Source organism: Acomys russatus, chromosome 13 (assembly GCF_903995435.1).
Source record: "Acomys russatus chromosome 13, mAcoRus1.1, whole genome shotgun sequence".
Taxonomy (NCBI): domain Eukaryota; kingdom Metazoa; phylum Chordata; class Mammalia; order Rodentia; family Muridae; genus Acomys; species Acomys russatus.
In genome coordinates this window covers 64,239,154-64,367,068 of record NC_067149.1, presented here as the reverse complement: position 1 = coordinate 64,367,068, position 127,915 = coordinate 64,239,154, and the positions used below count along the sequence as shown (strand labels likewise).

Sequence of the window (127,915 nt, the reverse complement as noted above, 5' to 3'; positions counted from 1 at the left end):
TGAGGGCAAACATGAGGGAAGAGGAAACTGAGTAAGACTGAGGTGCATGATGTGAAAATCACAAAGAATCAATAAAAAGCTTAAAAAATAATGTAGCAAAGATTGATAGAAGTTTCCTTATCAGTTCAAAGGTGGTTATGAAACTTTTTTGTTTTGTTTTTTGCTTTTCAAGACATAGTTTTTCTGTGTAATAGCCCTGGATGTCCTGGACTTACTTTACAGACCAGGCTTGCCTCAGACTCACAGAGCTCCATCTGCCTCTGCCTCTTGGGTGCTGGGTTTACAGATGTGTGCCACCATGCCCGGCTGAAACTCTTTCTTAAGAGCAAGTATTTGGGAAAGCCAGTTCTTTCAAAGGTACTTTGTAAAGATAGAGGCCTCTCACACTTTTTGGCAAGCATTTCATTGTAATAAAAGTCAATAATATAACTTTTATGGTTCAGAGAAGATATAAGACAATAAAATAATAAGGTACAAGGCAGCAGATATATTAGATGAGGAGTTTATTAAATGAGCATAGGGAGAGAAGGAAAGGGGAGGGGTACCCCAGAAAAAGAGAGAGAAAGACAGAGACAGAGAGACATACAGAGGGAGAGAGAGAGAGAAAGAAAGAAAGAGAGAGAGAGAGAGAGAGAGAGAGAGAGAGAGAGAAACAGACAGAGACAGAGAGGGGAATAGTAAGAGGGAAAGTAAGGGTAAGAGAGGGAGAGTAGAGAGAGCCACCAGAAGGGTTTGTCCTTTTTTATAGCCCTGGGTTGGGCCATGCTCCCATGACAGGTAGGCAATGACATGACATCATAGGTAGGCAGACTGAAGCAGAATACCAACATTCCTCCCTTTTTTTATAATTAAAAAAATTAGGATGTTGGATTTTTTTTAAATGTAAGGTAAGTTTAAATATAAATGTAGGTAAGGGGGGAAGAGAGAGAGAGAGAGAGAGAGAGAGAGAGAGAGAGAGAGAGAGAGAGAACAGTAGCAACAAAATATCCGTATTATATGGTGAAGAGAAAAGAAACCCTTTCCCTGAAGGTTTAGGGTAAAGTGTGGGGTATGTCAGCCATGTTCTGCAGCAGATAGGGACTAAAGAGTGCTGGGAGAAATTGGAACTGTTTGTCCCTGGCCTGGAGCACACCATTTCAGCCTTTTGTAAATGGATAAAAGGGGAAAGTAATCATCTTAATTACTTCCTGCTGACAGTAGGGTGGCAACAGGAGATTAAAAGGCTGAAATGTTGGCCAGGTTATGGAAGAAAAAGCTTTTGCATTTGCTGTCCAGGATCTAAGAACATCTGTGGCTAGGAAGGGCAATGCAGGTCCAGGTAGAAGGAACAATACAAGTCCAACTGTCATGATCTGTGAGATTGGACTGGAGCACTTGAGGGTAGCTGTTTTGTCAATGTCCTAGATGTAGGAAGTCTAGCAGGATACTACAACATATATGTGAGCAGAAGACAAAGTTAATAGGTTAGGGTGATAATTCCCTCTAGGTGGACATTTGAAACTCTTATGAGAGCAAAGAGAAAAAGCTTGAGAGTAATGAAAGAGACAATGTTGACAAACTTGAAAATTTTGGGAGAGCAAAGAAAAGTTTTAACATGGGGAACTTCCTTCCATTTTACCTGATTGTTGGCAATAATTAAAATGGTTTAGTTTTGGATCTGTCTAAGTTTGGTTGCAGAGGAATGTAAGATTAGCAGCCCTTAATGTGTGCATAGGGATTTGAAATTCTCTAAAAGACATCCCAAAGGCATGCTAAGAGGAATAGGCATTTGGACATCTTCCATAGGGAGGTGAAGCCAATAATCTGTTAGCATGTCCCCAGAATGGATAGTGACTCAGCTACTCCTCAGTACTGAGCAGCAACCAAAAGAGCTCAGCTTTGCTGTTGAGCTAGCCTGGGGACACAGCCACCTACCTAGTACACTAGGAATTTTTCAGAGGCCAAGCAGCATCGGGGTCAACTGTGTCAGTTCTCACCCAGTGGGAACTATCCTAATTATAGGTCAGCAAGAAGAACCAGCCACAGTCATGGAGACTGGAATTGGGTAACTTCACTCCCAGTGAACCAGAGAGGTATCAACAGCCTCTCAGACAAAGGGAAGCATTTACGTGACTAGGAAGGGAGAATTCAGTTGGTGTAGGGGGCAGAAAGGTGGCAGTCAGGTAGTTAGGTGAGGGGACTCCCAAAACCTGTGACATGGGGAGGAATCCTACCCTTAGAGATAGGAAATAGGTGAGAAACTTAGGCTGTGGATTGGCAGTGCTTATCTGGATTCTATTTGACCTGAGAACTTTATAAACTTCTTCTAACTTCATAAAGGGAGGTAAATTTTAGACATGTTAGCATCATCACTGTTTGTAATTTGTAGTAAAATACACATTGTTAGACATATACACATTGGGGGAAAAGGCAGTAGACATAAGCACAGCAGAGGCTTGGGAAAAGAACTTAGTGTTAAAGGCGCAAATACTCTTTGAAGTGAGCTTAGGAAAAGAAGAAGACTTATGGAACTTATCTGACACCTGTGAAACAGTAACATGGGGGAGGACAGAAACCTCCTGTAAAGCAGAAGGCAAAAGCTCACTTTAGAATCACTATACATCATGAAAGATTGGAGGTATACAACTTTAGCACAATGAGAAATGTTTTAAGGAAAAGACAAACAAAAGGAAATTTAAAATCTTGAGCTTGGAACTATGGTAGCATTATATAGTGGAATATTTTACCGTAGTTAGACTAACAAATGAGAGCTCCATTGATCAGTGCCAACACTGAACAGTTAATACAACAATATCAAGAAGAAATAAAACATATTTTAGACATTATAACCTTTACAATGTGCATTTACCAACTTAAAACACTTTCTTAGACCTTCTGGCATTCATAAGACATCTTTCTGGAAGCTTTAAGACATAGGTGAAATTGCTGTAAGGAGTCACTGTCCTTTAGCTAAAAGAATGGTAACAAGGTAGACTGTATCTAGACCTGACCGTTAAAGTTTGCTCTCTTGCATATGAAGAGGGCTAAGAAGGTATCTGAAGCCTCCTATGACAGAAGTTGGCCATGTGACTATGTAGCCCAGGTATGGGGTTAAAACAGATCTGTAGCATTACCCTGGGTTTGGCAAGGCTGCTAAATCTAAAAGCCATCTGTACTTCACCAGGTCAAGGAGCTTGAAGGCTAGAAGTGTCTACAGCTCTTGTGCTGGTTGAAAGTCCAATGGTTAGGCACAGAGGACAAGCCTGCATGTGAGCATCTTACCAACAGTCAAGGCCATGGGACTGGTGTCCCATTGTGGATGCAGCAGCTGTGAAAGGAGTGTCTCCTGTTTGGCCGCATCTGAAACAGGTCCTTGCAGAGCTGGCTCAGGATGGACACTAGCAGGAGGGGTCATTGCAGACTTCTATTTTCTTCCCTCAGGTGTAGTGGCTACGCCCTGGGGTATAGTTTTTCCATAGTTGAGCCTGTGAAGAAGACTCCTCTCAGGATTTAAACATTTACCAGTTCCTATATGAGGGTTCAGGAAACATCTTCGCCTTTCAGTTTAGATGGGATCAAGACCGCAATCTTGTCTATCTTAAGAATATTTAGATAAACAAACTTTGTTTGTAGTTTATCTTAATGCTTAAGACTAAGACTTTAGGCTTTATCACTGTTAAGTTGGAGTATTAAAAATGTAAACACAGTCCAAAAAATAGCAGAACAGTTTTTTTTTGTTTTTTTTTGTTTTGTTTTTGTTTTTTTGTATAATCAATAACATTACATTTAGTATTTTAGGTTAAACATGTTTTAAGGCAATGATTTTAATTTTAACATTGTAAACAAATGAATGTTAATACAGCAGAACATTATAAAATAATTTAGAAACCGTATTAAATCCATCATCCAGGACGCCTGCAGTTGAATCCAGGGTGGTTGATGGTGACAGGAGGACCAGCATTTATTTACTTGTCTAGGAAATAATAAAGCCATAAATTAGAAACAAAAACATAATCTTGAAATAGACCTATACAACCTTGAAATAAGAAACATTTTGAACCAGGATACAATAAAATGAAACTTGTTTTTATCTGAAAGTTGATAAACAGAGTTTTATATATGGTCCAAACATCAAAACAAAAAAGCAATCCTTTTTTTTTTTTTTTTGAGAGGAGAAAAAGAAATCAGAGACAAGTTTTATTTTTAGTTGACAGGCAGCCATATTTGACTCTCTTAGTCTATAATTTACTGAATTAGCACAGCTGCCAGTCGCTGGTCTCAGAGAAGATTAACTCTGCTCCTGGCTTTCCCTTAGCCGCCTTTAGGAAGGCAGGGCTTAGGGAGCAGGGGTCCTGCATATGACTCTCCAGTGAATCTCCAGCAAATGAAAGGGGAGGGCCAGGGCAGTGGTGGGAAGCAGGGGGCGGTCATGTGGTTGTTCTTAAAGATGGCTGCTTGCCATGTGGTTGTCCCTTACCAAGACGGTGGCTAGTCACATGGCTACCCTTAACAAATATGGCGCAGAGGGCAAAGGCTCCACCTCCTCCATCCAGGACCAACAAGATGACTGCCACGTGGTGTGAGGAACCAGTGGCAGGCAGATTTGAAAATGTTCTCAGGCTGCAGTGAGTTGGAGTAGCTAAGCACAATGCCCTCCAGTGGGGCAGGAATAACCCAAACCCAGAGGATTACACGAGGCGCACCCCAGGGCTGGGGTGGGTGTGGGTGAGTAGGGTTACCTTCATGCTGGCTGGCAGAATGCAGCCAGCTCAAAGTCACTCTAATCGGAGGGACCCAAAATTGGCTACGCTCTGTGGTAGGTATTTGCTTATCAATAGGAGAAACCCTGTCATGAACAGTACTGTTGCGGGGCCGGGTGTAGCCATGTGGCAGAGTGAATCACCTGTGTTCTGGGCTGGGTCCTGGGAGTGAGCAAAGTGGCAGAAATGTATCTCATCTTAGAATTGCAGTTTGAAGGGAGGGCAGTGATAGGTTCAGAGGGGGATGAACGGAGACAGAATGAAGTTTCTGTGAGAAGTGTGGTAGGACTAGTTCAATAGAAAGGATTCCAGACTTAAGATAACTATGGACAAGCCTTTTTTATACAGGGCCACCAATTTTATTATTATAAATAAGATAGAAGGCAATAAAACAGTAAGATACCAGAAAGCAGATATGGTATTAGATGAGGAGTTTTATTAAATGAGCATATGGAGAGAAGGAAAGGGGAGAATGGGACCCCATTGAGACAGAAGAAAAGAGGGGAAGAGTAAGAGTAAAAGTGGGAAGGTAGAGCAAGAGCCACCAGCGGGTCTGTCCTAGTTCCATGCTCCCATGGCAGGTAGGCTGCCCGAAGCAGAATCCCAACTATAACAATGGTATAAACCCATTAAGATGGAGAGGACCGAGGAAGGAAAGGTGACAGGTGGAGGTCAATTTACTAAGGTAACATATGCACAGTAAAGTGAGAGTATCTGCATACCAGAGCAGAAGGCAGGCAGGTACACTCTTCGCAGCTCTGTGGTAGCCTGACCATTAGTGGGAGAATTCACAGCTTTGTTCCTTGAACTGAAGCCAACCCACTTCCAAGAAGGAAAGGGGTATTTTGCTCTTGCTTGCAGAAGTCTCAGGACATTATCTCTCCATCCTGCTGCTTTGGGCCTGTGTTTTTGCAGCACATTGGGGAGGAAACTCCTAGGAAAGAAGCTGCCGATGTCATGTTGGTTGAAAAGCAAAATGAAAGAATGGAAGTGGCCAGGGAGCTAGTATCTCTTTCAAGGGCTAACCATTGGGGATCTAAATGCACCCTGTAAGCCCCACCTCTTAAAGCTCCCACCACATTTCAAAAGCTCCATGCTAATGACTAATATTTTAAAACATGGCCCATTGGGCCAAGATTCGAACCAAAACAACACTGAAGAGAAATCAGACAACCTAACTGAAGGAATTTCTGCAGTTATCTTCCAGGTTGTTATGATTTCCTGAATTAGTGAGTGTGCATTATAAAAGAAATGTTTCAGGGGGATGAGGAGATGGTTCAGCATTAAGAGCATGTGCTGTTCTGGCTCAAGATCCAAGTTTTGTTCCCATCACCCACATCAAGGGTTTCACAGCCACCTGTGATCCCAGCTCTGAGTGATCTGATGCATCTGACCTTGCAGCCTTCTGTGCTCCTATGCATATGCCTAGCTCCTGGGGTTCACCCCTTATGAAGGAGGCAGTTTTTCACTCTAAGAGCACAGATTCTTCCTTGACACATCATAGTGGGAAAAGCAGTTCAAAACCACAGGCACTGGAGTACTTGGGGAATTTTCTCGTGGTGTCCATGAGGTCTGGGATGGTGGGTTATTATTCTGACCTTGATTCTCCCCAGTGTGTGATCATGGCACAGAAGCCAGAGGTAGAGGAGAGGAGGAGGAAAAATGCAGAGAGACCTGAAGGTGATTCAGTTTTCCATTTAACATTGCTATGTGTCTGAACATAACAGAATACATAGTAGTTTAGCCAATGTAACCAAAATTATAAGAACTTAGAAAGTGAAATTCAAAATACACAGAAGCTGAAAAAAAGAAAAGGTAGGAGAGAGGCAATAAATGTGTCTTGCATGCCATGCCATGAAACTGAACACTCTGATATGAGTTTGTTAGCACAGTTGAGTTCATTACCATAGGAACCAAGGAGATGCTTGCAAGCTAGCAACTTATTTTTGCTGGACTACTGTGAGAGTTAGCAGGAAGAACAAAGGCCTAGGCATTGATCTTCCAATATAATTTATTTTTTTATGCCTTGATTTTTCCCTCAGTTCAAATAAAACATGATTAAAAACAAGTTTTCATAACAAATTATGTATAAGTTGAAGCAAGATTAACAGTAGTGCTCTTTATATAAGAAGAAAAAGTGAACCCTCCATTTATTTTTTGTTTTGTTTTTTGTTTTTTGGATATCTAAACGATTACCAAAAGGAGGAAGAAGTAGAGAACCTTCTCCAATAGTGAGCATATAGTGTGCTGATTCCTAGAATGGTTAATTCGCGTGGAAAGGTATCAGATATCAATGTCCCCAGTGTCTGGTGCTTGGTTCTCATGATGTCTTTTTTTTAAGACATAGGAGAAAGCATTCCAAATGTTGTACATATACAATAGTTTTGGCAAGTTTGACACACAGCACATATGACAGCAGGTATGGAAAACAACAGATACATTTGCACAATAACACATTCTTCAGTCTTCACTCTTGCTGGCCTTATTTTCCATCGCCAGATATGTAGAGACCTCATTAATGAATAATCCATATTAAAAGGATGAGAAATTTTGTTATACAAACATAAGTTCTTGTGTTCCCAGGAGTCAGGGATGAGCAAGCAGGTTAGAGTTTAAACCAGAGATAATCTAAAAATCTCTTCCTTTAAAATGTAGCTGGAAAAAAGTTTTTTAAAATTAATGAGAGGAAATACTATCCTGAAGAGACCTGTAGGACTCCTGAGAAGTTTGGCCTTGGATTTCTCTCCACATCCCTGCTGCTTATCAGCCTGTCCCAACTAGAGCACAGAGAGTAACAGGCAGAGCTGAGTCTGGCATGGGCCACAACCCACATTATCTGCCGTCCAGAGAAGGCTCATAGGATACTTGAGCAGCTTTGGGTTTGGATATCTCTCTGTCCCCTGCTTACTGGAATGGAGTATCTGCATCACAGAAAGTGAACCAGCAGAGGTGAGTCAGGCCCCAGCCATGAAACACATTATCCATCATACCAAGGAGGCCTACGAGTCACCCAAGCAGCTTTCAGCTTGAAGCTCTCTAAGTTTGCTTCTCTCTTGCCTCACCCAACTGGGGCACAGATTGGGAAGCCAATAGAGCTGAGCTGGGTGAAGGATAAAACACCCATTGTCCATCATCCTGAGAAGGCATCTTGGAAGCTGTAGCAAACAGCCTTCAATTTGGAGCTCTTTCTGCTGTCTCCTGGCCTTCCTGGCCCATGAGAAACACACACAAACAGTGACCCCATTGTAGGAACCTCCAAGTCTGCGAATGCTGGCGACAACCAGATGGCTAAAGGCCAGAGCAAGGAGACAAACACGCAGAGTCATATGACACCACGGGAAGCCAGGTATCCTATCATAGAAATCCCTATAGATATGAACCCCCACTAAGCACAAGAAGATTTTAAATCTGAGGTAATGAAAATGATAGAAGCCTTGAAGTAGGAAAATAAATATCTCAAAGAAAAGCAGAAAAATACATTCAGACAGATAACGGAATTGAATAAATCTTATAAAGAATTACAGAAAAATTCAATCAAATGGGAGAAAGAAATGAAAGACATGAATAAAAGTATTCAAGACATAAAAAGGGAATTAGAGCAACAATAACAACAAAAACACATAATCTGAGGTAATCTTGGAGTTGGAGAACCTAGAGAAGGGAACAGGAACTTCTGACACCGATAGAATACAGGAGATGGAAGAATCTCAAGTGTAGAAGATATGGTTGAAGTTATTGATACATCTATCAAAGAAAATGTTAAAACTAAAATGTTCCTGACACAAAACATTTAAGAAATCTGGGGCACTATAAAAAGCCAAACCAAATAATAATAGGAATAGAAGAAGACTCAAAGCTTCATAGCCCTGAAAACATTTTCAATAAAATCATAGAAGAAAACTTCCCCAATCTAAAGAAAGAAATGTTGATAAACATACAAGAAGCCTACAGAACTCTAAATAGATTGGATAAGAAAATAATGTCCTCTGGCCAGTTAATAATGAAAACATTAAATGTACAGAGCAAAGAAAGAATATTAAAAGCTGCAAGAGAAAAAGGCCAAGTCATGTATAAAGGAAACCCTACCAGAATTACACCTGATGTCTCAACAGAGACTGTAAAAGCCACAAAGGCCTGAACAGATGTCATGCAGACACTAAGATACCACAGATGCCAAACCAGACTACCATAACCAGCAAAACTTTCAATCATCATAGACAGAGAAAGCAAGCTATTACACAACAAAACCAAGTTTAATCACTACCTAGTCACAAATCCAGCCCTACAGAAGATACTAGAAAGTAAACTCCAACCCAAGGAGGCTAATGACACCTAGGAAAATGCAGGAAATAAATAACTCCATATCAGAAAAAAAAGGAAACACACACACACACACACACACACACACACACACACACACACACACACACACCACTACCACCAACAGAAAAAGAAAAAAGAAACCATAGGAACTAACAACTACTGGTAATTAATGTCTCTCAATATCAATGGCCTCAACTCCCTAATAAAAAGACATAGGCTAACAGAATGAATGCAAAAACAGGACCCATAATTCTGCTGGATTCAAAAAAACATACCTCAGCAATAAAGATAGATACTACCTTAGAGTAAAGGGCTAGAAAAGGGTATTTCAAGTAAATGAACCCAAGAAGCAAGCTAGAGTAGCCATTCTAGTATCTAATAAAAGAGACTTTCAACCAAAATTAATCAAAAGAGATGGTGAAGCCCACTTCATACTCATAAAAGGAAAAAATAACAAGAGAACATCTCAATCCTGAACATCTATGCCTAAAATGCAGGAGTACCCACATTCATCAAAAAAAAAAAAAAAAAAAAAATCACTAAAGCTTGAAACACACATCGAACCAAACACATTAATAGTGGAGAGACTTCAGCACCCTACTCTCACCAATAGATAGATTACTGAGACAGAAATTAAATGGAGACACAACAAAATTAATAGACATCTTGAATCAAATGGACCTAACAGATGTCTGAAAAACATTTCACCCAAACTCAAAAGACTATTTCTTCTTCTCAGCACCTCAAGTAACCTTCTCAAAAGTTGACCGTATACAAGGTAACAAATCAAATGTCAACAGATACAAGAAGATCAAAATAGCCCCTAATGTATTAATAGAGCATCATGGATTAAAATTGGAAGGCAACAAGAGAAACAATGGAAAGCATACAAACTCATGGAAACTGAACAACTCCTTACTCAGTGACCTTTGGGTCAAGACAATATAAAAAAAGACATTAAAGACTTCATAAAATTCAATGAAAATAAAGCACAATTTACCCAAACTTATGAAACACAATGAAAGCTGAGGAAAGTTCGTGCTACTAAGTACCTTCATAAAGAAATTTGAGGGATTCTATACTAGCAAAGTAACAGCACACCTGAAAGCTCTAGAACAAAAAGAAGCAGACACACCCAAGAGGAGTAGACAACTGGAAATTATCAAACTTGGGGCTGAAATCAATAAATTAGAAACAAAGAAATCAATTCAAACAACCAATGAAACCAAGAGCTGGTTCTTTGAAAAAAAATCAGAAGATAGACAAACACTTAACAAAACTGACTAAAAGTCAGAGGGAGAATACTCAAGTCAACAAAATCAGAAATGAAAAGGGAGACAAAACTACAGACACTGAGGAAATACAAAGAAACATTCAGTCTTACTTCAAAAGCCTATTGCTACAGAATTTGAAAATCTAAATGAAATAGCCAATTTCCTTGATAGCTACAAAGTACTAAAATTGAACCAAGATCAGATAATCAAATTAAATATTCGTATATCTCCTAAAGAAATAGAGGCAGTCATCAAAAGTCTTCCAACTTAAAAAAAAAAAAAAAAAAAAAAAAAAAAAAGTCCAGGGCCAGATGAATTCAGCCCAAAATTCTACTAGACCTTCAAAGAAGAGCTAATACCAATTTTCTTCAAATTATTCCACAAAACAGAAACAGAAGGAACATTATGAAACTCATTTTATGAGGCCATGGTCACCTTGATACCTAAATCACACAGACCCAACAAAGAAAGAGAATTTCACACCAATTTTCCTTATGAACAAGGATGCAAAAATACACAATAAAATACTTGCAAACCTAATCCAAGAATACATCAAAAATATTATTCACCATGATAACGTAGGCTTCATACCAAGCACGCAGGGGTGGTTCAATATATGGAAATCCACCAATATAATCAATCATATAAGTAAACTGAAAGAAAAATACCACATGATCATCTCCTTAGATGCTTAAAACACATTTGACAAAATCCAAAAACAATACATGTTAAAAGTATTGGAGAGATTGGGGATGCAAGGCACATATCTAGACATAGGAAAGGCAATCTTGTAGACAAAGTCAAACTAAATGGAGAGAAAATTAGATCCATTCCACTGAAATCAGGGACATGGCAAAGCTGGCCACTCTCTCCACAGCTCTTCAGTTTAGTACTTGGTGTCCTAGCTAGAGCAATAAGACAACTAAATGAGATCAAAGGGATACAAATTTGGAAAGGAAGCAATCAAAGTATTGTTATTTGCAGATTATAAAATAGTATACATAAGTCATCCCAAGAATTCTATCAAGGAACTCCTACAGTTGACAAACACCTTCAGCAATGTGGCTGGGTGCAAAATCAATTCAAAAAAATCAACAGCTCTCCTTTATACAGAAGACAAACAGGCTGAGAAAGAAACTAGGGAAATAACACCCTTCACAATAGCCACAGAAATGATAAAGTATCTTGGTGGAACTCTAATGAAGCAAGTGAAAGACCTGTATGAAAAAATTTTCAAGTCTCTGAAGAAAGAAATTGAAGATATCAGAAGATGGAATGATCCTCCATGTAAATAGATCTATAAGATTAACATGGTAAAAATGTCCATCTTACCAAAAGCAATCTACAGATTCAATGCAATTCCCATCAAAATGCCAACACAATTCTTAAAAGACCTTGAAAGAACAATTCTCAACTTCATTTGGAAAACCAAAAAACCCCAAATAGCTAAGATAATCCTATACAATAAAAAACCTTCTGGTGGTATCTCCATCCTGGATCTCAAGCTGTGCTATAGAGCAACAGTAGTAAAAATGGCATGTTATTGGCATAAAAACAGACAGGTGGTTCAGTGGAATTTAATGAAAGACCAAGAAATAATTCCACAAACCTATGGACACTTGATTTTTGACAAAGAATCCAAAAGCATACAGTGGAAAAAAGATAGCATCTTCAACAAATGGTGCTGGTCTAACTGTATGTCTACTTGTAGAAAATGCAAATAGCCCTTATTTATCACCCTGAAACTGAAGTCCAAGTGGATTAAAGATCTCAACATAAACCCTGACACACTAAATCTGTTAGAAGAAAAAGTGAGGAGGTGCCTTGAGCTCATTGGCACAGTAAAGAACTAACTTCCTGAACAGAATGCCAGTAGCTCAGGCTCTAAGATCAAAAATTAATGGGACCTCATGAAACTGAAGAGCTTCTGTAAGGCAAAGGACATCGTCAATAGAACAAAAGGATCCTCATTAACCCTACATCAAAAAAGGAGCTAATGTCCAAAACACATAAAAAACTCAAGAGGTTAAACACCACCAAATCAATAAACCAATTAAGAAGTCAGGTTCAGAGCTGTACAGAGAATTTTCAACAGAGAAATATCAAATGGCAGAGAAAGGCTTTAAAAATGCTCAACATCCCTAGTCATCAGGGAAATGCAAATCAAAATGACTCTGAGATTCCATCTTACAACTGTCAGAATGGCTAAGATCAAAAACTCAAGTGACAGCACATGCTGGTGAGGATGTGGAGAAAGGGGAACACTCCTCCATTGCTGGTGGGAGTGCAAACTTCTACACACACTTTGAAAATCAATCTGGCTCTTTCTCAGAAAATTGGGAAATGTGCTACCTAAAGACCCTGCTATTCCACTCCTGGGCATATACGCCAAAGATGTTCCACCATACAACAAGGGCATTTGCTCAACTATGTTCATAGAGCCTTATTCATAATAGCCAGAATCTGAATACAACCTTAGATGTCCCTCAACCAAAGAGCAGGTAAAGAAACTGTGGTTCATTTACACAATGGAATACTACACAGCTATTAAACACAAAGAAACCTTGAAATTTGCTGGTAAATGGATGGAGCTAGAAACGATCATCCTGAGAGAGGTAGTCCAGCTTCAGAAAGAAAGAAAGCAGTTGAAGAGAAGGAACAGGAAGAGAACCTACCATAGAGGTCCTCTGAAAGACTCTACTCAGCAGGAGATCCAAGCAGCTGCTGACACAAAGCCAAGCTCTGAGGTAGAGCACAGGGAGTTTTATGGAAGAGCTGGGGAATTGAGGGACCTAGAGGGGTCAGGAGCTCCACAAAGAGACCAGTGGAACCAACAGATCCAGCTGCAGAGACTGATACACCAACCAAGGACCATGCAGGGTGTGGAACTGCACCCTCTGCTCAGATGTAGTAGATAGGCAGTGCACTCTCCTTGTGGGTCCCATAATATGGGGAGTAGAGACTGCTTCTGACATGGACTCTGGCTACCAAACATTGATCACTTTCCCCTGGCGGGGTAGCCTTGCTAGGCTACCAAGGAAGAGGATACAAACAGTCCAAATGAGACCTGATATGCTGAGGTCATATGTTAGAGGAGGAGGGCTTTCCTTTCTGAGGACTAGGGGAGGGAGGGAGAGCGTATGAGGGAGGGAGGGTGGGATTGAGATGTTAAGTGAAAATTTTTTAAAAATTTAAATAACTGGAGGCAAAAGAGATGGACAGTCGGAGGTCTCTGCAACTTTGTCAAGCAAAGCCTCTATGACTTATCCTCATGTGTGCGACACTATTCAAATTAACAAGATAAATACTGTTTCTCCCATGGGGCTCCTGCAGAAGTCCTGGTCAACTGATCTTCTATAATGTTCTGCTGTATTAACATTCGTTTGTTTACAATGTTAAATTTTAAATCACTGCCGTAAAACATGTTTAGCCTAAAATTCTAAATCTGACATTATTGATCATACAAAAATATTGTTCTGCTCTTTTTGGACTGTGTTTTTGTTTTCAACGCTTCAAGTTAACAGGGATAAAACTTAAAGTGATAGTCTTAAGCAGTAAGATATACTATAAACAAATTTGTCTATCTAAATAGTCTTAAGATAGTCTGTGGTCTCACTGTAGTCTTAACTAAAAGGCTGAGAATAATTCCTGAATCCCCCATATAGGAACTGGTAAAAATCTTTAAAATCCAAGAAGAGCCTTCACTACAGGCTCAGTTACAGAAAAAACTATACTCCTGGCCTTACCCACTAAGAAAATAGAGGTTTGTAATACTCCCTCCCACTGGGTTCCAGCCTGAACCAGCTCCAAAAGGAACCTGTTTCAGATGCAGCCAAAAAGGAGATACTTATCTCACAGCTGCTGCAGCCAGAATGGGACACCAATCCCACAACCTTGCTTGTTGGCAAATTGGCCTATGGATGTCAAAATGCTCACATGCAGACTTGTCCTCTGTGCTTAGTCACTGGAGGTTCAACCAGCACAAGAGATGTAGACACTTCCATCGATCAAGTTCCTTGACCTTGTAGAGTACAGAGAGCTATTAGATTCCGCAACCTTGCCAAACCCAGGGTAATGCTATATGTCTTTTTTAACCTTATACTCAGGCTGCATAGTCACATGGCCAAATTCTATCATGGGAGGCTTCAGATACCTTCCCAGCCCTCTTTATATGCAGGAGTCCAAACTTTTAATTGTCATGTCTAGATACAGTCTACCTTGTTACCATTCATTTAGTGAAGGATGGTACCTGCTTACAGAAATTTCACCTATGAGTTAAAGATTCAAGAAAGATGTTTTGTGAACGTTAGAATGTGTTTTAAAGTTGATAGATGCTAGTTATGAGTGTTAGAAAGCCTAAGAAGGTGTTTAAAGAATGTTAGAAGGTCTAAGAACGAGTTGTAAGTTGGTGAACGCAAGTTAAGAAGGTTAAATGTCTGAAAGACTTTTTATTCATCCTGTTGCTATGTTATTGTTGTACTAGCTGTTCAGAGTGTTGACACTGATCAATGGAGCTCTAGTTTATTATTCCAACTATTCCTATCATAGCTCCAAGATTTTAAATGTCCTTTTGTTTGTTTTTTTCTTAAAATATTTCTCATTGTACTAAAGTTATATATATCCAGCCTTCTGGACAGAGGGAAGAAGCCCCTCTTTCATGGTGCGTTCTAGTGCTGAAGAAAGCCTTCGCCATCTTGCTTTACAGGAGATTTCTGCCCTCCCTATGTTACCGTTCCACAAAGGGCAATAGGCTTCTGCTTTTCCTAAGCTCACCTCGGAGTATCTGTGCTTTAACACAAAGTTCTTTTCTCAAGCCTCTACTGTGCTATGTGTCTACTGCCTCTTCCTACAATGTGTTCGTGTCTAACAAAGTGTATTTCACAGCAGATTTCAAACAGTGGTGATGCTAAATTTATTTCCCTTCATGAACTTAGAAGGATTCTTGTAAGCTACAGGAAATCCATCTCTCAGGTCAAATGGAATCCAGATAAGTACTACCAATCCACAGCCTAAGTTTCTTACATATTGTCTATCTTAAAGAATGGAATTCCTTCTCCTTTTCATTGGTTTTGGGACTACCTGATTACCACCTCCCTGCACCCAACACCAGCTGAATTCTCCCTTCCTAGTTGTGGAAACCCTTCCATTTGTCTGAAAGGCTGTTGACACATATCCGGTTTTCTGGGAGTGGAGGTACCCAACCCTGGTCTGCATGACTGTGGCTGGCCCTCTTTGCTCACCTATAACTAGGACCATTCCTGTCGGGTGAGCTTTCTGACATAGCCACTGTCTCTACCGCTGCCACAGCTGTTCAAAACCTCAATCACTGGGTAGCTGCATCCCTAGGCCACCTCATCCATTGAGATGCACTCTTTTGGTCACTAGTCAGTGCTGACGAGCTGCTGAATAGTCTGTACTTGTTTTATTTTGTCATTGAGTCAATATCCTTTTTGGGGGGCACCCTAGGAGACTACTGGCTTCACCTCCTCAAGGAAAACAGTCCATCCACCATGTCTCCAGGCTCTTCTGAGATGCCTTCTGAGAATTTAAAATCCCTAAACCCACATTAAGGGCTGCTAAGCTTACACAACTCTGTAACCAAACTTGGACAGATCCAAAACCAAACCATTTTAATTATTGCCAGAAATCGTGTAAAATGGAAGAAGTTCCCCATATCCAAACATTTTTCTTTGCTCTCTGAAAAATTTCAAGCATTGTCAACATTGTCTCTTTCCTTAATTTCAAGCCTTTTCTCTTTCCTTTCTTGAGAGTTTCAAATGCATACCTAAAGGGAATTTTATCCCTAACCTACAAGCATCTTCTGCCCACATATATGTTCCAGTATCCTGCCAGACTGCCTACATCCAGGATATCGCCAAAGCAGCTACCCACAACTGCTCCAGACCAACCTCACAGATAGTGTTAGCTGGACTTTCATTGCCCCTCCTAGCCACAGATGTTAGTTTGCCCACGACTGATAAATAGCCCATGTTGTGTGCCACCAGTAGGCTTTGAATTTTTTTAAACCTATTTCATTGGGGTTCTTTAATGCTTATACCTTCCTTCCAACCCACCTATGTAGCTAGATAGATAAATGCTGCTTGTTTCTAGCTATGTACTATCTGCTTAACCCTGAAAACATATACAATAGACTAAATACGCTTATTCTGTATTTATCTAAACTGTTATCTGACAAGACTACAAGTAAGATTATAGGTGATTAGCTACTAACTTTCATTTCCAACCATTCTGAATAGTTTATAATAGTTAGTTTTCTTAATACTAGAACTTTACATAGCATTTTGAAGTGTGTTGCATATGTATATTACATTAAGCAAAAGTTGAACAAAATAATCTTAAATTTCAATCAATATACAATACCAATGTAAAATATTTGAGGATAGTCGATTCAATACTCTAACTTTTGTCCTATAATTCTATATCCTTCCTCCTTGTTTTTATCCCAAGTGTGGGAGGCAAAACTGCCTTTAGTTTGCCCATAGCTGATAAGTAGCCTCATTAAAAGTGAGTTGTAGTGGACATAAACATGTTTTTTTTTCATCCTCTATGACACCAACTCCACAATGCTGCTAACACTACTTCAACACGAATACTATTGGCAAAAAATTGCAACAACAGAAATCTTATTTGTTCTTGGCAACCAGATGGTTTGGAAAACAGCCTGACAGTGTCTGTCAGGAATGTCCTCCACACACACCATTTTGTATCCATCAGCAATGGAAAGCAGCCTCTGTGGTTCTGCCACCTGGCAGTGTTCATTCATATTTTACTCTTTTAGGGAGCTGCCGTGGATTGTCCCAGTGGGGTATAGGTCCTTGGTCCTTGGAAACAGGAGTTCTCGAAGTGTCGGTAGACAAAGATAGGTGAAGTGACAAACCGACAAACCCAGAGGTAGTGTTTGAAACTGAGTCTATTTTGCAGACAAGCAAGCTAGGTTTTTATACACATTTTTTGAAATGGGGGATGTTTTTGTCGTTACGTTTTTTTCATACAACTGAAAATACAGAATACAGAGTAATAATGTCGTCATCAATCTTGAACCATCATTCTTAAGTCATTAGATTGGTAACAGTGCACGTGTGCCCTCTTTATCAAAGGTCAGTGTTCGCTCATTATGTCAAACATCTGTGAGTCAAGACAGTTTTTTCTTAGCTCTTTTCATCACTATCTGGAGCTTTCTTAAACACTTAATTTGTAAGTCATAATATAAACTATTAAGTGGTGATTAATTCTTAGCCATGTTTGTTTTCACAAGTGGAGCAGAACCTGGATGGCCCTTGGCTGCAGTCCCAAGTTAGGGCATCTCCTAGCAACACAGGTTTCTGATAAGAAAGTAGGTCAGAGAGAGAAAACAGACAGATTGTTGCAAAACAAATGATTAAAAAGAAAGGGTGGCTGCAATCAGCTCCTGGCAGGAACATCAGACCCATTCCAGGAGGCTTTCCCTTGAGTAGTGTTTGTCACCTCAGGTTGTACAGTGCCATTTGTGACACAGACTCCACTGGAGGGGTTGTGACAGGAAGCTCAATAGATCTATAAAACATCCTTGTAACTATGTCCATTTCTTCTCCCAGTTTGTATTTTATCTTTTGGGTTTTGTTTAAAACTTTTGTTAATAGAATTTTAAAAATATGTTAGAAGGTTTGGGTCATGATGCAAACATACTTGTGCTTCCCAAGTATACATGTGCATATGAATAATACATGCTTTATAATTAATAAATATTTAAATTTACAATTAATTAAGAAATATCATTTCCACTTGTTCTCCCAAAATAATATTCAGTTGTCTTCTCGGCCCACAAACAGAATATTAAGTATCTCCTTTTCCCACTTTGTAATTAGACCCTCAGTTGGTGACCATATGCTGATTCCAAAGGCAGAGACAATGATGTTTGGGTGTGAGCAGAGTTTTTTAAGGAAAAAAAAACTATAATTGAGCAAAAAGTCTATCTCTTTTACTCTTACCTACATGGCTTTGGACAAGTTATTTATCCTTCTGCCTCCATGTCTTTGTATTTAATGTAAGAAATGAACATAAATGTAATATTATTTCTACTGGTACTTAAATGAGATTGCTTGATATAATGCTAAATATAAAGAAAGCATTCGTTAACGACATTAGTTATTCATTGATTGTTTTGAATTAGTTGTATTAAAAATACTACTAAATGGGGCTAAGCAGATTGCTCAGAGACCAAGAGCACTAACTAGCCCTGAAGTGAACCTGAATTCTGTCCCCATATTCACATGCTGGCTTACAAAAATGTGTAATTCTAGTTCAAGAGAATAAAATTCCATGTACTCTCTGCTGGCACTACGCACATGTGATGCACACACATACACATAAGTAAACACACTCACACACACTTTAAAAAGAGCGTTATACCATTTATCAATTAGCAGAGTCGAAGAGAAAATCAATTAATAAAGAATATCTATGACAACTCACCTGAATAGTCTGGAGTTATATACCCTACAAGCCCCACATTCTCCACAGATGGTGAAAGACCACCTCATGCATGTTCTGTCAATCAATGCTCCATAATAAAATTGAGCTAGAATTCCTCCTACAACAGGAGAGGAAAAGCTATCAACCCAAGACAAAAATTTCAAATGTGCCTAGGTGGTATATAACATTGATACATTTTTAAGAAAGTAAAAGTTGAAAGCTTTCTTCTATTGTTTCTGCTTGGATATGTGCAAGAGTTAATATCAATAAATTTATCCAAACATCATACCATAGAGTAATATCATAAACAGCTTTGGCATATCAATACCATTCCACCACAGGTGACGAAGGCGATCTACATGCCTGTATGCTCCGTAATTAAAATACAAATTGTCTAAAGCATAGTTAGCGAAAAGGAGAGTGTTGTTAGTGGGGCATGGTCATATGTCATTTTTTTCTTCTTCAGATACCTCTAGAATAGCTGGAGTAGGATTCTAACTTCATGACTAGTGAAAAGAGTACTTATCACAATGATACGAGTGCACCAGGAGCTTATGCAACTCTTTTTTTGTTTTGTTTTGTTTTTGTTTGTTTTTTTCGAGACAGGGTTTACCTGTGTACCCTTGGCTGTCCTTGAACTCACTCTGTAGACCATGCTCACCTCAAACTCAGGAAGAAAACTAAAACCGGGGCTAAAGGGAAGAGTCAGTGGTTTAGAATGTTTGCTGCTCTTGAAAGCAACAGGGTTTAGTTCTCAGTATCTACCTCAGGGATTTCGCTGCCTATAATTCCAGTTCCAGGGCTTCCAATTTCCTATTCTAGACTCCATGAGTACCGTAAGCAGGTGATGCACATACCAAAAAAAAAAAAAAAAAAAAAAAGCATGCGTATACACATATACATAAATAAATTAACTAATTAAATAAATCCACAAATAAAATAAGCATGTTTGAAGGTGAAAAAAAAAAAAAAAGAAAACTAAAAACAGAAATCTTACACCGAAACTCTCTTCCCACGGAAGTGGAGGCCCAGCCTGATGGATCAGTCATCTCCGCCATGGGATGTTGGCTGCTAGGTGCGGACCAGCTCCCTTTTTGGTGTCATTTGACTTTAGTGTCCAGCATTTTCTTCCCACTTGTTTAAATATCATTTGAAGTGTCCTGAGCAGTTCAGTTTAGGGCCCTTGCTGGTAAATTTTTGTTTTGTTTCTTCTGATTTCATGGCTTCAATAGTTGGCCTAATGTGGTTTTGTTGAAGTGTGCAAAAGTGCAGCACAAGGTTTCTCAAAAGCTCGTGTGTAGTACAGAGAGGTAGCCGTTTCTCACTGGTGTTTTGACCGACTCTTAGATTGGCTCCATTCTTAAACTTGCCCCAGATTGGATGGACATGTTGAGATGGACATTCGGGTGCTTTTTGGCTATTTTTCTTCTATTTTGATGATCACATCCCAAATTTCATGTAAGAAAGTAATTTATACATCTCAATTTTACTGATTTCATTTTAAAAACTTGTTTTCTTTTCATAGATTTATTTGATTTTTAACTAATTTTTATGTGTATATTTGTGCGTGCTTCTGAGTGCAGTGTGACAGAGGACAAAAGAGGGCATTGATCCCTTAGAGCTCAATTTATCTTTCTTTCTGGTTAGATGAAAACTCTCAAAGGAATGGCCTTTGCATTATAAAAATTATTATTCAGATCTCCATGAGAGGCCAACATCTAAGTAGTGAGGATTTGCCATGCTATGACTTCAAGAGAGCCTAACAAATATTTGCACTTAATTTTTTAATAAAATGTAGCTAATGCTGGCCTAGCCTTTTAAAGTTCTGAGTTCGGAGTTCACAGATGTGAAATTCCAAGTCTGGCTACATTTTTATGTTTTATTCTGTAAAAAATGTTGTGAGAATATCTGTATTCAGATTTATAAAAATATTGATTTCCTGTAGCCCATTCAGCCAGGGCCCTGGGAAAAGACCAGATACCTGCATATAGGTATAGGTCACAGAACACTCCCTGCTTCTTTACAGCTATGATTGTTGTTAATAAAAAGGTCTACTGATATGGTTCACAAAGCTGCGTATCATAACCAGGAGAGTCAAGAAAGTTATGTATTCTGGACTCTCATGTATGCAGCTGTTACGTTAAAGGTAGTGACCATGTTATCACCATGCTAAGTAACACCCTTATTCAGGGCTGGAGAAGTAGCAAGGCGTTAACAGTCCTTACTGCTCCTATGGAGGACCAGCTTTCTGTTCCCAGCACCTACACTGGCAGCCCACAACCATTTGTAACTTTAAATCTAGGGGACACAGCACTCTCTTCTGGCTTCTTCAGGAACCTGCGCTCAACTACACATAAAATAAAGAATTCCCCATGTGTTTTGAGAACCCAGTATGTATTACACTTCAAGCATCAACTTTCTTGACATGTGAGTGATCCTTAATCTTTGCAGGAAGGTTACGATACTTACTGAGGTTTTTAAATCATATTCCAAAATGCTGATTGCTCTTTCTCAACTTCAAGGACTATGGACACTATGACAGGAAGATTACTTGAGCAGTAGGCTCCCTAATCAGACTGGATAACATAGTGAAACTCTGTCTCAACAATAAATGAATAAATGAATGAATGAGTAAAGAAATATAAATAATAAATAAATAAATAAAGTCTTCAAGAGGGCTTATACAATTAAACAGGAAAAACATTAAACACAGAATAATAAAAATTTAAAACATTATAGTTATATATTAGGAGAGAAAGCAAATACAGAGTGCTTGGTTAAAGACAGCATTAGTTCAGCAAAGCACATGCTGCCCCCAAGGGGCTAGAAGCCATAACTACATTTAATTTGAGGAGTTGGATTTTTTTTTCCTTGGTGTGTGTGTGTGTGTGTGTGTGTGTGTGTGTGTGTGTGTGTGTGTGTGTGTGCTTTGTTTATTCTGTAAGGAAAATGAAGAAAATCACCAGAAAAGATAATGTGTCAAAGTGGGAGGGGGAAGCTGGACCTAGCATGAGGTGAGAAAACAAAAGAGTAGATCAATTGCAGCGTGCACATGCCTGCACTAACTCTTCGCTCCCTGGTGAGTCTGTCTGTTGCCTTTTCCAGTGTCCTCTTTCTATAACCAGGGCTCAAAAATTCCCTTTCTCTAAACCCTCTTTGTTTTCAGCTTACTAGATTCAGTTTTACGGGAACTTGGGATTACTTTAGATGTCTTTTAGGTAGGAGTGGTGTTAGACTGCTGTTTTGTGCTGGCCCACTTCAACTAAATGCTGGCTCAGGAATTGGGGTATACTCCATCCCCACTATTCCTATCTATGCTTATTTAAAGAGTTCCTTTTTAAAAATCTATGTTCCTTGTGAGGCGAGCCTCATGATTACGTGACAGAGAAAGGAGAGCAAGGCAAAACAGGAGAACAGACTGTCCCTATGGGGACTGCTGCTAAACCTCTCACGCTCTCTTTGTTTTGGTTTAACTCTGTAAATCTTTTCTAATATCTTACCTCAAGATTTATAAGCATGCTACAGGATATTTGATCCCATTGTGATCCCTGAGATTGAACTGTAAATCCCTGTTTCTTGTAGTTGTGCCTTAACACACCTTTAACCCAAGAGTTTTGTTTAATATAAACAGGTGGTTAAGGTGTGGTTCAACCAGCCTTACAAATACCTTTAATCCAAGAGCTTTCTGTACACAGGGTTTAATAAAGTCAACCCTAGGTCAAGAGGAGGAGCAAGAAACCAGCTGACAGGGCTTAAAGAGTAGGAGGGACTTTGAGTTGAGGGGTATTTAAGACAGTGTGTCAAAGTAAAAGGGCACTTCTTCAGCTTAGGGTTTTAGCTTGGCTCTTAGCTCTGTAGTTCTTGAGCTCCTTAGCACCCTGGCCTCTGGCTTTTCTGGGCTTTGAGCAAGCAAGGCTTTGGCCTTTTTGTTGTTGTTGTTGTTGTTGTTTTCTTTTTTTCTTTTCCTTCTGGGCAGTCAGCTGAGCGAGTGAGCCTTTGGGGCCTCTTCCATCAGGGCATGAGCCAAGTAGGAAATTCTGCTGAGTTCTTTCTCTGCCACTTCAAGCTAGCAGTTTTTTGTTTTTGTTTTTGTTTTTGTTTTTTTACCATAGCATCTGGCTCCTGGATCTTTATTGGGGAAATAATATGATCAGGGATTTTTAATTAAAACAAAATAAGCATATTAGGTATGACTAAAAATTGTAAAATATGTAATAAAATGTTTAACGTAAAACTTGTAGCACCAGTGTTGATAGTTTAAAAATCTATACACAACTAAAGGGATGATGTGGCTTGTTGCCATCTTAGCCACTATTTACCCATCAGGATTAAGGTATCACGTTGCTGACTTCCATCTTTCCTATGGTTGGAAAGGGTGGATTTTGACATATGACTACACTCCCATCTTGATTAAAAGCGACCACATAGCATAAGCCAACAAAAGGGGGGAAAACCTTCCTCCTCCCTATGAAGCCCAAAGCAGAAGATTTCTCCATTATTTTCAATCATGCTAATAATGAATTAACTACAATTTCTTTTATTGGCCTCAACCCTTAGTCCTTTCTTTCCCTTTCTAGCCTCTACAGTCTTCCTTTCTCTCCTCAGTAATAGGCCATCATAATCAGCCTTTTCAGGTACCCACTTTCAGCCCACAGACAGCCCTTCTGCTCTTTGTTCCTGCCCCACCATGGAATGCCTTTTACCTACCCCTACCTGACCTAAGCCAGCAACAGTTTTTCATTTGTAGGAGGTGGCCAGGGTAGAGGGTTTAGCTATGGTACATTCCCCTTCTTAGTAAGTGAACTCTCTCAAATAAAAAAGATTGGGGTCCTACAGTGCTAATTGTTCCACCTTCATAAGAGAATCACAGCATAGTTCCCAGTCTTACCATAAGACCTTCCTTGATGTTTATATGATTTTCTCCAACAGTCTTCTCCCCAAGGAGTACAAGTGAGTCTGAGACCAGGCTATGGCACAGGCAGACAAAATCTACCAAACTAATATCATCCATCCTGTCAGAACTAAGGTATTTCCTTAACCAAATCTTGAATGAAACTGAAACATGCTGGAGGATATTTTAGCTAGAGACCAGTTTATAGCCACAAGACCACCCTTAAAGAGGCAAATTATGAAAAAAAAATCCAAGAGGTCATCCAGAACAAACACAAGCATCTATTTCAATTCCTAAACCATCTTACGAAAGCCCTCTTACAATATACCAATCCAGACCCAGAGTCCACAGATGAAAAGCAACTCCTTATGACCTACTTATTCTGCCATAGTTCTCTTGATATTTATTCTGCCATAGTTCTCTTGATATTAGGGACAAACGTAAGTATCTAGAGAAAGAACCCCTGACTCCTTAAGCCATGGGAGACATGAAAAAGCTTGAAAACAAAACTATAATCCATAGCAGCCTCCCAAACTCCCAAAGCCTGGGAACTGGCTGGTCCCCGTCTTAGAGGCAGTCAACAAAGTCATCAAGCCGGGGTCTGTCCAAACCCTCGCAAGTCATTCCACCAATGTCTACAGTGGCATCAAGAGGGCCATTGTCCACTGACAGTCCTTATGTCCTTCGTGGCTTGAGGACATGTAGCCCAGATTACCCTCCAGCCAGTCTTGTAGGTCTGACCCTGATGACCCTGGGCCCTTTTGGCTTAGCAGGAACATTAGGTAGTCATTACAGTATGGAGAAAAATATCTTCTTCTTTCAAAAAACTTGGGCCACTTTTTCAGTCCTGACAGAATATCGGGGTCCACCTCTCTTTCTCATTCCTCTATTATCATAATAGGGGGACAACCTTGGTAGCTTCACTGAACCCCACCATTTAGTTGTATTTTAGGGGTATTCCCTTTACCCACTCCTCCCTAGTGGTACCAACCTGTCCCCTTGCTTGGAAGAGACCTCCTAACTAAAGTAGAAACTCCTATTTCTTTTGTTCCTCCTTCCTCTTGACCCCTTCTCGTTCTCCTCCAAACCACACAGTCTTACACATCTTTTCCCTTACTGGCTTCCCAGCTGAATCCCCAAGGATGGGATACTCAACACCCCTCCATAGCCAAGCATCATCCCCTTCGCATCATTCAACTCCAGAACTCTACCAATGAAACAACCCATGCTCAATACTCACTCTCTTGCCAAAACCTCATGGGTCTTACGCATCTTGTCTGCGGTGTCTTAAAAATCTTCTGTACCTGATTCTTCCTCCTCATAATTAAAAAGCCCATGGAGCCTTTCATTTGACTCAGCATCTCCAATTTATTAACTCTTGAACGGTCTTATTCATTTCTTTCGCTTGTATAATTGAGTTTTCCTGGTTTTTTTTTTCCCCCCTAAGGAATGTAATAATTTTCCCTTTAAAGGCCTCTATCATCTTCATAAGGTTAGATTTAAGGTCATCTTCTTGTGCTTCAGTTGTGTTAGGATATTCAGGGCTTCTTGTAGTAGGATATCTGGGCTCTGGTGGCACAACATTGCCCTGGCTTTTGTGCTTGTGTTATTACACTGGCCTTTAGCCATCTGACTGTCCCTGGTATTGGCTGGATGTTCCCAATGCAGGACTCATTACAGAGACAGGCAAAACCTTGGGCCTGACAATGGAGCTCAGGGAACAGCCCACTGCTCACCTTTCTGATAGCTGTGCCTCAGATGGACCTGAATGTTCACAGGGTCCTGTAAGCCTCCCCATGAAGGGAGGGAGAGCAGTGGTCCTGATAACAGAGCTCAGGGGATAAAGCATAGCTCACCCCTACTGGCTGTGCCCCATGTGGTCTAAGCAGGCAGAGATTGGCAAGGAGGGGTCTAAACTGGATGTCCCTGGGGCCCTTCACAGACCTTCTCAGGAAGGCAGCAATGAGAGTCAGGGACAGCTGAAGCTCACCTCTGCTGCCTGTGCCCCAGGTGGAACAGGCAAACATGGATTTGGTGTGGAAGGCTCTACGCTAAATGCCCCTGGGGCCTCCACAGGCTTCCTCCATGGCTTTCATTGTAACGAAACCTGCTGATTAATCTTTTCTTTGATTCATATTTTCTTTTTGATCCCACATACACATTCATAAGCAATTGCTTTTCTTCTAAAATTGAAATGTGACCACATTATGGAATGTGCTTTTGTGTTTTCCCAAAAGCATAAGTTGAAACCTTAGCCACAGGTAGGTGACTATTGGCAGGTTGTTGGTTCTTGAGAGTTCAACCTTCACACTGGGGTGAGTGACCTTATGACAAGAGAAAGCAGAGTGCTTGCTGTTAGAGGAAATTCACCTGAACATCCAAAATGACAGGCATCACCTGACCCGGGCTCTGATGAGATACTGATTTCAGCCTCAGACCACAGTGATGGGCAGAATGAAGTGCTGTTCTTTAGGTTGCCCGATGTGCACATTTCTCAACAAAACATGCAAGCTAAAAAGAGGTTTTTGATGCATTTAAAGTGTTGAGAGAAATAGTAATAAAACCTGTTAACTAAAAGCTGTGCTCATAAAACTGTCCTTCAGAAGCCAAAGAGAAACCAGTATTTTCCACGCATGAGTAAAATGTGTGGGAGCTTGTTACAAAACTTGCACAGTAAGAGAGGATGAATGAAAACAAAAAGATGACAGACAGATATATGAAACTACATGGCGATGTACAAACCCATGGCAAAGAAAAATAAAGCCACACAGAGCCTTATATTATTAAATACAAGTAGCTGCACCACCTATTAATCTAGCATAGAGTTTTATCTTTAATTCTTTAATTGTAAAGTATAAATGTCTCCTTGAAAAATGGATAATAACAGAGATTTTATACACAGCTGAGCTGATTATTACATAAAACTATATCTTAAATCCAGTTTTATTGATAACCACTAACACTATATATAATATACACAAGAGAACAAGAAAGAAATAAAAACCGTGCCGCTATTAGAAGCGCTAGACCCGGAGAAAGCCAGCAAAAGAGGGAAAGTGAAGAAAAACCACAACATGGAATGACAACTGGCAACGTTGCAACAGGAAGAGTTTCTTGCCAGTAGTTGCCTTAATGTGAAGAAATTCAGCATGCCAAGAAAGCATGTTAATTAATTTAAAAGATAAAATTCAAATGAAACTGGGGCTGGGGAGATAGCTCAGAGGTTAAAAGCACTGACTGCTCTTCCAGAGGTCTGAGTTTCTGTTCTCAGTGTACACATGGTGAGCTGGGGGAGGGGAGGTGGGGAGGGGCTGGAGGATACCCCAGCCATTGTCAGGGGACCATAGAAGAGATACAGAGTTGGCAGTTGGCAAAGGAGACATGAGTTAGGCACACTGGTCAGGGGACTCCTGAAGCTCTGACTGACTAGCAATCAGGTCACTTCTTTATTTATATGAGGATTAGAAGTACAGAGTTTATTTTTATTATCAGCCCTATAACTCCAACTCAAAGAATCTGAAGAATGTCTCTTCCAAAGTAAACACATTTATTACATGACAGCCGGCTTTTAGCCTGGCAATATTTGCATTTTTAAAGCATTCCAGAGAAGCAGAAAATATATCTTAACTGGTCTTTTTATGAATATCAAATATTAATACCTAACTCCTTTTACTGTATTACTTCACCATCTAGGCTATAAAGTAGGAAAGGTTATTTTAGTCAATCTATCTTATTTACTGAGTTATATTCCTCCAGAGATGTATCTTGCATGATTCCCGATCTATAGCGTATATTTTCAAAGTGCTCTGAGCATATTGCTTTTTTTTTTTTTTTTTTTTTTTTTTTTTTTTTTTTTTTTAGAGAGGCCTTCAGTCTGTTACAAATTCTCCTGGACAGTCAAAGTTTGTCAGTTTATGCTGTATTATTTTTGAGTTTCTTGAGGAGTGGATACCCCAAGGACATTGCTGGAATCATGGTCTCATTCAGGAATTCCTAGGCTAGTGCTTATATGTAGATACCACAAGCTCCAAGGCATAAGGAAGACTTCCAATAGGGCCATATAAAGCTATTACCCTAAAGGCATAAGGGATAATAAATTTAGACAGCATTTTCACCAGAAAATACATAAAATTAATCATAATGCAGAAAGTTCCCAAGATGCAACTGTGTGTTAGACCAAAACCTAAAGTGTGAGACAGAATAACAACATTCTCAGTATTCAGTTTAGCTGTGCTGTGTCTGTGTCAAACAGCTGTGCTGGCTTCATGACTTTTGATATTTCCAGTAGATATGGTAGTGCCAATGGTACTCACAATTTTCTGTAACTCTAGTTCCAGATGATCTGATGCTCTCCTCTGGACTCCAAAGATATCAGACATACATATGGTGCACAAACATGCTTTAAGGGACAAGACTTGGACACGTAAAATGATGCAATGATAATTTTAAAAAAATAAAAAATAAAATGCAGCTAAGACTCTCACTGCATGACTGTGTTCTAGGAAGTTATGATGTAGTAGCCTCTTCTCAGTGTTAATATAGAACTATTTCCATGTACACCTGATAATAATCACCAAGAAGGCTGCAATGGTTTCTAAGGCTTGTTTGAGTCACCTCAAACTTCCCCTTAAACTTTGTGCTCAAGATAAATAGAAATAAAAATTAGACAGATAGATAGACAGAAACTTGACAGACAGACAGACATCAGAAAAGAGAGAAAATTTAGAGGAAAGTGCTCTGGTCAGATAAAAATCCAAAGAATGAAGAGGCAGCCACATATCCAACAAAATTTATATCAACAGGCATAATGTGAAAACAGAAAGACCAATCAACTATGGAGGTAAAATAATTATAATACGTACACACTTGACGTTAAAACTCCTAAGCACAAAAAGCGGAGGGTGTTAGAGCAGAGAGGAAAATCACACTGCAGTAGCATCAGTGAACATGCTTGCTGCTTCTTGCCATCGATGAATCAAAGAGAAAGTGAATGAAGAACTACAGAAACCAATAAGAGCAAACCGAGAACTAGAGAGTGGTCCAGGAGTGGCAGCCAAAGTAAACCATATCGCGGTATATTACACGGTTTTTCATGCCGCTGCACGCACACACACACACACACACACACACACACACACACACACACACAAACACACCTTTGAATTTCATTCCTGAGGTACTGCCTAACTTTGTGTGTGTGTGTGTGAGAGAGAGAAACGTGGTTTTACAAGGAACTTGATTTCACCATAAATTCGAGGAAGGCTGGCAAGAAAGCACCAGGGAACTCTGTCCCAACATGCCAGCTTTGAAATTATGAGTGCACACATCCACATCTTTTTTTTTTCCTTTATACCTGGGTCCTGGAGGTCAAACTTAGGTCCTACTCTCACAAGAAAAATGCTTCTTTACTGACTAATCTACCTCCCTAGCTAGAAGCATTTATTAAAATACTAAACATGAAATATGAAATATTTTCCCTACCCTGATGGGAAGGAATTAGAAGACAATAGCAGAATAAAAAGAGGAATATCCACATATGTATGCCATAAACATTCTTAAACAATCAATGAGTTATGAAGAAATTTCAAAGTATTTTAGAAAATACTTGGAAATAAATGCAAGTAAAGACCCAATATTTCAGAATTAATGGGATGTGATGAAAACAATAAAAAAAATTAGAATGTGTTTGGGTATCATTACTAAAAAGAAGAAAAATAGCAAACTGCATAATTTGTTCCCTGAAAAGACTAGGAATAACATAACAAACCAAACCTAAATTAAAAGAAGAATGAAATAATAAAATGACTATTTAACTATCTAAAATTAGAAAGGAAAGAAGGAATATATAATGTGCCTCAGACATTAAAACTGAATTGTAAATGGTACCATAAAAGGTTATATGCTATCAAACTGGGATAAATTCTTAGAGGCATATAATCTACAAAACTGACTCAAGAGTCAGTAGCAAGTTTGAGCATACACATAACTAGTAAAGAGATTGGGCAATAATAAGAATACCTACCAAGAAAATCCAGAGACAGACGGCTTCACTCAAGAATTCTAGCAAAAAGAGGTGAATTAAACAACCATTTTCAAACACTGAAAACACATTAGCACAGCCAGCTTTGCTTTCGTGTGTTGTTTCTATTGCACTTATTTAATACTCAAAATAAATGTTTTTGCTTCCATTTCCTCTAGATATTCTAAAAATTACTTTCAAAATCCCTATATATTAGTCATTTAAAAGACAATTGATGGGGGCAGGGAGCTGGAGGTTTCTGCTATGTTGTTTTACCTTCTTCCATGCCTAGCACAGGATAAGCAAAGGTGCTGTCTGGGTTTGCTTCTGGTTTCAGAGCATCCAGACACCATTGATCACCAGTGCTGGAAAAAAATGAAGCTGAACAGGGCAGTTGCATGTTAGCAGGTTCCTGGTCTGGTGGTGAATGCCAGGGTATTTGTGTGGAGGGGGGAGGAGGGGAGGCTTCTTAGAGATGGTTTTCAGTGAACCAGCTTTTCTTTACTCAGGGGAATGAGAGCTACATAAACCTTGGGAAGTGGGTAGGAGTTTGTGCGTGAGTGTACATCATTAGCTGGCCCTGAAATGCTGAGGATGCTTCATTTGCATAAAGAGGAATTCCAGGTGCCAGCTGGGCATGTCTTCATAAGGAAAATAGGAGGTTTTAACCTGAAACCTGGCCACCAGGCTACTTGAATGCTTCAAGGGTAACAGAAGTGGAGGGTCACAAGACTACAGGCACCAGGGCATGCAGGCACAGAATAGGAAGGGAGCGATCCTTACTCCTGCTGGTCTCAAGATGAAATTTTCAGGGTTTGGACTTGTCTCAGCCTCATTTTTGTTACAGGCTGGATCTCTGGTCCCACATCTCACCTGCCCCAGTTCTCTCGCTTTTTGTTTTATAATGAGGAGGTGTCTTCAACGTCATCAGCCTCTATATTGGGACTGGTTTGGTATTGAACCAGAACCTGACTTGCAGTGGTTTTTTGTTTGTTTGTTTGTTTGTTTTTGCAATGATTCTTATCTGCACTCTGGGAAACTGGATAAGACAGGGTGTCAGGAAAAGTCGGGCTCCAATGGCCCGTGTGGAGCCAATGAAGATAAGAAGCCAAACTACCAGAGGATTTGAGTACCATGGGATAGGGGTGTGGGGCACACGGCATACCTAGAAATCTCACTGGAGTTCTGTGAGCATTTGTATGTTTTGTCCCTCCAGCCCAGATTCACTGACATAGAAGTAACATTCCTCCCCCAACACAATGCAACTCCTTTACTGTTCAGGAGTCAGTAAATCCAGGGCTCCCCAGTTTTAGAGAACAAGCCCTACTAGGGCGGTGATCTTTCATTGAAGGGGCTCAAGACTGTCAGTAGTGGAAGCCATTGCCCAGTCAAGCTTGTCCTGGAAGTCACTAGCCAGATGGTATGTTTGGACAAAGGCCATTCCGGTGGCTCTGTGGCACCCAATGTGATGGTGAGACCCAGTCTTACCATAAGCAGAGAGTTGAAGATCTCTCTTTTCTCTCAATCTCCTCCCCCACCCCACCCCCACTGTAAATTAAGTTCTTCAGGCTCATAGAGATAAACTTGGAGACTAATCATTAAAGAGGTGCAGAAACCTTGAAAAGGGGGTTTGATGTAAGAATTGGTAGTGCTATTGCACCAGAGAAGGATACGGGGCAGGTGGCTAGGCTAGTACACATTGGCTTGGTGACTGTGACGTTTTGTGGCAAGGGTCTGTGGGGGTCCTGAAGTGAGGTGTTAGTGGGAACAGCTAACATAAGATCTGGGAGAAGGAAGCTCAGAAGAAGCATTGAGGGGAGTTGGGGTGGGTGGCTAGTGGAAGGAAATGGGCTGCACATTGGATGTATTGGAGCCAGGAAAAGGTGGCTTGGACCTCTTTCTGAGTTTGGTTTTCCTCTTGAAGAATGGTAATCTGGGTAAAAATTGATTTGGAGGCAGGGACAAACTGGCAAGGGACCTGTAGGTCAGCTATGGGGTCTTTAGCATAGCCATTATGGTAGAGCTTACCCAGGCTCCCATTCACCTTTGACCATCCCAGGGATCGCTGGTGGAAAGCTACAAATGAGTTTTAAGGTTGGCAAGCACGGCACCACCTTGACTGGTGGATTCAATACTACAGCCTCAGTGTCTGCAGCCTCCATATATGGAAGCTTCTTGGAGGTAGTCACCTGTGTTGTGGTAGGGAAAGCAGAGGGAAGGGCTGGAGATAGTGAAGACGGAACTGTGGTGTAGAGGAATCTCAGTCCTGGTCTGGCATCCTTCAAGTGGGCATTCCTGGGTTCCTATGATTTTGTTATGTCCATTATAAGTCTCCCTAGCAAAGAAACCCCAGTGGCGGGTATTAAGGGGGTTAGGAATAGGCTTGGTAGTAGCAGGGTTAGAATAGGGGAATACAAAAATATCCATAAGAACAGTGGGAAAAGAAGTCTGCAGGTGGTACATGGCCTGGACAGTGGCCACCATGTCATGAATGACCTGTGGTATGTCCTCTACATCCTCAGACCTTTTGCTCTGAAGACACACAATATTTTAAGGGTAACATTGTAGTCACATTGCTGCGTGTGTGTGTGTGTGTGTGTGTGTGTGTGTGTGTGTGTGTGTGTGTATGTATATATATGGAATGTGTGGTCTGTACAAATCAGCTAATGATGATTCTCTGCTCTATGTCTGAGCAAGTGAAAGCAGTCAAACTTTATGTCCCTTTGGATTGGATAACAAGATTTTAATATAAATCTCCATTCGTGCCATTAAAAGAATGACATGTAACAAGTCAGGAGGACCAGATAGCCAAAGAGATTTGTTGGCTATGCAGAGACATTCCTGTCTCAGTCGGTCTTTTGAGCTGTCCCCATGTAGAATGATCAGCATTCACATCACCTGTTTGTTTTTTTCTGGGCTTCTTCCTTCATGTCTGTAGCCAAGATTTTTCATTAATTTTTATTAATTTTGAAATAATCCACAGTGTTTTGCTTCCTGTTGAAACAAGAGAAAAATTTCTTCCCCAGTATATGTAAAAAAAAAAAAAAAAGAATTATAATAAAAATAAATAAATAAAATTTAAAAATCCCTCTTCCCCACCATAACATTTATTTTACTTTTATTCTGAGGTTGACATTACCTTAGGGTATTTAAGCTGATTTAATTCAGCAGTCCTTTCTAGAACCCAGTGTTGTTTAGCAGCTGTATTACCTATTTCATTGACATTTAAATTTTAATATCAATGATGTATCATTTACCCACCTGCTTAGAATAGCTGAGAAAGGAAATGTCATGACAAACTATATGACTTAGGTAATTTAAACTGGCTCAAAGCACAAAATAAAAGAGGGGAAATATCTCTCAATTTTTGTACAAATTTTATATTGAAATAACACATTAGATATATTGGTAAATAAAAAGGAAATGTACTAAAATGACTTTCACCTATTTCTTGTTAGCTTTTAATGCAATTACTAGAAAATATAATGTTATACATAGGTTACATTTTATTTCTAGTAAATGGCATTGTTTAAGAACACAGACTTTTAATTAGGTTGCTTGATAGCAGAAGCAAACTTATTAATGACAGCATGCTTATGGGAATTTCTCAAGAGCAATATAAAGTAGATTAGAATTTTGGCAGCCTTTTCCAAACATAATTTTGTGTTTGAAAATGGGCAAATGTATGAGCTAGTTGGTTTATTTTATATCACCTTGTAAGGTTTGAAATAAATTACTTAGCTTTTGAGTAGATATTTTTGCTATTAGAGGAGAAAAATGCTTAAGCAAAATTGAAACAAAGAAACAGGAAAATTCTAAGTTTGGGTCCAACTATGTAGTAGCAGCAAACCTCTGCCCATGATTCTTGGGAGTCAGGTTGATGAGCTTTGTGTTGGTTGACTTTCATCTGAAAGGCTCATATGCAGCAAACACACGCAGGTTGCCCAGGGAATTTAACTTGGTGGTGAGCGTTAGGCTGTGCTCGAGGACCTGGCTCATTCTTTATGCCCTACTGCCACTCACACCTTGCCTGGAAAACAGCCCACACTATTGTCATCAGTCATTCTGGCTGTTCCCTCTCTTGAGTTTGCTTGTTATGGTGTCCCCATTATTGCAGCTCAACATGAAGAGGCCTGGGAGTGGGTGCCTGTTTGGTAGGCCTCTCCTTCTCTTCACTGGCAGGCTGTGTGCCCACAAAGCCTGGCAGGTGGCAGCTGCTTTTGTGGAAGGGTATACCTCTCTGTTTAACCCCAGGAAAGTAGACTGGGAAAAGGAGACAAGCAGAGCACCGGGTGGCAGGGGTGAGGTCTTGCAAGCCAGATGGAGGAGGGACTTAGTCTTAAGCTTGGTGCTTGCTGAAGCACACCTGGTTGTAATTCCTTGCTGGTGCAGCTGTTTGTTGAGCTCCCATGGAAAAACCTGTTTGTTTAAAACAGCAACTTGACTCTGAGGGATCCAGCCCCATGGGGTAGATATTAATTTGAAATGCCTGGCATTCCGAACTCTTGGCAGAGTCATAAGTAGAGGAGGAGGTGGAATTAGCCTAGGGATTAATTGGCATTCTCTCTACTTTTACAACAGAACCACATACAGTGCAAAGCCATTACATGGTAGCCTGCAGGGGGTAGGAAGCCAAGGGGTTACATGGCATTTTTCTCATTTTTTTTAGGGAGGTCTTTGAAAGTGCAGCTCTGATTATCATGGGAGAAACGGGCTGTGGCTATGACAACTTCCATAATGGTTGGTCTACCTTCCGTAACGGAGGAGTCCTGCTTGACATAGGCTAGGTGGGTGAGGTGAAGGAGGGCTGGGTGGGGCTGAGATGAAGGGAAGGGGGCTGGGTGGGGCTGAGGGCTTGTGTAGCACTCCCTCCAAGGGGTAGTAAGGGGCTAGGGGAGGGTATATGATATTGAGTTCTTGTTTATGGCTTATAGAGTCTGGAATAGGTGGTCTTTAGGGCCCTGATCCTTGGACTTACCTAACTAAGGAGACACAGCAGTCTCAGGGGTCCTGTACATTCACTGATTTGAGTTATGATAGGCAGGAAACAGGGAGAGGGACATTTTTTACTCATCAAAGGAAAAAAATCTACCAAGACAACCTTTCAATTCTGAACATTTATGCCCCAAATGCAAGGGCATCCACAGTTTTGAAACAAACATTCATGAAGTAAAAACCACACATCAGCCCCCACATATTAATGGTGGGAGATGTAAACACCCCACTTTCACCAAAGGACAAGTCAACAAAACAAAAACTAAACAGAGAAATAATGGCACTAGCAGATGTCAAGAGTCAAATGGACCTAATAGCCATCTACAGAACCTTTCACCCAAATGTAAAAGAATGTACTTTCTTATCAGCACCTCAGGAAACTTCTCCAAAATTGATAGTACAATCAGTCACAAAGCAAGCTTCAACAGATACAAGAAGATTAAAATTATCCCTTGTATCTTATCAGAACACCAATTTAAAAATGGGGTATAGAGCTAAATAGAGAATTTTCAATGTTAGAATATCAAATGGCTGGGAAGCACTTAAAGAAATGCTAAACATACATACCCATCAGGGAAATGCAAATCAAAACAACTCTGAGATTCCATCTTGCACCTATTAGGATGGCTAAGATAAAAAAAAAATTCATGTGATAGCACATGAGGGAGAGGATGTGGAGAAAGGGGAACACTCTTCCAATGCTGGTGGGAATGCAAACTTGTACACCTACTTTGGAAATTAATCTCATACTTTCTCAGAAAATTGGGAACATCTCTCCCTCAAGACTCAGCTATACCACTCCTGGGCATAGAAGCAAAAGATGTTCCACCATACAACAAGGACATTTACTCAACTATGTTCATAGCAGTGTTATTCATATCATCCAGAAAACTGTAAACAGCCCAGATGTCTCTCAACCAAAGAATGGATAAAGAAACTGTGGTACATTTACACAATGAAATACCACTCAGCTATTAAAAAGAAGAAAATATTGAAATTTGCAGGCAATAGGATGGAACTAGAAATGATCATCAATTTCCATATGAGTCCCCTACTAATGGATCAGAGCTGTCCCTGCCGTAGACTCTGTTCCTGTGATAGAGGCCTGTGTAACCCCATTTCTGAAAAGGAAACTCCATTTTTAAGGAAAAGTGGCTTGGGCATGAACTCCATTTTCAGAAAACCCACAAGAATGTGCTTTGATCAGCTCACCTCTGATAATGCCTGACCATCACCTCTAGCCACAGGCAGCCAATTGGGGGCAGCCAGGATGCCTCGCTTTAAAAATATAGAGCTGCTGAGCTACCAGTTTGAAGACCCCTAACCTCTGACCAGAGTCACATAGCCTGAAGAGCACCTACCAGCTTGGGCCAGTTTGAACCAGTTCAGAGAGCTCCTAGGCCTGGGCCAGAGCCCTAACTAATCCCAGATGTAATCATGCTCTTGCCCCTGATCTGTGCCAATAGAAGTAAAGATTACCTAATCCACCTTGTAACCCCCCTTTCCAGCCTTTAAAAGAGGTCTGCATGGTCCCCTTGGGGGCATCGCCATTTTGTTTGAGAGGTCGACCTCAGCATGCTGAAATAAAGATGCTTTGCTTTTATGTACGACTTTAGACTCCTGGTGGGTTTCGGTGGGCATAGCATTCCCTGCATTTTAATCACTTCCCCATGGTGGGGTCCCTTACCGTGCCACAGAGAACAAGGATGCAGGCATTCCTGATGAAACTTGATAGGCTAGGGTCAGTTGGTCAGGGAGAAGGGCTCCCCATCTCTGAGGACTAGGGGAGGGGAGTTGCGGGGAGGAGAAAGGGAGGGTGGGACAGGGAGGGAAAGAGGGAGGGAGCTTACAATTGGGATGTAAAGTGAATAAATTTTTCAAAATAAATTTCTCCAGGAGACTGGTAAGTCCCCAGTACTCCTAGCCAATAAACTTAAATGTCAGTTAGGAATGGCTAGCCAAAATTATATAATCCTATCCTCCCCTTGCTTCCTACATCTGGTTGCAGCTTTTTCCTATAAAAAGCCTACTCTGAAAATGACCAACGTCACAGTTGGCTCCAGAGTCCATACTGCGCCCTGATGATGACCTTTGGTATTAAGCATTCAATAAACTTTTATCTTACCTGAGACTGGAGTCCAAGTGATCAGTGTTCTCCATTTTTCTCCCCGGTCCTTCCTGACGAACAGCTCTGGTGGGTCCTATTCTTTCACACCTTGAGGATGACTTCTTGCCCCCTTGCCAGGCACCATGAGTAGTCTCAGTACTTGAGTCTCCAGCTGTGCCTAAAGTCACTCCAGGACAGCTCTCCTTTCTGATCTTCCTAGCCCCCTGCCCATGCAGGTGAGCACTCCCTTTGTGTATGGGAACAGAATTTTCCCCTGTGTGTTCTCACCCCCATGTCCTAGGAAGAAGGGGGGAGGCCCTTCATGGTGTATCAACCTTTTTCCTCTAGTGACATCTGCAATTGGAAAGCCCAGAATCCCCCATTTTATGAGAAACCTTAAGCCCTCATTTCCCTCTTAGAAACTTTTTTCCTCACCCACCCGCCCACTTGGGAGGATATTTAACAACTTCAGACTTTCTTTACTATAGAGGAGTAGGGCTGCATTGGGTGGGAGGCCCACAACCTTGTTCCTGGGAGCAATGGCAGATACTCTGAGAATCCTGAGACTATCAGTGCCACTTTCCCTGGGACCAGCATGAATTGGGATCATAACACAGCTGAACGTAGAAAGGCACTCAAGAGTCATCACCATATTCTTACAGGGGTCTCTGGGTGGCTGCCAAGAGTCCTACAAATTCGATAAAGGTGAGTCAGTAGGTTCAGGGACCCATGGAGTCTCCAGCTGCCTTCTTGGAGAGGTTCCTGGATGCCTACTGGACCTACACTCCAATTGACCCCAAAGCACCAGGGAACGCAGAAGCCATCAATGTGGCCTGCGGGGATCAATAGTCTCCTGACATTTGAAAGTAGATCCAGGAGATTTATCACTTCAGAATTTATCTGAAGAAATGGAGATTTCCTAAAAGCCTTTTAACAATACAGTCAAGAAGACAGAGTAAGAACTGGCAAAGATCCTAGTCACAGCCCAAAAGCCCCAAAGAACAATGAGAGAGAGAGAGAGAGAGAGAGAGAGAGAGAGAGAGAGAGAGAGAGAGAGAGAGAGAGAGAGAGAGAGAGAGAGAGATGGAAGCAGTTTCTGGATGATGGAACCACAGCAGGCAGCAGTGATGGACATGGATCACATATTGTTGGCCTCTCTTTTCCTGACTGAGATATTGGCTCAAAAATCAGAACTAATTGCTGTCACCAAGGCACTTCATCTGGGAAAAGACAGGGTAGTCAATATCTACACTGACAGCCAGTATGCATTTGCCACTGCCCACATCCATAGAACAATATATCATGAAAGGGGACGGTTAACCACAGAGGGAAATACTATTAAAAAAATAAACAAGAATTTCTAGGCCCCCTGGAAGCCCTATGGGTTCCCAAAGGGCTAGCCATTATACATTGCTCAGGACATCAAAGGGGACAAAAACCCAAAGTTATGGACAACTACAAAGCAGATTTGATGGCTTAGGAAACAGCCAAACAATCACTCCCCCATCTGCTGGTGTCCCTCCAGGATCTGGTCTTTCCAAGTTTATTCTAAAGATCACCTGGATTATCAACGGTCACCTGACACCTCCATCAAAGATGGATGGAGACATACAATGGATTGGAGCAAGGTCATGGCAAAGACTTTAGGCAGGACCAGGGCAATACAACTTCATAAAAGCACTCATTTAATATCTTGGTGCATTTAAATTTCTGAATGTAAATCAGTCTCCATCACATCTTGTCATTATCAACTTAAAATATCTATTGAGACCTAAAAACATCTTAACCCCTAAACAACTAAGCTTCATTGTAAAACTAAGCTCCCTGGTCTTCAACTCCACCAGAGACATGAGAAGGAATAAACTTGAGTATGCTAGGAGTGCAGGTTAGTAGTTTTCCAAATGAGAAGATGACCCAGACAGTTTCCTACCTAAACAGTCACCCAAAACTCTCTATTATGTTGGAGCATCTTCTTTGGCCCTTCTGGCCCAATATGTCTGACAGACGTAGTATTTGTGAGGCAGGAACTAGAGGATTTACTTACCCTGTTTTGGCAGAGTTTGGCCGTTGACTCTGCCTACATCCAAGCTCACCCTTTTTTAGGCAGAATTCTGTCTGTGGTAGAAATAAGGACATTTTGGCCCAGTGGCTTGTTTTCTTCAAGGCTGTCAAATACAAATAGCCAAAACGCTAAGAATGTAATATTTATATAATTCTTAATTGTGTCATGGTTCTCCTTGCTTTAGGTTGTTTACTGTATATACGTATTATAATATAAATGTATATGTAAAAAGTAAAAAAAAAAGTTTAATTAATAAAAAGTAAAAGTACTAAAAACTGAAAATAAAAAGAAAGTTAGAACTCTGCCAGGAGGTTGCTGGTATCATTAATATTTCCTCTAAACAAATAAATGTTTAATTTTAAACAAAATAAAATATCTGAATTTTTAAAAAGTACTCATTTCGGACAATGAACATGAAAGAGCTAATAGCCTGCAACTTTCATATTGCTGGCCTGTCCAAAGAACTACAAGACATCATCACCAGATGTCACCCTTGTCAAATGACAAGCCCAATCTCCCAGGCAATGAGAGCTTCTCTGTGGGTCTACTGGAAAACAGACTTTAAGGGGATAAATTCAGAAAAAAAAATTGGTTATAAATATCTCCTAGTGTTTACAGATACATTCTCTGGAAAGACTGAAGCATTGTCTAGTGAAGAAGTAAAATCAGTAGTAAAAAGATTCATAGAAGAGATAATTCCTCGGTTCAGAACTCCAACAGTGGTAAACTCTCTCAGATTTCTAACCATGCTGTTCTAAAGTCAACCCAGGCATCTCAAAGGTCCAAACCAGTCTCCACCAGTATGAATAACACCTATATGGGCTCCCTCTGTTCCACCCCCATTGGTTCCAACCTAGTGACCTAGTCCTGGTCAAAAGACACCAGAGGCCCTCCTTGATTCCCCACTGGGAAGGACCTTACATCACAATCCTGACCACACCCACAGTTGTAAAGGTCAACAGGCTCTGAGCTTGGATTCACCATTCCCACCTAAACTTCACTCCCAAGAAACACCAGGACCCAGAGTGGCAATGGACAGTCCGGCTACATCCATGGGATGCATTAAAGCTAGGACTTGTGGCTGAAAACTTGCTTTGTTTTACTTTATTTTCCTTTTGGGACTTCTTAAAGGTAGTTATACATAGTCCTAAGGCCTCCAGACCTAAAACCTGGCGACGAAGATTGTCAGACACGAGAGAAGGTAAAATTATAACAGATCTTCATTATGATGACTGTTCTCGGCCTCCAGAAATAATAACAGATGTATGTCAGTTAAAGCCAGACCTGGAAACTCCCCGCTGTGGTCCTTAACTCCCAGGGCATAACAGCTTGGCAATATTTACTATCAAGTTCCAGAAGTATGTACTGGCTGTCAAGTTAACAATGTAGATGAAGAAAAACTCTTTAGGAAGATAAATACTATGCTTGCACAGCTGCAGCTCCGTCCACCTGCACCCAGTCCCCAAAAGATTATAAGTGTCACTACTGGGGATGTGAAATCAGGACATCAGGATGGAAAATAGACCATGACCTTCATATCAAGAGAGTACTCACTGGTAATTTAGATTGTGAGGTCCCTAAAACTTGTAATCCCCAGGTTTTTACCCTCAAATCTTGGGATCTTTTCCCTCTCTATGTTGACTAGAAGGCAGGACATATCTGGGGGTTCAGAGCCTATGTGGCAGGACTGGACCCTCGGATATTCTTTACAATCCAGTGGCTGGAAAACCTGAGATTCTATGCCCACTGGGACCTCTGGCACAGTTGCCAAAACTCCATCCCCACAAAGAAGATGAGCTCCACAACTCCTCAAGGCCCAGGCCCAAGGCTCTGTCTCTCTGGTGCCTCTGTAGACTAAACCTCCTTCTTTCAAGATCCCTCAACTCTTGCCATTACACAAGTCTCCCTTACTCAACACCACAAAGGCCACCTTTATACTCTTCAATGGTGACAGACTCCGCCCTTTTCTCCTTAAAAATCACTCCTGCAGGAACACACTCTTTTCCTCTCTTGCTCTTCTTATTTGCTGCTGTCTTTGCAGACACTGCTCCCCACTCTTACTTACCTCTCTTGTGTAATAAATATACTTTGTGCTAAGAATTGGCATTTCCAATACTGTTCCAGGGGAGCCTACTTCCCTTCCCAGAATTTTGTTATTTGGTTACAAGAATAACTCTTTTGATTATTTCTTATACATATTTTAAAATACATTATCTATATTTATGAAAGGATTATTGACTACATTTCTCCCACTTAGGTCATATCAACTCCAACCAAATAATTAGTACAGTGTAGTCTAATGGGGGACGTCCATGCTCCCTCATAAGTCAAGAAGGTATACTCACCTCTGACAACTGTGTTTTTGTTTGTTTGTTTTTACTTTAAAAGTCTCGGAGATGCTTCATCACAGATTCAAGACAGATTGAAAAACACCTTTAGGAGAATTTTCTATCTAGATTGATTAGAAATTTCCTTCATTCAAGAGTACTTAATAAAATTAGAGAGCTTATCATTCTTTGAGCAATAGTTACCAATCTTAAACAAAGGAAACAGCTTTCCTAAGGTTTAGGGTGTTGCCACTTCAATGGCTTTTGAGAACATTTGCTTTTCTTTTATAACCATAGTTTGCTTTTAAGAATGCAATGGAATTCCCTGTAGGAACATTATCTACAAAGCCAAAATATTTGGCCCCTACTACATAGAACACTAACAGGAAGCCTGGCCTCATGGGCTGCTCCCTAGGGAAGAAGCCGAGTTAATGCTTTGATGAAGGGGAAGGAATGAATAAACATTCAGGGGAGGTGACAGGTAAGCCTTTCATCTGAAACATGGGAGAAGAAATTATGCAAGAGGAGACTGGAAAGACAGACAAACATTATATCTAAAATGTGGGTAATTTAAGATTACTTACTAATACCTCTGTCAGAAACGTTGTGAGTCCTAAATAGTCACATATCTTCATTAGAGCATAAGGTTCTAGACTACTAGTGGACTTACAAAGCAAGTGGAAAAGAATAGGTTTTCTGGGGCTGTTGAAATGACAACTGGAAAAGCCACTTTGCTGATGAGCTTGAGGATCTGACTTCAATCCCTGGGACCCACATAGTGTAAGAAAAGAACTGATTCCTACAAATTGTTTTTGGACTTTACCTAGAAACATAATGAATGAATGAATGAATGAATGAATGAATGAATGAATGAATGAAGATCCTTGTCTTCAAAGAGATGGGAATGTTTAGTGGTAGTTGGGCTGTGTGTCCTGCTTCCCTTTCCATGAGGCAGTGGCAGCATTCATTCTCCTGAATTCAAGCCCAGTAAGCATGACTTTGAGAAGCTTACTCCAAGTGCTTATGCATGTCTCCTGTAGTTTGAAAGACACTGGTAACAGATGTCAGACTTGTGCTTAAGGAATCCAGACAAAAGCTTGGGACTGGGGACTAGTTGGTAGAGTGTTTGACTAGCATGAAGGAAGTCCTAGATTTGCTCCAACACAACATAAAATTAGGTGTAGGGGTGTACACCTGCCATTAAAACACTCAATAGGAGGAGGCAGGACGGTCATAAGGTCAAGGCCAAGGCTAAAGAGATGGATCAGCACTTAAGAGCACTGGCTTTTCCAAAGGCACTTTTCCAGAGGATCAAGGTTTCGGTCCCAGCACTACATGGTGGCTTACAATGATCTATAACTCCAGTTCCAGGGGAATCAGTGCTCTTCTGGCCTCTATGGACATTGCACACACACGGCACATATATATGCTGGAAAACTCACATATACATACATATATGTGTGTACATATGTATATGTGTACATAGGTATTTGCATTTATATGTGCATATATATACATGTATGTGTAGGTTGTATACTCCTTGACAAAGAAGGTTTCTTTATGTGATTAAATAATTATATAAAATTCTTAAACAGTATTTGACATAATTCTATGGAATACTGAGGAAATTTTTCATTTCTGTGTGGGTGTACTTTTAAAATGCCCTAAAGATATCTCACCTCTGTGTGTTCTTGGTCTCTAGTCTGTAAATCTTGGTGCTAAATGAAGTTACTTTGTATGGTCACTTAGTATTTGAATTCAACACACACTATAGTTTCAGAAGTATTGACTTTCATGAATATGGCTTTGATTATGTTATAATGACTTATTTCTACATTTTCATAAGAAAGTAACATAAATACAGGTAAAGAAAAAATAAGACATTGTTAGATTATTTTCCATTTTCTAATAAGGACATTGAGTGTTCACTGCATTCATTCTGACCTCTCTGCATCTGGGGAGGAAGTTCAGCTGTGCTCACCTTGCAAACAGAAGGACTGTGGGTCAGGTGGAGTGTCACTGTGTTTCAGGCCTCTGTGATGCTCAGATCTGCTGGAGATCTACAGGGTGGTAGGTAAAGCTGTGGTACTGTGCTTCTTTCAGTCTTATTGATGTATGAAAGTTTCTCAAAGGCAGTGAATATAATATTTTATTCCATTAGTCATTCAGTGAGTGATATTTATCTAAACCTTGAAAGTACATGAATTTATAGAAGAACCAATTCTCAATGTTCAGCAGTAATTTTTTCAGAGTCAAAGGGTATTACTACTTGGGCAAAGAATAACTTTGATCCATCTCATTTCTGTTGTTGTTGTTGTTTTCCCCCTTTGTTCCTCCACCTCCCCCTTTGGGTTGCTTTTTGACAGTCTTACTATATAGTTGGGATGGTCTGTAACTTACCTATGTTGTTTTAAAAGAAAATCTCAATCATTCTATTTTACAAATAAAGACTCAGGACCCAAATGCTGGATGAAAACCTGCTAGCTCAGAAAGGGAGAGAAAGAACCCAGCTGCCCTTCCTACTCAGCTCATGTCCCGATGGAAAAGGCCTGAAAGACTCACTAGCTCAGATGACAGGCCAGGAGAAAAAGGCCAAAAACCCAAGGCCAACGTCTTGCTAGCTCAAAACTCAGAAAGCCCAAAAAGCCAAAGGCTAAGGAGTTGAAGAACTCAAGCGTTAAAATCTTCTTCTACTTTTTAAATACTCTTCAACTCATAGTCCCTCCCATTCTTTAACCTCTGTCGGCTGATTTTTTGCTCCACCTCTTGACCTAGGGTTAACTTTATTAAATCCTGTGTACAGAAAGCTCGTGGACTAAATGTGTGTGTGTTAGGGATCAATCACACCAAACAAAAGACAGGTTTTTACAGTTAACAATCTCAGGGATCACAATGGGATCAAATATCCTGCAACACATCCATACAGCTGGAAGGCGAGTGTTAATGAGAAATTGTTTACATTGGGTTGGACTGTGAACATGTCTTTGGGATATTATTTCAGGCTTGTCAATGTTGGAAACCCAGTTCACTGTGGGTATGACCATTCCTAGGCAGGGATTTCTGAACTGAATTAGTGAAAAAGATACCTGCATAGCCAGCCAGATCAGCTAGATTAACCCTGGTGATAAATGGCATGACAGATTTCACAGCCAGGTCACCCTCATATCCTAAAGTACATTTTAAATTTTAAAAAGTCCTCAGTGTAATGTTCCCTTACAGAGAAGCATGAGAAATTTGAGCCGCCCACAATTGGTGTTTTGGAGTTGGTTTACTTAAAATTGTGCCACGTAGACAAACACTGTCATCCAGAGGAAAGGAAAACAGTAACTGCATCCTGCTGGGTCCAACGGGATTTCAAATAAAAGCAATTTGAACAAATTTCATCTACTCTTTATTTTGTCCAATCAAGACCCTTTTAGTTGTTTTGGAGCTAAAAGCAAAAACATATGTGCATCCACAAATTTATGATTATGGCCTGCTTCGTTATAAATGTAACACATCATCTGATTATAGTAACCAGTAGTGATGAGTCATAATTAAGGGTCTTTTGCAAAAACTTGGAGAAACGAAGCCTTTGGCCATAGCCAGTTGGCACCATTATTCCTTCTTTGGTTGTATGAATCAAAACACTTCCGGTGATACAGCTAATGTGTTGAGAACTCAAAGATTAGATGCACTCAGAAAGGTTGCAGTTTATATTTTAACTTGTGTCTATTTCCTTATATGATAGCAGCTTTCAGGGTGGCTAGAGAGATGGCTTTGGTGATTAAGAGCATTTACTGTTCTCCCAGAGGATCCCAGATCAGCTTCCAACCCTATGTTGAGAAGTTCACAACTACTTGTAACCCCAGCTCCAGCAGATTTGACACCTGTGGGCTCTGTGAGCTCACACCCCTCATTCAGATACACACATATACACATAATGAAAAATTAAAAAACAATTCTTCTTGTTTTGTTTTGCTTTGTTTTTCAGACAGAGTTTCTCTGTGTATCCCTGGCTGTCCTTGAATTCATTTTGTAGGCCAGATTGGCCTGGAACTCATAGAGACCCTGCAGACATAGCCTCCAGAGTGCTGGGATTGAAGGCGTGTACCACTGTGCCTGGACCTACACTGCTCATTAATTTCATAAGTTGGAAGATTAGTTGAGCAGCGTCTCGCCCTGAAGTAACTACTCCCTTTATTCAACTTAATGTCAGGCTTTTCTTTAATCTGTTTTTCTTCTTGAACACAGGAGTTAACCTCAAACCACTGTCTGGTGCCCCTTTTCTCCTCAAATTGTACATTTAGTATTTTCCCTTGCTCCGTTTGTTCCATTTTATTATAGACTTTCATAAAGGAACACTACCTATCCCAAGAGGCATTTCAGGCATGGCTGCTGTGTCCCATGTGTGTTGGTTGGTGGTGGAGAGGAGAGAGGTTATGTCTAAGCTCAGTGTTCTGACCTATGAACCTCTGATTGATTAGTAGCCTAACATTCCCTGAAAACAGTGAGCCTGGGATAGCCTCCAGTCCAGTGGCAGGGGGCCTGGACAGGGTGCTAGCCTGAGATGACCACCAGTCTGGAGCCAGGCGGGCTTGGATGGGCTCCCAGAGCAGGTATGAAGGTGGAGACTAGAAGACCACCACCTGCGACTCAGGACCTTGGGAGTGAGGGAGCCTGAGACAGAGGAGCATTGTAAGGTGCCACTCGAGCTGGCCTGGAGGGAATCCAGGATGACCACCAGACTAGTGCTGTTGGGTCTGGATAGTGATCTAGGCTGAGATGACCACCAGTACAGCACTGCACAGGCCTGGCTGGGCAGGTCATGTCTGAGATGACCCCTGCCAGGCACCATAACGCATGAGTGGGAGGGAGCATATGACCTCACTCATGAGACTACTCCTGAGATAAACCCAGATACTCTGGACCCCAGAAACCCTGGCCACAACTAAAAGGAGCAAGGAAGTGGTGGAGAAATGGAAGATAAACAGAAACAGAATGTGTGCACAGAGAAGAGAGGCAGAACTGGCGACGCAAGGGGAGTGAGGAACAACCTGATGTGAGAGGCTGGTGATGCCACCTGGGACCATGGTAGCGCCCTGGCCTGTGCCATCACCAGGGGCTATGTCTGGGTCCATGGCCCTGCAGCAGCAGAGGTCTGTCACCACCAAAGACCAGATGGATATCCGGAAGGGGCCACCCTTAGTGGTTCTTGGCCTAAAACATAGGCAATTCCACCTTGCCTGTAGGCTCCATTTTCTACACCTGTTTGGCACATAGCAAGCTGAGGGTCAGCCCGAGGCCACACCACTCAGTCCCAGTCCCAGAAGCTGCTTGTTTGCCTTATCTCTGCAGCTGCATTTCTCAGAATTTATCTCCTATCCTTGAAGTTTCTACTACTGAGATATATAGCAGAACATCTCCATTAGCTCCTAGGAACCTGCTTGCTTATCACCTCTACAGCTACATTCTCTCAAAGTTTCCTCCCTTATCGAAGTTTTTACTACCGGGCTAGAGAGCAGAATAGCTGCCATTCAGCTTCCATAGCAACCCTGCCCTTGCCTCTCTGAGACCCTATAAAAGCCCTGTGAAATTTTTCAATAAAGGGGGTTTGATCAGAATCCAGACTTGCCCTCATTTCTTCGTGGCTCCCTGTCCTGTCTCTTTTTCAGTCCTGCATCCCCCTCCCAGGTTCCGTTTGAAGATCTCTCGGGCTGGGGCAGACATCCCTGGTCTTGGCTGCCACATGTTGATATCTGAAAGCTGTATACCCCTCATCTGGGCATCATGGGAGATCGTTTCCTGAAGACATGAGAACAGGAGAGCTGGTCTGGCCTTTAGCCAGCTGCAGTACTCCAGACAACGGGTGTTTAAGAGATAGAGGACGATGTAAGGGTCTCTGTTTCTACTAAATGGAAAGACAGTGCCATGGGATTTTGTTTGTTTGTTCGTTTGTTTGTTTGTTTTGGTTTTGCTTCCCCCTCCATTTATTTATTTATTTAATCACTTTTCATCCTGTTCCCAGCCCACTCCCTCCCGGTCCCGCCCACACACCCCTCCTTTCATTTCCCCCTCTTCTTCCTCTCACAAAAGGAGAGGCCCCCAGTTGGTACCAATCCACCCGGCTACCTCAAGTCACCCCAGGACAAAACACACTCTCCAACTGGGAAGTGACAAGGCAGCCCAACTAGGGGAAACTGACCCAGTGGTAGGTAGCAGATTCAGAGACAGCTCCTATGCCTATCATTTGGGGACCCACATGATGAGCAAGCTGAACATTTGCTACATATGTATAGAGGGTCTAGGTTTGGTCCGTGCGAGTTCTTTTGTTAGTGGTTCAGTTCCTGTGAGCACCTGTTGCCTTATGTTAGACACTCTGTAAGTCTTCTTATGGTGCCCTTGACCCCTCCAACTCCCTCTATCCTTTGCCTACTCTTCCACAACACACCCTGATCTCAGCACATTCCTTGGCCTTGGGTCTCTGCATTTGTCTCCATCATCTGGCAGATTGAGCCTCTCAGAAGATAGTTATGCTAGGCTCGTGTCTGCTAGCATAGCAGAATATCATTAATACTGACAGTGATCTGCCCTCTCCCATGGGTGGATCTCAAGCGGGGCAAGTCACTGGTTTGAAATTCTCTTAATTTCTGTTCCATATTTACCCATTTACCCCTACATTTCTTGTAGACAAGACACATTTTGGGCCAAAGGTTTTATGTGTGGGTTGGTGTCCCCTTCCCTCTGCTAAGAGTCCCACCTGGTTACAGGAGGTGCTAACTTTATGCTGCTTAAGACCCATTGCTTGGTGTCTCAGCTAGGGTCACCACCATAGACTCCCAGGAGAACCCCTCTCCCAGAGATCCCCTTCAAAGATGTCTGTTTTCTCTCCCAGTTCTCATGAGCTCTCTTCCTTTCTCTTCCCACCTGATCCCTACTCCTGTTATTCTCCCCAGCCCATCTCCCACCCAGTTCTATCACTCTATCTATAGATATCTATTGTATTTCCTGTTCTGAGTGAGATTCAAGCATCTTCTATTAGTCTCTCCTTGGCCTCTTTGGGTCTATGGATTGCAGTATGATTATCCTGTACTTTGTGGCTAATACCTGCTTATAAGTGAGTATATACCATTTGTGTCTTTCTGGGTCTAAGTTACTTCACTCAGGATGATCTTTTGTAGTTTCATATGTTTGCCTTCATATTTCATGATTTCCTTGTTTTTAATAGCTGAGTAGTATTCTATAGTGTAAATGTACCACATTTTCTTTATCCATTCTTTGGTTGAGGAACATATAGGTTGTTTCCAGTTTCTGGCTATTACAAATAAGGCTACAATGAACATAGTTGACCAGGTGTCCTTGTGATAAGGTGGAACATTTCTGGGTATACACCCAGGAGTGGTATACCTGGGTAGATCTATTTCCAATTTTCTGAGAAGGTGTAAGATGGAATCTCAGAGTCATTTACACTTGCATTTCCCCGATGATCAAAGACATTGAACATTTCTTTATGTGTTTCTTGGCCATTTGAGCTTCCTTTGCTGAGAATTTTCTCTTTAGTTGTGTAACTCATTTTTAATTGGGTTATTTGGTTTATTGGTGTTTAATTTCCTGCATTCTTTGTACATTTTGGATATTATCCATCTGTCAGAGGTGGGCTTGGTAAAGATCTTTTCTTAATATGTAGGTGTAATTTTGATAGGTCTGCCTTTGTATGTTACTCAGTCTTTTTCCTTTCAGCTTTTAACATTCTTTCTTTGCTCTATAGATTTAGTGTTTTGATGATCATGTGATGGGCAGATTTTCTTTTCTGGCCAATCTAATTTGTATTCTACAAGCTTCTTGTATATCAAATGGCATTTCTTTCCTCAGGTTAGGGAAATTTTCTTATATTATTTTGTTGAAAATGTTTTCTGGAAAATGGGAATAGGGCTTCCTCAAGACCCAGCTATTCCACTCCTTGGAATATACCCAGAAGATGCACTACCACACAAAGACATATGCTCAACCATGTTCATAGCTGCCTTATTCATAATAGCCAGAACATGGAAGCAGCCAACGTGTCCCTCAGTAGAAGAATGGATAAAGAAACTGTGGTACATTTACACTATGGAATACTACTCAGCTATTAAAAACAAGGAATTTCCAAAATTTGTGGACAAATGGATTGAACTATAAATTATCATAATGAGTGAGTTCACCCAGAAGCAAAAAGAGTTAAATGGTATATACTCACTTATATCGAGACACTAGTCCAAGGGGTACGTCCCCATGAAAAACTACCAGGAAAGTGGGTCAGAGAGGAGGACATCCTATTGAGACTTTAGGTGTGAGAAGCCTGGGAGAATGAGGAAATAGAAGGATCCAGAGGGTCCTGGAAAACTACAGGCGGGTCTGGACCCTGGGGTCCTCCTCAAACTATGGCACCAGCCAAGGAAAATATAGGCAGTAAACTTCGAACCCCTACCCAGACTAGCCGATGGACAGGGTTAAGTGGAGAAGGAGATCTGACTTTCACACAAACTCTGGTGCCCCATATTTGACCATGTCACTTGGATGGGGACGCCTGGTGGCACTCTGAGGAAGGATAATAGGTCATCAAGAAGAGCCTCGATACCCTATGAGCATATACAGGGGGAGGAGGTCCCCCTCAGTCACAGACATAGGGGAGGGGAATAGGGGGAAGTGGGAGGGAGGAAGGAATGGGAGGATACAAGGGATGGGCTAAGAACTGAGATGTAATTTGAATAAATTAATATTAAAAAAGGAAAAAAAGAAAATGTTTTCTGATCCTTGGAGCTGGGACTCTTTACCTTCAATTCCTATTATTCTTAACCCAAGTATTTTCATGGTATTTCAGATCTCCTTGATGTTTTATGTCAAGAATTTTATAGAATTAATATTTTCTTTGACTGATGAATCAATTTATTCTATTGTGTCTTCTATGCTTGAGATTCTTTCTTCCATCTCTTTCAATCTGTTGGTGAACTTACATTGGTTATTCCTGTTTCATTTTCCCTAGGTTTTTCATTTCTCTGATTCCCTTAGTTTGTGTTTTCATTATTGCTTCTACTTTAATTTTCAAGTCTTGAACAGTTTTACTCATTTCCTTCACCTATTTAGTTTATTTTCCCATATTTCCTTAAGAGATTTATTCATTTCTTCTGTAAAGGCCTCTACCTGTTTGATTGTATTTTCCTGTATTTCTTTAAGGGATTTATTAATGTCCTCTTTAAAGGTCTCTAAGATTGGATTTGAGGTCACTCTCTTGTGCTTCTTTTATGTTACGATACCAAGGGATTGCTGTGGTAGGATCCTTGTCTTCTGCTGGTGTTGGCTCTTGTTTGTGTTCTTATGCTGTCTGCTAGCCATCTTGTTGTCCCCATATGTCCCTGTTCAATGCTGGAGTGTCTGGTGGTTTGGTGACTTCTGGTGGAGCTCTTGAGTGAAGCTGAAGTGTCCAGCTTAGTGACCACATGCTCAACCAATAGAGGTCGGGGATAAATCTCAGATCAAGGAGACTGAATGTGTCCCTGGGCTACTGGTGTAAGAGGGAGCTAGGACCAGGGATAGAGCTGGGGTATTTGGCTTCAGGGACATGGGGGAGAGTCCAACAATGGTGATTGGGATAGAGAAAGTGATTAAACCATTAGGGTCAATCCCTTTTGACCTATCAGGCCTTTGTAAAGTTTACGATTCCAAAAGAATTGGGTGCACTGTGGTCACTGGTTAAATTTTTACTTTAAACTTTGTGCCTCTGAGGTCATGTAAGGCAGGGCAGTGCGGGTTTTGGTTTTGGGGTGGCTTCCAAAGGAACAACGAATTCAGATTCTAGACTTCAAACATGTGGCAATTATGCATTGAAATGAGACTGTTGCATCAGTTGATTGAATGTCTTGTAATCAAACACGAGGAAAGACTCCAAAAATCACAAAAATAGTCAACAGTATGCACAATCATGTTATCTTTTCATGATATGAAATGCACATATCATTACCAACTTGACTGGATTTACACGCACCGTAGACACATGCTTTTATGGGGCATATCCTGAAAGTTTGACTAAGGTAGGGAGGATGTGGGTGACTCCATCCTCTGGGCTATAGATTCCCAGGCTAAGTAAAGAGGAGAAAGTGAGTTGAGCAACAGGGTTCATCTCCCTCTGCTTCCTGACAGTGGATGCCATGACACCAGCCACCTGTCAGTCCTCAAATTGCCCCCTACCCCTGCCATGATGGATGGACTACACCCTCAAGGTGTGAGTCAAGTAATTTATTCCTCATATTTCTTCTGTCAGATATTTTGTTTCAGAAGTGGAATGAGGAACTAATGCAATGATCAAGGGAGTAGACTGTAAACGACTCAGTGATTAAAAATCTGGAAGTTCACACTGACTTAAATTAATCAATATTGGAAGATAAGGAGAGCCTTATCCTAGCACAAATAACTGAATTTTGATGTGGCAGCAGATGAAAAGACTAGTGAGATAATAATATTAAAGAGACTGTGTGATCTCTAGAACTCCACACAACCATCCATGAAACAAATGGGCAAAGTAAGAGAATTAGAAGATACACATGTGCCAAGTGACCAAAGTTCACCTTACCACTACTGGGACAAATGGACATCAGGAGTCTTAGCATTTTCAGGAGGCACCATATCATTCAGGGAGTATTCACATACAAGCTGTGCAATTAGAACCTTTTTCTCAAAAGGATTTCAGGCAGATTTGAGTTAACAGATATTCTGAGAAGCTCACATTGATAGAAAATTTTAATTAAAATTTACATATGTATGCAAGTGTGTCTGTCACATGTGTGTTGATGCCAAAGGAAGCTAGAAAAGGGTGCTGGCTTCCCTGAAGCTGGGGTTAGAGGTGGTTCTGAAGCCCCGATGTGTGCTCTGAGAAAAGCAGCAAATGCTCTTAGCCAATGAGTCATCCCTCCAGTCCATGCCATTCTCTTTCAATGGTCAAACATCTTCCTCTTCCCAAGACAAGGCTGAGACATTGCTTCTTATTCAAAGAGACTATGGATGATCACCTAAATACAATTCTGAGAGTGGATTGAGTCTTGACAACATTACAAACCCTTTAAGGAGCCTGTGAGACAGCTCAGTGGGTAAAAGTCACTTGTTGACAAGTGTGAGGACCTGAATCGTATGCCCAGAATCTTCATGATGGAAGGAGAAACATGATTCCTGCAAGTTGTCCTCAGACTACACATGCATGCCATAACATATATGCAGCATACACATACATGTATGCACACACCACAAATAAATTGTAATAACTTCTTTATCCAAACACCTATAAGAGAGATTAATAGAAGAATGAGCATAATTTTAATATAAATAGGATAGAATGTATTTGGTGCTAAATGAATGTTAAATCTCAGATTTTAGTGATCAGTGTTTTGGTATATCAAAATTAAAAGAATACAGAATAACACTGGTGTCTAAAATACCTCTATAATAGAGCTCTTTAAAAAAATTCTGTATTGAAAAAAGCCATCTGCGGCAGAGTGGTATAGTGGGTAGGTAGAGAGGGGAGACAGCAGCTAGAGAGGAAAAATATGTACCAGCCAGAAGCAATGGGAATTTTAGTTTGTTTGTATGTTTGGTTGGTTAGTTGGTTGGCTCTTTGGTTCACTGGTTGGTTTTGGTTTTTTTCAGACAGAGTTTCTTGTGTAGTCTTGGCTGTCCTGGACTCACTGCGTAGACCAGGCTGGCCTTAACTCATAGAGATGTACTTGCCTCTGCCTCCAGAGTTCTGGGATTAAAGGCATGTGCCACCATGCCTGGAAGGAAGTTTAGTTTTTAATGTGTGTGGTGGGGTGCTGTCGCAGGCCTCTATGTGCATGGATTACTGTAGTGAAAAGAGAAAGTGATTAAACCATTAGGGTTATTCCCTTTTGACCTATCAGGCCTTTGTAAAGTTTAAGATTCCAAAAGAGTTAGGTGCACTGAGGTCACTGGTTAAATTTTTACTTTAAACTTTGTGCCTCTGAGGTCATGTAAGGCAGGGCAATGTGGGTTCTGGTTTTGGGGTGGCTTCTGAAGGAACAACGAATTCAGATTCTAGACTTCAAACATGTGGCAATTATGCATTGAAATGAGACTGTTGCATCAGTTGATTGAATGTCTTGTAATCAAACACGAGGAAAGACTCCAAAAATCACAAAAATAGTCAACAGTATGCACAATCATGTTATCATTTCATGATATGAAATGCACATGTCACATGGAATCAGATGGACTAGAGTTAGCAAAGACCAATTTATTATGTTAACAGCAGAGAAAATGATCACCAGGGGCATCTGAGTAGAAATACCCCAAAGGTAGGAATACATTAAGAAATCTCAAAACTATGGTAGTTAAAAAGTGGAGGAGAGTCAATGCATCTGACACCCACAGTGGAACTCTGGAGGCTGCCTACCCTTTGGTAATGGTGTTCTAGCAACAGAAACACCATTTTCCAGAGGAAAGGCAGCTCTGATGAAGTGCTTTTCATTATAGCACGTGAACCTATGATGCAGGAAGCTCTGAGATAGGAAACTGTGGAAGGGTAAGGAGGGAGGATGTGTACTCTTGCTTAGTGGGTAGACTGCTTACCATGAAAGAATACAGATCTAAGGTCAAATCCCCATAAACCAAGTATAGCTGACTGTGTCTGTAATCATAGTACTCCCACTGAGAGGTGGGAGGCAGAGACAGGAGAATCCTGAGAGTTTCACAGGCAGCTATCCTGAATATAGAGCAGCAAAGAGACCCTGTCTCCATCAAGTCAAAGGTGAGGGCCAATACCTGAGGTTATCCTCTGACCTCTACATGTGTACCTGTATAAACGAGTTTGTGTGTACGTTTGTATGTGTGCATGTCTATGCGCAAACAAACATACATGTGCACATCAGCGAGAGAGAGAGAGAGAGAGAGAGAGAGATGCCCTGAGTGAAATAAGGATACTTAGATAACGATGAAAAAGTATTAAGATTCTGACTCAGAAATGGATGATATCCCTCTTAATATTAAAGAGTTAATTCCAGGAATATGTGTCATTCCTAGCCCTGCTTTGCCACCCATAACTTTGATAACAACCCACAACCAGTGCACCCTGGGAGAAGGGGCAAGGCAAGAAGATCCAGGGGATGAAGACCTCAGGTGGTAGTGAGTGCACAAGAAACAGACATCTCAGCAGATAGGCTTAATGAGGCAGCTCATTTAATTAAGGAGAAAGGACAAAGGCTGTTTACACCTTGGGAGAGGGTAGAGGCTTTCGTGGTAAGTGCTCATCACTGCACAGGGCCAAGGTTCTAGGAATGCCTTATATTCATGAAGAGAAATTTCAGGTTCTTCCTGGACATGACCTTATAAGGAGAAAGTCTCACCTGTCACCTGACTGCCAGGCTCCATGACCACCTCAAAGGTGACAGAGGTGGGGGTTGTAAGGCCCAGAGCAGGGAGGGAGGATTCTTACTCTGCCAGTTTCAAAACATATTTAACTGAAATATAATTTACAATGACACTTATAGAAAATAGCTTAGGAATAAACAAAGGAGAAGCAAAACATATTAGATTGTAAAGCCATTCAAAAGAAACCATCTTAGCACTTAGACACATGCACCCAGAAAGGCCTGACTTCTGCAGTTGGTAAGAATCTCCAGGGTTAAATACAGGCTTTGCCACTTGTGACCTATGTGACGTGGCCCACACCTCCTATGCTTTAAGTCCTGTATCTTTAAAGTTGAGTGACAGAACTTATGCCATAGGGCTTTAGGAGAATGGAAGGCCCTGGTGTGACCTAAAGTCCCCAGAATAATGTTTAAAATATGTGAAGCATATGTTTATTATGTATTACCTGTAATTTCCCATGGTGTCCAGTTTTATCAAAATATCATGTACCAAATGAGATCAGAGCTGCGTCTTTCCAATGTAGCAGCAGTTCCTCAGAACCAAAGACTCTTTTACACATTTCTTATGTGTTAGTCACTCAACCGAAAAGCACACGTCACATAAGGAGTCCAAAATACCATTTTGAGCTGGAAATAAGCTGGTGTTTCATAGGCTGGCATCTGTAGACTAAGGTCCCCAGGTTCCCTGTTCACCAGATGCTGTTAGGTTGTGTTACTGGAAAATATTTGTGTGACCTTGGGATGGTGGAGATGGAGGTGGAGGGGGAATACCAGGGCCGTTCTAGCTTCCAGTGGAGGCTTTATGTCCTCGAGGACTGCAGCCTCTGCATCTCAGTCCTTTCCCTTTCTGATACAATTGTTAACCTGCTTCCCAGTTTGGCTTTCTAACTCTTCTTTTGCTTTGTGACTGTTTTCCACGTTAAAGTCTTATGCTGTCTGCCCTGACCTCTAGTTTTCTTCTCTGTGCTTTGAGACAGACGCTGTTCGTTTATATACGTCTCTAAGCACGCAGACAGCCTGCAATCAGATCTTCAGACTTGTGCTTATTAAAGTACAGGTTGTTAAACTATTATACTGCATCCAGATGGCACTGTTTATTACAGGCATGAAAATGGTTTTCATTAATTCTTCCCGCCCCCCTGAAATTGACTGTATCATGGCAATAGCTTCCAATTACCACTTAATGATCTGCCTCTTCCAATAGCTTCTGAGACCTCGTGAAAGCAAGAACAAGCTATTCATCTTCTGATCCCTAACACGTACTATTGCGCAGGGAATTTAGTAAAGCCTTAACAAATATTTGTGGAATGAATGAATAATAATCGCTGCCACTGGCAGAGTGGCTCTTTCATCCACTCCCCATGAGGGTGCTGATGGGAGTTTGGTAGCTCTGTCTTCATAACAGTCTTGCAAGATAGACATAAAGATTCTCGTATTTCAGATACAAACAGGCTCAAAGCCCACATAAGCAAGTCAGCTCATCTGGGAAGAAAGTCAAAATAATGCCTCACACCTGACACTCCCCCAGCTGTCTCCTCCTTTTTATTATGTGAACAAGAAAATGCACCTGTGAATGGTTTTGAGGAAGATCCTGGGATTTTGTTGGATTACCAGTGTTAGTAATCAGGCAGCGATGTAGTCACCCCTAAAGGCCCTGATGACAGAGGGAAAACAGGCAACACCAAAGCCACTCCAGAAGCACTCAAGCAGAAACAAGTCACCACCCGCATGGCAGGACTCAAGCCCCTTAAGCCTCTTGTGCACCCTCTGGGCATGCGTGTGTACTGTACTTCCTGGGCATGTCCCTGGGTAGTTTATAAAGTTAACTCCTCCCATTTCCGCCTCTCTATCTCTCTGTCTCTCTCCCTCCGTCCCTCCCTCCGTCTCTCTCTCTCTCTCTCTCTCTCTCTCTCTCTCTCTCTCTCTCTCTCTCTCTCTCTCTCTCTCACTCTCTCTCTCTCTCTCTCTCTCTCTCTCTCTCTCTCTCTCTCTCTCTCTCTCTCTCTCTCTCTCTCTCTCTCTCTCTCTCTCTCTCTCTCTCTCTCTCTCTCTCCATGTGTCTCCAGAGACTGTCTCTCTGTATTCCCTAATAAATCTCTTAAGTGACTCTGCTGCGTGGCGTGATTCCCACTCCTCAGTACAGCTTCACCATTCATATCCTAACAACCAGATATGTGGGGAACATTTGCAAAGAGATCATTTCTTTCTTCTTTGGGAAAAGAAGTTTAAATATTTCCCTCTATGAGATTAAGTAGAGATACCAATTTCTGTTCCTCAAACTGCATTTTTTTTTTTTCAGATAAAAGGAAGAAAACAATTGAGACAATCTGACAAAATTATAATCGCCATGGTATTTCTCTCATAGCAAAACCAGTACTGGAAAGAAGTGGAGTAAGGCAAGCTTTTTTTTTTTCCCCCACAACTTCAGCAACTGCGGAGACTACTTCAGTCTAGAACCTTCCTTGTTTAGGATGCAGTGGAAATCAGTAGGCACTTACAGCCCAGGAGGGAGGGGAGATGTCAACCAGAGAAGACAGTATTCCAGCGGCTGAAGGGCTAGCTAAGCCAGCCTGACAAATCTTGCTGGGGAAAGTGTTGAAGAATGTTAATAATTAATATTCAGTCATATATGTAGCAAAACCTTATTCATCAATCAACAATTTCCCCAAATAACCACACATTGTGACAATTATTCACTCTAAATTAAACAGGTGTGAACATAATAACTAATCTGTTGTCCCACCATCACTTGACCTTCCTCCATCCAGGGTCTCAGGTACTAGAGTTAATATTTTCTCTGACTCCCTCCATTCTCCTCCTCTCCTACACCTTCTCCTCTTGTCCCCCAACCTCTGGCCTCACAACCTCAAGACCACACCCCCTTCTCTTCTGTAAATCCCAAGCTTCAGCACTTTTTATTAACCAATCAGCTTTAAATTAGGTGATGCAAGGTTTACACAAGGACAGGTAGGTACACATGACAATGTGCTCCTCTGAGCAGGAACCAGATCTTGGGGGCCATAATTTGCATAGCACCAGACCAACCCCCAACAGGGAAGCAAGGGTAGATACCACCTGGTTATTAGGACATGCAGAAAGGAACCAAACAGGGTTTCGAGAACTCTCCAAACTTGCTTTAACCAGAAAGATCAGGGTTTCAACAGGACTGTGCATTAGCGAGCTTAAAACTGCCTGGTAAGACTTAGGTCAAGCCAACTGTCTCAAGTGTGGAAAACTGCTTCTCCTCAAATCATCTCCTCATTGCCTAGATGCGATCAATCAGTACAGGAAGTAACACTGATGCAACTCACAGCTGGTTCTGTTAAAGGCAGAGCTCTTGTTTTGAACTTCCTGTTCTGCTTCTTTGTCTAGACTTAGAGCACATCCAAAGCCATGAACTGGCTAGATTGCTGGTGAAGGGTTTGTCAGTGTTCCACTCTTGTTTTGCATGCTGAAAGCACATGGATGGGTAATGTTGTTAATATCTGGTTAACTCTTCCAGAGGGCACAATCCACATACCTTGAATGTAGAATATAAAAGTTCACACACACACACACACACACACACACACATATATATATATATATATATATATATATATATATATATATATATATATATATTCAGGTTTACAGATGGAATTAAGTGTGTTCTCCTTTGATTTCTCATTCGAAGGAGCTGACCAAAATAAAATAATTTTCTAGGACTCAAATAAGTCATTGTTGATTTTCCAAGTCCTTTCTTGGCACACTCTTCCTTGGCCTGGTATTGGTTGAAAGGATTTTATCTGGAAGCCACCCAATAGGCTGTCTCTCACAGTTAGAGGCAATTTGGAGATTCTGGAAATAGGTGCTTTTCATAAGACCTTTGCTGCTGTGACTTTCTTTTTCCGTCACCAGGGAGAGGACCTTCTCCTCAGGCTTCTTCATGTATGTTCTTCTTGCTTGGCCAAGGTAAAGCAAAGTGTTTCCTTAACTCAGTCGTACAGAGTAGGTGGAATGAACAGCATGCATTTTCTGACAGTCACAAGCTGTGGATACAGAGTGTGCGTGAGTGTTTGTGTTCACTGTGTGCAGAGCTGTGTTTTCCTGTGATGGAGATGTCTTTAAGGACCACCAACCAAAGGGTTTTCCCTGCGAGGATTTATGCTCAGTGTGTATAGAGTGTCAGTTCTGCAAGGTAGTTATTGTTCTAGAGATCTGCTTTGTAGTGTGCTCACACACCTACTGAACGATTATGCACTGCATTCCTAAAAAAGTTTGAGAGAACAGTTGTTCCATCATATATCTTTAAAATAAAACAGTGCAAAATGGTTCACAGTTGTGGTAAATTTTTCTTGAGAATGTGTGTGGTAAAGTCTTACTTACTCTTTTGGTGGATGCTATAGAAGGAGAAACATTGCATTGCTGTCCGCTTAATAAAAGTGCAATGTGATGTTTTTATGAGCATTACTGATTGATATGGACTTGTCCGGATACTCTGTGATCCTGGGAGTAGAAGTCATTGTTTAAACAATCCTGTGCTAACAAAGAGGCACTGTTTACATGGCTGTGACTTACTCTTTGTCCATTTCTCATTTAGGTTCAAAGTGTTCCACAGGAGAACGTGAAATGGTTCAGTATTGGGTTACAGAGGATCTGTGGGGTTAAGGAAACAGATGTTTCCTCTGTGGACATGTTTAAAATGCATCTGAAAAGATATAATATGTTTCACAGAAAAAGTTGGCACATTAGAGAAAGGTCAGGATTAACTTATTAACATTCAATCTGTGTTCAAGTGTGGGGCTTTGTATGTTTTATTTACAATCCAGACTCTTGTTTGTAAAACTTCTCTGACACAACAAAATCATTTTGAAAGGAATCTTCAAGATGCTGATTAAAACCTCCCCAGATGATTACTCAGTGCTCATGGCATAAATACCCAGTGATCTTCTGGGTTACTCTTGACTGAGAAACGAAAAATAGATATTTAGAATATAACTATTCTAAGCCTCTATAAAAAACAAAGACAGCTTTGACATGAGAGAGAACTAAGTTCTTTCTTACTGATGGGTAGGGCATGGGCAAGGAGGAAGAGAAGAGAGAAAGGCTGATGAGAGACTGCACTACGGATGAGAAGAGCGGCAGGTGTGGAGGGTTGAGACTTTGATGTTAGTGTAAATTTAAATCTAAGTTTCCTCTCTACTGGAAACCAACCACTTCTACCATTCTTTCCAAAATCAGTAGCAAGTCCTCTCAGGAAGTTAAGTGGACTTGAAGGTCTATGTGGGAGCCTTGAGTCTGAGGATTTCATTCACATGTCTATTCAGAAATCCCAAGAGAGCCCCTATAATTTTCATTCATGTCCTATGAATTTTATTCCCTATTTTTATAATAACTAAGTTGTAGCTCAGCCTACATGGCCTTATTATATCCCAGTGTACATTTATTTATGTATTTTTAAGAAATTTTATTTTCCCAGGAGAGGCATAGGTTCCTAGGTATCTGGGTCCGAGCAACTTTCTCTAGTGACCGAGGTGTCTTTTTTTTTTTTATTAATTTATTCAGATTACATCTAAATTTTTATCCCCTTGCTTGTCTTCTCCTGCTCCTCTCTCCCTCCCTCTTTCACCCTATTCCCATCCCTTAGGTCTGTGACTGAAGGGGACCTCCTCCCCGACCATATGGTCACAATCTACCAAGTCTCATCTTGTCAACCTTCCTCTTCTTTCTCTGAGTGCCCCCAGGCCTCCCCACCAAGGGAAAGGGGTCAAATATGGGGCACCAGAGTTCATGCCAGAGTCAGTCCTCACTCTCCATATGACTGTGGATAATGCTCTGTCCCTTGGCTAGATCTGAGTAGGGGTTCAATATTTACTGCATGTATTATCTTTGGTTGGTGCACTAGCTTGAGCAGAACCCCCTGGGTCCAGATCTAACCATCATGATGTTCTTCTTATAGGTTTCTAGGTCCCTCTGGATTCTTTTATTTCCCTATTCTCCTGTACTTCTGTCACCTAGAGTCCCATTAGGAGGTCCTCACATCTATCCCAATCTCCTGGTAAGTGAAGACTTTCAAGGGACATCTCTGTTGGGCTAGTGTCCAATTATAAGTGAGTATATACCAAGTGAATCTTTCTGAGTCTGGGTTAACCCACTCAGTTTGATCATTCCTAGTTCCATTCATTTGCCCATAAATTTCAGGATAGCTGAGTAGTGTTCATAGTGTAAATGTACCACAGTTTCTTTATTCATTCTTTGACTGAGGGACATTTAGGTTGTTTCCAGGTTCTGGCTATTATGAATAAGACTGCTATGAGCATGGTTGATATGTCCATGTTGTGTGGTGGAGCACCTTCTGGGTATATTCCAAGGAGTGGTATAGCTGGGTCTTGAGGTAGCCCTATTCCCAGTATTCTGAGAAAGTGCCAGATTAATTTCCAAAGTAGGTATACAAGTTTGCACTCCCACCAACAATGAAGGAGTGTTCCCTTTTCTCCACATCCTTGCCAACATGTGCTGTCACTAGAGTTTTTTATCTTGGCCATTCCAATGGGTGTAAAATGAAATCTCAGGGTCATTTTGATTTGCATTTCTCTGAAGACTAAGGATGTTGAGCATTTCTTTAAGTGTTTCTCAGCCATTTGATATTCCTCTGTTGAGAATCTCTGTTTAGTTCTGAGCCCCATTTTTTGATTGGGTTATTTGGTTTGGTGTTTAATTTCTTGAGCTCTTTATATATTTTGGATATTAGACCTTTGTTAGATGTAGGATTGGTGAAGATCTTTTCCCAGTCTGTAGGCTGACCAAGGTGTCTTAAGCAACGTTAGTTTTCTGCTTTGTTTTTTCTGGTGTTTGTTTTTTGGATTTTGTTTGGTTGGCTTGTTTTGGTTTTGTTTTGTTTTGTTTTTGAGACAGGATTTCTCTTGTAGTCCTAGCTGTCCTGGACTCACTTTGTAGACCAGGCTGTCCTTGAACACACAGAGGTCTGCCTGGCTCTGCCTCCCATGTGCTGGGATTAAAGGCATGAGCCAGCATTCCCAGCTCAAGGCTCAAATTTATTATTCTATAGAGCAGTATGCTTGTCTTCTTTGTTGAGTGTTGAGCTTCATGTAGTGACTAGCACACATTAAGTGTTCAGTAAGTATTTGTTGTAACTGTAAGGGAGTAAAGAGAACTTGGGTCATAGGATTCAAGTACTCACTTAGTGGCAACTGGGATTGGGAACTCTGGTAAACATTTTAAATGTTTTATAAACTCAGAGTATTGTGTATTAATTTTCAAATATGTTGTTCAGAGCATTTTTATACATTAGTACTACGGAAACTGCTGAGAAATCATATGAGTATGTTAAAATAAATCTTGTAGAATAAATATAAAATTAAAATACTTTGATGTTGATGAAAATACCCAACTTTCAAGACACGAAATATATAAAGTTAGATGAAGCTGGTACAGTTGAATGGAGCTCAAGTCACCTTTGTGCACTGCACATGAATTCTTGCAATCACAATGCCTCTCCAGAGAGGGACATGGTCACCCATACATGATAATAAATAAATCACATCTAGGTCATAAATAATCACATCTAGATCTCTGTTTAGGTGTCTGTAATCTCTTATGTTTTTAAACCTGGAATTGTTGGATTAGTCCTCAGATGTTATACTTATTTATTGTTTTTATTTAAGTTGTTTTCATGATTAAAATCCTGTGTCTCCCCAGGTTTCTGTGAATCAACAGTGGGCCAGAAAGTGTTTCTCTTCTTGATCTCCATGGGAGTCTTGGAATGCAAAGAACTCAGGAAAGGAGCCTGGTCAAACAGACTTTGTTGGCTCAGTGAGGCAGAGAATTAGCACAAACACAATGAATGTCTTTGCATTCTTTTTCATTATTTTTGTACCAAATTTAATCACATTAATGGCTCAATACAACATTCACTTGTCTTGACGTTTCCATGGATTGGAAGTTGAACATATTTACTTGAGACTTCTATTAATGATGCCACAGACCCCCATTGTCTTAAGTGGACTGCGTCCTTTGGTGACTTTTGTAGGGGCAGTATAGAAAATGTGACCGGAAGACAACCTGTGGATTAGGCTGCATTACTGCACAGGTGATCACATAGGCATTCTCACCATGCTTAGTCTTTGACAAGAGCTTTTCCATGTGATTGGACTAAATACACTGTCTTAACTCTAGGGAAGAATTGTGAGAGGGTCACTTGGCCAAGTCAGAGGTGCTGTAAGAGCTGAGAGTAAGTGACAGTCACTATGAAACCCACAGTCTCAGTACTTCAACTGTAAAGAAAATATCAAGGTCTTTGCAATCTTAAAGACAGCAGCCTTGAAGTGAGTTCAAAGGGCATCACTTGGGTCTCGTTTGCTTCGGCTAAAGAATTGAAAGTCTTTATTTTAACCACATAGTCATTAGCTTAAGGTCAGAAACTAACAAGCACAGAGGCTATCTTTAATATCCCCAAAGAATAAACGTAATTATTTGCATTGTCTTTTTTCAATAGAAATCACACAAAACCAGTCTTCTGCTGTGCAGTACAAATACAGTCAGAATAAAAAACAAAACAGCAACAACGACTACAAAAAAGAAAAAACAAAAACAAACCAAACAAACAAAACCTTTCCTGAGTGTTTTTATAACATTTTAGGTACTGATTAAATTGTGTGTGTGTGTGTGTGTGTGTGTGTGTGTGTGTGTGTGTGTGTGTGTAATGCAAATGTATTTACAGGTTTGTGTGTATCCGTAAGTATGTATGCAGGTGAACATGTACACAGATGTGTACTATGGAGGACAAGCACTAATGCTAAAGTTCTTCCTCTAGAATGATTTTGTTCGGGTGCTAGGTTGGCACACTGCAGTGATCCTGCTGTGTGGGTTCTCCCAGGGCTGGGCTTATAGGCAGTTGCAGAGAAGCCTGACTTTTTCCTAAGAATTCAAACTCAGGACCTCAAGCTTAGGAGTCAAATGCTTTACCCACTGAGCCAGCTTCCCAGCGGTGCTGGGCAGTATTTTTCTCCTTTTTAATTAAAATTTATTTATTTATTCGCTTTACACCCCGATCATAGTCCCTGATTGATTAAAATGGAATATGCTAATGGTGAGATGAAGCTACATTCTATAAATGAGGGTTTATTGGGAGCAGTAGAGGAGGAGGAAGGGAAGGTAGAAGGAGAGAGAGAGACAGAGAACAGAGACAGAGACAGAGAAGGAGAGATACAGAAAGAGAGAGAGGAGAAGGAACGGAGAGAGAAAGGAAGGAGAGAGAGTGGGAGGGGGAAAAGGTTCAGAGGAACCAAAATGTCTAGATTATATCGGGAAAGGCTTCTGAGAGAGGGAAAGGCCCAGCCCTAGGCAGAGGCCAAAGTACACCCACAGTGCCCTGCAACAGCCAGCTAACACCCCAGCATGTTGTTGATAATAAATGGATAATGGGTGAAGAAATCATCTTTAGCTACTTCTGGCTGACATTGGGGTGTTGATTTGTGGGGAAGGGAGAGGTGCAAAAAAGCTGAAATGTTGGCCAAGACTAGGAAGAACAGGCTGTTGTATTTTCTGTCCAGGATCTGTGAGACAATTTGTGGCTAGGAGACTGCAGGCCCAGCTGATGCACTCTGTGAGGTTTAGGCCCGAGCACCTGAGTTCTGGACACAGCACCTGGCAGGATGCTGGGAACATATATATGTTAGGGGCAGAAAATAAAGTAAAAAGGTTAAAGACAGAATTTTTTTTCCTTAGGTGTTGGCATACTTTTAAGCAACTATTTTTTATTTTGTGTTCCTTAATTCTCTCTCTCCCTTCTCTACCCCAGTTCCTTCCAACACCCCAACACCAGGTTAGGGAAGAAAGAAGATTAGGGGGAAGAGGGGACATAGTTTTCCTTAGCTGCTTCCTGCTGCTTAGGGTTGGCAGGTTCCTTGGGACAAGTCCAATCTTTATTTCAGGATAGCTCTGACTGACTTCTCATCACACTGCAGGAGCAGCAGGGGACACACCAGCAGCCTTCTTTCTTGGAACCCTTAGTGTCCCTTTGGGTCTGGCTTTTATCCCCACTTATCACTGTGCGATCAAGACCACAGCCCCACATGAGGTAGGTTTACAGCTGACAAAATATCACATGGCCTCTCAGGAGGCAGATATCAGCTGTGGACAAACTGGAGCAGCCCCCAGATCCCACGCCTGGGATTAAAGCGAAAACATATTTATATATATACCAAAACTTCCACAACACTTAGGTGTACATTTCAAACTATTAGGCCCCTGGCTTTGGTAGTTGGGTCATGGGAGTCACAAAACCAGGGAATGGGGGAGAAAATTTAAATAGGAAGGAAATTAAGGCTATTGGTTGACAGTGGTACTTATCTGGAGCATGACCTCTGGACTCAATTGGATCTCCTGAAGCTTACAAGACTCTTTTTAAGTTTACAAAAAGAGACAAATTGGCTTGGGATATAATTAAAAATCTGATTAATATTAAAGCTCTAAATGGCCTGGGGAAAGAGTTTTTATATACCTTAAATCACTTTCTTGTTACCAATATTAAAACACCTTTCTCAGACCCTCAAACACTTTCTTAGATCTTCAGACCTTACATAAACTTTACACTTTTCTGAGACAGCAGCTGAAGCCTTGGTTTTTATTGACCTTCAAATCCATCAGAGACCTGATAAAGATACATTACCACAGGAAGCATAATCCAAGCAGCCTATATATTGATTAATGTGACAGAGGACTTACTCATTATCCAGACATCCTTCCCACTAGGCTGCTATGGTATTAATGTATTTTTTGTCAGCAGAGGTCCTAAGGCAGCATCATGGCCCAGCAAATCTGAGAACAGAGGAGAGGGAGAGGAGGGGGAAAGGAAGTGGGGAAAGGAAGTGGGGAGGAAGCAACTTATCTAGATTATTTAATGAAGGGTCTCTGGGAGGGGGGAAGCCTCACCCCTAGGAGGAGGGCAGAATATGCCAGCCAATGCCCTGCAATGGGCAGAGACCTAACACTCTCCTTTCTCTTCTTCTCCTGGTTTCACTCTCCCTTCCTCTTCTCCCTGTCCCCCCTTCTCTTCTCCTCAGAAAAGGGAGCCCACCTTCAAACCCCTCCAAGCACCTCAAGTTGCCTCAGAACTGAGTGTATCCTCTTTCCCTGTAGCCTGCTAAGCAGACTCACCAAGGGGAAGTGATCAAAAAGCAGGCAACAGAGTCTATGTCAGAGACAGCCCATCCTCCACACTTAGGGGGCCCACATGAAGCCATAGTTACCCATCTGCAACATCTGCGTAGAGAGCCTAGGTCCAGTCCATGCATGATCCTTGGTTGGTGCTTCAGTCCTGACAGGCCCTCTGTGCCCTGGTTAGTTGGCTTTGTTGGTCTTCTTGTGGAATTCCTGACTTCTCTATCCTTCCCCCTACTTTTTCACAATACTCCCTTTGCTCTATCCAGTGTTTAGCTGTGAGTCTCAGCATCTGTTTTGATCTGTTGCTGGGTGGAGGCTCTCCAACGACAGCTGTAGCAGAGTATTTCCCTGTAGTGTCAGGGGTTGATTCTCTCCCTTGGAGTGTGTCTCTGGTTGGGCCAGGCATTGGTTGGACATTCCCTCAATCTATGCTCTATTTTCATCCCTGCACATCCTGTACGTGGGTGGGTTACATTTTGGGTCAAAATATTTGTGGGTGGGTTGGTGTTCTCCTCCCTACACTAGGAGTCCTGTCTGATTAGACAGTGCCCTCTTCAGTCTCCATAACCCCTGACCCCTGTCATTAGGAGTCTCAGCTAGAGTCACACCCACATCCTCCCAGAAGCCTACCCTGTCATAAGTCTCTAGCTTGTCACAGAGATGTGCCTTCCCAGGGTTTCTGTTCTCTCTGTAGGCCCTCTGCCCTCCCACCCCACCCCCCCCCCACTATCCCTAGGTCTGATCTCCATCCTCATTTCTCTACAAACTCCTTCTCCAACCTTGTTCCCTCTCTTCAACTGCTTCCTCTGGCGATTCTATTTCTCCATCTAAGTGAGATTTAAGCATCCTCCCTTGGGTCCTCAGTGTTACTTATCTTCTTTGGGTCTGTGAATTGTAGTATGCTTATCCTGTACTATATGGTTCAAATCCACTTATAAGTAAACACATACCATGTATGGCTTTCTGGGTCTGGGTTACCTCAGGATGATCTTTTCTAGTTCCATGGATAAAGAAACCATGGTACAAAATTACACAATGGAGTACTGAACAGTTTTATTCCAACTTTATACTGGCTAGAGTCATTTGGAAGAAGGGAACATCAGTTGAGAAAATATTCCAAGGAGACTGACTCTGGTCTACCCTGTGGAGCATTTTCTTGATTGATGATGCATGTGGGAGGGCCTGGCTCACTATAGGTGGAGCTATGTCTGGGCAGGCAGTCTTGAGTTATATAAGAAAGCAGGCTGAGCAAGCCATGAAGAGCAAAGCAGAAAGTATTGTTCCTCCATGGCTTCTGCACTGGCCCCTGCATCCAGGTTCCTGCCTTGAGTTCCTGTCCTGACTCCCCTCAGTGACGAACTGTTTATAGATATACAGATAAAGATATAGAACTGTGATCTAAAACAAACAAGCAAGCAAAAAGCTTTCCCCTTTAATTTGATTTTGGTACTGGTGTTTTATCATGGCAATGGAGATTCTGAATAAGACACCCTATCCCTAAGAGAGTTTTGTTGTTTGTTGTTGTCTGTTTTTCTTTTGTTGTTTTTAAGAATGACTTCTTACAGTTCAGAAAATAATTTAGTTAATACTTGTCTTTTTTTTTTCCTGGGAAGACAGCAGTAGGACAGTTAAAGCGTAAACATCTGGAAACAATCAGAAGAACAGCATGGGAGAACCTGAGCAAAGAGGTGCAACCCATGGGGTCAGATGCTTTTCCAAGATCAAGGTATGGACTGTTCCTATGTAAGCATGAGAGTCTTTTAAAACAAGCACCAAAAGTGCTTGTGATATTGCTCAGCTTAAGTTTTCCAACACAAAATATTTTCCTTAATATGTTGTTAATTTCTTACCTTAAAGAAGTAAGTTGGTTTTATAATTACAGATGTCTAACCTTGATTATTTATCCAAGAACATTTATCAAAATGATTTAGAGCAGAAGTTCTCAACCTCTGGGTCACGACCCTTCGTGAGGTATCAAATGCCCCTTTCACAGGGGTTAACTAAGGTCATCAGAAAACACAGATATTTACATTATGACTCATAACAGCAACAAAACCACAGTTACAAGTATCAACAAAAATAATTTCATGGCTTGAGTCAACACAACGTGAGGAACTGTATTGAAGGGTCACAACCATTAGGATGGTCAAGAACCACAGATTTAGAAGGTCTTAAAGGACGATAGAATTTAAAAAGTTTTAGATATGTACTACATTGTGGTGGAGGTCAGAGGTCAGAGGTCAGAGATCAAGCCAGTGCTTAGCCCTCAGGGATTCCTGACTGAAGCTCACAGCTAGGGAACACGTCTCTCTACAGGAACACTCTTTTGATTAATATGTAAAGATGACTTAATGACCCAGCCAGACAAATATTTTCTTCAAGCGTTGACAATACAACAATCATTGTTTGTAAGAAAACAGTCCGTTGTGTTAGCTGTTTTATTGGTTTTCAGTATTTTAGACACAACTATTGTTCTCATAGTTCCAAAGGCGTCTTTATATCACAAACTGTAAACTTACATTAACCCAAGAAACTTGAGAACTGGTCCAGTTTCTGCAGAGTCCTTCAAACATTCCTTTGTGAGATGCTGCTTCCTAACTTATCCTATTAAATGGTCCTTCTCCCTTTATTCACATGTAGTGGAATGTTATTAAGATAAAAGAGAGGCTCAGACTCAGGCCTTGGAAGGTGCTTTTACCTGCAATTCTCACATGCTTCTGAGGAACCCAGGTCCCTAGGCTCCTAACCTTATCTAGACGCTTATTAAATGTGCCATTTTGTACAATTTACACAAGCTGTTTATACTTCAGTGTTTTTCATCTGAAAAGGGTAGTGGTACTTCTACTTTTTCAAGATTAAAAAAATTTCATTCTGAGACCTCTCTAACTCTCTCTTCTCTGTACTGTTGCTCTTTCTCTGTCTCTCTCTGTCTCTCCATCTCTCTGTCTCTCTCTCTCTCCCTCTCTCTCTCTCTCTGCCTGCCTCTGTCTCTCCATCTCTCTCTGTCTCTCTCTGTCTCTCTCTGTGTCTGTGTCTCTGTCTCTCTCTGTCTCTGTCTGCCTCTGTCTCTCCATCTCTCTCTGTCTCTCTCTGTGTCTCTGTCTGTCTCTGTCTCTGTCTCTCTCTGTCTCTCTGCCTGTTCTTGTCTGTCTCTGCATCTGTCTCTGTCTGTCTGTCTGCCTGTGTGTGTCTCTCTCTCCACCCTCCGCTCTCATCACTCTGTGTCAGTCACTGTTGCTGCATGTGTGTATTTGCTCACCCTTCAGGATACCCTCTACTACGTGTACGAAGGATTAGACACAGGCATTCACAGACACCAGGAAACTCTTATGGCCCTGACAGAGGAGAATGCAGGAAAAAAAAAAAAAAAAAAAGGACAAAGCATTGCACTGACCTAGGATTTCCAGCGACCTGCCATTTCTGCAGAGGAAACATAGTAGACTTATTATAGAAAGTATGCCTTGGTGTCATTCTATGTTCTCTTCCTTCCCTTCCTTAAAGGGGACAGCACTTGTCCTGTAGATAACCGTAGATTGCTGAAGACTCATCAAAAGCTGTGTCTTACATAAAACAACCAAATGCCACAATTCCATGTTTCCTGTATGAATAAGATACACTCATAAAAGAGCAAGGCCATAACTGTCTGCAAAATTCACCACAACTAACCCAACATTCTAACTCTGATTTTCCAGAGTGAGGACACTGTGACAGACAGAGGAGAGATTACACTTTAAAGTTTCTTGCATGGTCAATGGCTATTTAAGTTGGATACAATCCCCTACCTTATAGTCTAAGCTGTTTTGCCAGGAGATGGAAGATATATAATCAGAAATTAATCAGAAAACAAAGTTCTCATTGCTTATTAAATATTTTTCTTCCTAGATGTTTCTGTTGGCAATAACATGTGCGTATTTTTCCAAATCGCTCTCTGGAGTTTACACGAATTCCATGCTCACACAGCTAGAGAGACAATTCAACATCCCCACATCAATAGTTGGATTCATCACTGGGAGCTTTGAGATTGGTGAGTTATTTTTACATTTGCTAATTTTTATAAATTGGCATTTACTCCTTGAATTAGACTATTTAATATGACTGAGTTACATGTTTCCTCGTATTGACTGAATAGCCTGGTTTAGTGTGAAGAAATCATCATGGTGGCAGGTAGTTATTGCCACATAGTCCCCCAGGGCCTCTTCTTTCTGACAAGTGGCAGAATATTAGGAGCATTCATATATAATTCTATTATTTGATAATGCAAATAAAAGCTAAGGGTTTTTCATTGGCATTTTAGAAGCTTGCTGTGGGAGTCTGGAGGAACTTGCGTTCTACAGGAGTAAACAAGTGTTTCTCTTTCCCTCCTGTCTGTCTGAGATCAATAGCTATTCACCTAGTCATTACGGAAAATAAAGATTACTTTCTGTGTTTGAGTTGTATCAGACTCAATTCAAAAGAAGAATGAGTGAAATTTAATTCCTGCTTTTGAGCGATGAACTGGGTTATGGGAGTACAAAGGATGAAGGATGGAAAGATTCACTCTATTAACAAAGTGACCTGGATGGAGTTCTTTGTGTCTCTCTTCTCTAGTTTAATTATAGATTTTACTCTCTGAGATCTATAACAGTGGTTGGGAGCACTGACTGTTCTTCCAGAGGACCCGGGTTCAATTCCCAGCACCCACATGGCACCTCACAACTGTCTTTAACTCCAAAATCTGACACCCACAGACATACAATGCACATAAAATAAAAAAATAAATAAATTATATACATAGATTTCACTCTCTTAAAAGTAAAATTGCTTTAATGTATTTAAGTCAAAACAGCAAAGAAAGTTCTCACTAAGTTGCCTGGGCTGGTCTTGAATTCACTCTGAGGCCAGGCCAACTATGACCTTGCAATCTTCATCTCTTACCTTCCAGTAGCTGCAGATGTCAAGTCTATGCCACCAGCTCCCACTGGCCCTCTGTCAGAATAGGGCTTCCCAGTGAGTTTCTTAAATGAATATTTTTTTCATAAACGACAAAAATAAATTTTTGGTTTGACTTTGTGACTCCTGCAATGTAGACCTAACATTCAGCTGGAAGGTTAGGTTCCTTACCATCTCTCTGCTTAACAGTATTACCTGGCTTAAGGGAAAAAGCGATAATAGAAGCAGACATATGTCTTGGCCAGGTTGAGCAATAAAGGTGTTTTCAAATAGTAAGCTTGAAAAACATGAATCCATTTTAATCTAACTGAGAAATCCCAAGAGGAGAGGTCAGAGGTAACAGGCAGGCTGACACCTGCTTTTGCATCCGATGCCAAGGGCAGGATAATCCTGAATAGAGCTTTAGCATTCTCCAAAGTAAAGGATACTCTTCCTTCAATGTCATAATCACTTTACCTATTAAAACAATAACACAGAACATCCTAAGCTCTCATCTCTGTATTGACGTGGTTGTTAAACAATGGACCCTAGAGTCCAAATGCCGGAGAGGCTGTTGACTAAGAGCTGATAATATTTTACTGACACAAGCATTCTCATTCCCTCTTCCAGGAAACCTTTTGTTGATTATCTTTGTGAGTTATTTCGGAACAAAGCTGCACAGACCTATCATGATTGGTGTTGGATGTGCACTTATGGGCCTCGGGTGTTTCCTAATGTCTCTACCTCATTTCCTCATGGGCCGGTGAGTATTCCAGCCTTTGATGATATTTTAGGTTCAACTTTCACCTACAGGAAAATTATTTCAGAATTTCTTTCTGAGAGAAGCAAAGTACTCTCCCAAAGAACAGAAGGCTAACATGAAAATTAGAAGATGTGGTGTCTGGTCTGCCAATATGATTTCTGAATCCTGTGGCCTCAAGTCCATTTAAGGTCCCAAGTGGGGACTTGAGACACCTCTTTCATGAAGTTGAGACACATGGAAGGGTTCTCTGAATCTACCAACCCTCATGCTGGGTCCTTCCTCAGGGCTATTTTGATACTTTGGTTACAAGGGTTCTACATTTTGACATAATCATGAGTTATCAAGACATAGAACAATGTCAAGGCCAATTTGATTTTCATGTTTACCAAAGTAGCTTACACAGAAAATTGTGAGAGTGAAAGCATTATGAGTTATCTCTTACTCCCTTCCCTGTTTTCTCGAGACAGTTTTCAGGGTTTTTTTTTGTTTGTTTGTTTGTTTTGTTTTGTTTTGTTTTGCCTGCATGTCTTGTTAGCTTTTAATACATTAGTGTTAAATGATATAAAAAAATTACTAATTCCATTAGCACGACTATAAACATATTTTCTACCATAGAATCATTGTGCCATTCTTTGTTATAGAATTTAATTTTTCCATAAATTTAATATTAAGCTTATTGTCTTTTCTATTGGATTGACATGCTTTGTGTCCCTCACTATCTCACAAGTCTCTCGCTGGTGAAAGAGAGAACATCTCTTGACACAGGTCGGCAGCTTCACTGTTGTCCTGGTGATGCCTCATGCTGCTGTCTGCTGTGTTCCCCCTGCCTTTGAATTGTAAACCTCTAGGTCAGCTCAGTGCCTTTCCCTTGGAATTCTCCACTATTATTCACATTATGAATTTATTTTACTTCCTTCTTCCCTCATCTTCCTCTTGGCTCCCTTCTCCTTATTTTCATTCATTCATTCTTTCTTTCTTTCTTTCTTCTTTCCTTTTCAGACATTTTATCTATTATATGTGTGTGAGTGTTTTACCTCATGTATTTATCTGTATCATGTGTTTGTCTGGTGCACACAGAGATCACAAGAGAGTGTTGGATCCCCTGGAACAGAGTTACAGATGGTTCTCAGCTACCATGGGCTGCTGGCAAATGAACCCAGGTCCTCTTCAAAAGCAACAAGTGCTCTTAACCACTGAGCCATCTCTCCAGTCCCATGGTGGTTTTCTTTTTTGAAAAGGGTCTTGCTATATAGCCCAGTGTTGTTGCCTGACATTTACTATATAGCTCATGCTTGCCTCAAACTTTTGGTAGTGCCCTTGCTTCAGTTTTCCGAGGATAGGCTACAAGCCACAACTACTTTGTTTTCCCTCTTTATTGTTGTTAATCATTCCCTGGAGAGGCATCCTACCGTCTGGTTCCCTGTTTACTTTTCCACACTTCCTTCTGTAGAGGAAAAACAGTTCCTTATAAACATTAAAGATATTACCTCAAAGTTTGTGGACTTTGGAATCAGAATTAGTATTCTAACTCTTGTGGTTGTTTCCTGTTTAAGCTTTTGGCTCCACAGTCTGAAACTGGTGACTATTGGTATATGACCTTTGCCACCTCAATCAGGCATCTTTGGTCAAGACAGTTTGTAAGGTTTCTTGGCCTCTTTCCTCTTTGATGATATGTTCTTCCCTCCTCTCATCTTTCTGCAGCTGCTTCTGGAGCACTGGCTTCCTAGATTTTATTCGTATTTTGCCATCTTCATTTTTTTAACTTTATGTCTTTTCATCTTTTTGTTACTTCCAAGGAGATTTAATTTTGTCTTCCAGTATTTGAATGAGATCGTGGTGTATATTATCATATTTAAAAATGTTTCATATCAAGGATTCCTCTCTATCTAAAATGTTTTTACCTCCTCCTCCTCTTTCTCCTCCTCCTCTTCCTCCTCCTCCTCCTCCTTTTCGAGACTGGGTTGCTCTGTGAAGCCTTGGCTGTCCTGGACTCACTTTGTAGACCAGGCTGGCTTTGAACTCGCAGATATCCTCCTGCCTCTGCCTCCTCGAGTGCTAGGATTACTGGCGTGAACCACTGCACTGAGCTTAAAATGTCTCTTCTGGGGGGAATATCTTGGAGTTTTCTCAAGAATTTGGTGCATTTCCTGTGTAACTGTCCATCTGTATCCACTGTCTCTGGCTTCTTCAAGTACAACTTTTGTTTGTCTTTAACTTCTATAAAAGAGTGTGCCCTTGATGGCCTTGGATATCTGTTCATATCTAAGAGGAACAACAACAGAACTAACTAGAAATATTGTATACAGGTCTAGACTTGGTTAATGGGAGACTGTTGTCTTTTTCAGTAGGACGAGTCAAAAGGTGATTGAGCAGGAACTGGATGATGTTGACCTGACTCTGAAATGTGTGTAACTTGCAATCCTAGGACAGGATTCCCTGCCCTTGTTATAGGGAAAGAAACTTGGATACAAGCCAGAAAGGCATGAGAATATCACCTTTTGCACAGTTTTAAAAAAAATGCAGTGACCCTCCTTTTTGGCCTCTGTGTTCTCAGTTGTATCTGCTTGGATCCGCTTGTACCTGCGGGTATTTCCACTTGGAGAGATGGAGGATCAGTCTGAGGAACTAGGTATTCCCTGTGTACATTTTCAGCTTTGCTTTGTTGCCCAGCTTGGTCCTGCATTGGGAGTCTCTTCTTCCAGCTTTCAAGGGAAGCCTGGAACATATCATGCTGCTCCCCACTGCATGATAGTTATGTTTCCCTTACCTGTTTAAGTGGCCATTTGCATATCCATATCCCAATATCAAAATTGTATTGAGCTTTACTGTATTTTCAGTCTCTAATTTACAAGATTTAAAAATTTTTTCACTACTTTGTTTAGCTATATGTTGTGATCATGGTGGTAGTGTATGCACGCTTTTGTGTGAGATCATGCAACAATTTTGAGGAGTCTATTTCTACTCTCTCTGCCTACCCTGTGAGACCTGCAGTGGAATCTGTGTTCTCGGGCTTTCATACATAGAGACATCTATACTATATCACAAGCTTTTTTTTTTTTCTTTTTTTAAACACAGTATAATGTAGCTCAGGATGGCCGCAAACTCACTCTGTCGTTAAGGATAATCATAAACTTTTGATCCTCTTGCCTACATCTCCTGAGTGACAGGATTACAGGCATTTCCCAGCATATCTGGTTTTATTGCGTGGGATTGGTGCTTGCCAGGAACCAATGACCAATTGAGCCACATGTTCATATCAAGATTTTTTTTATCTTTGAGGAAATGAGCTTTGCCCTTTTTCATTTTGAAACATTTCTACTGCCATTTATTGTCATTTTGGGGAATAAATGGACCTTGAGTGAACAACTGAACTTTAAGTGGATAATGAACGAAATTAAGGTTATTTTTATATTCTCGGGTATTTTTTTAATGGAACTGACAGTTCGCAGATGGAATTTAAAAATTATTTTATACTTTCTATTATATTCAAACCAATGTCAAGAAATATTTGGCAATTATTGTGCTTTTCCACATTCTGCCAAAGGTGATAACTTTGAAGGTTAACTTTGAAGTTAACCTATCTTCATGGGATATGACTAGAGAGACATGGGCTGTAATCAACACTTCACTGGCAAGCTCTGTGGGGATGTGCAGGCAGATGTTCTAAGCAAAAGGTATTCTGACTTCTGTGATATCAATCCACAATAATTTTCAATGGAGAAAGACGTAGAAGGACATATTTTCCTCGATGGTGGCATTCTGTCATTTTATTTCTAGGACAAGCTGATTCTTGATGATTTCTTCAAGTAAAATGGTGACAGTTTATTAGCACTTTTGGTCCCATGACACTGTGTTGTCAGTTGATAGATTCTGCTAACTTCATTATGATGTGTGGATTTTTCTTCTGTTGGGGTTAGTGAGCACATGGAAGTTTGGTTGTTTGAATCTTAGAAAGGATGGACAGGGTCACAGCTCAGAGAGTCCAAAGTAGGTACCTTGTTTTGTGTTGTTTGTGTCTTCCTAAAGCTTTTATCTTCTTTATTCTACTTTATTGAGTCTCCTTTTTGCTTTGCTTTTGTTCTTTACCTCACACCAATTATTTCTAGAAAATAGCCATGTTGAAATCACAAAGAGTTGACATTAGAGAATCTTGAAGCTATTTCACCTACACGTAGAGACTTGAGATAGCTGGGAGAAAAAAGTGGCACATTCTTTGTTGATTATCAAATTCTTTTGATGATATTGAATACTGATTATTCAATTGTTTTCTGATTTTGGCTTTTGTGTGTTTGGTTTTTGTTGTTGATGATGTTGTTTTGTTTTGTGGGTTTCTTTAGACAGGTTCCCATGAAACTCAGGCTGCCTTCCAACTTGCTGCATAGATGAGGGTGGCCTTCTAATTCTGACACGTTTACCTCTCAGGTGCTTTGGAGACAGTCACGGGCAAGCACACTAATTCTATACACTGGGGTTTGAACATGCAGTTACATGTTGAGCTTAATGATACAGATTTTTGTTTCTACTTATTTGTTTGCTTGCTTGCTTGCTTGTTTATTTGTGAGTGTGTGCCAATGTGTATATGTGTGTTTGCATGGGTGTTTCTCTGTGTGCATTTGTGTGCATATGTGTGTACATGCAGAGAACAGGTGACTATTTTATGGACTCTTTCCACTTTCATGTGGGTTCCAGGGATTAAACCCACGTCATGAAGCTTGTGCAGGAAGTGCTTTCCCTGCTGCATCCTCTTGCTGGCCCTGCCATAGGATTTATGATTCCTGACTCAGAATGACTGCTGAGGAAATGCCAGCTCAGGCTCTGGATGCCATGTTTTCAGGGAAGCAGGATTCAGTACTCTGCAGATGCTCTCATTGCACTTAGCTCCTCACAGTGAATGCTTCCTGTGTCCACACAGATATGAATATGAAACAACGATTTCACCTGCAATCAACTTGTCCTCAAACAGCTTCTTGTGTGTGGAAAACAGAACCCAGACCTTGAAACCAACGCAGGAACCAGCAGGTTGACTAGAGCTTCTTATTGCTTTCTGCTCAGAGACTCAGCCATGGAATAGCATTTATGAAGGACTTTCAATACGGTACTGGGTTTAGTAGACACGTAAGACAAATGAACAAATTTTAATTCCCTTTTCAGGGAAGTGAGTTATCTAGTAACCGAGCATACTGTCCCTCCTGAGTTTGAATATACTTATTAAGACTCCTTTGTTTTTTAAAGTGGGTATTTTAAAATATAAGCCAAAGATATCCACCCCAGTGTCAAAGGTTGGCTTTGACACACAGGGTTAAGACTGAGGTAGGATGTAGCATCTGCCAAAAAGCCGGTAGCTCCTGGCTTCATGGGGCCATTATTGCTTGTGGTTGGTGAAAAGCTCTAAACTTTTTTTTTCTCTAATAGCCAGGGTTTGTAGCTCCTGAGTATTCTCTTCTTTGGTCATATTTGGCCTTAGAGAGGGACACCAAAACTCTTTAATAGCTGGAGCTGATGGCTCTAGAGACTGTTTCCTCTTATTGCAGTGAGACACTCAAAGGGAGAAGAAAGAGGAGGGAGCCAGAAATTGATGGTTTCTGGCATAGACTTCCAATAGAAAAATAAAAAAGAAAGGGGAAACATGCATGTGTGCGTGTGTGTGTGCACGCACACACACACACACACATTTAGTAGATGAAGCAAAGCAAGCTCCAATCCTTTTTATGTTTATCCTTGGCTGATATATTTTCTCAGACAAAGTTCTCTATGTAAGAATTAATTTACCTCATAGCCACAAAAGCAATTATCACAGAAATGGATAAAGTCATTACAGGGCAAGATTAAGTGCCTAACTAAACATTTATTTATTTTATTTTATTTTTACATATACATTTATATTATTACACATAAGTAGAAAAATTGCATACAGCAAGAAGAACCACAAAATAATCAGGGATCATATGAATGTTACATTTATGGTGTTTTGGTTAATTATATTTGGCATCAATGTAGAAAACATCTTTCCTATCTTGGTGAGTCTAAAATTCTGAATGAGAATCAATATCTATCCTCTCTCATCTCTGCCATCTCAAAACCTCTATCTATACCTAAAAACATCTTAACCCCTAAACAGCTTAGGTTAATTGTAAGATTAAACTATCAGGACTTCAACCCTCATCAGAGACTTGACAAGGATTGAAAGTTAATTACTTGAGCTGCAGGTTAACAGCTTCCAGAATGAGAAGGGGAAAAAAAAAGAAAGAAAGAAAGAAAGAAAGAGAAAGAAAGAAAGAAAAGTGACAGAGACAGTTTACAGCCTGAACAGTCACCTAAAACTCTCTATAACATTGGAGCATTATCTTCAGCATTCTGGCCCAATAATGCTGACAGACATATTTGTGAGACAGGAACTATTGAGGACTTGCTTACCCTGTCTCAGCAGAGTTTGGCCATTGACTCTGCCTGTATCCAAGCTTGCCCATTTTTAGGAAGAATTCTGTCTGTGGCAGAAATGAGGACGTTTTGCCCAGTGGCTAGTTTGCCACATTTGAAGCCATTTCCATAAGTAGGTTCTCTGATGCTCATAATCTTCTTGAGGTAGGCTGGGTGTTGCCAGGAATTAGCCTGTTTTGTTGTCAAAGAATCTTTAAGATATTAAAAGCTTCTTAAATGTCATATTCTGTAGGTTTCTGAGGCTTTGAAGACTTTATCGAACTATTTTACCTCGTCTATCTATAGGATCATATCTATCTGTTAAACCTAGGATGTATATCCTTGTGATTAAAAATAGGCTGGTTGTTCACATGACCATAATTTGATCAAATAACAAATGGCTTGTACTCAATTATTCTAATCAGCCAGCAATAGCACTTTCCAGGTTTTGGAAGTAAGTTTTATATTATACTTGAGTTGTATGGGTTCAGTGCCTCATATTAGAATAGAAATATATATAATGTGTGTAGAAAATGGTCTTAAATTTGAATTCTATATCAATGTATCAAAGTTAATCTTATTTTTTATCAACATACAAAGTTCTATACCAATGAATTAAAGATAACCTTTTTTGTTGGTAACAAGTAAGGCCTTAGGTTGAGGAGTAGGTTAATAATCTACTTTTTATCCCATCATCTCTATATATTTCTATAACCCTTCCTTCTTTCTTTTCAACCCCTATCACTATATCTATGAAAGACAGATGGAAGAAGAGAGACATCTGAGTCCAACCTCATTTTCTTTCTGAATAAGATCAAATATCAATTATAAGCAACTCCCAATGAAAACAGGCATCTGTAGTACAAGAGAGAAAACATAAACCCACCTACCACCCCACCTTAGGGAAAATGATACATTGTTTTCTTAGGGTTTCTCCCAGCTGATTTGGGAGGGCCCGAATAAAATTGGGGACCATGGTTAATAGAGCCATTTGTGGTCCAGTTTCCAAATGTTGAGAAATTCCAGGCTTAATAAAAGTCCTGTGTGGGATAGTCTAAAATACTGGACCATTTTGTATGGAAGCTTTCTTTGAAGCTGTCCTGGGAGCTGTCATGTTCTGATGAGTAACAGCTTCTAAAACACTTAGGGCTGGAACACGAAGGATGCAGGATGTCCAAGTTCTGCATACTGAGAGGAGTGAATCATGTTAGGTCTGATCCAGCTTCAGTGTCCAGTTCTTTTGTTCTGGAAACATATAAATTCTCACAAGCATTATACAATCCTAAAATTATAAATATATGAATTGTGCATGATGCACAGGACCATTAAGGCTTGTTCTCTGCTCTTAGTATGAGCAGAAGAAAGACATCTGCTAATTTTCATTCATGCCATATGAAGAATGGCATCTAATAATGTCACAAGGATTCAGTCACCAATAAGAAGCCTTGTCTATGCATGTACATTCATGTCTCAGCCAGTCTCAGAGCCATTCCCATGTAGTGGGTTTAGCACTACAAGTTACCTGCTTGTTTTTCAGTTTGAGTTCTTTTCATCCAGACTGTAGTTCCCTCCCTCATGACCTCCCTTTCCCACCCTCCTTCCCTCCCCTAGTCTTCCAATAAGGGAGCCCTTCTCCCATAACCTCTTATCTCTGCCTATAAGGTCTCATCTGTAATACCTGTGTTTTCTTCCTCTGTGGCCTGGCAAGGCCACCCTGACAGAGGAGAAGTGACTAAAGTTGGAAGGTCAAAGTGTATACAAGAAGTAGTCCCTACTCTCCTTATTGTGGGACCCACAAGGAGACTGTGATGCCTATCTACTACATCTGAGAAAGGGGTCTCAATCCACATCATACATGGTCTTTTGTTGGTATATCCATCTGGTATTGTTATATGGTTATCCTGTATTAAGTGACTAATATGCAATAATGAGTGAGTATATACCATGTATGTCTTTCTGGGTATCAGTTACCTCACTCAGGATGATTGTTTCTAATTCTATCTATTTGCTTGCAAATTTCAAGATTTTCTTGTTTTTGATAGCTGAATAGTATTTCTTTGTATAAATGTACTAGAGTTCCTTTATCCATTCTTCAGTTGAGGAACATCTAGGTTGTTTCCAGATTCTGGCTGTTATGAATAAGACTGCTATAAACGTAGTTGAGCAGATGTCCTTGTATTATGGTGGAGCATCTGTAGGGTATGTTCCCAGGAGTGGTCTTTAGGTAGCACATTTCTCAATTCCCTGAGATAGTGCCAGATTGATTTCCAAAGTGGCTGTACATATTTGCACACCCACAAGCAGTGTAAGAGTGTTCCCCTTTCTCCACATCCTTCCCAGCATGAGCTGTCACTTGAATTTTTTATCTTAGCCATTCTGATAAGTGTAAGATGGGATCTCAGAGTCATTTTGATTTGGATTTCTCTGATGACTAAGGATGTTGGGGATTTCTTTAAGTGTTTCTCAGCCATTCGATATTCCTCTCTTGAGAATTCTGTTTCACTCTGTACCCCAGTTTTTAAATGGATTATTTGATTTGTTGGTGTCTAGCTTCTTGAATTATTTATATATTTTGGATGTCAGCCCTCTATCAGATGGAGGGTTAATGAAGATATTCTCCCAGTCTTTAGGCTGTCATTTTGTTCTGTTAACTGTTTCCTTTGCCTTACAGAAGCTCTTCAGTTTCATGAGGTCCCATTTATTAATGGGATCTTAGAGCTGTTGGTGTTCTGTTCAGGAAATTGTCTCCTGTGCCAATGAGTTCAAGGCTCTTCCCCACTTTTTCTTCTAACAGATTTAGAGTTTCTGGTTTTAAGTTGAGGTCTTTAATCCACTTGGACTTTAGTTTTATACATGGTGATAAATATGGGTCTATTTGCATTTTTCAACATATGGCCATCCAGTTAGACCAGCCCATTTATTGAAGATGCTATCTTTTTTCCATTGTATAGATTTGGCTTCTTTGTCAAAAATCAAGTTCTCATAGGTATGTAGTTTTATTTCTGGGTCTTCTATTCAATTCCATTGATCAACCAGGCTATTTCTATGCCAGTACAACTCTGTTTTTAGTATTCTTGCTCTATAATACAGCTTGAGATCTGGGATGGAGATTCCTCCAGAAGATCTTTTATTGTACAGTATTATTTTAGCTATTCTGGGTTTTTTGTTACTCTATACGAAGTTGAGAATTGATCTTTCAAGGTCTGGAAAGAACTGTGTTGGGATTTTGATGGGAATTACATTGAATCTGTAAATTGCTTTTGGTAAGATGGCCAATTTTTACTATGTTGATTCTCCTAATCTATGAACAAGGAAGATATTTCGATCTTTTGATATCTTCTTCAAGTTCTTTCTTTAGAGACTTGAAGGTTTTTTTTTTTTTTTTTCATATAAGTCTTTCACTTGCTTGGTTAAAGTTATGCCAGGATATTTTATATTATTTATTGCTATTGTGAAGGTTGTAGTTTCCCTAAGTTCTTTATTAGCCCATTTGTCTTTTGTGTAAATCAGGGCTACTGATTTTTTTTTTTTAGTTCATTTTGTATCCAGCCACTTTGCTAAAAGTGTTTATCAGCTGCAAGAGTTCCTTAGTAGAATTTTTAGGGTCATTTATGTATACTATCATGTCATCTGCAAATAGTGACAGTTTGACTTCTTCCTTTCCTATTTGTATCCCCTTGATCTCCTTTGTTTGTCTTATTGCTCTAGGTAGAAATTCAAGTACTATATTGAAGAGATATGGAAAGAGTGGACAATCTTGTCTTGTCTCTGATTTCAGTGGAATTGATTTAAGTTTCTCTTCAATTACTTTGATATTGGCTATAAGCTTGTTATATATAGCCTTTATTATGTTGAGGTTTGTGCCTTGTATCCCTGATCTCTACAAGACTTTAAACATCAATGGGTGTTGCCTTTTGTCAAATGCTTTTTTGGCATCTAAGGAGATGATCAAGTGTTTTTTTTTTTCTTTCAGTTTGTTTATATGATAGATTACATTGAAAGGTTTCTGTATATTGAACCACTCCTGCATGCCTGGAATGAAGCCTACTTGGTCATGCTGTACGATATTTTTGATGTGTTCTTTGATTCAGTTTGAGAGTATTTTATTGAGTATTTTTGCATCAATGTTCATAAGAGAAATTGGTCTGAAATTCTCGTTCTTTCTTGAGTTTTTCTGTGGTTTAGGTATCAAAGTGACTGTGGCCTCTTAGAATGAGTTTGATAAATGTTCCTTCTGTTTCTACTTTGTGGAATAGTTTAAAGAGAATTGGTATTCGTTCTTCTTTTAAGTTTTGGTAGAATTCTGCTCTGCATCCAACAGGCCCTGGGCTTTCTTTGCTTGGGAGACTTTTGATGACTTCTTCAATCTCCTTAGGAGTTATAGAGCTATTTAATTTGTTTACCTGATTTTGATTCAATTTTAGTAGTTGGTATATATCAAGAAAATTGTTCATCTCATTTAGGTTTCCAAATTTTGTGACATATAGGCATTTGAAGTACAACCTAATGATTTCTTTTATTTCCTCATTGTCTGTTATGCTTCCCTTTTCATTTCTGATATTGTTGATTTGAATACTCTCCCTCTGCCTTTTAGTTAGTTTGGCTAAGGGTTTATCTTTCTTGTTGATTTTCTCAAAGAAACAGCTCTTGGTTTGGTTGATCTTTTGAATTGTTCTCTTTGTTCCTAATATATTGATTTCACCCCTGAGTTTGATGATTTCCAGCCATCTACCCCTCTTTGGTGAGTCTGCTTCCTTTTGTTCTAGGGCTTTCAGGTGTGCTGTTAAGTTACTAGTATGGGATCTATCCAGTTTTATTGGGGAGTTGAGCCCATTGATGTTCAGAGATGTTAGTGACCAGTGGTTGTTGGTTCCCATTATTTTGATGAAGTAGAGTGTGTGTGTATGAGAGCTTCATTTCTTTTGTTTTTGTGCATGCGGGTTATTTATTTCCTTTGTTATCCTGTATAAAGTTACTCTCTTTGGGTTGGAGGTTTTCTTCTAGTATGCTCTGTAAGCTGGATTTGTGGTTAGGTACTGTTTGTCCTTGGATTTGTCATGGAATATCTTGTTTTCACCACCTATGGTGATTGAAACCTTTACTGAGTATAGCAGTCTGGATTGGCATCTGTGGTTTCTTAGAGTCTGTGTGATATCTGTCCAGTCCCTTCTGGCTGTCATAGTCTCTGTTGAGAAGTCAGGTGTAATTCTGATAAGTTTACCTTTATATGTGACCTGGACTTTTTCTCTTGCTGCTTTTTTTTACATATACATTTATGTTTTTACACATATATACAATAGATTACCTATAGCAAGAAGAACCATGACACAATGAAGAATTACATAAATGTTACATTCTTAGTCTTTTGGCTATTTGTATTTGACAGCGTTGAAGAAGACACGTTTCCTATCTTGGTGCATCTAAATTTCTGAATGTAAATCAATCTCCATCACATATTGTAATTATCAACTTAGAACACCTATCTAGACCTAAAAACATCTTAACCCCTAAACAATTAAGCTGTACTGTAAAACTAAGATACCTGGTCATCAACTCCTCAATAAACTTGATTACCTCTGAGTATGCCAGGAGTGCAGGTCAGTAGCTTTCCAAATAAAAAGAAGACAGAGACAGTTTTCTACCTGAATAGTCTCCAAAGACTCTCTATAATGTTGTAGCATCTTCTTCAGCCTTCTGTCCCAATGTATCTGACAGACATATTTATGAGGCAGGGACTATTGAGGACTTGCTTACCCTGTCTGGACAGAGTTTGACCTTTGACTCTGCCTGCATCAAAGCTTGCTCTTTTTTCTTCAGGCAGAATTCTGTCTGTGATAGAATTGAGAACCTTTTGACCAGGGGCTAGTTAGCCACATTTGAAGCCATCTCCATAAGGAGATTCTTTGATGCTCATCATCCTCTTTGATGTCATCATCTGCTTTGATGTAGGCTGGGTATTGCCAGGACTAAGTTTAATTCTAGATACAGGGGTACAGAATTCAAATGTAACTCAATCCATTTGACCACAAATTTTGAGAATTCCTTGTTTTTAATAGCTGAGTAGTATTCCATAGTGTATATGTGCCACAGTTTCTTTATCCATTCATCTACTGATGGACACTTAGGCTGTTTCCATGTTCTGGCTATTATGAATAAGGCTGCTATGAACATGGTTGAGCAAATTTTCTTGTTGTGTGCTGGAGCATCTTCTGGGTATATTCCAAGGAGTGGAATAGCTGGGTCTTGAGGACGCTCTATTCCCAGTTTTCTGAGATAGCACCAGATAGATTTTTTAAAAAAATTCAAATGTAAGATTGTTCTTCATACACAATATATATATATATATATATATATATATATATATATATATATATACTCTAATATAAGTTATTTTACTCATATAATACAAGGTTTACTTCCAATGTTTTGAAAGTGCTACAGCAAACAGTTTAGGAGAAATAAGTTATACAAGTTAAATATTAGTAGATTAAGTCATGGTCATGTCAATTGCTAGTCTACTTTTATCACAAGAATAAACATCAGGTACAGCAGATAGATATGACTCTATAGAAAGATAAGGTCTTCAAAAACACAAGAGACATGCAGATTATGGCATTAAAATGTTTTTATTACTTTAAAGATTCATTGACAATGAGACAAATTAACTCTCTTGCTGTTTTTAATTCTTTGTTCTGTGTGTTTAGTGTTTTGTTTATTATATGTCAGGAGGATTTTCTTTTCTGGTCTAGTCTATTTGGAGTTCTATAGGCCTCTTGTATATTCATGGGCATTTCTTTCTTTAGGTTGGGGAAATTTTCTTTCATGATTTTGTTGAAGATATTTTCTGGGCCTTTCAGTTGGGAGTCTTCTTTTTCTTCTATCCCTATGATTCTTTGTTTTGGTCTTTTCATAGTGTTCCAGATTCTTGGATATTCTGTGTCAGGAGGTTTTTAGATTTAGCATTCTCTTTAATTGTTGTATCCATTCTTCATCATATCTTCTATCTCTGATATTCTTTGATCCATCTCTTGAATTCTGTTGGTCATGCTTGTATCTGTAGATCCTGTCTTCTCTCAGATTTCCATTTTCTGGATTATATCAGATTGTGTTCTCTGTATGACTTCTATCTCCTTTTTTAGGTCTTGAAGCCTTTTATTTATGTCCTTCCCCTGTTTGATTGTAATTTCCCGTCTTTCACTATTTTTAAGTGATTTGTGCAATTCTTCCCTCTCTTTCTTTGCATATTCCTGTTCTAGAGGGATTTATTTTCCTCCTTTAAGGCCTCTATCAATTTCATAACCTCAGATTTGAAATTCTTCTCTTGTGCCTCAGCTGCGATAGTATCTTCAGGGCTTGTTCTGGTGGTAGGATTGCTGATTTCTGGCTGTATCCAATGTGTTCTTTTGCTGACCTCTTCCCATTGTGATGTCTCTAGGTAGAGCCTATGGTTGTTGGATGCTTGGGCACCTGGAGTTTTCTGGGTGGTCAGATCCACTTGTGTTCTAGTCTGTGGAATCTGCTCAGGACTAGGACCCACAGACCCTGGAGTTTTGGGTAACAAAGGCTGTTTTTGCACCCTGGGATATCAGATGCTGCTTGCCTCCTGACCCTGTGCACCCAGAATCTTGGTGGCTGCTTGCCTGCTAGATGTGTGGCTCTAGCCTTTGGACCTGTCGGGAGTCATGTCTTTACCATGCTCCACACTATTTGGAGCCTACTCACTTGTGGGTTACTGATTCTGTTGTTGTATCAGTCGCAGATCAGTCCTTGGTTTGCTGAGTATTCAATGCTGACCTGCTGCTCAAACAAGGTGTGTGTTAGCCACCACCATCTTGGATCTCCAAGATTTCTTATCTATCACTTCATCCCACAAGTTCATTGTAATCTCTAAGCAATAGTAATTCATGTCATGGTTTAACAAGGTCTATGGCTAGCATCATTTAAGGATTTACAACACAATGGTTTACATGTCTTTCCATTAATACTGCATCTGATTAAATATCTTGAGCATCTGCACACATGTGGTGCACATATACTAACGAAGGTACACACATTTACATATACATTTAAATAAGTATTTTTAAAGTCATGTATGCTAAGTGACCAAATACATTTCCTAAACACAGTCCAGAGCTGTCTCAGGAGAACCAATCACCTCAGCCTAGAATATCTCCATTTTATGCTGGATTCATGACACAGACATTACACTAGTCTTCAAGGGTTGGAGTGTCACTGCTCTCAAGGAATCAGTGGTGATAAAAATAATGTGAAAGTCAAATACCAGCCATGTCTGAAGCTCTGAGCCACAGGAAGCTCATAAGAACAGCAATGTGAGACAGTGACCTCCACACTAGCATTCTCACCTCCTGATTAGACAGTGATCTCCAGGCTAGCATTCTCACCTCCTTAATTGACTTTTGAAAAGGCCTTCTTGTGCTGCTTGCATTGCAGTACATAAATTAAGATCTCCCCACATGCAGAGTCTCAGAAAAGACATGATTCGACGTCTGATCCTTCCAGTTTTTCATGAGAAGGTTGAAGTCTACCTGTGATCTCTAGACAGAAATTATCATGTTAATTAAAGATTTGAATCTAAATACTTAGAGGTAGAACCTGATTTTCATGAACTAGTAATGAATAAGAATTAGATCTTAGAGCCCAGTTGTGCTTAAGGCATGTATGGTCAGCTCCTGACCAGCCCATAGGAGAGGACACTTTGTCCTTCACTTCCCTGAAAACAGGATTCACAGCTTTCCTAGGGAGTGGCAGTTTGTTTAGTTTAGGAGGTACAGGCAAACCTTCAAAGATTTCTCCTTTTGCCTTTCTATTCCCTTTGGCCTAGTTTTTGTTCACTGATCACCTGCTACTCCACCTGTGGGAACATTTGGTTGATAGTAAATGATGAAATTTACAGAAAAAAATATTTGCCATCCAGTTACAATCATTAGTTTCTATAAAGTATAGAAGTATACCTCTATAAAGTATACGGTATTCAAACAGCCATCAATCTTCTGTCCTTGTTTTTCCTTCCTCAAAGTTCTGAAGGAATGAGGCATTCCTGGGAGTGAGGGAAAGTCTTAGTTTTTATTGTTTGCCTATTTCTATTGTGTAAATTCTCATGACCAATGTATTGTCACTAAACACTGAATTAGAAAGAGCATTCTCTCTGTAGAGTCATGTCTCCTACCCAAGTGGAAATTGACTCCAGCACAGCACTTATACTCCACTGCTAATTATTCTTTCAAAATACACAATAGGGTGGCTCACTGCTTCACAGCCAGCATGGTAATGTAAGGCACTGAATGTTCTTCATGGGGGTGTGACCTGAGAAAGGCTTACAGAAATTTTTGAATTAACTGTCTGTAACACTTGACTGTCAAATACTCATGAGGTTTTCTCTTGTTTTAATGCAGACTGTGTCAAAGAAATTAAATCATTAATGTGGATATATGTAATGGTAGGAAATGTTATACGTGGAATGGGTGAAACTCCCATCATGCCTTTGGGTATTTCCTACATAGAGGATTTTGCCAAATCTGAAAACTCTCCTCTGTACATTGGTAAGTTTCAAAGTCAGTCATGGGATCATTTTTAAGCTAGTAAGTTCTGGGAGGGTAAAAATCAATTATTGATTTGGATACTATATAGTTTCCAGAACATGATCAGAGTGCTACAGCGCTGCGATCATTAGGTTGTTCAATGGGGCATATAAGAGTAGCTCCAGAGAAGCTCCTTCATCAAGCTGCTTCTCACTGTTGGAAAGCCCTCTGATCTGCTTACCCTACAGTCCTCTGATGCCACCGCACTAGCTCAACATTATTAAAATATTCCTCAGTATTTCCTAGAAAATATCCCGTAGATTTAATTGTGTGTTTTTTGTTTGTTTGTTTGTTTGTTTGTTTTTTGTTTTGTTTTGTTTTGTTTTTTTCTGCTGCTTTTTGGCTCTCATTCTTTCACCTATAAATTATTGCAAAGTGTTCATTATTGGCCACTTTGTGTCTGTAGTGTTTCCAAAAATAATCTCTCTCTCTCTCTCTCTCTCTCTCTCTCTCTCTCTCTCTCTCTCTGTGTGTGTGTGTGTGTGTGTGTGTGTGTGTGCACCAGCATCCCAGTGTTACTTCCTGAAACATGTGGATGGCCCTATACTGTTGTCTCTTGTCATGCTCTCATACACATTCTTGAAGTGTAAGCCTCATCATACACTGTTTTAATATCTTCTCTATCATGTTCACCATACCCCCAAGTTTCTTATTATCACCTGCTCTATTTTATTACTCAGGGCTCTGCACTCTGCTTCTCTGTGAAGGTAATAGTACAAGTTCCTTCCCAGGAGTCCCTCAGCCTAGACATGTTTTCTCATTGTTTTAGCAAATATTTATATTTGGGGTTTTTGTTTTTTGGTTGTTGAAATTATCTTTTTAAAAATCTATGTATCTCCCAGGCCAGACCAATTTAGTGTTTGCGTTTTATGTTGTCTCCTAAATGTTCCTAGTTTATCATGATTAGTTTGCTTATGCTCTTGAATAAATCCATCTTTAGTTGATTATAAACCCATAATTTTGTATATAAGATTGTTAATTAATGTAGACACATAAGTTTTAAAAAGTGGGTAAGAGGTGACAAGAACTATTGCATAGAGGGTATCAAACCACAAGGAATTTTGAGAGAACAAGGAAGATAGAAGAGTTTAGTATGGAGAAGTGAGGCACACAGAGGAAGACTAACCCATAGAACCACAGAGAAAGAGGAAAAGACACAAATATAAGTGGAAAAAAGGAAGGAGGTTGAAGTTGTTCATGTCTGGGTTTTCTGTGGGTAAAGATGGCTCAGGAGAGATTCTGAATTGCAGATAAGTTGACAGATGCTGGAGGTGGGTTCGAAGAAGCCAGGTATAGTTAAAAGAGACCAAGAAAAGGAAAACAATTAAAATGAAAAAGAAGACCATGATATTATCAAAGAAAGTGCTGCTGTGAGGATACATTTTTTTCCTATGGAAGGAAGTTTCAAGAGTGGGGTTTTGATGAAGGTATACTACAAGACATCCATTTTAACACACACTGATTTAGAAACTGTGCTAGTTTCATTTCTGTTTCTGTGAGAAAATGCAACTTTGGTGAGAAAGGGGTTATTTGTCTTACAATTCCATTACGACAAAGAAGTCACAGTAGTAAGAGCTTGAAATAGCTGACCACACCTACAAGAGCAGAGAAAGTAAATGTATGCATGCTACGTCTTTGCTTTCATGATTGTTTCTCCCACTCTCACACTGTTCAGGATTCCCTGTCTAGGCATGGTGCTGCCCACAATGGGCTGGGTCTTCTCATATCAAGTAACTTACTAAGATAATCTCCTACTGACATGTCCACAATTAAACCCAGTGTAAACGGCACTTCATTAAGACTCTCTTCCGAGTTAATTCTATGCTGAGCAAATTGACAGTGAAAGCTAGCCATCACAGAAACACTTTGAAAACATGACCATGGAAGCATCAAAAGATCATGGCTTTGATGGGACTGCCCATGATAATACAGTCTTGCCTTTATCTCAGCATAAAAGAGAAGTTGAAAGGTTGTTTTAAGTAACGAGACTTCTGTGTCAGTCAACTTTCTTTCACTTTAATAAATACCAGAGATAGTGGCTTATAAATAGAAAGGATTCATTTGGCTTACAGTTTTGGAGGTTTGGGTTTATGTTGATGGACTGTGTAGTTTGGAGGCGCCTCATTATGGTGGAAGGATGAATGGAGTAAAACTATTCATCTTGTGGCTGGGAAGCAAAAGAGAATGAAGAAGGAATTCTACCCCAGATGACCTGAAGACCAGCATCATGCCCTTCATGAGAAGGATTCTATCAAACTCCAGTGGTGTCCCCTTGGGAAACAAGCCCATAACACATGATCTCCTGGGGGAAATTCAATATTTTAAAAAATGGGAATTTTCCAATATTTATAGAAAGCAACACATGTAACATATATGTGTACATGTAACATATATGTACATGTAACAGATACCAAACTTAATTTTTATATGTTGAATATATAAAACTATATGTGGTAGTGAAATGTGTAGCTCAATGTTAGAGATCTTGCCTAGACTATTGGATTCGATGCCCAGCTCTACAAAGGAAGGAATAAAACTCTAAGACTAAAAATAATTCACTCTCAAGGCTTTTTCTCTTTTCAAACAAACTCTTTGTGTGTTATGTAACTTTCTGTGTTTGTTTATTTCCAGGGATTTTAGAAACTGGAAAAGTCATTGGCCCTTTAGTTGGACTTTTGTTGGGATCCTTCTGTGCAAGCATTTATGTAGACATTGGTTCTGTGAATACAGGTAACCAAACACATTTTATTTATATAGTTCAGGCCCTAGAGTGTGTGAGAATGCTCAGAAATGCTGTACTATTGGCTCTTTTGATTCTAAGTTAGGCACATTATTACATTGAAGACAGTAGACCTTAGGGGAATAGAGATAAGGATAAAATGTCACCTAAATATTCAAAATCCAAAGTTCTCCAACCACTTTCCATCTGCATGTTTAGTTTCAAAGAATTACTCACACAGGTTTTTCTAAATGAGGCAGTCAAAGTGTATTATGAAACAGATATTTCTGTTATTTGGTAAGTACAAATTTACAAAAGTTTCACAGGACAGATAGAAATACTTATTTATGTCTGGAAAATATATCACCAAATACTGCCCAATAAAATTAATTAATTTTCTTAATAAATACACAAAACATAAAAAATAATTGTTTTATTATCTTTGTGAGGGGTTCACTGTGTTTGTGGGCACCAACTGATGTCAAAAGATGATGTCGCATCTCCAGAAATGAGAGTTACAGGAAGTTGTGAGTTTCCATGTGGGTGCTGGGACTAGAACTCAGAGGCTCTACAAGAGTAACAATGACCCTTGGCCACAGAACTGTCTCTCCAGGCCCCTTCTTCACCCACTGTGATGTTTTGACACAGGAATATATCAGGTTAAAACTAATTCCTTAAATATGTCTCAAATCTTGTATCTCTCTTTTAAAATGTAGCTATGTAGCACTCCAGAACTTTCTTACTTAATTTTAACTTCTTTCAATTTATCAACCTATTTTTTCCAATGCTGAATTAGTTCAGTGGTATGGTAGATGCCTGTAACCCCAGGATCTAAGAGGCAGAGGCAGATAATGACAATTTCAAGACCCAAACAAGAACAAGAACAAATGGTTTAGTAGTTAACAAATGATATGCAAAATTTATGTTTAGGTGAATATGTGAATCTTAATAACTTTCTACAGTTAATAGAGAAAAGAATGATGCAAGCTCATACAGTATCTACATTTCTTTACAGACAACCTGACCATAACTCCCGCTGACACACGCTGGGTCGGTGCCTGGTGGATGGGCTTTCTGATCTGTGCAGGAGTGAACATCCTCACCAGCGTCCCCTTCTTCTTTCTTCCCAAAACACTCCCAAAGGAAGGAATAAAGGATAATGTGGATGAAACTAAAAATGGCAGAGAAGAGAAGCACAGAGAAAGAGCCAAGGAGGAAAAACACGGAATCACTAAAGGCAAACAGGAAAACTTTAAACTCTATTTGGTTTAGCTGGTCTGTGGTTATTGGGCACTTGTCACACTGTGCTGAGTTAAGGTAGCTTGTTACTAATTGTCCCTAATCAGCTGTGATAAACTTCTTCCACAGTTACCACTTGGGAACAATTGATATGATAGGGAACCTGACTTACCTTACATTAGACTTTATGGAAATTTCAAATTGATCTGAATATTCAATAAGCAACTATATTTATCCATCTATTGGAAAAGCATTTTTTACATGAACTATTAGTCCAAATTAAAAACATTAAAGAATCAGAGATTCAAGCTAAACATAAAGGTAAAGAAAATGACTGTTTGATAAGAAAACTGTTAGTTTAGCAATGAACATTCTTGAAGTCAAGGCTGACAGAGAAATCATGATATGTGATATAATCCTCTACATTTGAAGGTATGTGATAGTTTACCGAAGAATTTTCCCTTAGAACAGACTTTTTAAAATAATCAAGAATGTAATTAAACTATGAATCAGAGTAGTAATGGTTCTGTGAGAAGCTAAGGTGGGACAGTGGAGTGTTCAGGAGTGTACATTCATAAAACTTAATACTAGTTACACCCTTGTGCATGTTGAGACCTGTGTACTAGTCTCAAGAGAGCAGAGTTGGTGCATAAGAAGTGTGGCTAGGGCTCTGGAATTCTTAAAGTATATAGTTGGAAAATGGAAAGGGGCCATTGCTCTGTCTGTCAAAAGATGGTAATATTATGTTATATTCTTGCGTTTCTGTGATGTCCTGGCACAGACCACTGTAGTGAGAACTCTATTGATGACACTGCTATTTGTTCTATAGCTTATTGCCCCTCCATATGAACACTGAATAGTCACACATCTGCCTTGAACACTACAGACCATGGCTGAGGAGCCAGTCACACTGGGAGGCAGTTCAGGGGCTTGAACATTTTTAGAATCATGGTCATTCTGGTGGTCTCCTTAAAGGGCCTATACTGACTGCTCTGTGTGACCTTGTGGTCTGCCAGATCAATATAATTTCAAAGCTAGGAAAGAGCTGAACAGAGAATAAGACATAGTGAAGGTAACGGAGGGAGATGGAGAGTCATTTAGGAGGAGAAGGGTATCAACAAACATGGATGAGTTCAAAAGTGCCCGGGATATCTGACTGCCAGCATCTCACTCATAAAGATGGACTCTACCACTAAAGCCCATATTTTTAACTAAACTGTTCTGCCGTTACTTCTAAGTGGTTATTTCTTGATACTTTTCTCTCAATAAAATTTTAGACAATTTATTAAGGATCATATAAAATTAGAAAATCGAGATGGAAGACATGAAGACATGAAAAGGAAAGAGACTATTAAGTGTGTGAATTTCAGGCAAATTATCTTGAATGAGAGCCAATTCATTCACTGTAGACAGGCTACAAACTTGACTCTAAGCTTCTTAAATAGGGAAATTTTTGTTATGAGACTTGGAAGGTGCTTAGTGCACAACAACTGAGTCAGCATTCCATCATGTTGAGATGATTAAAAACACCACCAGCTGCTTCTAATGCTCGTCCTGCTGTGAGGTGCTGGTGAGATGCTGGGGTTGTCTGGGCTGCAGCATGATTTCTGGAGCCTTCACAAGCTTTTAGCTCATCCATTCTTGCACAAAGGAGTGATAGCATCAGAGTCTCAGCTCAGACTTCCCCATAGCATGTCCTTGCAGATTCCAGAGGACAAATCCATCACTGTCTAATGAAGACAGGAGACTAATAGAAGGAAAGAAGAGAAAGCAAATGAAAGGGTGTGGCCACAGACACAATCCCATCTCCTTATATTTTTGCTTGTTGGCAGAATAGGGTTAGGGTTGCGGCACTAACTTTCAGAAGTGACTTACATGATGATATAGAGCTTTAGCTGCAAATGGATAAAGATTTATCAAGTGCATTTGTGCCGCAGCACAAATTTTGTGAGAAGATATTATGAGAACACTGGACAAAAAAAAAAATGTGAGGCCAAGTTATCTTAGTGGTCTCTATACTCTCTTGTTTCAGATTTTGTGCTGTTCATGAAAAGCCTGTCCTGCAACCCGGTTTACATGCTTTTCAGTCTTGTAAGTGTGCTCCAGGTCAATGCGTTTATTAGCCTATTTACCTTCATGCCTAAATACCTGGAGCAGCAGTATGGAAAGTCAACTGCAGAGGTGGTCTTTCTCATAGGTATGTACTTTCATTATTTCTTTAGCAGCACTTCCCCCACCAAGAAGGCCACGGAAAAGAGTATTCCAAAGAGCATGACAAAGAGTAAGATACTATGACTGGGAGTTCAAATGAAATTGAAATCTGTTAGGTTATTCTTGTAAATTGCTTCTTTTCAGTGTCCAGTGATATCAAGGAAGGATACAGAATGGAATAGACTAGAAATGTGCTTTGGTTCTCTCTCCAGTGATAATGGAAACCATCACACCAGTCAGTTTTCACACACCAATGTGTCACTTCAAAGAGGGATGCAGAGTCAGCTCCCTGGGACTCTGTGTCTCACTCCCAGATTTTACCTCTGGGCTTCCGTTCTTGCTCTCCTCATTCCTCCTAGGTCAGTTGCTTGGTCCCTAGTGGTCTGAGGAGTCTGTGCAGCCACAGTCTGCCCTTCTTGTTAGCTCACTAACCTCAGGGATTGTAAGCAACTTTAGAATTTCCCTGGGTTCATTTTACTCTTGAAAACTGAAGATCATGGCCTGCCAGCATCCACATTACATAGAGTGCTCAGAAAATCCAAATCCCAATCCTCACCCTCAGATGTATAATATTAAATGACAAGGTATGGAACTGCAAATGATGGCAAAAACTTCTAAGCCTGGTTCTTGCATTGTGTGAATAAACCTAGACAGGATTTTCTCTTCCTTTTCTTTTTTTTTTTTTTTTCCTTTGATTTTTGGCTGGGGAAAGAACACCGGGGAGGAGAGTGCTGTACCACGTCAACAATGGATAGAATGTTTTACACTTATAAGCAGGGATTCAGCAAGGGCCTTTGATATCAGCTGAAGCTGAGCCAAATTCCCAGTAAACAAAATGGGAAGAAATATATGAAGTATCTAATATATACACATATTATATGTGTGCGATGCTCGTAAAGTCTTTATGGCCTGCTGCAAATGATTAAATAAATGCAAGCTGTCTTTTTTAACTGACCTTATGGGAACATTTGGAAACTTCCTTGTATGTACCATGTGAGTGGCCAGGGGTTAATATCATCACTGTATATTAGAACTAAATAGTTTCTTAGGTAAAATGTATTAGATAGATTGATAGCATGTTTTGCTGTCTTTTATAAATACTATTACTTGCATTTATAGGTGTTTATAACCTACCTCCAATATGCCTCGGATATTTACTTGGTGGCTTGATTATGAAGAAATTCAAGATCACTGTCAAGAAAGCTGCGTACATAGGGTTCTGCCTATGCCTGGCTGAGTACCTTCTATCTTTCTGTAACTTTCTGATAACCTGTGATAATTTCCCAGTCGCCGGCTTAACTACCTCTTATGATGGGTATGTTGTTTCCTAATGAAGATCAAAATACTTTCACCATTGTTAGTCATTATCTTCAAGGATTGAATATGACCAGATCATTTTATTATGACTTGATTATAGTGATCCAAGGTCATCTTGTATTTTCTTCCACTCATCAGTCCTATACCAGCCAACAGAAGTTGTAGGATTAGCAGACTTCCAGGAAGGAAGTGTATGTTCCACATGTATATGTGTGGTCGCCATAGTGATATCATAGCCTGCTTTAAAGTATAATAAAGGAAAATAATAAAGAAATTTGTAGCCTAAATTATCAATATATTCAATACTCCCATAAATAGATAGCTTTGAAAGTTGACTACACAGGCAATTAAGTCTTCAGGGGTTTCTACAATGAGGTCAAATTTAGCATAATTAAATCTAATAGGTTGTAAGTCAACTTATGTATATATTTATATATGTCACTGGTGTACTTATTTATATCTCATGTACTCTTCAGTCTTAGATTTTTTTATTTTAATTGTTGTCTGGTCATAGTCTGCATTAACATGGGAAAGTTAGAACTTATCTTGGGGTACAGTTATATAATCAATCCATCAGTTAACATAAAATAAAGCATACACTGGAGGCTCCTTTCAATGGGCTGTGGAGAGGACTCAGTGGAAAGTGTTTGCTGAGCAGGCAGGAGCTCCTGAGATCAGGTGCACAGAACCTGTGTAAAGCTTGGCATGGTAGGATGCCTGCAATCCCAGTGCTCCTGCTGTGAGCTGAGCTGCACAGGGAGGAAATTCTGACAATTCATGGGCCTGCTAGTCTGCTAGTCTGGCATTTGCAGGAGCAAACAGGGGACTCTGTCTCCAACAAGGTGGAAGCTTAGCTTCTGACTTCCACGTGTGTGCTGTTGTACACATGTGCCTACACACACACACACACACACACACACACACACACACACACACACACATATCCCACATGCACACATGAGAGAAAAAGAAACAGAGAGAGAGAGAGAGGGAGAGAGAGAGAGAGAGAGAGAGAGAGAGAGAGAGAGAGAGAGATTAAAAGTAAATTCCTTTCAAATTTCTTAAAAATTGTAAGATTTGAATAATTTAAAATATAAAATAATAGGTAATTATGTATACATATATGTATATATCATCTGATTAGAATCTCTTTAAGATGAGTAGTTTTCCATTTCTTTGTAGATGGAAAAATTGAAACTCAAGGGGGATTAGTGAGTTTAAAGATGATGGTTTCCACAACACCAAAGTAGAATTGTACACACTGACTCCGCTCTAGTCATGTTGACTCCACACTTGTTTGAGTGACAGGATTTGAACTCAGCCTCTAGACTCCAACATTTTCCTCTTTCAATCTCACTGGAAGGGCTGAGCTCTTTCTATATCTCAGAAGAGCTTTTCTGATTACTAAAACCAGTTTGTTTTGAAAGCTAAATGCAGCATCTTTACATGGTAAAAATGCTTGCTTGAGTAGGCCAAAAATTCTGAGTTCAGAACTCCAGATCTTAAAGTATCTTAATCTTATGAGTGTATTGCAGATTTTGTTCAAGCCAATCCTCTTTCATTATTTTCCATCATGCAGATAGATGACAGTTTAGCCATCTTCAATTCAGAGTATTTTCCTATAAGGTAGGCACTTAATGTTTATTTTTGAAGTAATTCAAAGAAACAGTCATGCAACCAATGAAGTAGATAAATGGTGTGCTGAAAGCAGGACAGAGACCACACGCAGATGTTTAGATGACTTCTGTTTCTGCTCTGGAGAAGAAAAAACATTCCTCTTTATCTGTCTCCCGCCTGCACCATGTCTATGCTCATGAGACGAAGAGAAGAAAATAAAATGCTTGGGTACATTTCCAGAATCTGTAACATTATTTTAAATCATTTCAGAAATCAGCAGCCTCTACATGTGGAGAATAAAGTCCTTGCTGACTGCAACACAAGGTGTAGCTGCTTAACGAAAACATGGGATCCAGTGTGTGGTGACAATGGCATAGCGTACATATCAGCCTGCCTTGCAGGCTGTGAGAAGTCTGTCGGAACAGGAATCAACATGGTGAACACCCTTTCAGTGTTTGGGCTGATGTTTGCATAATGCATTAACATGTGCTGTGGCCTAAGCCTACATTTGCTAAGAAGCAAAAATAGTCATGTTTAAAATAGTTTAATATTTCTTGCCAATAACTCAGTTTAATCTGAATATTCATACTTGGTGCTACAATTCCTAGAGAGTATGTAAAGCCTTGACAGAGTCTGAGCATTATTTTGTAATTTTAAAGCAGTTAAGAAAATTATTCAAGTGATCTGAGTTAAAATATCTGGACAGGATGGAGAGATAGCTCCATTGTAAAGAGCACTTGCTGCTCTTTCAGAGGACATGTTTGGTTCCCAGCACACACATGGGGCAGCTCACAACGCCAGCTCCAGGCCATCTGACACCCTCCTCTGTCTTCCTCAGGCATCCACATGCACCTGTTTGTGCACACACAGATACAGAAGCATGCATGTAAATCCACATTAAAGTTGAAACTGTAAATTACTCTGACAGAACTTGACCTTTGTTGTGATAGGATCTTATGAAGCCCAGGCTGGCCTCAAGCTTGCTGTGTAGTTGAAGTGGACAGAGGACTTATCTTTTCATATTACGAGTTCTTTCTTTCTTTCTTTCTTTCTTTCTTTCTTTCTTTCTTTCTTTCTTTCTTCTTCCTTCCTTCCTTCCTTCCTTTCTTCCTTCCTGTACTTAATTATTTACTTACTTATTGTGGGTGTATATGTGCAGTATCCAGGTGTATACGCATATGGAGGCCAAACAGCAACCTCAGCTGTTTACTTTTAGGTCCCATGTATTTGGTGCTTTTGAGATAGGATCTCACTGGCCTAGAATTTGCTACCCCAGGTAGTTACTCATTTCCACCTTCAGAGCACCAGTGTTGCAAGCACATCCTCTGTGCATGCATTTCTCACATGGGTGCTGGGGATGAGCACTCAGATCCTCATGCTTGTGCAGGACTTTACTGACTATTATTTCCCTTGTCCCTCATCACAAGAGTTTGGCAAGATAAAGAATCAACCATTTTTCTTGCCTTAAACGTGTTATAATCCTTAGAGTTGGTTGATAATCAGAATTACATATAGATTTTGATTCTTAATCAGACCAAGAATAACAATTTTTAAAAGTATTGACACTATTGTTTAAATAATTTTTTTTTTGCTTGGGGACATGACTTTGTATATCAGTAAGCATCTAATCATTTCATCAACATTCTGAGATATGTTTTGTTTTAGTACTTAGTACAAGGAAGATACAAAGCAAAGGATTTTTATTTTTATTCTTTAAAAATTGCATGCAGTCTAGGTTGGCTCATTGAGTAATGGCATTTGCCACCAAGCCTTACCACCAGAATTATATCCTGGGACCCACATGGTAGAAAGACAGAAATAATTCTTATAACATACTCCCTGATTTCTACATGTATGTTATGACAGAAGCAAGTCCACACATAGATACAGGTATGTACAAGCAAACACATACAAACATGCACACACACACACACACACACATATACATATATATATGAAAAATCAAACAAACAAGCAAATAAATATAAATATATAAATAAATGAAATAATGTGTGCATTCACAATAACTGGTTTTAAAAAGTTATTCTGTATATTGAGAAAAATACCAATTTTTATAATTCACCTCTATATTTTATGATAGAATTCTTAAGTACCAAAAGAGAGGTGAGTATAAAAGGGAAAATTATCTGCTATTTTACTTATTAAGTGTTTTTTATTTAATATTGTTTGTGTTCAAACTCAGATCCTCATTCAAACTGTATGAGTGTTCTTCCTCTGAATTATGCCATTGGCCACAGCACTCCATTTTGATCCAACTAGCTGTATAGAAAATACTGAAGGTATTTTTCTTCCTACAATAGGACACTGGTTTTTGTTTGTTTGTTGACAGATGTTTCAAAACTGCAGCTGCATTCACTCATCAGGAAACTCATCTGCTGTCCTCGGGCTGTGTAAGAAGGGCCCTGACTGCACTAACATGCTGCAGTACTATTTAATCATGACAGTAATTGGTTGTTTCATCTACTCTCTAGCAGCCATTCCTGGGTACATGGTTCTTCTGAGGTAATAAATAACCCCTTCATTTAACTTTCTCTCTTTCCTTCTTCATAGTGTGTGCATATGTGAGTGCGTGTCTATCTGTGTGTGGGGGTGTGGGCTCCTGTGTGTCTATCTGTGTGTGTGGGGAGGGTGGGCTCCTGTGTGTCTATCTGTGTGTGTGTGGGGGGGGGTGGGCTCCTGTGTGTTACTAAGAACACAGGGAGGTCAGAAGACAACGTTGTGGACTCAGTTCTCTCCTTTAAACTTCTTTTTTCTCTTTTTTACTTATTATTATTTTTTACTTTTTACATATACATTTATAGTGTTTCACATATATACAATAAACTACCTACATAAAAAAGAACTATGAAACAATCAGGAATTAATAAATGCTACATTCATAGTGTTTTGGCTATTTGTATTTGGCAGCCTTGAAGAAAACATCTTTCCTACCTTGGTGCATCTAAAATTCTGAAATCTATCATATCTTGTTATTATCAACTTAAAACATCTATGTAGGCTTAAAAAATATTAACCCCTAAACAACTAAGCTTAATTGTAAAACTAAACTACCTGGTCTTCAACCCCATCAGAGACTTGAGAAGGAATAAAATTAATTACTTGAGTATACAGGAAGTACAGGTTAGCAGCTTCCCCAAGTGAGAAGATAACAGAGACAGTTTGCTGCTGAAACAGTCATATAAAACTCTCTATAACATTGGAGCATCATCTTCAGCCTTCTGGCCCAATATATCTGACAGACATATTTGTGAGGCAGGCACTATTGAGGACTTGCTTACCCCATCTTGGCATAGTTTAGCCTTTGACTCTGGCTGCAGCCAAGCTTGCCCATTTTTAGGCAGAATTCTGTCTGTGGTAGAAATGAAGATATTTTTCCCAGTGGCTAATTTGCCACATTCGAAGCCATGTCCCTAAGGAGGTTCTTTGATGCTTGTCATCTTCTTTGAGGTAGGCTGGGTGTTGCCAGAAGTTAACCTGTGTTATTCCTAGCTTGTTTTACCTTTTTCCTCAATTTTATTTGGGCCCATACAAAGATATTATTCACCCCAAATCAGCCAGAAGAACCTTAAGAGAATGATTGCATTTCCCTTAAGGGGGGTTGGGTAGGTTTCTGGTTGCTTTCTTGGGTGACAGATGTTTATTTTCAATGGGAGTTAGTTATTCGTCTTTTCAACTTCTTTTGGGGTAGGGTCTTTCTTGTTACTTCTGTTGCTATGCTGCTTGTGTACTCCAGTCTACCTGAGCCTCAAGGTCCCAATCAATTCTGTTTTCTCCTCCTATTTCACTGTGGTAATGCTGGGATTACAGATACACGCCATTGAATTGTGGTGGTGTTGTTATTTATTATTGTTGTTGTTATTTCTATTATCATTTCTTTTACATATGTTCCTGGGCTTGGAGTATTAACCTCAGGCTATCAAGCCTTCCTTTACCCACTGAGCCACTCCATCTATGCCCTTTAGATATTATTGACCATTTATTAAATTCATTTTCCCAAGAAAAGCCCTTGGAGTCACTTTTCCTAGAACCACAGTTCTCTAAGATACCTTTATCAAGACTCTTACACTAATAGCTGCTAAATTTAACAATAATTTAAAGTTTCCTGGAATTTTTCTTTCTATCCTGTCCTATTTTCTCCCATTATTAAGCCTAAATGAATGGCTATCTATGTTTGCAGATATACAGCAGTTTCCTAGCACTTCCTATAGCTTGGCTAACTGACTGACAGAGTATGAAACTCTCAGTGTAAAAGGGACCAGGCTCCCTTGGCATCCAGAGCTCAGTCTGTTTTTAACATAAAGTAACTCCAGAATACAATAACATATACTGTCAGACAATGAGGGACATGGGTACAATGATAGATGCTCAACTCTAACATAAAGTGAAGACGTTTTAGAGTCTTTTTTAACATATACATTTATATTATTGCACATGAGTAAAACTACATACAGCAGAAAGAACCACAAGACAATCAGGAATTATATAAATGCTACATTCATAGTGATTTGGCTATTTGTATTTGGCAAACTTAAACTAAACATCTTTCCTATCTGGTTGGGTCTAAATTTCTGAAAGGAGATTAATATCTATCATATCTTGATCTAAAAACATCTTAACCCCTAACCCACTAAGCTTAGTTGAAAGACTAAATTATTTCATCTTCAAACCCATCAGAGACTTGAGAATGGATAAAACTTAAAAGCCTGAGTGAACCTGGAGTGCAGGTTAGAAGCTTCCAAAATGAAAAAAATGACTGAGACAGTTTACTGCCTCTCTATTTTGTTGGAGCATCAATATCATAACCTACATGATAGATTCTGTCTTTGTTTATCAGTGATGCCATCTTTACCATATTTTGAATTTTTATATAATATGTGTTAGCCTTTTATATCAAAATGACAAAATGCCTTGCAAAGTACTTAAGAGAATAAAGATCGATTTAGGTTGTCGTTTTGGAAGTTTATGTCCATTAGGGTTAGGTATGGCAAGATGGTCACCATGGTAAACAGGAAACTATTCATCTAAGTTAGCAGACAGTGTCTAACTGTTAATTGGCTCAGCACTGCTTTAGATGGATGGAAGACAGAGGATAACTTTCAGATGTCCTTACTCTCCTTCCTCTGTGTGGGCTTAACAGAGGTAGAGCTATGTAATTCTCAGCTCAGGATGAAAAACTTAGGCATTAGAATCACGAGCTACCACTGTCATTGGGAGGCTGATAGGGCAGCTATGGATTTGCATTATGTACTTTTACTTATGTATGTATTATGTATTTTTAGGTGTATCAAGTCTGAAGAGAAGTCACTTGGCATTGGATTACATGCATTTTACATAAGAGTATTTGGTATGAAAAATTTCCCTAATACGTAAGACCAATATTAAGCGCTTATTAAACCAATAAATTTTCCCTGAATAAAAAGATAGCAACTATTTTGTTAACCCAAAACACAGTTCTAACTTCAAAGGGAATAAGGGTGGTTTCTTTTTTCTGACATAGGAACACAGATTCATCTAAAATTCAGGTTCTAACACAATGACAGTTGGTGATCTCTGTAGTGAGAGAACAAAGGAAGGCATTAATAATGCACTTCTCAAATAGATCTGTGTGAATGGCAGGTAGGATAGTTACAGCAAAGCAGATAATTCTCTGCTGTAGACTCAAGTGCTGTAGGACATAATGACATTCTTAATGTTTGCGTGGGTGGAGGGTAGTGTCCTCCTAAGGTTTCACGTGATAGTTATACAGACATGTGGTCCGACACAGGCATGGGGCAAGGGATGATTAATAAAAGAGGTAAAGATAAAGTATCTCTGGATCTGCAATATCCCAACTGTCCACATCCAGGAAAATCCAGTGACCTTGTAGCATCTTTAACTTAGGTGTTACCTGACCACTTTACCCTGAACTTCAGGTTACAAGGCTTTGTGTTTGGAAATTGCTACTTGATAAAAATGTTTCCCCTTATCTTTAAAGAACTTACCTGAACTTAATCACACCTCCTATATTCTAGAATATTCAAGAATACAATCAGTACGAAATGGTTTTTGTTAATTAGACATATAGAAAGCCATCACAAGACATTTTAGAAAATACATGAGGTTCATGATTATGAACTCAATGAATCATTTGTTCATATCTTATAAATAGTTTTTATTAGTTGTGATCTAGAAATTTTATATTAATTTATAACTCCTAAAAGTAAATTTAGAATTTTTATTCATAGTTTATTATATTGTCTTTTAATATGTAAATTGAAGAACTTTCAAATAAATTAACACATCTTTCTCTTTTCTTTCTTCCTGTCAGTGGGCTGATTTTTATTCTTTCTTCTTTGCAGCTGGCATTCCTGCACCAATTTACTCTGGTGCTTTGATAGACAGGACCTGTTTACATTGGGGAACTCTGAAATGTGGTGAGCCAGGGGCGTGCAGGATGTATGATATAAATAGTTTCAGGTAAAGATAACTTCTGTGACTTACTTTTGTAGTGCATAAAATGTCTTCACTCATATCTTTCATATTCTTCATTCATAAGATTATGTTTGGCTTCATTTTCAGAATGCAAATGGATGGCATAACTTTCTTATTTATATATTTTAATACTTTCCCATTATTTTGAAAGTGCTTGGTGTGTATGTGTGTGTGTGTGTGTGTGTGTGTGTGTGTGTGTGTGTGTGTGTGTGTAAGCAGGCCTTGGGATGACAGAGTCCCAAACACATAGCATGGCAGCATGGATTCTGGCCCCCACGCCATGCTTGCAGCTTGAATAGATAAGAACCCTCAGATATTGTAGTAACCTTTCAGTTTAAAAAAATCATGCCAAGTGCTGTAGCCAGAAGCTCTCTTGAGAAGGGATCTGCTATCTAAATTTGACTACTAGTCTCATCTCAGAGAACCCATAAATGCCTCACTACATTTGGTGGTTTGTTGACTCAATAGCACAGTACTGACTCAGTAGATTTTTGATACCTACCTGTTGAAAGGGATAGAGGTGAGGACATCCTATTGGGATTCTAGATGAGAGAAATATAGGAGATAGGAAAATAGATGGATCCAGAGGGTCCTAAAAACCTACAAGAAGAACACTATGATGGGCAGATCTGGGCCCAGGGATTCTGCTCGATCTATGGCACCAACCAAGGACAATATGTGCAGTCATCATCAAACCCCTACCCAGATCTAGCCAAGAGACAGAACATTCTCCACAGTTAAGTGGAGACTTGGGACTGACTTTCTGGCCATGACATATTTGGCCACATCCCCTTGATGGGGAGGCCTGATGGCACTCGGAGGAATGATAGCAGGTGACCAAGAAGAGACTTGATACCCTAGCATCATATTCAGGGGGAGGAGGTCCCCCTCAGTCACAGTCATAGGGAAGGATAATGGGGTGAAAGCAGGAGGGAGGGAAGAATGGGAGGATGCACGAATGGGAAAGCAAATGAGATGTAATATGAATAATTTCATTTTTCAATAAAAAAAGGAAAGTGTCAAAAGAGGGAAGCTGTTGCCTCACATAGAAATAGCTGGAACTATTGCTCTCAAAAAGCAGGAGACCAGGGAGCTCAGCGATCATGGTACATCTAGTTGGGTGTGGTTTCATGCTGGTGCTTTGTCTAAAAGCAGTTACCTCCATAGTTCCCACAACTCTCAGTTCTACACAGGCACCTACCACTAGCACTGTAGTGAACAACTGTGGCTTCCCTGCTGCCCCACCCCAGAAGTCATGCCAGGCTTATCTTCAGCCAGATTCTGGCTATTACCTTGCTTTCCCTCTAGGACAGCAGTCACCAAGGAAGCCTACCGAGAAAACTTGTTTGCTACAGACTGTATAGTACTCCTCCATGCTCCTAACATCCTTGTATCCAGAAGGAATTTTGTCTAGCTCTGTATGATTATACCTGCTCTGTTTCAGGACATTGTACTGAAAAATCCAAGCATAGAAAAGTGCTGGCCTGGCATACTCAGATAATCAAGTTTATTCCTTCCCATGTCTTTGAGGGAGTTGAACACCAGGTAGCTTAGTTTTACAATGAAGCTTAATTGTTTTGGGGTTAAGATGTTTTTAAGTCTACATAGGTGTTCTAAGTTAATAATAACAATATGTGATGGAGATTGATTTACAATCAGAAATTTAGATGCACCAAGATAGGAAACATGTCTTCTTCAAGGCTATCAAATACAAATAGCCAAAAGACTAAGAATGTAACATTTATGTAATTCCTATTGTGCCATGGTTCTTCTTGCTATAGGTAATCTAGTGTATATATGTGTAATAATATAAGTGTATATGTAAAATTTTTTTGAATTGAAAAAAATAAAATAATAAAATAAAATAAAAAAGAGAAGTGCTGGCCATTTTGCAGGCCCAAAATGTGTATGGCTGGGGAGGCTGAGATCCCATTCCTGGCCAGGTATCCCCATAATAACAGGGTGGAAGTATGCAACCACTGTCAGGGTATTTGTGCTGCCTAATGTTCCAAATGCCTCGACATCTGCAGAATGGTGGACTCTAAGCCAGAATTGTGAGCCGAATTATCCCTTTCTTTCTTAAACTGGTGTTTTCAGGGTCTTTTAGCCTGACTTTCATTGTCTCCCATAGGTTTGGGTATGTTGTGTCTTCATTTTCATTGAATTCTAGAAAGTCTTTAATTTCTTTCTTTATTTTATCCCTGACCCAGTGGTCATTGAATGTGAAGTTGTTCAGTTTCCATGAGTTTGTAGGCTTTTTATTCTTTCCTTTGTTGTTGAGTTCCTGATTTAATCCATGCTGGTCTGATAAAATACAAGGGATTATTTCAATCTTCTTGTATCTGTTGAGGCTTGCTTTGTGACCAAGTATATGGTCAATTCTGGAGAAGGTTCTGTGAGGTGCTGAGAAAAAGGTATATTCGTTTGTGTTCAAGTGAAATATTCTATAGATATCTGTTAGGTCCATTTGGTTCATGACTTGTGTTAGTTTCTGTATTTTTCTATTTAGTTTCTTTGTTCTGTACATTTAGTGTTTTGATTATTATATGTTAGGAGGATTTTCTTTTCTGATCCAATATATTTAGTGTTCTAGAAGCTTCTTGTATATTTCTAGGCATCTCTTTCTTTAGGTTGGGGAAGTTTTCTTCTGTGATTTTGTTGAAAATATTTTCTTGGCCTTGGAGCTGGGAGTTTTCTCCTTCTATTCCTATTATTCTTAGGTTTGGTCTTTTCATAGTGTCCCAGATTTCTTGGACATTTTGTATCAGGAACTTTTTAGATTTAACATTTTCTTTAACTGATATATCAATATCTTCTATACCTGAGATTCTTTCCTCCATCTCTTGTATTCTGTTGGTGATGCTTGTACCTATAGTTCCTGTTTTCTTCCCTCGGTTCTCCATCTACAAGATTGTCTCAGATTGTGTTTTCTTTATTGCTTATATTTCAATTTTTAGGTCTTGAGCTGTTTTATTCATTTCCTTTTCCTATTTGACTGTATTTTCCTGTATTTCCTTAAGGGATTTATTTTCCTCCTTTAAGGGCTCTATCATTTTTACAACCTCAAATTTATGCATGCTTTCTTGTGCTTCAGATGTGATAGCATCTTCAGGTCTTGCTGTGGTAGGACATCAGGTTTCCGGTGGTGTCATACTGCCCTATGTTTTGTTGTTTGTGTTCTTATGCTGACCTCTAGCCATCTGCTTGTCTCTGGTGTAGTGGGCCTGGTGGTTCCTCTGCTGGCTTTGTCCCAGATGAGTCCAGTAGATCAGGAGTCATCAGACAAGACAGTTCTAAGCTGAATGTTGCTCAGGCCCAACACAGGCCTCCTCAAGATGGAGGATGATGGGGGTTGGGCCCTGCATACAGCTCACCTCTGCTGGCTTTGGTGGGTCTTTGCTGTCAGTGTCTCAGGTGGGTAAGGCAGATGGATTTAGCAGCAGAGAGGGCTCTAAGCTGAATGTTGCTATAGCCAGACACATGTCTCTTTGGGGTAGAGGATGATGGTGGTTGGGACCCACAATCAGCTTACCTCTGCTGACTCTCTATTCTTAGGCAGTCTAGGATTTCCTGCATAAGGAATGGTATCATCAACTCTGAGCTGGGTCTTCTCATCTCAATTAATGTAATCAAAATAGTGGGCCATGGCCGTGTTCACAGGCTACCATAATCCACACAGGCCATCACTGAAATTTTCTTCCCAGGAGATCCTAAATGGTATGAAACTGACAGCACTATGCATCACAAAATATTTCCTATAAATATGTTGAGAACAGGAAGAAATACTTTCAGAGTTATTTAGAAATGTGCACATGTCCAAAATATGCATTTTCCAAACATGTGAAATCCAATAAAACCTTAAGTCGTATTTTATCAGATGTAAAAAGAAGAGATGCCTATAACAGTAGGCATGTTATTATGTGAAATGATGAAAGGGAAAAGTGCCTAACTGATTTCAGGAAACTTGTTTAGTCTTCATGCTTACACAGCACAAATTCAGCAAAGAAAAAAATTACTGGATAAAGAGATGGTTTAAGGCTTAAGAGCACAAATGGATCATGCAGAGGACATAAGTTCAATTCCCATAATGCATTTGGCAGATCACTAAATCCTGTTAATCCAACTCACAAATACCCAGGACTCATGAGCACACACACACACACACACACACATACACACAGAGAGAGACAGAGACAGAGAGAGAGAGAGAGAGAGAGAGAGAGAGAGAGAGAGAGAGAGAGAGAGAGAGAGAGAGAGAGAGAGAAGCAACAATGGCATACAGCTAAAAGTAATTTTTAAATTTTTTAATTATTACTATACATGCAAAATTCTACATTAAAATTAAATTGAAATAACTAATATATAAAATGACAAGTAGAGCTTATTTTAGACATACAAAGTTTCCAATATCACAAAAGCTATTGGCTTAACACAGCATACAAATGCTGAGTTAAAAACAATACTTGAAAAAAATAGCTGTATGGTGTTTTAACCACGTGTGATCAAAATTTGATTAAGTAAAACAGAAGAGTTCCCTTAACCTGATATAGGGTTTATTGGCTCAGTATTTGAGAGAACATGTGACAATGACAGAAGGGAAATGGTAGACAAAAGTGACATAATGGCAGAGAAGGCATGGTGGTGGAGGGTAAGGAGGCTGGCGCTGCATGCTCTGCCAGGAAGCCCCAAATGCTAGAAGGCCATAGTACCGTGCTCACTTTCATGGTAGAAAGTCATTCTCAGCTAAAACTTTCTAAAAACATTCTTATAGACACATGCACAGATTTATTTCTATAGTGATCTTAAATCCTGTCAAGTTGACAAAACAAAACAAAACAACTAGCCATCACCAAAATGAAATAAAATACATTTAAATTTTTATGATGGAAAATGCTCAACATTTTGACAAAAATAATTAACAACTCAGCCAAGTAGATTATATTAAGTTCATGGGGAAAATGGGCAGTGATGCTTTTCTTCAAGAGTAAAAAGGATCTGTAAGAATATTTTTAAAAATTAGCTCTCACTAAAGACGTTAAGATTTAATACAGATTAGTTCTTTTCAACAGGCGCATTTACCTTGGGTTGCCTGCAGCACTAAGAGGATCAAGCTTTCTCCCAGCATTCTTCATCCTAATACTTATGAGGAAGCTCCAACTCCCTGGGGAAATTGACTCTTCAGAAACTGGACTTGCAGAGATGAAGCTCACAGAGGAGAAAAGCAAATGCCTGGATGAGCACAGAAGTCCTGAGGTTGACAACGATGCAGAACTGAAAACTAAGATGTAATGAGTTTTCTACTGGCCTGTGCAAGCCCATGAAGAGAATGTACATCTCATTCGTTTTAAAGCATGAGAGGTACTGTAGGAACTCTTATTTTTAAGGGCTTCAAAATTTGCTTTTACTCATGATAAAAATATTTACTGATAGCAGTTTCAGAACTTTAGGGGTATCACTTAAGATTTTTCTCAGGGAAGACTTCCATGGCTACCCCCACACTGAACTTTAAAGCTGCCTTCATTTTCAAAGTTTTCTTTTAACTTAATTGAAGGAAGTGTGTGTTTCTCACATAATTTCAAAAAACTTTAAACATTTCCTATTTCCAAAGCACTATTTGTTTTGAATTTACACTTTGATGCTGGAGGGATTTAGTGCTGAAAATATGTAATCTGGTTGTGCCACATTGAAATAATTTGTTTAACTTTATCCTTTATATGTGCAAGATGTCTGCACAGGTCTCTAATTATTCAGGAGCTAACTCTGTCTCTCTGTTTTCTTTTTAATTGTAGACATTATGTTTCCAATATTAGACTTCTCAGTTGTGTGTCATCTCTTGCTTTCAATCCCTTGTATCATTGCTCATGTCCCAGAGCTGATCATTTTGTTTAGAACACTGACAGACATAATGATATTATTAAAGATCATGTAGCAAAGACAGTTCAAACTTTTTTCTAGCAATTCAAAGCTAGTCATGAAAGCCTTTTTAAAAAATCAAGTATTTGAAATAACTCGTTCTTTCAAAGGTCCTTTGTAGAGATTGGATTATATCTCAGTGGTACAATGATTTCCTAGTATGTGCCAGGCCCTGGGTTCAACCACAAGACAGAGTTAACTACTGACAGAACGAAATAAAATAAAATGAAATAAAAAACAAATTAAGACTGAGTGTTGTTGGAGGTTGGTCTGTTCGCTGCTCATATGAGTAGACTCACATCCCCCAAATGTTTGTAACCTTGCTTAAGACCTTATTCTTGTTTGACAAATAAAAAGCTAGCACACCCAAGCAGGACAAATGGGTAGATGTGACTAAGGTTCCTATGCTTTTGGTAGAAAGACAGGAAGAGAAAAAGGAAGGAGGCAGCCATGGGTTAGATGGAAGAGAAGCACATGGTCAGCATGGATGGAGGATTTGGCCCAGACAATGAACTTTAGCAAACATTTGGGATTATGGATGGGATATAGCTTGATCAAAATTATGGAAGCAGATGGTATGGGATTGGAGCATAGTATAGGATACCTGTCCCAGGATGGGAGGGAGTTTAGGGGATTAATATCTGCCCTGCCCCAGGTGAACTAAGGCTATCTTAAAATATAACAGGTGTCTGTGTTTCATTGATTGATAGTGAGTTAGAAAATGCTGCCATAATAATTAATTACAGGGTTAATAATAAACTCTTATTAGGCCCTACTTCTAAATTAGCAGCAACATATTGGAGCCAGCTAAATTCAAGTATCCATACCCCTTAAAAATAATACTTTATCATAGTTTGGCAGGAGGAATAGGTCCCAGGGAGATAACCCTAGCCATTTCCCAAACTTTACCTACTGGAAAGACAGAAAGGAAGAACTGTGTCTTAGCAATGGTTGGTTTTCCCCTCCAAACCTTCTGAAGTTCAAAAAGCATAGACTCTAGCTTTAACACACATGCATCCTTGCACCATAGCATTTCACAGACATCACTTCCAGCTGACTGCAGTCTCAACTCTCACAAAGCAGCAACGGCTGCAGATACCTGATGGGTTAAAGAGATGGAACTAGGAGCGTGTCAGTCTTCTATACCGAGATGGGCAATGAAATTAACTGCATAGATGAGAGAGAGAGAGAGAGAGAGAGAGAGAGAGAGAGAGAGAGAGAGAGAGAGAGAGAGAGAGAGAGAGAGAGAATGGGGCGGGAGGGGGGGAATACGTTGGCCCCTCTCCAAGGTGCCACAGCAGAAGGCTCTTAGATATTTTTTGGCTTCATTTTGGCTGTAGTTACGGGACTTGTTTGCAGTCTGCTTACTGGTGATCACAACTTTCCATACCTTCTCTAAGAAAGTTCAGGGAGAAAGTAGGGAAATGTGAGGCTAATTGATATGTGCATCTGCACACCTCATACATTTATAATTTGAGGGCTATATAATGCTTGTGAGAATTATGTGTTTTCAGAACAAAAGAACCTGATGCTGATGCTGGATCAGACCTGACAGAATTCATCCTCCAGGATGCTGAGACACTGACACATTTGTTCCAGTATCCTGCATGTTCCTGTCCCAAGTGCTTCAATTTCTGTTCCTTATCGGAACATGCTCCCAGGACAGCTTCAAACAAAGCTGCTGATCTCAATTGGTCCAGCATTTCAGACTGTCCCAAACAAGGCTATGTTATTGCTAGCTTATTTAACCCCTTTTCTTAACGATATTTGTGCATCTATAAAGGCATTCTTTACCCGCTAATCAGTAGATAATCAGCCTTAAGAATGATGCCTCATTTTCCTTAAGGGGTTTGGTAGGTTTTTGGTTGTTTTCCTGGGCTATGGATGTTTACTGTCACTGGCAATTGGTTATAAGGTATTAATGGTTTTATTCAGAGAAAAACGAGGTTGGACTCAGGGATTTTTCTCTTTTCCTTATCTTTATCTATCTTTCTTTCTAATAGAGATAGGGATTTAAGAGAAAGAGAGAATATAAAAAATATATAGAGATGATATGACAAAAACTATTGAATCTACTCCTAAACTTAAAACCTTAATTGTTAATCATAAATAAGGTTATTTTGTTATACTGGTATAGAATTAAAATTTAAGGTTGCCTTTTACACACACGTGTGTGTGTCAATATCGATATATTTTTAATCACAGGAATACACATCCTCGGTTTAAAAGATAGATGGTATTCATAGATATATAAGGTAAAATAGTTAGATAAACTCTTCAAAAACCTCAGAGATCTACAGAAAAATGACATTTAAATATGTTTTATTCCTTTAAGTATTCTTTGACAATAAGATATGTCAGCTTCTGGAAACACTTTCAAACTACCTCAAAGAAGATGATGAGCATCAAAGAACGTCCGTTTGGAGATGGTGTCACATGTGGCAAACAAGCCACTGTGCAAACAATGTCCTCATTTCTCCTACAGACAGAATTCTGCCTGAAATGGGCAAGCTTGGATGCAGGCAGAGCTGATGGCCAAACTCTGCCAAGACAGGATAAGCAAGTCCTCAATAGTTCCTGCTTCACAAATATGTCTCTCAGACATACTGAGCCAGAAGGCTGAAGATAATGCTCCAACATTATAGAGAGTTTTAGGTGGCTGTTCAGGCAGCAAACTGTCTCTGTTTTTTTTTTTTTTTTTTTTTTTTTTTTTTTTTTTTGGCACTTGCTAACCTGCCCTTCCTGTTCACCCAGATAATTAACTGTATTTCTTCTCAAGTCTCTGACAGAGTTGAAGACCAGATAGTTTAGTTTTATAATTAAGCCTAGTTGTTTAGGAGTTAAGAAGATGCTTTTAGGTCTAGATAGATGTTTTTAAGTTGATAAGTATATGACATATAATAGAGATTGATTTAGGTTCAGAATTTTAAACTCATTAAAATGGGATAGTATCTTCTTCAAGGTTGCCAAATACATTTTGATTAGACATTATGAATGTAAGTCTTACCTATTGCTTTTTATAATTTTTCATAATTGTTCTTACTGTACATTATAAAAAAATGGCCTTTTTAATTTAAACAAAAAGAAAAAGAAATTATTGGAGGTTGGCCTGGTCATTGCCCAAGTGGGCAGACTCACATAACCAAAAATATATGTAAACTTGCCTGCGTTTATTCCTGTTTGATAAATAAAAAGACAACCTGGGCAGGGCAAATGGGATAGGCACGGCGAGGGTTCCCACACTTTGGGGAGAGAGACAAGAATAGAAGAAGGAAGGCGGCAGCTATGTGTTAGGTGGAGGAGAAGCACATGACAGGCGTGGATAAAGAACATTAGCAAGCATTTGGGATTATGGATAGGAATTGGCTCCATCTGAATTACCAGAAGCAGATGGCATGGGGCTGAGGCAGGGTGTGGGATACCTGCCCCAATATGGGAGGTAGTTTGGGGTGTTACTATCTGCCCTGCCCCAGGTGAACCAAGGCTATTCTAAAATATAACAGTTGTCCGTGTTTCATTGATTTCCAGCGGGTTAGAAAATACCACCATAACAATTAATTATAAAGCTAATAATAAACATTTATTAGGCCCTACTTCTAAATTAACAGCAGCAGGATGTAGCATCAGATATTCTCAAAAGGCTAATCCTCATATTTGGGAGGCCTCTTTGGCCCAGTGTTCATTTTATTCATGTGTCCTCTGAGCACATGGCTATTAAATTTCAAAATCAACTTAGAGTAAATCCTTTAACACGGGGCCAACTGGATGCCTCAGTGCAAAGCAGTGTTTACACAGAGCCTGAGGAAGTGGTTGTGATCCCTGGAATCAACATCGTAGAAGGAGAGAACCAACTCTTGCAAGTTGTCCTATGCCTTCCACTCCTGCATTATTGTGTACCTGCCTCACCATAAATAAGTGAATAAATGAGAGAAATTAAAAGTTTTAAGAGTGGCTTTTGCCATAAAATTGTAATTAGCAAACTTGAAGATACACATTACAAACAAAAGAAGGTTATGGAAGTTTGAATGAGAAATGTTGCTCCTGCTCAAGCAGATGTTTGATTTCTGGTTGATAGCATTGATGAGGGCTGGTTAGGGGAGGGTTAAAGGTTCATACTCAGTACAGAGGTGAATCACTGGACTGGTCTTTGAGAGGTAAAAGCCCCACCCCACTTCCATTTCTCTCTCTGCTTTGTGCTTTAGATGACGATGTGAAACCTCAGCTTCCAGCTCGAGTTCCATGCCTGCTGCTTGCTGTCGTGACTCCTTTCCATGAGAGACCTTTTATCCCTCTGGAATCATGAACCAAAATAAACTCTTTCCCATATGCGCTGCTTTGTGGTCATTTATCACAGCAGCGAAGAGTAACTAATACAGAAGCTATCTGATTTTGTGGCTGATAAAAAGAGTTTAAGGAACAATGAGCTTTCTTTCACTTTAGAGCTGTGGCTCACGATGATAGCATGGACAGAACTACTCCCTTCTGTTCACCACCATTTTCTCTTCATAATGAAATACATGTACATCTCATATTATATCTAGAAGTCATATGTAATATAAAAATGGACTCAATCCCTAAAGATCAGGAGGGAAAAGGAAGGAAAGGTGAGGGATGCAGGTCCATACACTACGGTTATTTATGCATAGTAAAGTGAGACTGCCTACAGGCTGGAGCAGAGTGCAGGTAGATAGGTAACGAGGGGAGATAGGTATCATCTTATAAGTTCTTTGTGGTTGCCAGATTGTTTGTAAACAAGTTAAGTTTGCAGCTTTGTTACTTGAACTGAAGCTAACCCGATTCCAAGAAGGAAAGGCTTATTTTGCTCATGCTACCCGAGGTCTCAGGCCGTGATCCCTTGGCCCTGCTGCCTTGGACCTGTGTCTATGCAGAACATTGGGGAAGAAACTCATAGAAAGGAAGCTGCCTATGTCACATTGGCTGGGTAGCAAGGAGAGAGTGATTGAAGGGGCCAGGGCTCTAGTTTCTCTTCCAAAGGCGTATGACCATTGACTCAACTTCCTTACTCTAGGCACCACTTTTTATTCCTTACATCACCTTTCAATAGTACCTTGCTAAGGACTAAAATTTTAATACATGGGCCATTGCGGGATGGGCCAAATCCAAGCAAAGGCAAAGAGGAAGTAGATGACCTAACTAAAGGGATTTCGGCAGTTATCTTCCAAGTTACGATTTTCCGAATTAGTCAGTGTGTAACATAGAAGGCAAGCTTCACAGGGATGGGGAGATGGCTAAGTGTTAAGAGCATGTGCTGCTTTTGCTCAGGCTCTGAGTTTGGTCCCCATTATTGGACCCCAACAAGAGTCTCACAACCACCTGTGGTCCCAGTTCCGGATGATCTAATGCCTGTGATCTCCCAGGCACCTGTGCTCACATGCATATGCCTCGTGCTTGGGGCTCACCCCCTATAAAGGAGGTAGTCCTTCACTCTAAGAGTACAGGTCCTTCCTTGACACATCATAGAGGGAAAAGCTGGCATTGGTGTGCTTAGAGATTTCCTCATGGTGTCCTTGAGGTTTGGGAGGTGGGCTATTGTTCTGAGCTGCATTCTCATCATGTTGTGATCATGGCATAGCAGACACACATGGAAGACAGAATCAAGGGAAGAGGCAGAGAGACTTGGAGGTGAATCAGTTTTCCATCTTGCATTGTTATGTGTCTAAACATAACAAAATACACAGTAGTTTGTTACTAAATTAGCTGTAATCCCAGGGTAGCAAATACTGTGAGAAGTTAAAAAGTCAACCTGAAACACAAAGAAACTGGAAAATAATGGAAAAGTTAGAATAGGCAATGATTGTCCTTCTTCTCTTCTGTGGCATGAAATGGGACTTGACAAATTAATATTCCATTTTATGGGTTTGTTAGCACAGTTGAGTTCACTTCGAAAGGAACCAAAAAAATGTTTGGAAACGTGCACGTTATCTCTGAGCCATTGTGAGACTAGGGAGAAAGAATAAAGGCTTAGGCATTGGTCTTTCAATTTAATTTCTTTTATATGCTTTGATTTTTTTTCCTCTGTGAAAGTAAAAATGATTAAAAGCAAATTTTCACCAAGAAATATGAATAATTACAAGCAAGATTTTTTAAAAATGTATTTATTTAATGTCTATGAGTGCATTATCTGCTAGATACATGTACACCTACATGGCAAAAGAGGACATCAGATCACATTATAGATGATTGTGACCCACCATGGCAGTGCCAGAAATTGAACTCAGGACCTCTGGAAGAACAGTGCTCCTAACTGCTAAGCCATCTCCCCAGTCCCCTGAAAGCAAAACTAATAATAGGTAGTGCCATTTATAGACAAGGAAGAAACTGAGTCCATCATTCTTTTTCTTTTAATCTAAATGATTGCAAGGTGGGATAGATGGGGCTATCTCTTAGTGAGGACATGGTGTGATGATTCTGAGAATAGTTATTTGGGGTGAAAAGGTATCAGTGCTTACAAGTGTCTGGAAAAGCACCTTCTTTTTGTGATCCATGTTTTTAAGACCCAGGAGAAATCATTCACAGTGTCGTATGCATAAAATAACTTTGGAAAGTTGAATACATTTGTGTGATTATACTTATTCTTCAGCCTTAATTCTTGTTGGCCTTCTTTTCCATTTATCAGATATGTAGAGATATCATTAATAAATAATCCATCATCATAAAAGTATGAAAAATTCTGTTGCACAAACTTCAGGTCTCCTTGAAGTACACAGGTATCAGGGATGAATCTCTGAAGAAAATGTTTAGAATTCAAACCAGGCTTATTTTTAAAAATCCCTGTCTTAAAAAAATTAACTGGGGCTAATGAGGGGTTAATGAGGCCTAGTGGTAAACAGCACTTGGTGATCTAGCAGAGGACCCAAATTTGGTTCCCAATGCCCATGTTGGTGAGTGCCAACCACTTCTGTCTCCAACACAAGGGATCAAACATCCTCTTCTGTACTCTCTGGGCACACAGAGGCACATAAATAAAATAATAAGTAAAAATTTAAATACAACTGGTTTCCATGAAAAAAAAAAATGTTCAAGGTGTGTTCTGCACATCCAGCGTTTCGATGTGGTCATTGTGACATCCAGTTCTGGCTATTCAGCCCCCAGCTTCTGTTATCATCTGAAGAAACAGACAAACAAAACCAAAAAACCACAACATGTTTGATACCCCCTACCGGTGAATCTAAATACAAACAGAGAAGGGGCTTTTGAAAGATGTCAGGAAAACAGGATTAGTTAATCCCCAGTGGTGCATGAAATGTCCTGTATATCTGTCCTGTGTGGCCGATGTTACTTGATTACTATGTCCCCGCCTCCCCCAAATGTCATACTAGAATGTGCTATTGCAGAGGGACACCTTCCGTGAAGTACAGAGCCATTGAAAGAGAATGCAGCATCATAATCGCCAATCGGAAAAGTAAAAGGATTTTTATTGCGATCTGTAAAACAAAGGCCATCTCAGAGGAAATAAGGATATCTTCACTGGAGCCCAGCTGTATCCAAACAACTCAAGCCATGATTTATTTCATGCTTGGGCAACTGAGCACTATTGTCTGACATGCGCTGGGACCTCAGATGAGGTCTTTAGATCCAACCCAGTGGTTCTAGTTTGCTGCTTCTCCCTTATGAGTCAAACAAAATGTGTGACCAGGTCATCAGTCACCAGCACATGCATCAGATTTGGGTTATCTGTGATTAATTTTAATGGTTGATATTTGAGCAGAAAAATGCACCAAAGGTTGTTCTTGAATGTGTTGTGTTTGAAAAACTTATTACCTCTTGGGATGACATATGGAAGCCCAAGAATTCAAGGCAAGATTGTGTCCCTGTGGGCAACTTCTAAGTAACTTCTCAAAACCCTGATAATTCCTGATCCTCAGATGAAACCAACAAGAACTAAGAAGGGACACAAATTGATCCCATAACCCTTAGCTAGGCTAATGGCAGAATGCCTGCTGATACGGACCATAGGCAATGGCCTGCTGGAAGCTTCTATGTCATCCACACCCAGCAGGCTTCCCTTGCTCTCTCCTGCCCTGACTAAATCTTTCAACCACAAACTCTCACAACCATGGCCGATATCTTGGCCCAGCTATGTGGCTCAGATGCCCACCAATAGACCACCTTTCTGATGGTCCAGAAATATTTGATGTTTAACTTCTGATTCTAAATGAGAAGCATGTATTTTAAAGAAGAAATATCTGATACCAATGTTTCTCACATTAGGAATAATGGGAGCCAACTGACAGCCTTCTTTTATGTAAGCATGGGATATATATCAGAGTTTGAAATAAAATATTATCAAAATGTTGAATAAGCCGGGCGGTGGTGGCACATGACTTTGATCCCAGCACTCAGGAGGCAGAGGCAGGTGGATCCCTGCGAGTTCGAGGCCAGCCTGGTGTACAAAGTGAGTCCAGGACAGCCAAGGCTACACAGAGAAACTCTGACTAGAAAAAAAAAGTTGAATAATAGCCACAAAAAATGTAAGAAACTAGAAAGAATGAAGAAAAACAGAGAGAGAGAGAGAGAGAGAGAGAGAGAGAGAGAGAGAGAGAGAGAGAGAGAATTAAAACCAGTGAATAAGCTCTGTGAATGTTTCTATTAAGACTCACATTTCTTGTAAAAAAAATATTATAAAAAAAAGACATCTTTCAAGCATACCATTGTCTTGACTATAGTAAGTCCCCACACTCTCTCCTTTCTCTCATCTTTCCATGATAGCTCCCTTCCATCACTCAGTCATGCGTCCACTTTCATATACCATGTATGTAAATTATTTTATTTATCTGTGTAAAATATCACATAAGAGAGAAAATTAAATATTTGTTTTTCTAAGCATAGCTTCTTTTTGTATATTCCTGCAAAAGACAGAATTTTATTCTTCTTATGGCCTTTCTCTATTATACCACATTTTCTTTAACCATTCACCTGTAGATATTCACCTAGGCTGACTTCATAATATTGTGAAGAGTGCAACGCTAAATGCAGATGCAAGTAAAAAAAAAAGACATTTCTCATTAAAACTTCATTTTATATTTGTGTGTATGTGTACATGTGTGACAAATGTGGAGAGTGGGTGCATTCTTTGTGCATACGTGTGTGGAGGACAGAGGATCATTTTGGTGTCTTCCTGTGACACTCTTCACTTTAGTTTTTTGAGATAAGGTCTTTCACCGAACCTGGAACTCACTGATTAAAACTAAACTGGCTGGCTAGAGAACGCCTGTGATCTTCTGTTCATCCTCTAAGACTGGAGTAACAGTAACAGGCATGTACCATTGTCTCCTCACATCAGGCTAGTTTCTTGGTGTTGAACATCCAAACTCAGGTTCTCCCACTTGCATCCCAAATATAATACCCTCTACTCATTCTCCTCAGCACCCAAGAAACATATATTTTAAAAGAATAGCTATGCTACTGCCTGTCTATAGAATCTGTCATTTATTGGTGTCATAGGCTGGGCTTTATGGTTGTGAAGCAACCTCAAGACCTTGGCTAGTCTTATAAAGAAAAACATTAAATTGGTGCTGGCATATAGTAAAGAGATTTAGTCCATTGTCATCATGGAAAGACTACTCCAAAACTAGTCTTGTGACACGTAGGCAATCATAGTGCTGGAGAAGAAACAGAGAGTTCTACATTTGGGTCAGCTGGAAGCAGAAAGAGAGCATCCATAGGCCTGGCTGGAGCACTTGAAACCTCAAAGCTCACCCTCAGTGACACACTTCCTCCACTAAAGCCATGCCTCCTGATACTGCCACTCCTTATGAGACTATATGGGCCATATTTATTTAAACTACCACATTTAACTAGAGTCTATGAACAATCAAATGAGGTAAAGGAGGGTTATTATGATAGAATTCTTGACCTTTGCAAAAAGACCATAGACTTAATTCAACTATAATTAATAGAGTTAGTGATTGCCCCTGGCAGGACAGTAGTCTCCGAGCCAAACTTGAGATTTCCCTGAGAAGGGGTTGGGGTGGTGTAGGAAATCCCGTTAAAAGCAAAACTACAAGAAAACAAACAAGGAACGCAAGAGCTGTTTTGTTCTGTCAAGAGCAGGATTAAGTACTCAAGGCAGCTTAAATGCCTGCATAAGCATGTTATAGAAGACAAAAAACAGTTTGTCATAACATTATAAAATGGTCATGGCTGTGTATTTCTGGGTTGGGGAAGCACTGAGTCAGGGCTAGTAGAAATCTATTTCCCAAAGATTTGAACCAGTGACAAACAGCTAGTGGGTACAAAGATATATGCTTTGCAGAAAGTGGATTTTTAAAAAAGGTATCACATTCCCCACTGGCTCCAGACCAGGCTAAAGGCTAATGCCTTAACTCTTTTGTGTATATTAATAGTATTTGTAATACTGAGGAAGCCTAGAGGCCAGTATAAGCTTCTGTATACTAATAGAATAGTCACTGTAGATGGCCATTTGTCCTGTTTGGCAGTGATAGAGAAATGGCTCCTTTGGTATAGGGGAAATAGGGTTTTTTTATTTTTGGAACTAATATTCCAGAGTATTGTTAACAATGAGTGGTAATGTACTCTGTCTTGTACTTGCTTCTTAGATGAAATCAGTATGGTTATCAGAGCTCAGGAAGGTGCAAATACCAGCCAAAGGCCAGGAGTGAGCAGAGCACATGTAGTTTGTAGCCAGGTTCTGTTGAACCACCTTGGACTAATGTAGTGCAAGAAGTTTTGGAGTAGTATGGAATGCTGACAGGAATTTTTTTTCAGAAATGTGGTTTTCATCAGCTTTCAGCAAGTTCAGTGCTGACTGGTTTTGAAAGACCACCAGAGGCGGCCATCTTTGCACAGTTTGCAGTGTTTCCATTTATTGAAAATCTGCTGGGACAGATACAGACTAGGGACAGAAGAAAGAGTTAAGGGTGTAGTGGAAGTTTTTTTTTTTTTTTTATGTTGTATTGGTGTGTTTTTATTTTGATCCTAAGTGTAAGAGGTGAAATTGTCATTAGTTTGCAAGTAATCTGTGTTGATGAAATATTTCTAGAAATTGTGGCACAAAATATTGACATAAAGTTAGACTTATTAGCAATCCCTGTGGAAGTACTTTCCAATGGTGTCTCTTTATTTGACCACGGTCATTTAGAGTAGGTACTGAGAAAGCAAACCTTTCCATATCCTATTCATGCAAGGGTCTTATGAAAAATCAGCCTTTTACATTAAGTATTATTATAGGCCATGATATAGGTAACAAATAAGGTAAAGAAATTCCAGGCTGTAAAGATTCCATTGGTTGAATTACTCTATTCACTGTTCTTAAATCAATTACCATCTTTCATTTTCCTGACTTTTTAAAAATAAGAAACACAGGCGAGATTCCATGGTCTGGTAGAGCCTCCAGCTATTTTTGTACCAGTTACAAATTCAAGAGCCTGAATTTTTTCTTTTATTATGGGACACTGCTCTTGGCACATTGGTCAGTTTGATAACCATTTTAGGGGTAAGACTGTTGGTATTTCAGCAGTAGCGCCTTGTATCAATTTGGAAACTCAATTCCTGTGGTGTCCTGTGTTTGGGTAATGGGCATGGCTTTTGATCTTGATTACAATGTATCAATACCTTCTCCAGGAGCATCTACCATTTCAGTCCTCATTTGATCATTGGCTGCCTTTGGGTTTGCAGGAATATTATTTTGAGTATCCTATTGTTGTAAAAGATCCTTTCCCCATAAACTTATGGGTATGTCAGCCTTCTGGTCCCAAACATTTAATCCATAGGATACTTGGTCTTATTTGAGATAATTTACCAATTCTTTAAACTGTGTATAAACTTTCTGAAGACGCCATTCTGGATTCCAATAGTTTCAGGAAAGGAAACTGGTATCAGATCCTATATATATCAAACCTTCTATAGAAACACATTTCATTTATAATATTAATTTGGGTCTCTGATTGTTAACCACTATTTGTCAGAACACACATTTTCCGGGACACCCAAATGCCCCCCTTCTTTCTATGGGGGCAGCTTTGCCCTTGATTGTAGGGAAACAGTTACAGCTAAGTAATACTATCCCCTGCGTTAATTTGTATCTCATTTTTTTACATAGGCCATGATTTTAATTTTTCCTTGCAATGCCCATCTATAACATCTGGACACACAGTAAATCCTTGAGAAGTTAGTCCATTTATTCCCAAGATGGTTCCTACTGCCCTTGAAGGTAAAAGGCCATAAATACCAGGGGTTATTTTGTAACATTCAACTCTTGGTGATAGTGTCAGCAGCTTATCTGTGGCCAGATCCAAAGGGCACTGCATTCAGTAGCATGCATAAGATCATCAATATTTAATTTTTGTTTGTTTGTTACCTCCTGTTTGATCAAAGGAAGATGCCTTGTATTGTATGCTGTGGGGCGCTGGGCTGACAGGCCCCTTATTATGTTTCCCAATGGCAAGAGGCTAGCCATAAGAAGTCTGTAAAGGCTTCTTTAGGGCCTTGAAATATCTTAGTAAATGAGGAAGATCTTTTTCCAGGCTCATCGGCCATATCCCAAGCCCTTAAAACTGTGATGTGACATAGTTCTATAACCATATCATCAGATCAAATTTCTTCTTGTAGGTCAGCATAATGCCTTTCACTGAGCAATTGATCTTTAGCGCATTTATCCCCGTTGCTATATTTTGTTGTTCCATTTTTGTGGCTGCATCCCTCCACCACAACAATCATTGTAATTGCTGACCCACTTCTAGTACAGCTAGCGCCAATCCCTTCCAATCACGGGGAGTAATTCTATTTTGGATAGCCTAGTTATTTAACATTTGTTTAGCAAATGGTTAATGAATTCTGTAGGACACGATAGACTCTCTTAAATGCTTTAAATCTAATGTTTCTATTAGAAGCCAGCCATGTTACCTCTTGATCGTGACCACCATCACTAGTAGGCATATGTTCCAGCATTACTGGGAACGATGAAGGTGCCTGTGTAGTCCCAGGTAAATCGTCTGGCAGTACACTTGGCTCAGTATGAACCCTTCTGTCCTGTGTAGCCTCCTGGTCTTCCAGGCCCCTTGCCTCATGCTGGGGTGGGGTGTGGGGTGGAGACCTGCAGAGACTGATGAACAATCTCCTGTGGGTTCCAAAATATGGGAAGTAGGAGCCAAGGGGGACTCCAATGCCCACTCATTGACCACTTCCCCTTCTCAGAGCAGTTGTGCCAGGCCACAGAGGAAGATGATACATGATGCCCAGATGAGACTTTATATGCTGGGGTCAGATGATAGGGCACAATGGCTCTACCTTTGTGAAGACTAAGGGAAGGGGGACGGGATTGAAGGAAGGATGGCGTGCCTGGAAGGAGATGTTGGAGGGGGCTACAATCAGGTTGTAAATTGAATAAATTAAAAATAAAAAATTAAAAAAGGAAAATATGCAAAGGTTGTCAAATAAAGCTTGTCTTTGATTATTACATTTGAATTAATTACATTTATACTTAGAGTCATTACAAGCCATTTCAAATAAAGCTGCTATGAACATAGCTGAGCAAGTGTCCTTGTATGATGCAACATCTTTTGGGTATATGCCCAAGAGTGGAATAGCTGGGCCTTGAGGTAGAACTATTCCCAGTTTTCTGAGAAATCATCAAATTACTTTCCAAAAGGTTATACAAGTTTGTACTCCACCAGCAATGGAGGAGTGTTCCCCTTGCTCCACATACTCACCAGCATGTGATGTCACTTGTATTTTTGTTTTTTAGACATTATGACAGATTTAAGATGGGATCTCAGAGTTGTTTGGATTTTCATTTCCCTGATGACTAAGGATGTTGAACATTTTTAAGTGTTTCTAGGTCAATAGAGATTCCTCTGTCAGGAATTCTCTCTTTAGGCCTGTACCCCATCTTAAAAATTGGGTTATTTGGTTTGCTGATGTCTAATTTCTTGAGTTCTTTATATTGGGTGTCAGCCCTCTGCAGGATGTAGGGATGGTGAAAATATTTTTCCATTGTGTTGGCTGCCATTTTGTCCTTTTAATGTTGTTCTTTGCGTTTTAGAATCTCTTCAATTCCATGAGGTCCCTTTTATTAATTTTTGATCCTAGTGCCTGAGTTGTTGGTGTTCTGTTCAGAAAGTCCTCTCCTTTGTCAGTGTATTCAATGTTATTCCCCATTTTCTTTTTTATCAGATTTAGTGTGCCTGGCTTTATGTTGAAGCCTTTTATCCACTTGGACTTGAGTTTTGTGCTGGGTTATAGATATGGATCTATTTGCATTCTTCTACTTGCAGAGATCCAGTTAGACCAACAACATTTGTTGAAGATTCTTTCTTTTTTCCATTAAATAGTTTTTGGTTTCTTTGTACAAAAAAAAAAAAATCAAGTATCCATAGGTGTATGGATTTACTTCTGGGTCTTTTATTCAATTCCACTAATCAACCTATTTTTATGCCAAGTACCTGTGATTTTTAGTAGCATTGATCTTTAGTACAGTTTGAGTTCAGGGATGGTGATACCTCCAGAAGATCTTTTATTGTACCGGATTGTTTTGGCTATCTTTGTTTTTTGTTTGTTTGTTTGTTTGTTTTTCCATATGAAGTGGAGCATTGTTCTTTCAAGGTCTGTAAAGAATTTGATGTTGGAATTTGATGGGAATTACATTGAATCTGTAGACTGCTTTTTGGTAAGATGGCTATTTTTATATGTTAATCCTACAGAAATTTGAAGTAACCTAGATGTCCATCATTCAAAAAATGAATAAAGACAATATGAAATATGATATATTTATACAATGTAATATTACTCAGCTATTAAAAACAGTGACATCATGAAAGTTTCAGGCAAGTGGATGGAACTAGAAAAGATCATCCTGGGTGAGTTAACCAAGACCCAGAAAGACAAACATGGTATGTACTCACTTATAATTGAATATTAGCCATAAAATACAGGATAACTATGCTACAATCCACAGGCTCAAAGAAGCTAAGTAACAAGAAAGGCCCAAGGGAGGACACTTGAATCTCACTGTGAGGGGGAAATAAAATAAACTTTGGAAGTTGATGGAGGAGGGAAGCTGAGTGGGAGAGAAGGTGAGGAGGAGAAAAGGAGAGATTAAGTATGGGAAAGACAGAGGGAAAGAGAAGTGGAATCAGTGAGAGGGAACATTTCTGAAATGAGCTAGAAACCTAGAGCAATAGGAACTCCCAGGAAACTATGAGGATAACCCTAGATAAGTCTCCTAGAAATAAGGTATATGGAACTTGAAATGACCATCTCCTGTAACCAGGCAAGATGTCCAATGAAGGGGTGGAATACCAACACAACCACAAAACATTTGATATACACTTTCTCCTGCCTAGAAGATGTGCAAGAATAAGGAGGGATCAGAAATTGAGGGAATGGCCAACCAATGCCAGGCCCAACTTGGAACTCATGCCATGGGAGAGCGCCCACCCATGATAGAATTAATGACATTCTGTTATGCTTGAAAACAGGCAGCTAGCATAATCTGAGAGGATTCATCCCACAACTGATGGAAACAGATGCAGAGACCCACAGACAAACATGAATCAGAGTTCAGGGAACCTTGTCAGAGATGGGGTGGAAGGATAGAAGGAGCCAGGGATGTCAAGGACACCACAAGAAAATCAGGACAATCAATCAATTAACCTGGCCCATGCAGGCTCACAGAGACTGATCCACCAACCAGAAAGCATGCATGGGATAGACGTAGGCTCTCTGCACCTATGCAGCAGATGTACAGCTTGATCCTCATGTGGGACTCCTAACGACAGAGGCAGGGTCTGTCTCTCTCTCTGTTCCCTGCCTTTGGATGTCTTTCCCCTAACTGGGCTGCCTTGTCCAGCCTCAATAGAAGAAGATGCACCTAGTAGTACTGCAACTTGATATACCAAGGTTTATTGATATCTATGAGGAGAAAAGAAGGGAGGCTGGGGGAGGAGAGATGAGAGAGAGGAACTGGGAAGAGAGGAGGAAGGGAAAGCTCCAAATGGGATGTAATGCTAATTAATTAATTGATTGATTTTTTTTTTATTTAAAAACAGTTGCTTGAAGAGCAGCAGCTGGAGGACAGGGGAGGCCTGAAGAGAGAAAAGAAACCCTGGGCAAAGGCACATCTGTGACAAGCTAGGGACCCAAGACAAGGCTTCTGGGAGGATATGTGGGGACTCTAGCTGAGACTTCTAGTCCTAGGAGAGTGAAAAGAATACTCTTTAACTAAGCAAGACTCTTAGTGGAGAGAGGGAAACACCAACCCACCCACAAAAATCTTCAACCCAAAACTTACCCTGTCTACAAGATATGCCGTGATAAAGACAGAGCAGAGATTAGGGGAATATCCAAGCTGAGACCCACCCCATGGGCGAGAGCCAACACTTGAAACTATTAATGATACTCTGTTATGCTTGCAGACAGGAGGAGCCTATCATAGCTGTCCCCTGAGAGGCTCCATCCAGAAGCTCCATTCAGCAGTGTATCGAAACAGATCCTGAGACTTACGGCAAACATGGGCAAAGTGGGGGGAAGGATAGAAGGACCTGGAGGTGACGGGAGCTCCACTAAAAGACCAACAGACCAGGGCACAGAGGGGCTTGTAAGACTGAAGCCCTTCTCTGAGGAACAGAGAGAGGGCACATGGGAAGAGAGAGGGAGTGTGGGACCCAGAGGAGAGGAGAGAGGGGGCGATGATAAGGATCTAAAGTGAATAAATTGATTAATTAATTGATTGGTTAAAAGAATAATTGCAAGCATAGTTTTGAGTACACTGAAAAATTTGATCATATGTGAGGTAGCTGAGCATTAACTTGTATGTTTTAATTATCCTCAACAGTTTTATAGCATGTTAGTGATTTTTACAGGATTAGGACTTTACAGTTTTACTACTGTTAAATTTTAGCTTTAAATTTTTAAATTGGAGATTTAATTAAAAATTCTTTTCTTTCTTTTTCAAATACTTAATTTTTTACATATACATTTATATTACTATACATATAGAAAATAAACTACATACAGCAGGAAGAACCACAAAACAGCAATTATCTAGCACAAAAGTAAAACTTTAAACTATAAATATAGTTCATGGAGTATTTGGGAACTTCATAAAGCCATAAAAGCAGCACACGGAGAGACTGGGAGCCTTATTTTCCCAATTACTTTATACTGCACCATTACAGAATATTACAGCTTCTTGTATGACTGTCCAAGATAGGCAAAACTTAACAAAATTTAAGACAGAAAGGCTAGACATATATCTTTAAGTCAATTACTGTTAACCTGAGAGGACCTTATGAATTTATAAAGCTCATTTATCAAACATATTTTATATGTTAAACATTTTTATCTAAAATTGTTATTTTGGGACAAAAATATATAAAAATCCATTTTAGTCCAAAATACCTTGGAGACATGTTGACTCCTTAGTCTCAAAAGGATATAGAGTTGGTTTCAAATTACAAGTTCATATTTAGCATGCAGTAGAAAAGAAAAATTACTTTGATATAGATTTTTAACTATTAAACTTTTGTTACAAGGTTTAGACTAACTTTTCATCTTATAATTTTACAGGTTCCCTTCACACACACACACACACACACACGCACACACACACACACACACACACACATACACACACACACACAGAGGCATGCACACAATATGGTCTTACAGATTCTGAGAGAACGAAAAAGTTTACATTTTAGCAAGAGTTTTGGATATCCATGAGCTTGGATGGAGGATCATTTTTTGTAAACAAAAACCAATAAAGGAGAAAGAAGTAAAAAAATCTAGACATCTACGGATAATATTTACCAACCTTAATTTTTATATAAACTTTTTGGTTTAAAGCACTTAAACAACATGAGATATAACAGTAACAAATACACTTACCATTTGTTATTTAAAAAAATTTTTTTCCTAAGTGTGTTAAATGATATCTGGAGCCTTTAGACTATACATACGTACATGCACATGCATACACACACACACACACACACACACACACACACACACACACACACGGTTTTTTTTTTTTTTTGCATTGTTGCATAATTTGACCCTCTCCTTTTTAGCTTTTATATACTACTTTCTTCAGAAAAACCTTCAGGCATCATGTAATTAGGGACTAATGGCATACAACCATCTGAGAGGAGTGACTGGATTCATAGGCGAACATCCAATAACCTTGTTTATTTATTTTTGAGTAAATATTGACTATTCAAAATTTCATTTTTTTTTTTTTTGCTTTGTATATTTACTGTACATGCCCCTCCCTTCTCTTCTCCTGATCCTCCCCTCTCATCCTCATACCCCATCCCCCCTTTCGCTTGTCCTCTGAAAAGGCAATCCCACCACCAACACCAACACACTCCAAAACATCAATACTGAGTTCCTCCTCATCCACTGAGGCCCGGCAAGGCAGCCCGGTTACAGACACAGCTAGATTTATTGCGAAATGGGATCTTAATAGAGGAAATCACCACATTAGATTGCATTACAAGCAAGTCTGTAGTGACTTCTCTTGATTAATGATTGATGTGGAGGTTCAAGTCAATTGTGAACTGTGCTCCATCTGGGCATGTGGTCCTGGGGTACACAAGAAAGCACACTGAGAAGGCCATATAGATCAGTGCATTTATTTTCCTTCATGGGCTCTGCTTCTGTTCCTGCCTCCAAGTTCCTGCCTAGAGTTCCTGCCCTGACTTTCCTCAATCATGGCCTACAGCTTGTGAGTGAAATAAACTATTTCTTTCTCAAGTTGCTTTTGGTCAGTATTTATCACAACAGCAGAAAACAACTAAGATAGTGCTTCTGTGCCTTCCAGATCATGTTCAGCTACTTCATCCTTTGTCTTTGAAGCTACCCAACATCTCTTCTCTCTGACCTGCACATAAGTACTTACAAACATCATGTTTTTCTCTCTTTCTTTTTCCTCTCCATCGCCCTCATTCAGGAAATCACTGAGATTTATAGTTCAAC

General features: G+C 39.9%; 1 protein-coding gene and 1 non-coding gene across 2 annotated transcripts; both read left to right on the top strand.

Moving 5' to 3' along the window:
• The first annotated feature begins 45,555 nt into the window (after positions 1-45,555).
• LOC127197772 (small nucleolar RNA SNORA17) lies at positions 45,556-45,687 on the top strand. The gene has a single exon (XR_007831737.1). It is a non-coding gene; the product is annotated as a small nucleolar RNA SNORA17 (small nucleolar RNA).
• Positions 45,688-58,388: 12,701 nt separating this feature from the next.
• LOC127197593 (solute carrier organic anion transporter family member 1A5-like) lies at positions 58,389-109,294 on the top strand. The gene is made up of 15 exons (XM_051155539.1): positions 58,389-58,551; positions 67,377-67,489; positions 69,646-69,787; positions 71,302-71,434; positions 76,347-76,453; positions 87,265-87,411; positions 90,082-90,180; positions 91,185-91,406; positions 93,441-93,605; positions 94,739-94,934; positions 96,824-96,989; positions 98,904-99,076; positions 101,854-101,918; positions 102,913-103,030; positions 108,115-109,294. Exons 2-15 carry the CDS (start codon positions 67,430-67,432, stop codon positions 108,332-108,334), a joined length of 2,013 nt encoding a protein of 670 aa, XP_051011496.1. The 5' UTR covers positions 58,389-58,551; positions 67,377-67,429; the 3' UTR covers positions 108,335-109,294.
• Positions 109,295-127,915: the final 18,621 nt, after the last annotated feature.

Excerpts from the sequence above, each read along its gene's own strand:
- LOC127197593 (XM_051155539.1), top strand. The coding sequence starts at position 67,430 with ATGGGAGAACCTGAGCAAAGAGGTGCAACCCATGGGGTCAGATGCTTT. Across the intron at positions 71,435-76,346 it reads CCTCATTTCCTCATGGGCCG|ATATGAATATGAAACAACGA; the intron begins GTGAGTATTCCA and ends GTGTCCACACAG. Across the intron at positions 76,454-87,264 it reads ACCAACGCAGGAACCAGCAG|ACTGTGTCAAAGAAATTAAA; the intron begins GTTGACTAGAGC and ends GTTTTAATGCAG.